Source organism: Pleurodeles waltl, chromosome 2_1, assembly GCF_031143425.1.
Source record: "Pleurodeles waltl isolate 20211129_DDA chromosome 2_1, aPleWal1.hap1.20221129, whole genome shotgun sequence".
In the NCBI taxonomy this organism is placed as follows: Eukaryota; Metazoa; Chordata; class Amphibia; order Caudata; family Salamandridae; genus Pleurodeles; species Pleurodeles waltl.
Window position 1 is genome coordinate 197,807,699 of NC_090438.1, and position 144,179 is coordinate 197,951,877.

Sequence of the window (144,179 nt, forward strand, 5' to 3'; positions counted from 1 at the left end):
TACATATTTGGACCTGGTGCCACTCACCGCACTCACACGGGAGACAGCTGAACAGCTGGGGGGCCATCACATTGCAAGTGCCATTAAGGACTTAGCTAGGGGTAAGACTCTGGGAACAGATGGCTTCCCAGTTCAGTTCTATGCCACATATTTTGACCTATTGGCCCCACAGCTGGTCATCCTTTATGAAGCTGCAAGGGATAGGAGAATCTTGCCAGCTACGCTGACGGAGGTACTGGTTGTGCCCCTGTTGAAACCAGCAAAGCCCCAACTGAGTGCAGTGCATATAGGCCACTGTACATGCTGAATTTCGACTAAAAGATTCTTAGCAAAATCCTGGCAATGTGGCTCCTCGCCCATATGGCGCATTTGGTGCAACCGGACCAAGTGGGATTTGTCCCAGGACGGAACACAGCTGGCAACATCCGTCGACTGCTAGTTGTCATGATGGACCCCTCCTATGACAAGACGGAGGTGGGGGTATTGGCAATAGATATAAAAAAAGCATTTGACAGTCTTGAATGGAGCTACCTTTATGCCATGATGGTAACAATGGGATTGGGTGAAGAATACATAGGTCCTCATTACAACCCTGGCAGTCGGTGGAGAAATGGTGATAATACCACCAACAGGCCGGCGGGAAAAAAAATGGCATTACAAGCATGGCAGTGACTGCCATGCTAAACCGCTACTTCTCCACTCCGACCGCCAAGGTGGTAACGACTGCTGGGCTGGAGATTTCGGTCTCCAGACCAGCGGCTGTCACAACACTGCCGGCGGTATCACGACCCCGCATACTGCCATGGATTACTTGGGGTTCTGTACCGCCACAAAATCCATGGTGGTAGGCACTATCAGTGCCAGGGAATTCCTTCCCTGGCACTGATATTGGTCTCCCCCACCCCACTCCCTAGAGTTCTCCCCCCACACCTGACCCCCCTACCACGAACCAAAGGTGGCGGGACCCCCCTCCCCACCCCAACATAGAAACACAACCCCACCCTACATGTATACAGACACCACCATTACACATACCCGCACACATACCAACAAACATACCAACAGACACACACACAGTCTTGCACACATTTTCACAGACATACAAACGGACATACACACACACATTTTCAAACACACAACACCCCCCTCGCATGCATACACGCACTCACACACCCCCTCTACACACTCACACTCACACCCCCATGCACGCACACAACACACAACACCACCCCAACCCCCTCCCCTAACAGACGATCACCTTACCTGGTCCGGTGATCCTCCGGGAGGGAAGGGGATCCACGGGCTGCTCCACCACCAGCACCACATCACCAGAACACCGCCACACCGAATCATGGGATGTGATTCGGTGGGCGGTGTTCGGATGACGTGGCGGTAGAGGTGGTGCAGCCTCCACTTCCCCGCCGACCGTCAGTATGGCTGCTGGCGGCTCGCCGTCTGAAAAAGGACGGAGGGCTGCCACAGTCATAATACGCTGTGTGGAAAACCGCCTGCACTGGCGGTCTTCAGCATGGCGGTACCTCAGCGGTCTTGTAAAAAGATCGCTGAGGTTGAAATGAGGGCCATAGCGTGTGTAAAAGTTGCTGTATACTGCCCCTGTGGCTGGGTCTGCACTAGCCGAACAATTTCAGACAGCTGTGCAGTTGAGCAGGGCACAAGACAGGGTTGCCCCCTATCTCAGCTGTTGTTCATGATACTTATGGAACCATTGGTGGGCCTGGCTCGCAGGGAAGGTGGGGGTCAGGGGATATGGGCAGGTTGTGCCTTACACCGCATAGCCTTATATGCAGATGACTTGATCATTTAGAAATATGCGGAGAGATCAGCCGGATGCTCGTCTCCTGTTGACTAGATTTAGGGGGTCATTCTGACCCTGGCGGCCGGTGACCGCCAGGGTCACCGACCACGGGAGCACCGCCAACAGGCTGGCGGTGCTCCCGAGGGCATTCTGACCGCGGCGGTTCAGCCGCGGCCAGAAAGGGTAAACTGTCGGTCTCCCGCCGGTTTACCACTGCCCTTGTGAATCCTCCATGGCTGCGGAGCGCGCTCCGCAGCCATGGGGATTCTGACACCCCCTACCGCCATCCTGTTCCTGGCGGGTCTCCCGCCAGGAACAGGATGGCGGTAGGGGGTGCCACGGGCCCCTGGGGGCCCCTGCAGTGCCCATGCCCATGGCATGGGCACTGCAGGGGCCCCCGTAAGAGGGCCCCGCAAAGTATTTCAGTGTCTGCTAAGCAGACACTGAAATACGCGACGGGTGCAACTGCACCCGTCGCACCCCTGCAACTACGCCGGCTCAATTCTGAGCCGGCGTCCTCGTTGCAGGGGCATTTCCTCTGGGCCGGCGGGCGCTCTTTTGGAGAGCACCCGCCGGCCCAGAGGAAATGTCTGAATGGCCGCCGCGGTCTTTTGACCGCGGTGCGGTCATTCAGCGGCGGTACCTTGGCGGACGGCCTCCGCCATCCGCCAAGGTCAAAATTACCCCCTTAGTGCCTTATTGGGACTGGCAGAAGTCCCTCCTTTTCCCCCTGGGGTCCACTGGTGTGGCCCCCCAGACCTGGATGCAGTACTATGGGAACCACACTGCCTCTCTTATTTGGGTGTTAAAATATATCATGATATGCACAACATTTTAAACGCTAATGTGGGGCATGTTCTCCAGTCTATTCAAGCAAACATGGACTTCTGGCAGACACTAACCTTGTAGTTGGTCGGAAGGGTGGCACTTCTCAAAATTATAGTATTGCTGAGACTGCTGTACTACTTTTCAGTACTGCTGATGTGGATACCCAGGCACATCTTTATGGAATTAGACACCCTGGTAATATCATTCCTATGGGGAAACATTTGGAACCAGGTGGCTGTGACTAAACTACAAAGACAGTCGGCGGACGGGGGGTTAGCAATCCCTGACTTCAAATCCTATTATCTCAAAGCGCAACGCGCAACTCCGTTGGTTTGCAGAATGCCTGGTGACTAGACATACCACCGGACCATTAGTGAAGCCCTTTACCCCTTCACTAACAAGACTGATAGAAGTCTTGTTGAGAATCCGACAACCCAGGAGGGATTGAAGGTACTTACCCAGTGCTGGGCATGCTATTTGTGTAAAACAAAGACAAAAGTTCCTTACTCGTCTGACTTCCCTTTATTGTTCCTGCGAGCCTTGCCACATGTGGGTAATTGAGAAGGATTAAATATCTGGAAAACAGTGGTGGTGTTAACAATTGGTAGCCTTTTTAGAGAGAGCACTCTGATCCCCTTTGAATAACTCAGAGTTGTGTTCGATCTACCGAGAGGGCAATTTCTGTGGCTCAGTGATGGCAGTCATTCAACACCATTGGAATGCCGGCTTAGCTGAGCCCAAAGCACAGGCTACTAAATACCTATCTAGCAGTTTTGTCAGACATGTTTAAGGCAGTCACAAACTTAGACAATAGCATACACACAGATATGACTCTTCTCATGGACCCGCTGAAGCTTCAAAAGGAAAAAGATTTGGGAACACACATACCAGACAACTCTTGGAAAATTGTTTTGGAAAGAACCCCCAAGGTTTCGAGAAATGCTAGACTTAACGCTAGAGCAGATTAACCAACATTTCAATACAACAGGGGCCAAGTGCCCTAGATGTGGAATATTAGGGGCAGAATTCAAACAGATATTCTGGGTTTGCCCACAGCATGGGACATACTGGGAAGAGGTGATTCATAAGGTGGCAGGCATTATAGATAAAGTCTCATGTACACTGGGCCATTGCTTGCTGGGATGGTTTCCTTATACACCTAAAATGAAGGCAACTAGCAGATTCCAGGACCTGGCCCACATTCTGGGCAAGAGGGAAATTACCATGAACTGGAAAAACCCACATGGCCCGAAGGTAACTAGGTGGTACAGGGAACTAGAGAAATGAGCAATTTGTGAAAAAGATCTCTCCTCCGAGAGGCCAAGAGAGGGTTGAGACCACTAGATATGGCAAGGGCATGGGAGAACATGGTGGATTGTATGAAAGAATTGACCCAGAACACCCCTGAACCTTCCCTGGACGGTTCTCAGACCTGATGCCTCCCACATGGTACTCCTGCTCAGGCGTGAGCAGGGCACAACCCTTCTCTACCTACATGAAAGCCTCAGATGGCCCATCAATACACTGCATCCCATGCATATTGGTCCTGACTCATTAGGGGGGGTGGAGAGGGGTGTTAGTTGAATAATAACTGTTTATGGAGTTGTATTTACTGGGGGGCATCATTGAAAATCTGCAGACTAACAGTTGTGTTCTGAAATACTGCTGTAATGCTGAATACGAGTCAAGCCTGCTAATAAAAATTTGTTTAAAAACAATGCTTGCAAAGGGGGCGTTGGTAAGTTTGTAGCATGGAGCCATTGTACATTTTGGAGCACATTGTTGCAAGTATGGTGTGGTAACACACCATCATTTACAGGCAGAAATTTTTTCATTGAAATGGCCACTAAATTTGCACAGAAATGCAGTTTTAGTGATAAACCTATGCAACGCAAAAGGAGGTCTCAGTGAATATGTATCTTTTGCACAGCACTAAGTAAAATGTCAAGATTTGTTTTAATTTTATTAAAATCGATATTTCTATCACAGTTGAGAGTTACAATAAAAATGTGATTAATTTGTACTTTCTAATTGTTGATATAGTTGTACAGTTCATTCAGGTATTGATATTTTATGTGCTCCAAACAAGTTAACTTCCAACAGCTTTTTTATTCAAACTCCCAGTGCCCCTGAAAAGGTGTGGCAGATCTTATTATAAACATACCTTTACTTGGCAGCCACAGAATGAACAGTAAACAAATAATGCCATGTTATAGAGAGTAAGCAGCAATTTTGTCAAAAGACATAGCCTGATATTTGACTTCTGTCTATCAACTCACAGCAAACGCCATAAGATAAAACTAATAAAAATTAAAGACATCTTTGTTGCTCATTCACCTTCCGAACTCCTGTATGGTAATTTTGGGGGTGCTGCAGCACTCCTGTACCCCTACTTCCAGCGCCTAAGCATGCTATCTATTATCAAATATGACTTGGACCCAAAGCTTACCACAAGAACTACAGTTCCTCCACTGCTGAAGTTTCTGTTTACGCTTTATTCTGTTGTCACAGGATCATTTCAGGAAGCTTTGCAACGGCTGCAGGTTCTTCGCAGCCTGATTTCTTCAAGCCATTTTGTATGCAGTCCTGAGGCATGTGTCAAGGATCATTGCTTTGCATGAAGCGACTGCCAGTAGTGCACTGTATGACCCGGGAGGAATGCAAAGACTGGGGGGGGGGTAATAGACAAACAGTAACCCTGGTACTACCTCAGCATGTGGTCAGATCATAGAAAAAAAGAAAGAGCACCATTATATTAATGTATAGATGGCGTGTACTGCAGGTGCAGTGAGCACTTATTGCAATAACAATTATCCAAGGTCAGCAAGTGATGCCATTGTACTGCGAAGTAGAAGTATTTTATGTGTCATGATCAATATGAAAAAAATAGAAAAGGAGGTTGCTTGGGGAGCTGGAATACTATTGTAGTTTCCTTCAGGAAAAGTAGCAATGTATTTAAAAATAAAATACCTTGGGTGTCATTTTCTATATGTTTGTTATTTTAGTTTTCCAGTGGACAGCAATTTGTGGGCTCCTTGCTTACGATGTACTTCAATGTCCTGGTTAAGATTGAGTCCCCCGCTTCATGGTTGCATTCTGTTACACCCCCATCCCCAACACCATACATACAAACAGATGCAGTAACATTACATATCCACCCGTACCCCTCAGGGATAATGCAAGGACAAAAGTAATTGATTAAAGTGAGTGTAATAAGATAAAATACTAGAAATACGTCCTTCAAAATCAAAACGGTGTATACATATATACAAATGGAGGGACACTGCCCAGTCCACAATGTCCATGTTGCCACATCACATAGGCCAAGGACCCACTTGACTCCTACAACAACAAGGAGAGAACACTGCAGGGGCATCAGGTCGAAAATACACAGGCACCTCAGGGGGACGGGGAACGGGAAGCACCTAAGCCGGAAGAATTTACACCACTGGTCCTGGAGGGGGTTACATGCCCACCACACTGTCCTAGGGAGTGTAAAGCCACAGTCTTTCAAGTGGGTGGTCTGCCCACTGGTTGGTCCTGGAGAGTGCAAAGCCACAGTCTCTCAAGTGGGTGGTCTGCCCACTGCTTGATCCTCGGGAGTGCAAAGCCACAGTCTCTCTAGTGGGTGGTTTCTCACTGCTTGGCCTGGGGAGTGCAAAGCCACAGTCTCTCTAGTGGGTGGTTTGCCCATTGCTTCGTCCTGGGGAGTGCAAGGCCACAGTCTCTCAAGTGGATGGCTTCTCCACTGATTCGGGAGGGGGCATTGTGCCCAGTGTGCTTCATCCTGGCAAGGAGGGGGTAAGTGGATGCCTTCTTCCACTGGTTCTGGAGGTGGCTTTGTGCCCAGTGTGCTTCAGCCTGGCAAGGAGGGGGTGAGAGGATGCCTTCTTCCACTGGTTCTGGAGGGGGATTTGTGCCCAGTGTGCTTCATCCTGGCAAGGAGGGGGTGAGTGGATGACTTCTTCCACTGGTTCTGGAGGGGGCTTTGTGCCCTGTGATGCAGCACATGGGGAGTGCAAGGTCACAGACTCTCACCTGGGTGTCACACCCACAGGATTTGCATGGGCCATGATGCATTACAGTCCATGGAGGCAGGACTACATACTGCCCGCTTTCGGTGACGGCTGGTCAGTGGTGGCAGTGGCGGGGCTGGTGTCTGGGATGCCAGTGGTGGGGGGAGGCTCCTGCCCGTCCCCTGCAGCCTCAGACGGCTGCCCACTGGGGCTGCTGGCTGTGCTGGCAGTGGTGGGGAGAGGGTGCTGCCCATCCCCTGCAGCCTCAGACAGCTACCCACTGGGGCTGCTGGCGGTGCTGGCAGTGGTGGGAAAAGCTCCAGCCCGTCCCCTGCAGCCTAGGACGGCTGCCCACCCGGGCTGCTGGCACTGCTGCAGGCAGTGATGCTGGTGGCGGTGCTGGTGGTTGTGCTGGTGGCAGTGCTGGTGTCGGGAATGCCCGTGGTGGGGGGCTCCAGCCCGTCCCCTGCTGCCTCAGACGGCTGCCCACTCTTGCTGCTGCTGCTGGCACTGCTGCAGGCAGTGATGCTGGTGGCGGTCTGGTGGCGGTGCTGGTGTCGGGAAAGCCCGTGGTGGGGGGAGGCTCCAGCCCTTCCCCTGCAGCCTCAGATGGCTGAACCGCCATGGTTGGTGGTGGGGGCTCAGATTAAGGGCCAGATGTAGCAAGATATGCTTTTGCGATTCTGAAATTGCGAATCGGTGCGACTCGCAATTTCAGAATCGCAAAAGCATGTGCAGAATGGTGTCTCAGACACCTTCTGCGACTCACTATGGGGTCGCAAAGACCCACCTCCTTAATATTAATGAGGTGGGTCGCTTTTTGCGACCCCATAGCGAGTCCCTGCACTCACAGGGATGGTGGCCTGCTGAAGTCAGCAGACCTCCATGTCTGTGACTGCTTTTTAAATAAAGCATTATTTTTTTTCTCATTTTGCAGCTTGTTTTCCTTAAAGGAAAACGAGTTGCAAAATGAAAAAAATACCGAAATCATTTGGTTTCATTTTTTCAGAGTAGGCAGTGGTCCATAGGACCACTGCCTGCTCGGAAAAAAATATTTTTGTCGACATTCACAAAGGGGAAGGGGTCCCATGGGGACCCCTTCCCTTTGGCGAATGAGTTACCACCAATGTGACACTGGTGGTAACTGCGAATTGCGATGTGAGTCGCAAATAGGAAGGGAACACCCCTTCCTATTTGTGAGTCGCAGTCACAAATTGCGAGTCGGTACCGACTCGCAATTTGTGAATGTGCATCGCATACGGCCGTTTGCATGGCGCAAACTGCGATTTTCGCAGTTTGCGTCATGCAAACGGCTTGCTACATCTAGCCCTTAGTCCCTGCACAATGCCTCCTGATCTTCCTGCCTGCAGGGGCAGGCCGCTTGCCCTTCCCAGCTTGTGATGCCTCTTTGTCCTTCACCTTGGTAGCGGGTGGTGCCTCCTTGCCCATGTCCTTCACTGCTGGTGGTGCCTCCTTGCCCATGTCCTTCACAGCTCGTGGTGCCTCCTTGCCCTGCCCTTCACAGCTGGTGGTGCCTCCTGGCTCTTGCCCTTCACAGCTGGTGGTGCCTCCTTGTCCTTCCTTTTGGCAGCTGGTGCAGGCACACTGTCAGTGGTTATGGCTGCTTCCCTGGAGCCTCTCCTACCTGCAGTAGCTGCCGACACCACTGTGGCCATGGACTGGGTGGCTGAGGTGCTAGCCTGGGTTCTGACCACCCTGGCCCGACATGAAGGACGGGGGAGAGGTAGGGAAGAGGTCAAAGGCAGAGAGGAAAAGCTTCTTAAGGACACTGGGGTGGGGAGAGAGTGAAGGTCTGGGAGTGGAGGAAGAGGGAGTGGTTGTAGGAGGTGTCAGTCTGCTGTGTTTGGGTGCAGGTGCATGGGCTGGATGCTGTTGTGAGGTGGATGGCTGTTGGGTGTCTGAGTGCTTGCATTTGTGTACTTTGGAAGGAGAGGCACAGACACAGTAGGAGGGGACACAGGGGACACATGCATGGATGTAGGGGTGGTGACTGCCAGTGAGGGGTGAGTAGTGATAGGTGTGATGGTGATGGAGGTAGTGGATAAGAATGTAGTGCATTCAGGTGTGAGTGGAGATGCTACTGGGAGGGTGGTGGACGAGGAGGAGAAGGGGGACACAGTAGAGGCAGTAGATGTTGGTGTGTCTGATTCTGGACGGTTATGTGTGAGTGCCTGTGGGATGATGTGTGGTGCGTGTGTTTACCTGAGCCACTCCTGTGTGTTGTCTTGGGTGCATGTTGGTCTGAATGTGTGCTTGGGAAAGGTTGGGATTCAGCGGAATGGGACTGGGTAGAGGAAGTTGAAGGGTGGGGGCTAGAGACAGGGACAATGGCTGCCATCTGGGAGGAGGCCAGAACCTGGATTGATCTCTGTTGAGCCGCCATGCCAGAGTGAATGCCCTCCAGAAATGCATTTGTTTGTTGCAAATGGCCTGCCAGCCCCTGGATGGCATTCACTATGGTTGCCTGCCCAACAGAGATGGATCGCAGCAGGTCAATAGCCTCCTCACTCAGGGCATAAGGGATAACTGGGGCAGGGCCTGAGGTGCCTGGGGGAAGGAGATGCCCACCCTCTTGGGTGAGCGGGCACAGGACCTCGCTGAGGGGTTGCTGGGAGGGCGGTGCTGGTACGGGGGATGGCAGCTGTACCTGTAGTTGGGGTTGGCACAGAGGTGTCCACCACCAGCAGGGAGCTTCCATTGGAGGAGGTATCACTGTCAGAACTGGCCCCTCCTTTCTCTGCCGTGATGCTCCCCTCGCCCTCCATCCCACTGGTGTCCTCACCGTCGGTGGATTCGGCCTCTTGGGCCATGTGGGATGCAGCTCCCTCTGTCGCTGGTGCCTCTGCTCCTCCGCCAGATGATGCTTATGCACACAAGGACATGGTGACAAAACAAAAAGGGGGGGAGACAAAGGATACACTTGGTCAATGGCTGCACCAACACCACAGTTGGCATACACAGCAAACACACAAATGGAACAGGCCTAAGCACTATGCAGTGCACTACAAGTCACAATGCTAGTCACCAGCCCCAGGGCAGGCATACCTAAGGCCAATAGCAGCATACCTCTGCCCAGTAGTGGAGGCCGACTAGCTTGGTTGGAGGACTTTTATATCAGAACCCTGCCCAACATGGGACCTACCATGCAATGCCCTGCCTGGTCTAGGGGCACCCACAGGCCCACATCCCCTACCCGGAGACCACCCCACCAAGCGCAATTTGCAGATTTGGAAACTGTACTCACCCCCTTGTGGCTGCTGTGATGGCCTCAAGTGCCCATCCAGCTCTGGATAGGCCACCGCCAGTATGCGGAACAACAGGGGGCTCAGGGTTCAATGGGTACCCCTTCCTCGTTGGGAGACCATTCCCAGCTGGGCCTCCACCGTCTTCCGTACCCAGTGTCTCAGGTCCTCCCACCTTTTGCGACAGTGAGTGTGCCACCTTTCGTAGACCCCCAGGGTCCGCACCTCCTTGGCGATGGCACGCCATATACCCTTTCTCTGATGAGCGCTTCTCTGCAGACAAATAAACATAGAAAAAGGTATCAGCCATACCGTCCGGTCTCTTACACTCATGGCCCACCATATTCCTCACATCCCCTTATGCACAGACATTGCCCACCATACATGCAGCACACTTCCCAGGACCCTTCCACTGCCCCCCTTACACCAGGCCCTCACACACAGCACTCCATGCATTCATGCCCCATGCATCGTGCTCACAGTGTACTCACCTGTTGGTCTGGAGGCCCATAAAGCATTCGATAATGGGGTAGGACCCCATCCACCAGTCTCTCCAACTCCGCAGCAGTGAAGGCAGGGGCCCTTTCCCCAGTGACACGAGCCATGGTCGGTTCCTGACACAGGTCACAGCAGCACTTGCATTGTAGGTCCTCTCTTGTTGTAGCAAGTAAGAGAACAGATAAAAAATGGCGGTCATGTCCTCTGCGGTGCGTACCGTCACCGCCGGCGTACATCACCATTGGCCACTGTAAGACATAGGGCCCAAAGACAACCAAGGAGAAGTTGCACGGCGGTACTTGATCGCTTACTGCAACGGCGCATAACGTCAGTGGCATTACCTTATTTCCACCTATCCATCCACACAGGACAGGCGGATGCCATTTCGGGGGGGGGGGGCAAGGTACCTAACTGCGTCACAGTACACAAAGGCACCATTTGGGCCTATCCAACAACATACTGTTTCAGTCACAACATGCAATACAGTGTACAGTTTGGAAATGTGGAAATCGTTTTGCCCCCTAGATGTCAACAGCTGTAGATGAATAGGAGATGGAGACATCCCCCCCATGTACAGAACTCTGGCAACAATGGAGGACAGGCACATTATCCTCACCTACAGACATGTCAGGGCCACAATCCAAGAGGTGTGTGCCCAATTGGAGCCAGACCTGATATCTGCTATCCGTCACCCCACTGGGATCCCCCCTCTTGTGCAGGTGCTATCTGTGCTCCATTTCTTGGCAGCTGGTTCTTTCCAAGTGACAGTGGGCTTGGCAACAGGAATTTCACAGCCAATGTTCTCAATAGTGCTAACAAGAATGTTGTCTGACCTGATGAAACACATGCGCAGCTACATTGTTTTCCCCCAGGTGGAGGATTTGGCCACAGTGAAAGCTGGCTTCTATGCAATGGGACATATCCCCAACGTTACTGGGGCAATTGATGGTACACATATTGCCATTGTCCCCTCCTCCCCGGAGAAATGAACAGGTGTTCAGAAATCAAAAGAGCTTTCACTCGATGAGTGTTCAGATAGTGTGCATGGCGGACCAGTACATCTCACATGTCAGTGCAAAGTATCCTGGCTCTGTGCATGATGCCTTTATCCTGAGGAATAGCAGCATCACATATGTGATGGCTCCACTCCAGAGGCACCGGGTGTGGCTAATAGGTGAGCCCATGGTTCCCACCCAGTTTATGATGGTGTATCGGTATGGGGTTGACCCTAAGGGGTAGTGTTTGGATAACAGGTATCCCTTGACATTTGCAGGTGACTCTGGTTGCCCCAACCTCTCATGGCTACTGACCCCAGTGAGGAATCCCAGGGCAAGGGCAGAGGAACATTACAATGAGGCACATGGGCGAACAAGAAGGATTTTAGAGCGGACATTCGGCCTCCTGAGGCCAGGTTTCTGTGCCTCCATCTAACAGGTGGTTCCCTGTGCTACTCACCCAAGAAGGTCTGCCAGATCATCATGGCATTTTGTATGTTGCACAACCTTGCCTTTCGTCGCCAGGTGCCTTTTCTGCAGAAGGATGATGGGCATGTGGCAGCAGTGGACCCTGTGGACAGTGACGTAGAGGAGGCAGAGGATGAGGACAACAGAACATCAATCATACGACAGTACTTCCAGTGACACACAGGTAAGACAGTGTAACTTCACCTTCCATTGACAGTTTTGTGTAGGATATTGTCACTGGCAGGCTGATTTTCCCACTACTAGGGCCACTTACTATACCCTTTGGTATGTCTATTTTCAGATAGCTGTGCCCCACTCTGGCTCCTGGTGTGTTGACTGCAGCCAACTACAGGTCATACCTATGTATACATTACTGGACAGTTGAATTGCAATGTTTACAGCTTGTTAAACTAATACATAGTTCAATCAATTGACAGATTCCATACTTGTATTTTTTACAGGGGGGTTTATTTATGTGCTAATAAGTGGAGGGGGTATTGCAATGGGCTGGGGTGGTGGTGGAGGAGAGTCCAGGGTAAAGTTCCAGTCTATTTGTATCACAGGTGCACTGTTCAAGGGGGCATAGGAAGTGGAGCAATGGCAGTTCAAGGTGGACAGGGTGACAAAGTGGGACACAAGGTTGACATTCAGGAGAGTCTTATTTCCTGGCGGGGTCTTGGCAATATTCTCTGGCTTCTGCCTGGATCACATGGACCGTTTGCAGGGTGGTTCTCCTTCTGCAGGGGGAGGGGTGCTGATGGCCTGTTGTTCCTGTGACTGGGCCTCCTGTCCACTAGCGTCAGCGGAGGTGGAAGGCTGTTCATCAGTTTGGCTAGTGTCAGGGGCCCGTTGTGTGCCACTGCCTCCCTCATGGTGTTGGTCATGTCTGCCAGCACCCCTGCAATGGTGACCAGGGTGGTGTGGATGTCCCTCAGGTCCTCCCTGATCCCCAGGTACTGTCCCTCCTGCAGCCACTGGGTCTTTTGCAACTTGGCCAGTATCTGGCCCATCGTCTCCTGGGAATGGTGGTATGCTCCCAGGATGTTGGTGAGTGCCTCGTGGAGAGTCGGTTCCCTGGGCCTGTCCTCCCCCTGTCACACAGCAGTCCTCCCAGCTTCCCTGTTGCCACTGTGAATCTTTGGATTGTACCATCATGCACTTGAGTTACGTTGTGCTTGTTTTTGTCAATTACTGCTTGCATCTGGTGATATTTGGCCTCATAGCCATTGTATAGAACACATGATTTTTCCCAGTTCCTTTGAAGCTTCCATGTGGAACACTCCTGGCTTCCTGTATAAATAACCTCTTGGCACCTGCATCTGGGCTCCAACCTAGTCCTGAACAATCTCACCCCCGCACTCATCTCCTGAGTCATCCGGAAACTTCCAGTGCTCTAGCCTTCCTGATGACTCTGAGATTCTGATTTGGGTGACACTTCCAGTGTCTCCCTCCATGAGCTACAATTCCACCTCTTTTTGAACTTCTTATTCCTACCCGCCTGCCATCTTTGAACTCCAGTTAAAAGTACTAGTCCAGTCTAAGTACTTGCCTCCAGGTTAGTAGGCACTAATCATTTGTAGTAGTTGCAGGACTGTCTGTCATCCCCTTCAAGACTCTAGCCTTCAGCACTCCTTGCTTGTCCTGGCTCTGGACCCGCCTTCCAAACTTTAGCTCCTGAACTGTGTTGCTCATGGACTAGAGACTGTCTGATGAATGTACCTTGTTCCGAGTGTAACCTTGTTTTCTAGCATATCTTGGGAGTGCCCCCGATTGCAACAAATGGACATATGGACAGAGAGTAACATTTTTATCTAGCATATCTTGGGAGAGCACCCAAATCTAATCTGTGTACTGAGTTCAACCTTGTTTTCTAGTATATCTTGGGAGTGTTCCTGACTTCAACCAATGTGCAGAGTATAACCTTATTACTAACATACCTTGTGGGTTTCCCTGACTCCAATCCATGTTTTGAGCACAACATTGAGAGAATGTTAGTAACTCCAACCTTGTGCCCGAGAGTAATCCTATTTCTAGTACAGCCTTGTTCCCTGTCCTTGCCAATGTATTGAGTACAACTTTGAGAGTGTTAGTGTAGGAAAGTACCATCTTGCCTGGCATGTTACGACCATTTTTACTTGTATGTCAGTTTGTTTTTGCCTGTGTCACTGGGATCCTGCTAGCCAGACCCCAGTGCTCATAGTTTGTGGCCTATATGTGTTCCCTGTGTGGTGCCTAACTGTATCACTGAGGCTCTGCTAACCAGAACCTCAGTGTTTATGCTCTCTCTGCTTTTAAAATTGTCACTGCAGGCTAGTGACCATTCTGATTGGCACACTGGAACACCCTTACAATTCCCTAGTATATGGTATTCAGGTACCCAGGGTATTGGGGTTCCAGGAGATCCCTATGGGCTGCAGCCTTTCTTTTGCCACCCATAGGGAGCTCCGACAATTCTTACACAGGACTGCCACTGCAGCCTGAGTGAAATAACATCCAAGTTATTTCACAGCCATTTTACACTACACTTAATTAACTTATAAGTCACCTATATGTCTAACCCCTCACTTGGTGAAGGTTAGGTGCAAAGTTACTAAGTGTGAGGGCACCCTGGCACTAGCCATAAAAAACATATACCAAATACTTCAGAAAATACACAGTTAACCTAAACAGTTTAACTTTCCTTCTCTAAAACTTTCTAAAAAGTTTCTGAAAAGTTTCAAAAGTTTTAATACGTTTGAAAAAGTTTTCTCTTTTCTTTAAAAAGTTTCTAAACTTTTTTTCTCTCTCTGTCCTAAACCCTTTCTACCATGTCTGCAGTAAAACTTACTCCAACAGTTGTCCAGGCAACATATGGTCGTTTAAACCATTGGTAAGAATTGGTAAGAATCCTACCAAAGGTCTTCTCCTTAGCCATCTCCTAGAAAGTGACCAGAACCAGTCTGGCCCATCCCAGGATCAGGAGGTAGAGGAGGGGGATACCCAGCAAGACTTAGAGGAGTCCCCTGAGGATGCTGGGGAGTGTTCTTCCAAGGACCTGCCAGCTAACAGGCCACCTAGTGACACTGGTAGTGGGAGGGGGGCACACACTAGTAGGGCACCTTTTACTCCTAAAGGCCAGGTGACTAGAGTTCAGCCAGTTAGGGACAGGTCTAACTCTGCCAATTCCCACATTTCTTCTGTCTCTCACAATTCCCAAGCCTCCCACCCTGAGGATAACTTAATGGAAAGGGAACTCAGAAAGCTGAGGCTCAGAAAGAGGCCAGGCTGAAGCTAAAACAGCAGCAGCTGGCCTTAGACAGGGAATCTCTGGATATGGAAAGGGAAAGGCAGAGGTTGCGGTTAGTGTTTTTGATAGCAATCCTGTTAGAGAGCAAGATTCCAGAACCCTACATAAGATAGTCCCCCCTTACAAGGAGGGGGATGACATTAACAAGTGGTTTGCTGCACTTGAGAGGGCCTGTTTGGTACAGTTGGTCCCTCAGAGGCAGTGGGCTGCTATCTTGTGGCTATCTTTCACTGGTAAGGGTAGGGATAGGCTCCTTAATGTCAGGAAAGTGATGCTAATAACTACAAAGTTTTGAAGGATGCACTTTCGGATGGATTTTGCTTAACCACAGAACAATACAGGATTAAGGGCCAGATGTAGCAAACGTTTGCGAGTCGCAAATGGCCCGAATCGCTATTTGCGACTCCGCAAAATCGGAAATGGGATGTAAAAATCCCATTTCCGACTCGCAAAAAGCGATGCGAGCCGTTACCGACTGGCAAAATGTGCGACCCCATTTTGCAACCCGCAAATAGGAAGTCGCAATTTGCGAGTCGCAAACCATATGCAATTGCAACTCGCAAATTGCGACTAGTCGCAAAAAGCCCAGTTTGCATGTCCCATTTACCACTAACTCAGAGCAGGTGGTAATCATTACCAAAGTATAAAAGGAGACCCAGAAGGCATCTGGGTTATACAAGATGGCGGAGATATACCTGATAGCAGTGAGGAGGAGAGCCCACGCAGCCCAGCAGAGGAGGAGGAGGAGGAGCCAGAGACAGGAGAAGATTTACAGAACAAGGCAGACTCTTTTCCAGCAAACTGAGGAAGAAATCTATGATAAATACAGACTTAGCAGCACAGCTATACTAGAATTAATTTAATTACTCAAACCACAGCTAGAACGCCAGACGCTGCGCGGCTGCGCCATCCCTACGCATATGCAAGTGCTATGCTCACTGCACCTCTTGGCCTCAGGGAGCTATCAGGGGGTCATTGCTGTGGCAGGTGGGGTATCCCAAAGTGCACTATCAAGGTTCCTCAGGGCATTCCTAGATGCCTTACTCACACACACATGTCCCAATACATATACCTACCCAGGAATGAGGCAGAAATTAACAGTACCAAGCTGGACTTTTACCGGATTGCCAACTTTCCCCATGTCATAGGGTGTGTAGATGGGGCTCATATTCAAATATGCCCTCCTGCAAACCTTGAATATCTATTCTGCAACAGAAAGTGTACCCACTCACTCAATATTCAGGTTGTTTGTGACGCCCATCATGTCATCACTGACATTGTAGTGAAATTTCCAGGCAGTACTCATGACTCCTACATTTTTAGGCACAGTGGGATACACCAACGCCTGGAACGTGGGGAGTTTGGAGACGGATACCTCCTAGGTAGAGCTGCATACACCTAGTAGACATACACACAGATCAATGTGCACACCAACCAGGACTTTCTAACAGTGTACTGTTTGTGCCCAACAGGTGACAGTGCATATGCACTACGGCCATGGATAATGACTCCGTACTTAACACCCAGCAATGAATGTGAGAGGCGATACAACAGTGCACATAAGAGGACCAGGAACCTGATTGAATGCACCTTTGGATTGCTGAAAGCACGGTTCAGATGCCTCCACCGAAGTGAAGGTGCCCTCCAGTATACCCCCATAACGGCATTCAAAATAGTTGTCGCATGCGCTATCCTGCACAACATTGCCACCCGACGTGGGCTACCTCTCACCCCGGCAGACCCTGATTCTGAGGATGAAGAGCAAGAGCAACCACATCGCCATCATGGGGATAGGAGCATCGCAAATCAAGGCAGACTGAGACGGCAACACATCGCAACACAATACTTTGGAAGGTACGTGCCAACTGCAACCATACTCACCTATTGACCAAACACTCCATTTGTTAAGTGGAACAAAAAAATTATTTAATATGTGCAGAAATTGAACTATTTACAATGAAAAAATGTTCAGGGAGTTCAGAAAGCCAACCTGGCATGGGGCACATTGCCATCATGTGCCTCAACATCAGGGACAGTGTTTAGTTTATTGCCTACGACTGCCTCTGCCAGCCTGGCTGGCCCCAGGTTGCTCAGCAGTGCTCTGCCTTGTACTCCCACTCCGGAGCACCCTGGTGTCACCAGCAGAGACACTGCTCACAGTGGAGCCCTCCTCGCTGTCTTGCGGGGTGTCCCCTGTACCCCTGGACACATGCCGTGCCTCCATGAGGTCGATCACATGGGTGATCTGGCCCAGGCCCCTTGCCACATCACCTGCAAAGTGGCCCATTTCCACCTGGAGGCCGACTGTTCTTCTTGACAGCCCAGTAGTGTTCACTGCCAGTCTGCAAATTGAGGAGGCCATCCTGTCCAGCCTTTGGAGCAGCTGGCGGTCCCTACGCCTCGCACCCTCGCTCTGTGTAAGCAGTCCAGCCACCAGTTCACGCATGGACAGGGCTAGATCCCCAGTGTTGTTGCCTATTACGTCCAGTTGTGCATGGAGCTGCTGCATGCTGTTTTCATTGCTCCTTACGAAGCGGTGCAGAACCCCACTAATCCGCCCTAACATTTGATTCTGCAGGCGCTGACCACGTAGCAGTTGTGCCTCTGTCAGTGTGGTGGATGGACGCCCTGACTCTGCCTGCAGCCCTGCTCTCCTCAACCTGCGTCGCCTGCGCAGCGGTGGATGCCCTGTGAGATGTGCTGTGGCACCCCTGGCTGTTTCTGGTGCAGCCTCCGAAACCACTGTTGCAGTGGGTGTTGTCATTGAGGGGATGGTGTTGGTGGTGCAGGTGGGAGTGGTGGCTGCTCCTGTAGTTTCCTCATGGGGCTGGCTGACCGTTGGCACCTGGCTGCTGTGGCTGGTGGTGGGGTCTTGTGGGAGACCTGTGGGACATGATGAAAAGACTGTCAGTGTCTTCTATCTGTTGCACACTTCCTAATAAACATTTGCCTAATAACTGCCTACTTGACTACATTGCCCATAATGCATCATGCTGGTATCTGCTACTCTGAAATGGAGTTGTCTTGGTTGTGCATGCCCCTGTGTACATGGTGGGTGGGGGTATGGCATTGATGGGGGTACAGGCAGATCACATGGTACTCACCGGTTGATGTTCTGGGCTCAGAGGTGTCCAGATCTCCGAATCCTGTTACAGCCTCCTGCTCCAGGGTCTCCTCCACCCTTTCCTCCAGGGGTGTGGGTGGTGGTATGGATGATGGTCCCCCTCCTGTGCCTCTCATCTCCCGGAGCCTTTCTGCCACCCTCTCCTTGGTCCGGGAGCGGAGGTCATACCACCTCTTCTTTATCTCATCGATACTCCTGTGGCTGACCCCCAGGGAGTTCACCTTTTCCTGAATTTCCTGCCAAATTATTTTTTTGGTTGAGTCTGGTACATTGAGGGCTGCCTTCCCAAATAGCTCATCATGGTGCTGACAGCATTCCTCTGTGAGCACCTCCAGCTCCTTCTCAGCAAATTTCAATTTCCTCTTTCTGGGAGTTGCTGTTGCTCTGTTAGCTGTGCAGCAGTTAAAAAGGGTGTGGTCCTCCCTCCTCCCAGGTGTATTTGTAAACTTCCTGGCTGTGATGTCATCATCATGTGCCAGGAAGTGTTTCCAGAGTGTTCTGGAGTGGTTTCTGGAGTGTTCTGCAGTACCTGCAATCTATTTTCATGATAATTGCAATTTGCGACAACCACTCGCAAATTGCGAGTCCGTTTTTTGCGCGGTCGCAAAAAGCGACCTCGCAGACAGCGGACTCGCTATCTGTGGTGCGACTCTGGGTGCGAGTCGCAATTTGTCCCCGCAAATTGTACCTGCATTCCTGTTTGCGACACGCAAATTGCGAGTCGCACATGCTCGCAATTTGCGAGTCGGTAATTTTTTTGAACCTACATCTGGACCCAAGTTCAGAGACACGAGAAAGAGTCCTCTCAAGACTGGACAGACTTTGTAGACTGTTCAGTGAAGGCCTTGGAGGGTTGGTTACATGGCAGTAAGGTGACTGGCTATGAAAGCGTGTATAATCTAATCCTGAGAGAGCATATTTTGAACAATTGTGTGTCTGATTTGTTGCATCAGTACTTGGTAGACTCAGATCTGACCTCTCCCCAAGAATTGGGAAAGAAGGCAGACAAATGGGTCAGAACAAGAGTGAACAGAAAAGTTCATACAGGGGGTGACAAGGATGGCAAGAAGAAGGATGGTACGTCTTCTGACAAGGGTGGCAACAAAGATAAAAAACATTCTGAGTCTTCATCAGCCCCACAAAAATCCACTGGGGGTGGTGGGTCCAAATCCTCTTAATAATCAGAAAAAGCCATGGTGTTATTTATGTAAAGTAAAAGGCCATTGGGCAAGGGATGCCACTTGTCCAAAGAAAAGCACCAAGGCTCCCACTACTAAAACCCCAACTGCAACCTCTAGTGCCCCTAGTAATAGCAGTGGTAGTGGGAAGTCTACTACAAATAGCCAATCCAAGGGTGTAGCTGGGCTCACCATTGGCAGTGTAGTTGGGGTCGGTCTTGTTAGGGAGACCACAGAGGCTTCCACGTTATTTCACAGCCATTTTACACTGCACTTAAGTAACTTATAAGTCACCTATATGTCTAACCCTCACTTGGTGAAGGTTAGGTGCAAAGTTACTTAGTGTGAGGGCGCCCTGTTACTAGCCAAGGTGCCCCCACATTGTTCAGGGCAATTTCCCCAGACTTTGTGAGTGCGGGGACACCATTTCACGTGTGCAGTACATATAGGTCAATACCTATATGTAGCTTCACAATGGTAACTCTGAAGATGACCATGTGACAAGTCTAAAATCATGGAACTGTCCCCCCCATGCCAAATCTGGTATTGGGGTGCCAATTCCATGCATCCCCGGGGCTCCAGCATGGACCCCAGGTACTGCCAAACTAGCTCTCTGGGTTTTTCTCTGCAGCTACCGCTACTGCCAACCCTCAGACAGGTTTCTGCCCTCCTGGGGTCTGGGCAGCCCAGCCCCAGGAATGCAGAACTAAGGATTTCCTCTGAGAGAGGGTGTTACACCCTCTCCCTTTGGAAATAGGTGTGAAGGGCCTGAGAGGAGTAGCCCCTCCTGGCCTCTGGGAATGCTTTGAAGGGCACAGATGGTGCCCTCCTTGCATAAAACAGTCTACACCAGTTCAGGGATCCCCCAGCCCCTGCTGTGGTACGAAACTGGACATAGGAAAGGGGAGTGACCTCTCCCCTGTCCATCACCACTCCAGGGGTGGTGCCCAGAGCTCCTCCAGTGTGTCCCAGGCCTCTGCCATCTTGAATGCAGAGGTCTGAGGGCACAATGGAGACCTCTGAGTGGCCAGTGCCATCAGGTGACATCAGAGACCCCTCCTGATAGGCTCTTACCTGGTTAGGTAGCCAATCCTCCTCTGAGGGCTATTTAGTGTCTCTCCTGTGGGTGTCTCGTCAGATAACGAATGCAAGAGCTCACCAGAGTTCCTCTGCATCTCCCTCTTCGACTTCTGCCAAGGATCGACCTCTGACTGCTCCAGGACGCCTGCAAAACCACAACAAAGTAGCAAGAAGACTACCAGCAACATTGTAGCACCTAATCCTGCTGGCTTTTTTGACTGTTTCCTGGTGGTGCATGCTCTGAGGGCTGTCTGCCTTCACCCTGCACTGGAAGCCAAGAAGAAATCTCCCGTGGGTCGAAAGAATCTTCCCCCTGCTAACGCAGGCACCAAACTTCTGCATCACCAGTCCCTGGGTCCCCTCTCATCTTGACGAGCATGGTCCCTGGAACACAGGAGCTGGATCCAAGTGACCTTGACAGTCCAGTGGTCCTTCTGTCCAAATTTGGTGGAGGTAAGTCCTTCCTTCCCCACGCCAGACAGTATTCCTGTATACTGTGTGATCTGCAGCTGCGAGGGCTTCTGTGCACTTTTGCAAGGATTCCTTCATGCATAGCACAGTCCAGGTCCCCATCACTCCGTCCTGCATTGCTCAACTCGTTGAGTTGACCACCGACTTCTTGGGACCCTCTTTTGTTGTGTTGAGACGACCCCTGTGCTCAGATTTCTTGAATGCCTGTTCAAGTGCTTCTGCGGGTGCTGCCTGCTTCTTCATGGGCTCTCTCTGTTGCTGAGTGCCCCCTTTGTTTCCTCCTCCAAGGGGTGACCTCTTGGTCCTTCCTGGGCCCGGGCAGCACCCATTATCTTCAACCGTGACTCTTGCGGCTAGCAAGGCTTGTTTGTGGTCTTTCTGCGTGGAAATAACTCTGTATCCTCCAGCACGCCGTGGGATGTCTTCTGAGCAAAGGAGAGGCTCCTGGCTCTTCAGCTTCTTCCACCCAGAGGCAGTCCTTTTGCACCTTCATCCGAGGTTTAGTGGGCTTCTGCCCCCCCGGACACTTGCGTGACTCTTGGACTTGGTCCCCTTCATTTACAGGTCCTCAGGTCCAGGAATCTGTCTTCAGCGCTTTGCAGTCAGTTGTTGCCTTTGCAGAATCTCCTATCACGACTTTAGTGTGTTTCTGAGGAAGTAGGGTAACTCTACTCCTACTTTTCAGGTTCTTGGGGTGGGGTATCTTGGACACCCTTAGTGTTTTCTTACACTCCCAGCAACCCTCTACACACTACACTAGGCCTGGGGTCCATTTGTGGTTCACATTCCACTTTTGGAGTATATGGTTTGTGTTGCCCCTAGGCCTAGTGCATCCTATTGTGTTCTATTGTGTTTGCACTATTTTCCTAACTGTTTACTTACCTGATTTTGGTTTCTGTGTATATTTTGTGTAATTTACTTACCTCCTAAGGGAGTATATCCTCTGAGATACTTTTGGCATATTGTCACTAAAATAAAGTACTTTTATTTGTAGTAACTCTGAGTATTGTGTTTCTTATGATATAGTGCTATGTGATATTAGTGGTATAGTAGGAGCTTTGCATGTCTCCTAGTTCAGCCTAAGCTGCTCTGCTATAGCTACCTCTATCAGCCTAAGCTGCTAGAACACTACTAATCTACTAATAAGGGATAACTGGACCTAGCACAAGGTGTAAGTACCATCAGGTACCCACTGTAAGCCAGGCCAGCCTCCTAAGGTTAGTAACTCCAACCTTGTGCCAAATATGGCCTTGTGGAGAGTATTACCCAGTTCTGAGTGTAACCTATTTACAAAAGTAACTTGTTCTCCAGCATACCTTGAGAGTTTGTGTACATTTCAACCTATGTCCCCTGAGTAACCTTGTTTTTAATTTCCTTTTCAAGTGTTTTCCACTCCAATACTTTTACCAAGCGGAACATTGGCACTGCCAGTAACTTCAACTATGTTCTGAGTTTACCCTTGCAATGCCTTAGACTCCAATCAGTATTTCAAATTCTGCTTCGAGAGTTCCAGAAAATTTTCTTCTGAGTACCTGTTGTTCTGCTCTTATGTTATGATTATGAAGAGACCTGTAAGTGTGGATAACTAAAGCATTGTATTGTAACTAGTGTAGAGGAAATGTTGTATAGATGGCAATTGCCTCTTTTTGTTGTTCTCAGTGTATTGCGTTTTCATGAAAACCAGAAGTGCTGGTCCTGTATATAACCACCTTCGTGTAATCAGAAGGCCCCAGGAATGATGAACCTGTTAAGCAGAGTACTACTGTTGCTGAGCAGAGCCAACCAAATGTTCTTTTGTTACTTTGCCCCTTCCTCATTCCCCCCTCTGAAAGTCTGGTGGAATCTAGGAGTACTGTCCCTGGGTTTAGCCTCTTCCTGGGAAGGAGTTGGGGTCCAGTATCGGATCCAGTGCCGTCCCCACATTTGGAAGCAGGTGAGTGCATGACAGACAGAGAGGACCATGATTACAGAAGAGGACTGTGTATGAGTATTATCATTCCTCTTCTCAAGGACATGGAATTTACACAAACAAGACCATCTCTCTGAACTTATTATTGTTAATTTCAGATCGTATTTGTCTTCATATTGTTAAGTTTTTAAAGGGTATTTTAAATAAAATATTGAGTTAGGATAATTAATGGTTTTAAATTTTTATTTTTGAATAATTAATCTATCTTTATATTTAGTTGTTTTTCTCTTTTATTGTGGATTTTTAAATAGTGTAGTTTTATCTAAAATGTCTTTCTATTGAACTTGATTTCCAAAACAAACATTTATGATGATTATGATGAATTTAGGGTTTCTTTGATTAAAAGAGTAAGACGGATGAATGAATCTACTATTCTGATTTGCCTCCTATTGTCCTTTAAAAAGACTGCCTAGATTTTCTGGTAAAATTTTTCAGTAAAAGGGCACATTTTCACACAACTGTGCAACGCCATGTCCAGGTTTAGTGTTACAAAGAAACATTTTTGCATACTAGGTCAATGGGCCTAATTAGAATGGCTCATTAAAATGGAATCCCTGTGCAAACATCTGTGCAAACACCTGGTTGTGCACAGAGGGTGTTATGTATATTTCACCCAGTAAGTAATTACCAGGTGTGATAAACATTGTCCAGGTGGTTATTTTCAGCAGGTCAACCTGGCAGAATTTAACAAGGGTAAAAACCCAGTTTTTACTAGGAAATGCAAGGTCTACGGGTTACTTTTACAAACGTGTTTGGGGTTGATATAGGTCTTTATGGTGGCGCTAGAGCAGTTTCATTGTTGTTTGTAGCCTCAGGATACTTTTCAAGTACCCTTTCTAGCAAATCACACAGTCTCATCATGTCTATGATAGTTCTTTTCACTGATGATACAACATTCACTTTTAGAGAATTTGTCCTCAACTCCCCTCTTAACTAATATGCACAGGGACCTACCTCTACAAGGTAGGACATACTAGTGTATCATATCATCGACCATTACTTCCGGGCCCACTCATAAATCATGTTTTTGGCTACTGCAACAATGATTTCACAAACAACATTTAGATTGCTACAGAGGAAAATGGAAAATGAAAGTGCACTGTACTTAAAAAGCACCCCCTCAGCAGAACGCCCTCAAAATGTAATAGGAAAACAGAATTAAAATACATTTCTATCCGAGGCCATCTGCAAAGTACTTTGGCTTGACCGAATCTCATTGCAGTTTAACCCGTAATTAAGCTGTAACCACCTTGTCCCCGGTCTCACTGCAATTTCCTAAAATGCCCTGATTAGATGTTGGATGTACTGTATGGTTTTGTGTGTCAATTTCGTTCCGTCTGATCACAAATGTTTCAGCATGTAGTTTAACCTTGTGGAATGACCAGTCATTCTGTATACGTTGTATTAATTTAGGGCACTTCCTGAGTGGTAACACCACATGCAGAAGGATAGAAACTAAGGGGCATATTTACAATGAATTGGCATCGGACAGCACCGCAAGTCTACGCTCATTCAAAAGGGCAGGAATGCACTGTATTTACGAGATATGGTGCATTCCTGTCGTTTCAGCCAGCGCACAATTTGGTGCCTAGCGCCAATGCAGGCGCCTTTGCTCAATTGTGCAACGGTGTCTGCGTTGTTGGCACAATTGTTTTTGTGCAGGAAGGGAAACCTCAATCCACAGAGGCATTTGCCTCTTTCTATGTGTGCTGCAAAATGCAGCACACATAGAACGAGTTAAAAACAAGGATCAATAAAGATATTTATCCTCGTTATGCCTCCCCTGGGGAGGCGTACAATTTCGACACATTCCCAGGTTTACAGATCCTTGTAAATCTGGGAATGTGTCAAAACAAATGGGTGTTGCGTGGGAAGACCCACCACAATGTCCATGGAAGCAGTGTGATGCAACGTAGGTCGACTAGTGCTGCATTGCCTTACCACATATCTACAAGGCCATGAAAAGCCACACAAAGTGGCTTTGCATGGCCTCGTAGATATGGGTTTGTGCTCTGCGCCGCTGGAGCGTCATAAAAATTGACTTGACTCCTTAGCAATAATGTTTTCTTCCTGCTCAGAATAGGAGCAAATCATGTCCAATTATCAACAAAATGGTGAAAAGCACATATACAGCCCACGTGTCACCGAAAGTGAAGCATATTGTAAGTAAACATTGGCATTTTTTTGAACAAACACATAAGTAAAGTATACACACAGATGAATCAAATAAACCACAGGTTCTACAAAAGGAGCCAACCGGTATGGTCATAATTTTTACTTTTCTGTAGACAATGAGACAGTTAGGATTTTCACAGATTTTAGTACTGTATGAGATACAACTCTTCTTTTCTTTCAGCAACTCTTCATCCAGGTGGTGGAGGAGGAAGGAGCACTGCAACAAATGGGCCATGCAAACGGAAGGTGCAGAAGAGGGCCAAGAATACCTCGGAAATACCTAGACCCTCTAGACATAAGTCAACCATATAGCCGATCAGTCAACCAGATGTGGTTACTGGAAGCTCTAAACTGTCATTCTCAATATCGGAGATTGCTAAAGATGGTAAGGAATTGAGAATCAGTTGTTCGCTCACCATTTCGAGTTGAAGACTGACGAAATACAGACCTGAAGTGAGAAGAGTCTCTGGCAATACCCTTCCGAAGGCGCTGGGCAGAAGCCATGTGTCCTTTGGTAGACACTACTTGGAAAGGTTTGTCATCGTAAGGAGCAACGGATTTCCTTTTGTGTAACTGCTGACTGATCACTAAATACCCTTTTCTGAATTAGATGAATTAGAGGTATTTTGCATGTCACCTCTTGTCTGCATAAACTTTCATTTTCTGTTTGCGAACCAAGGGCCAGATGTAGCAAGTTTGCATATTGCGACTTGCAATTTGCGAGTCCATCCGACTCGCAAATTGCAAGTCGCAATTTGCAATGCAGTACGGTGTATCAGACACCGACTGCGACTCGCTATGGGGTCGCAATGACCCACCTCATGAATATTCATGAGGTGGGTCGCAAATTGCGGCCCCATAGCGAGTAGAGGCACTCGCAAACATGGAGGCCTGCTGTTGTCAGCAGACCTCCATGTTAGTGACTGCTTGCTAATAAAGCAGTTTTTTTTTTTTAAGTGTAGCCCGTTTTCCTTACAGGAAAACGACCTGCACTTAAAAAAAAACCGAAACCTTTAGTTTCGGTATTTTTTCAGGGCAGGGAGTGGTCCCTTGGACCACTCCCTGCCCTGAAAAAATATTTTTGGGTCCAGTCACAAACTGGAAGGGGTCCCATGGGGACCCCTTCCAATTTGCGAGTGGGTTACCATCCACTTGAAGTACGCGGTCGCAAATGGTATTGCATCCAACTGCGAGTCGCAAATAGGAAGGGAACACCCCTTCCTATTTGCGAGTCGGAAATGCATTTTGCGAGTCGGTTCCGACTCGCAAAATGCATTTCTGCATAGGAAACTGCGTTTTGCGACTCGCAAACGGCAAATTTTGCCATTTGCGAGTCGCAAACAGTTTCCTACATCTGGCCCCAAGTCCCTTGTACAAATCATGTTTTCACTTCTGTCTCTGTCTGTGGTCTATTGAGGTAACTTGGCCTTGCAAACATCAAAATCAAAGGATTTTCACCTGTGGTCGAGTGGGATGTTGAACGATAAGCTTGTAAAGCAGATAAGTAGAATTTATTCCCGTTATTAAACTTAGCTTCTCAAGAGTGACATGCTGTACTACTTTCTTTAGCACACTCCTAAAATACTCAACAAGTCCATTGGCCTGTGGCCATAAGGGTGTGATCTTTTGATGCTTTATGTTCAGATGCTCCAGATGCTCCAGAAATTCTTTAAATTCTTTACTGTTGAAGGATGGGCCATTGTCAGACTTTACAATGGTTGGTATGCCCCATGTTGCAAAGATGCCATTAAGTTTTTCGATTGCTCACCATCACCATCATTATTGAGAGGTCAAAGGTGTTTAATCCACAACTGATGTGTAAGAATGTCTTTTAACTTCAGTAGGCCACTATCATGACTCTCCCCCTGGTTAGGGCATTGATGATATTGGCATTGGTGTATGCAGACAATATGGTCCTGTTAACCAGGACCATGGTGGGGCTTCAAAGACTTTCATTGAATTTATGTCCTCCCTTGATATGGCTGTAAACTACTCCAAGTCTCATACCATGGTAATTGGGAATCCAAACAAGCATCATAAGAACATTTGTGGGGGTGGTCAGGAGTTGACAAGGGTCTCCACTTTCCCATATATATGGGTTATTTTTGATGAGAGAGGATCTTGGGCCCCACAAAGAAGGCAAAGATAAATTTGTTAGTCAGGGCAGTGGCCTCACTTTTTGACTTTGCAGACAAGTTGGGGGCTAGACTGACACAGGCAATGATGAGAGTTTACATAGCCAACTGTTTGGCAATAGTGAGCTATGGTAGTGGGTTATTGGGTTACAAGGATTGTGGCGAGATGCAGAGAGTGGAGAATGTTTTCATAAGAAACTATTGTGTCTCCTGCAGTCAGCTTCAATCGTTTGCAGCACACTAAGAACTCGGATTTTCTCCTATATTCAGATGGTTCAAAGTCTACTCAAGCCCTGAACTGGATTTGAATCAAGCTATTATTAAAGAGTGTCTTACCCTTGATAAAGGCTTTAGTACTCCTTGGTTGTATTACATTAAAGATTTCTTGAAGAAGCTGGGCTGCTCAGCATTTTTGGGGCACCTGAGCTTATTAAGTACTTTGGATCAAAAAGCAATTTATGGTAAGAGCCAAAACTGAGAGAGAGGAAGAGGAGTTGAAAGAATTTACGATCAGGCCGTACGTACTTTTGAAATCAGATATAATCATGGAGCCCTATCTCTAAGCAGTGAATGCTCCTCATCATCACTTTTTATGAACACATTTTAGGTTAAACCTTTTACATTGTTTTTAGCAGAACCCCAGGGCCATTATAATGTGGATAATCAGAGTCCATGTTCTTGTGATCATTTCTCAACTCAGGATACAATGCACTTTATATTTTTTTGTGGTCACTATTGCACCTTGAAACAGAATTATATACTACCTCCGTTGGGGGAAAAGGTTTTTGGCAGACAAAACCTGCCTTGATATATTTATAAATGCTGCAATCCCTTATAATTTGCTATAGCATGGCTAGTTGTCTGGCAGGTGCACTTAGTCTTAGGAAAAAACATTAGTGTGGTTAAAAGATTTGGGGATTGATTAACTATCTTTATCTTGCACAATATTATTATCTTAGGTTCTTAGTTTTTTAATATATTTATTAATGTTTTAAATGTTTAGCTCAGTCTATTTAGTCGGGCTATCAAATGTATTTTGGTCTGTATGAATTGTGCATAGTGCATAGAGGTTAAACCTTTTTAAATATATTTAAAATCATTTACAGTACAAACTTATAATTTATTTGTGTGGAAGGTCAAGTTGTTTCCCATGTCCAGAGAACTATTGTTATTGTTTACTTTTATGGATTTTAATTATTACAAAAGAAAGAATAAAGAAGAAGAAAAAGAAGACTCTTGGCAGTGACAAACTGGGCTAACAACACAGCAGCTGGTGTACTTGACTTGACAATAAAAATTATGTAGGCCTCAGCCATTTTGGACAGAGTACCATGACCTTGGAAAGGTACTCTCAAAAAGTAGTCAGCAGGATTTTGATCCTTTGCTGGTCGTTGCACAGTTGTATGATTGTACTCTTGCAATCGTAGTCCCCATTGTTCAATTTAAGAAGGCAGTTTGGCTTTTAGATTGCTAAAGAAGGTCAGCAAAGCTTGATGATTATTCACCACCATAAAAGGCTTTCCATACAGGAATACATGGAAATGCTAACAAGTCCATACCTCAGCCAAACTTTCTTTCTGAGGCTGTGAGTAAGCACGTTCTGTTTGAGACATACTTCTACTGGCATAGGGCATAATTTGTCACCCAGCATTTGGGCATTCACTGTACTGTGCAAGTATAGCGCCTAATCCGAACGGACTAGCTTCAATCACAATCTCTGTGTGAAGTTTCAGATTGAAGTACACCATTTCAGTAGCATTTTCAATGGCAAGTTTGATTCTCTTGAGACTTTTTTCACATGACCAATTAAAAGAACCATTTTTCTTTGTTAACTCTCATAATGGAGCACTAACAGTGGCAAAGTCCTTTATGTATCTTGACCAGTAATTGGCCATTCCAAGAAAAAAATGTACCATAGAAACATCTTGTGGGGGGGATTCAGCATCTATCAAAGATGTTATTTTTGCTGGATGAGGCTTCATACCTCCATCAGAAAAACAATGGACAAAGAGTTTCAGTTTTGTCTTGATGAACTCCCACTTCTCTGCATCTAGGATTAAACCTGCATCACTGAGTTATTTACATACTTGTGTGAGGGCTCTATTGCGCTTCTTATGTGTAGCTCCAAAAATGAATATGTAATCACTATAGTTACATGCATTCACAAGAGGTTGTATGATGCAGTGTATGCCGTCTTGGAAAATTTCTGCAGCCGATGACACACCAAAACTAAGGGCCTGGTTTAAAACTCGGTGGATGGGTTACTCTGTCATGACAGTGATGGATATCCTGCCTGCCAAAATCTAAAGCCCATTCTATCCCTTGGATTTAGATTTCAGTGGACAGGGATATTTGTCACCATTGTGATGGAGTAACAGGACCACCGAGTTCTAAATCATAATCTATGTCTCTTGTTTCTAAACAAACCAACATGTGTAGAAAAGGTTGTACTATATCTGCAGTGTTCTTCAAGTTCTAACTGATGACAACCTTTATACAAATCAAGTTGAGAAAAGACTTTGGCACCATTCAATTGCATTACCATGTCAGCAATGTGGGGTCATGGATGTTGTTCTAGTTCAATTGCTTTATTCGCCTGGTGCATGTCAACGCATATGTGCACAGCTCCTTCACTGTCCTTTTCAGGCACTACTGCTATGGGAGAAACCCGTGCCATTGGACCAGTGGAAAGTTCAATAATGTTGTGCTTTATTAATGACTCCAGTTTTTTTTTATAACAGCTTCTTGTAAATGAAAATTAACTTGTCTATGGGGGTCATTCTGACCTCGGCGGTAAAAGGCCCTTACCGCCGGTCAGAAGTCCGCCATTCTACCGCCGCGGCAAACCGCCACGGTCATTCTGACCACCAACTGTGAAACCGCGAAAAATCCGACATCCAAGGAAGGCCGCCTCATCCGCGGGCCGCGGAAAACTGGAGATGACCAAACCTCCACCGTCACACCAACACAAACACGCCCATGCCATTCTGACCCACGAATCCACGCGGCGGTCTTTCAACCGCGGTATTCCATTGGCGGTACACACCGCCGCGCTCAAAATACACACACAGCTCCAAAACACAGCCACATTGGACAAATTGAAATACGCACACCAGAGACACATACAAACAACACTCCCACACATCCAATCAACTATAAAACACACACCCACATCACCCACAAACCCCCACTAGTTGGAAATCGGAGCGAAGGCGAGAGCGAGAGAGATAGAGATAGAGAGAGCGAGCACAGCAATAGAAAACCCCAACACACACAGGAACCCAACTTCATCACCCACACCACATCTACGCACACATCACCACATATCACCACGCACATCACCACAGACACCATCCCACACCTCATCCACACCACCCCATGGCACCCCAAAGACACCCAAGGTTTTCGGACCAAGAACTCCGGGTCATGGTGGAGGAAATCATGAGGGTTGAGCCCCAGCTCTTCGGCACACAGGTGCAGCACACCACCATGGCAAGGAAGGCTGAGCTATGGCAAAGGATCGTAGACAGGGTCAACGCTGTGGGACAGCATCCCAGAAATTGGGAAGATATCAGAAAGCGATGGAACGACCTACGGGGGAAGGTGCGCTCGATGATCTCCAGGCACAACATCGCTGTGCAGAAGACTGGCGGCGGACCCCCACCCACTCCACCCCAATTCACAGCATGGGAGCAAGAGGTGGTAAACATCCTGCATCCTGATGGCCTCGCTGGAGTACACGGAGGAATGGACTCTGGTAAGTCGAATCTCAACTACTTCACCCCCCCCCAACCACCAGCATGCCAACCCCCCCCACACCCCCAATCTCAACCCCCCAGCACACAACCTCCCTGCCAATGTCTCACCAGCACAACCCACCCTAAACAACACCAACCCCTGAATTCCAACACAAACCATAGACAGCCACCACCAAAGCATGACCATTGCACATACCCATACACCCCCCCCAAACCCTCACAACACCTCCCACAAGGGAATGCCAGCACTGGGGGACAAGGGCACTCAAAATGCACGCCATGGCACACACAGAAACAATAACCATACTCCTTTACCCCTGCAGGGCCCGAAAGCCAACACACCGCCACGGAGGGTCCAGATTTGTCCATCCCACCCCCAGAACAGGCCCCCAGCGAGGACAGCAGCTCTGTCGACCTAGAACCTGACGACCAGCCCGGACCATCGGGGACCTCTGGACAGTCGGTTCCCCACACACAGACACAGGCCACAGAAGACCCAAACCCCTCTGGGAACACCAGCTCAGCTCCCACCCAGCGGGCCCATGCCTCTGCCGCGGACGCGTCAATCAGCGGTGTGTCCGCCACTACAGGGCACCCAGGCTGACCCAACACCCCAACAACAACAGGGACCTGGGGGCAGTGGTAATGGGCACACTGTCCAGGGGACAGAGGCCCAGGGAAACAGGGCAACTGGGAGGGCTGCTGTGCGACAGGGGGGGGAGGACAGGCCCAGGTAACCGACTCTCCAAGAGGCCCTCACCACCATCATGGGAGCATATCATCACTCCCAGGAGACGATGGCGACGGTACTGGCCAGGTTCACCGAGATCCAGGCACAGCAGGAGGAACGGTACATGGGGTTCAGCAATGAACTCCGGAACATCGCTACCGCTATGGGGACCATAGTCCAGGCCCTCAACCGGATAGAAACCACATTGCGGGACCATGTGGCACCGCAAAGGGCCCCTGTCACTAGCCAGGAACAGCCTACCACCTCCGCCGGTGCTAGTGGTCAGGAATCCCCCACAGAACGACGGGCCACCAGAACCCCACCTCCTGCTGAAGAACAACCACCCCGCAAGAGGAACCTGAGATCTCAAAGGAAGACAGAGTAGGATGCCAAGACCCCCGCCAGCCTAATATCCCCCCGGATGTCATTCCACTGTCCCACAGTGTCACCCTGTCCAACCTTGAACTGCCCCTGCTCCATCCTTCCACAGGCATATGGACAATGCACCTGTGCGACCGAGAACTGGACTCTGCCATGGACATAACTCCACCCTCACCCATCACCGTTTTAATATCATGTACCAATATCTAGCACTAAAAATAAATCACTCATTGCACTGAAATCATTCTGGAGTCAGCCTGTATTATTTACAAATGTATAACACATTACTTATCAATAATGTTCTGTTATTTATGTGATGACAACATACCGATGTCAATAAGCATTAGTCCATGGGCTAACCAAGCAGAAGTCACGCAGTGGGTCATACAGCACTGAAAAGGGAAGGGAAAATCAAACATCAGTTTAAAAGAACTGGGGGGAAATACACAAAGTAAAGATGCAGGGGGCTTTCAGTAAATGTCAAATGGCGTGGGTGATTCCTGCCTGTGTGCTACTGAAAATACTGTTGGATAACTCTGTCCCTATTGTCTGGGTTGTCCTCTTCGTCTTCCTCCTCTTCACTCTCCGCAGGCTCCACAGCTGCTTCAACACCACCATCTGGACCATCCTCCTGCAGGAAAGGCACCTGACGTCGCAATGCCAGATTGTGAAGCATACAGCAGGCCACGATGATCTGGCACACCTTCTTTGGTGAGTACATCAGGGATCCCCCTGTCATATGCAGGCACCTAAACCTGGCCTTCAGGAGGCCAAAGGTTCTTTCAATGATCCTCCTAGTTCGCCCATGGGCCTCATTGTACCGTTCCTCTGCCCTGGTCCGGGGATTCCTCACTGGGGTCAATAGCCAAGGCAGGTTGGGGTAACCAGAGTCACCAATTAGCCACACACGTTGTCTCTGTAGCTGTTCCATCACATAAGGGATGCTGCTATTTCGCATCACATACGCGTCATGCACTGACCCAGGGAACATGGCATTCACATGGGAGATGTACTGGTCAGCCAAACAGACCACCTGGACGTTCATCGAATGGTAACTTTTCCTGTTTCTGTATACCTGCTCATCCTCTTTTGGGGGTACTAAAGCCACATGGGTCCCATCAATGGCACCAATTATGTTGGGGATATGTCCAAGGGTATAAAAATCACCCTTCACAGTGGCCAAATCAACCTCCTCAGGGAATACAATGTAGCGCCGCATGTGTTTCGTCAGGGCAGACAACACTCTAGACAAGATTTTTGAAAACATAGGCTGAGACATTCCAGATGACATGGCCACTGTTGTCTGGAATGAGCCACTTGCCAAAAAATGGAGGACTGACAGAACCTGCACTAGAGGGGGAATTCCTGTGGGTTGGCGGATGGGGGACATCAGGGCTGGCTCCAGCTGGGCACACAGTTCATGTATAGTGGCTCGGTCAAGTCGGTATCGTAGTATGATGTGGCATTCTTCCATTGTCGACAGGTCCACCAGCGGTCGGTACACGCGAGGATTCATCCTTCTCCTCGCAAGTCCCAGCGGACGGTGCCTAGGAAGGACAACATGGCGCACAGAGTCAAGCAAATCACAGGTACGTTCACCACTGCATGCATAGCACACGATTATCTATGTATTGAAAGGCGTGTATGTGTGGCAATGCAAGGCCTAGGCCTGTGTGACGCAGTACAAATTATGCCATGTGGGCCCTTGAAATGGCGGCTGCCTGACCTGTGAAGTGGGACAATGGGATGTGAGGTCAATGCGCTGGCGTGGCACACCGTGGCGGTAGGCGGTCGAAGACCGCTATACGAAGCCGCATTGACTAACATTGAGGCCTATGGGTTTCAGGAGCCAATGACGAGGTGCGCCGGCGGTCGCGGTACGCAATGCCGCGGGCGTGACCGCCATTTTCTATCTGCTTAATCACTCGAGACCTGATCATCCACAGGAGAGGACCTATACTGCAAGTGCTGCTGTGACCTCGGTCTGGAAGTGACAATGGCTGCTGCGACTGGGGAAAGGGCCCCTGCCTTCACGTCTGAAGAGTTGGAGAAACTTGTGGATGGGGTCCTCCCCCAGTATGCGTTACTCTACGGTCCTCCAGACCAACAGGTAAGTACACTGGGTGCACATTGAATGGGCTATGCCTGTGTGGAGTGGGGTGGATGTAAGTTGGTGGGGTGGGGTGCGAATGAGGAGTGCAACGCACGACAGATGAGAGCATGTGCCATATGGCAAGGTTGGGGAGGGGGGGCCAATCGCATCTAACATGCAGAAAATTTATGATTTTTCCTTCCCACCCTGTACATGTCAAATAGGTCAGCGCCCATCAGAAAGTGGACATTTGGCGTGCCATCGCCAAGGAAGTCCGGGCCCTGGGGGTCCACGTCAGACGGGGCACCCACTGCCGCAAGAGGTGGGAGGACATCCGCTGCGGGACCAGGAAGACCGCCGAGTCACTGCTGGGGATGGCCTCCCAACCTAGGAGGGGTGCCAGTCGTACCCTGACCCCCTGATGTCCCGGATCCTGGCGGTGGCCTACCCTGATTTGGATGGGCGCTTGAGGACATCACAGCAGACACAAGGGGGTGAGTATCAGCACATTCTGCTATCTCTCTGTGCAGTGGAGGCGTCTGGGTGGGGGAGGAGGGTTGTGGGTAACATTAGGCCAGGGCGCTTTCTGTAGTGTAGTCCTCTCCTTTAGGCATGGCCCTGTGCTCCCGGCCCCCACCTCTGTAGGGTGACAAGTACAGCTATCGATGGTCCAGCATCACACATGTGCGCCTTTTTCGTCTCTAGACCTGTTGTCCTAGTCAGAAGTACTGAGTAGTGTACCCCGAATGCGCGGCTTAGTGCATGAGGCTCCTGTGTCTGTCCTCTCCGCCAACGGTGTTGACATTGCATGCACTCAACCTAGTCTTCGTTTTTCTCCCCCCACCCTTCTTCTTCATCTTCTTGTGCATGTGTGCATTAGCATCATCAGGCGGAGGAGAATTGGCATCGGAGCACGAGGAAGCTGCAAGTCACAAGGCCCCGGTGGGACCAGGAACAGACACCGAGGGCACCAGTGATCCGGAGGGCGAGGGAAGCACCACAACGGGGACCGGTGGTGACACCAGCGACACGTCCTCGGATGGGAGCTCCCTAGCGGTGGCGGCAACATCCGGGCCCCCCGCCTCTACAGGTACAGCCGCCACCTAGCGCACCAGCCTCGCCCTCCCAGCAGCCCCTCAGCCTACGCTCCGTGCCCGCTCACCCAGGAAGGCGGGCGTCTCCTTCGCCCCAGGCACCTCAGCCCCTGCCCCTGTTACCCCTGCTGCCCTCAGTGAGGAGGTCATTGACCTCCTGAGGACCATCATTGTTGGGCAGACTACCCTTTTGAATGCCATCCAGGGGGTAGAAAGGGAGGCCTACCTGGAGGGCATTCATTCGGGTCAGGCTGCCCATCAACGATCGTTCAATGCTCTGGCCTCAGCACTGACGGCAGCCATTGTCCCTGTTTCCAGCCTCCCTCTTCTGACTGCCTCCAGCCTGTCTCTGTCTCCTGTTCCTCAGCCTATCCCATCCACACCATCAGACCAGCCTGCACACACCTCAACACCCAAGGGCAGCTCATCCAGACACAAGCACCACAGAACCCACAAGCATTCACGCAAGCAACACCCAGATGCAGACATTCCAACAGTCACTACCACCTCTGTGTCCCCCTCCTCCTCGTCTCCCTCCTCCCTCCCTGTGACGTCTACACTCACACCTGCATGCACACCACCATCAGCCAGTGCTTCCATCACCAGCACACCCTCCAGTCCAGTCCGCACACGTGCAGTCACCACCTCCACTACCATTTACACGTCCCCTGTGTCCTCTCCCACTGTGTCTGTCACCCACTCTTCCAAGACACACAAACGCAGGCAGACACCCACCCAACAGCCATCCACCTCACGACAGCCTCCAGCACAAGCACCTGCACCCAAAGACAGCACACCTGACTCTCCTACAACCACATCCTCTTCCTCCACTCCCATCACCACTTCTCCTACCTTTTACCTTGGTCCTAAGAAAGTTTTCCTTGCTAATCTTGACCTCTTTCCCTCCACTGACCCACCCCCTCCATCTGCAAAGAGTCCCAAGAGCACCTCAGCCACCACCAGCCCAGCTTCGAGTGTCACTGTGGTGCATGGGTTCTGGAGCCCACCCTTTGCCAGCAGTGACACTTCAATCAGCAGCAAGGGGACAGCCAGCCCCCCACCAGGCAAGAGGACCAGGAAGCTAAAGGGCCGCCGTGAGAGGACTGACACGGCTGCCCCCAAGGAGCAAAGTTCGCCCACTTCACCAGCCACAACATCTAGGGGAGGCAAGGGCCCGAGAGCCCCATCTAAGGAGCGAAAGGGCAGCAGGGCGGAAAAGTCAGCCAGCAGAAGCGCGGAGCAGGAGGGGCCCACAAGCCCCATCCCGGGTGTTAGGAAGAACACCAAAGGGCCCAGGACTCCGTCACCGAAGGGTCCAGCAACAGCACGGTCGGAGGGCGACTGAGCAGGGAGTCCAGGCCAGGTCTGGCTCCCTTGACCTACTGGACGAGCACCGCTGAACAGGGCCCCGCCGTGCAGAAGAGCACCGCTGAAGAGGGCCCGCCGTGCAGAAGAGCACCGCTGAACAGGGCCCCGCCGTGCAGAAGAGCACCGCTGAACAGGGCCCTGCCGTGCAGAAGAGCACCGCTGAAGAGGGCCCCGCCGTGCAGAAGAGCACCGCTGAACAGGGCCCGTGCAGAAGAGCACTGCTGAACAGGGCCCCGCCGTGCAGAAGAGCACCGCTGAAGAGGGCCCCGCCGTGCAGAAGAGCACCGCTGAAGAGGGCCCCGCCGTGCAGAAGAGCACCGCTGAAGAGGGCCCCGCCGTGCAGAAGAGCACCGCTGAACAGGGCCCCGCCGTGCAGAAGAGCACCGCTGAAGAGGGCCCCGCCGTGCAGAAGAGCACCGCTGAACAGGGCCCCGCCGTGCAGAAGAGCACCGCTGAACAGGGCCCCGCCGTGCAGAAGAGCACCGCTGAACAGGGCCCGCCGTGCAGAAGAGCACCGCTGAACAGGGCCCCGCCGTCTCAAGCACCGCTCCGCTGGGCCCCGCCGTCTCAAGCACCGCTCCGCTGGGCCCTTCCTGTCAAGCACCGCTCTGCTGGGCCCCGCCGTCTCAAGCACCGCTCCGCTGGGCCCTTCCTGTCAAGCACCGCTCCGCTGGGCCCCGCCGTCTCAAGCACCGCTCCGCTGGGCCCTTCCTGTCAAGCACCGCTCCGCTGGGCCCCGCCGTCTCAAGCACCACTCCGCTGGGCCCTTCCTGTCAAGCACCGCTCCGCTGGGCCCCGCCGTCTCAAGCACCGCTCCGCTGGGCCCCGCCATCTCAAGCACCGCTCTGCTGGTCCCCGCCGTCTCATGCACCGCTCCGCTGGGCCCCGCCGTCTCAAGCACCGCTCCGCTGGGCCCTTCCTGTCAAGCACCGCTCCGCTGGGCCCCGCCGTCTCAAGCACCGCTCCGCTGGGCCCCGCCATCTCAAGCACCGCTCCGCTGGGCCCTTCCTGTCAAGCACCGCTCCGCTGGGCCCTTCCTGTCAAGCACCGCTCCGCTGGGCCCTGCCGTCTCAAGCACTGCTCCGCTGGGCCCCGCCGTCTCAAGCACCGCTCCGCTGGGCCCTTCCTGTCAAGCACCGCTCCGCTGGGCCACGCCGTCTCAAGCACCACTGGCACAATGACAGTGCCGGATCTGTCTCGAGCTACTGTTCACGGTTCACTGTGCCCACCATGCCTCCTCCTTGACCGGTGGAGACTGTTATCCACCTGATGGACTGTGGCTTTGCACTCCCCAGGATGGCACAGTGGGCAAGCCACCCACTGTAGAGACTTGAGAGACTGTGGCTTTGCACTCCCCAGGATGGCCGAGTGGGCAAGCCACCCACTGTAGAGACTTGAGAGACTGTGGCTTTGCACTCCCCAGGATGGCACAGTGGGCATGGTGGCCCCTTCGTGGATCTGGCGTCGTGGACTCATGTGGCTGTGGTGCCCCCCCCTTCCCTTCCCCCTGAGGTGCCTGTAGTTTTTTCATCAGATGCCCCTGCAGTGTTCTCTCCAAAGGACTCAGGTCTCCTGTGTGGGCTTTGCCCTTGTGTTGATACACTTTGGCCCACGGACACTTGGAATATCGTTAGATGTGCAGGACTTATTGCCTCGGTTTATCGTATGCACTGGATATTGAATTGTTTTTTTAAAATTGTTATTGCTATTTGACCGTGACTTATCAGTGGTTTTTATTTCCCATAAATTTCGAGTCACAATTTAATTATGTCCTTGCTTTTTTTACGGGGGTTTGGGTGGTGTCACTGTGACTTGTTGCTCTGCATTGGTGTGTACATGGTTTGGGGGGGTGGGTGTATCGCGTATGTGTGTGCACGTAACCTTTCGTCCTCCCCCCTCCCCTGTGTCGTAGGTGCAGTACTCACCGTTGTCGTCTGCGCTGGCGTTCGTACTCGTGGTAGATGAGCAGGTAGACGAGAGCAGGTAGGATGTTTAATTCGGGTTCCATGCTGTCCTCCTTCCTCGTGGAGTGCGTAGAGGTGCGCGTTTTCCCGTTCGTAGTCTGTTTCCGCCGTATTTTTATCGGCGGTGCTCCCGCCCCGGAAAAGGTGGCGGATTGGCCGGTCATAATAGTGTGGTGTAAGGAAATGCCTCCTTGGCATGGTTGCCCCCTGACTTTTTGCCTTTGCTGATGCTATGTTTACAATTGAAAGTGTGCTGAGGCCTGCTAACCAGGCCCCAGCACCAGTGTTCTTTCCCTAACCTGTACTTTTGTATCCACAATTGGCAGACCCTGGCATCCAGATAAGTCCCTTGTAACTGGTACTTCTAGTACCAAGGGCCCTGATGCCAAGGAAGGTCTCTAAGGGCTGCAGCATGTCTTATGCCACCCTGGAGACCTCTCACTCAGCACAGACACACTGCTTGCCAGCTTGTGTGTGCTAGTGAGGACAAAACGAGTAAGTCGACATGGCACTCCCCTCAGGGTGCCATGCCAGCCTCTCACTGCCTATGCAGTATAGGTAAGACACCCCTCTAGCAGGCCTTACAGCCCTAAGGCAGGGTGCACTATACCATAGGTGAGGGTACCAGTGCATGAGCATGGTACCCCTACAGTGTCTAAACAAAACCTTAGACATTGTAAGTGCAGGGTAGCCATAAGAGTATATGGTCTGGGAGTCTGTCAAACACGAACTCCACAGCACCATAATGGCTACACTGAAAACTGGGAAGTTTGGTATCAAACTTCTCAGCACAATAAATGCACACTGATGCCAGTGTACATTTTATTGTAAAATACACCCCAGAGGGCACCTTAGAGGTGCCCCCTGAAACTTAACCGACTATCTGTGTAGGCTGACTAGTTTTAGCAGCCTGCCACAAACCGAGACATGTTGCTGGCCCCATGGGGAGAGTGCCTTTGTCACTCTGAGGCCAGTAACAAAGCCTGCACTGGGTGGAGATGCTAACACCTCCCCCAGGCAGGAATTGTCACACCTGGCGGTGAGCCTCAAAGGCTCACCTCCTTTGTGCCAACCCAGCAGGACACTCCAGCTAGTGGAGTTGCCCGCCCCCTCCGGCCAGGCCCCACTTTTGGCGGCAAGGCCGGAGAAAATAATGAGAAAAACAAGGAGGAGTCACTGGCCAGTCAGGACAGCCCCTAAGGTGTCCTGAGCTGAAGTGACTCTAACTTTTAGAAATCCTCCATCTTGCAGATGGAGGATTCCCCCAATAGGGTTAGGATTGTGACCCCCTCCCCTTGGGAGGAGGCACAAAGAGGGTGTACCCACCCTCAGGGCTAGTAGCCATTGGCTACTAACCCCCCAGACCTAAACACGCCCTTAAATTTAGTATTTAAGGGCTACCCTGAACCCTAGAAAATTAGATTCCTGCAACTACAAGAAGAAGGACTGCCCAGCTGAAAACCCCTGCAGCGGAAGACCAGAAGACGACAACTGCCTTGGCTCCAGAAACTCACCGGCCTGTCTCCTGCCTTCCAAAGATCCTGCTCCAGCGACGCCTTCCAAAGGGACCAGCGACCTCGACATCCTCTGAGGACTGCCCCTGCTTCGAAAAGACAAGAAACTCCCGAGGACAGCGGACCTGCTCCAAGAAAAGCTGCAACTTTGTTTCCAGCAACTTTAAAGAACCCTGCAAGCTCCCCGCAAGAAGCGTGAGACTTGCAACACTGCACCCGGCGACCCCGACTCGGCTGGTGGCGATCCAACACCTCAGGAGGGACCCCAGGACTACTCTGATACTGTGAGTACCAAAACCTGTCCCCCCTGAGCCCCCACAGCGCCGCCTGCAGAGGGAATCCCGAGGCTTCCCCTGACCGCGACTCTTTGAACCTAAAGTCCCGACGCCCGGGAGAGACCCTGCACCCGCAGCCCCCAGGACCTGAAGGACCGGACTTTCACTGGAGGAGTGACCCCCAGGAGTCCCTCTCCCTTGCCCAAGTGGAGGTTTCCCCGAGGAATCCCCCCCTTGCCTGCCTGCAGCGCTGAAGAGATCCCGAGATCTCTCATAGACTAACATTGCGAACCCGACGCTTGTTTCTACACTGCACCCGGCCGCCCCCGCGCCGCTGAGGGTGAAATTTCTGTGTGGACTTGTGTCCCCCCCGGTGCCCTACAAAACCCCCCTGGTCTGCCCCCCGAAGACGCGGGTACTTACCTGCAAGCAGACCGGAACCGAGGCACCCCCTTCTCTCCATTCTAGCCTATGCGTTTTGGGCACCACTTTGAACTCTGCACCTGACCGGCCCTGAGCTGCTGGTGTGGTGACTTTGGGGTTGCTCTGAACCCCCAACGGTGGGCTACCCTGGACCAAGAACTAAGCCCTGTAAGTGTCTTACTTACCTGGTTAACCTAACAAATACTTACCTCCCCTAGGAACTGTGAAAATTGCACTGTGTCCACTTTTAAAACAGCTATTTGTGAATAACTTGAAAAGTATACATGCAATTTTGATGATTTGAAGTTCCTAAAGTACTTACCTGCAATACCTTTCGAATGAGATATTACATGTAGAATTTGAACCTGTGGTTCTTAAAATAAACTAAGAAAAGATATTTTTCTATACAAAAACCTATTGGCTGGATTTGTCTCTGAGTGTGTGTACCTCATTTATTGTCTGTGTGTATGTACAACAAATGCTTAACACTACTCCTTGGATAAGCCTATTGCTCGACCACACTACCACAAAATAGAGCATTAGTATTATCTCTTTTTGCCACTATCTTACCTCTAAGGGGAACCCTTGGACTCTGTGCATGCTATTCCTTACTTTGAAATAGCACATACAGAGCCAACTTCCTACATTGGTGGATCAGCGGTGGGGTACAAGACTTTGCATTTGCTGGACTACTCAGCCAATACCTGATCACACGACAAATTCCAAAATTGTCATTAGAAAATCAATTTTTGCAATTTGAAATTTTTCTAAATTCTTAAAAGTCCTGCTAGGGCCTTGTGTGTTAAGTCCCTGTTTAGCATTGTCTTTTTAGAGTTTAAAAGTTTGTTAAAAGTTTGAATTAGATTCTAGAAACAGTTTTAGATTCTTAAAAAAGTATTCCAACTCTTAGCAGAATAATGTCTGATACAGAGATGCAGGTGGTGGAACTCGACACCACACCTTACCTCCATCTTAAGATGAGGGAGCTAAGGTCTCTCTGTAATATAAAGAAAATAACCATTGGCTCCAGACCTACCAAAATTCAGCTCCAGGAGCTGTTGGCAGAGTTTGAAAAAGCCAACCCCTCTGATGATGACATCACAGAGGAAGAAATTAGTGACTTGGAGGCCAATGTCCCTCCTCCAGTCCTAAATAGGGAGAACAGGACCCCTCAAGTCCTGTCTCCAACTGTGTTAGTCAGAAATAGTGAGTCCCTCACAGGAGGGTCCCACATTTCTGAAATCACTGAGGATGCTCTCAGTGAAGATGACCTCCTGTTAGCCAGGATGGCCAAAAGATTGGCTTTAGAGAGACAGCTCCTAGCCATAGAAAGGGAAAGACAAGAGATGGGCCTAGGACCCATCAATGGTGGCAGCAATATAAATAGGGTCAGAGATTCTCCTGACATGTTAAAAATCCCCAAAGGGATTGTGACAAAATATGAAGATGGTGATGACATCACCAAATGGTTCACAGCTTTTGAGAGGGCTTGTGTAACCAGAAAAGTGAACAGATCTCACTGGGGTGCTCTCCTTTGGGAAATGTTCACTGGAAAGTGTAGGGATAGACTCCTCACACTCTCTGGAAAAGATGCAGAATCTTATGACCTCATGAAGGGTACCCTGATTGAGGGCTTTGGATTCTCCACTGAGGAATACAGGATTAGGTTCAGGGGGGCTCAAAAATCCTCGTGCCAGACCTGGGTTGACTTTGTTGACTACTCAGTGAAAACACTAGATGGTTGGATTCAAGGCAGTGGTGTAAGTAATTATGATGGGCTGTACAATTTATTTGTGAAAGAACACCTGTTAAGTAATTGTTTCAATGATAAACTGCATCAGCATCTGGTAGACCTAGGACCAATTTCTCCCCAAGAATTGGGAAAGAAGGCGGACCATTGGGTCAAGACAAGGGTGTCCAAGACTTCAACAGGGGGTGACCAAAAGAAAGGGGTCACAAAGACTCCCCAGGGGAAGGGTGATGAGACAACCAAAACTAAAAATAGTAAAGAGTCTTCTACAGGCCCCCAAAAACCTGCACAGGAGGGTGGGCCCAGAGCCTCTTCACAAAACAATGGGTACAAGGGTAAAAACTTTGATCCCAAAAAGGCCTGGTGTCATAGCTGTAAACAGCATGGACACCAAACTGGAGACAAGGCCTGTCCCAAGAAAGGTTCCACTCCAAACTCCCATCCAGGTAACACTGGTATGGCTAGTCTCCAAGTGGGATCAACAGTGTGCCCAGAGCAAATCAGGGTCCACACTGAAGCTACTCTAGTTTCTGAGGGTGGGGTGGATTTAGCCACACTAGCTGTCTGGCCGCCTAACATGCAAAAATACAGACAGCAACTCTTAATTAATGGGACTAGAATAGAGGGCCTGAGGGATACAGGTGCCAGTGTCACCATGGTGACAGAGAAACTGGTTTCCCCTGGCCAATACCTGACTGGAAAAACTTACACAGTCACCAACGCTGACAATCAGAGAAAAGTACATCCCATGGCAATGGTTACTTTAGAATGGGGAGGGGTCAATGGCCTGAAACAGGTGGTGGTCTCCTCAAATATCCCAGTGGACTGTCTGCTTGGAAATGACCTGGAGTCCTCAGCATGGGCTGAGGTAGAACTAAAAACCCATGCAGCAATGCTGGGTATCCCTGAACTGGTGTGTGTGAAAACAAGAGCACAATGCAAGGCACAGGGTGAACAAGTAGAGCTGGAGTCTGGAAGAATGGCCCAGCCTACCAAGAGAACAGGAAAGTCAGTTGGGAAACCAACTGCAACACAGCAAAAGAAAGGGAACCTCTCTTCTCAGGAAGAAGTTCTGCCCTCTGAGGGAACTGAGCCTTTGGAGCTTGAACCTTACCAGGTTGAGCTCTTAGGCCCAGGGGGACCCTCAAGGGAGGAGCTGTGTAAGGGACAAGAAACCTGTCCCTCTCTTGAAGGCCTTAGGCAGCAAGCTGCTGACGAGTCCAAAGGCAAGAAAAATGGAACGCATAGGGTCTATTGGGAAGATGGGCTCCTGTACACTGAGGCCAGAGACCCCAAACCTGGTGCCACTAGGAGAGTGGTAGTGCCTCAGCTGTTCAGGAAGTTCATCCTAACATTGGCCCATGACATTCCCCTTGCTGGACATTTGGGACAAACCAAGACGTGGGAGAGGTTAGTCAACCACTTCTACTGGCCCAATATGTCCAACATGGTTAAGGAGTTTTGCCTCTCCTGCCCCACCTGTCAAGCCAGTGGTAAGACAGGTGGACATCCAAAGGCCCCCCTCATTCCACTTCCAGTGGTGGGGGTTCCCTTTGAAAGAGTGGGTGTGGACATAGTTGGTCCACTAGAACCTCCCACAGCCTCAGGAAATATGTATATCCTGGTAGTAGTGGATCATGCTACCAGGTATCCTGAAGCTATTCCCCTTAGGTCGACTACTGCCCCTGCAGTAGCCAAGGCCCTCATTGGTATCTTTACCAGAGTGGGTTTCCCTAAGGAGGTGGTGTCTGACAGAGGTACCAACTTCATGTCAGCATACCTAAAGCACATGTGGAATGAGTGTGGAGTGACTTATAAATTCACTACACCATACCATCCCCAAACTAATGGCTTGGTTGAAAGATTCAACAAGACATTAAAAGGCATGATCATGGGGCTCCCAGAAAAGCTCAAAAGGAGATGGGATGTCCTCTTGCCATGTCTGCTTTTCGCTTACAGAGAGGTGCCACAGAAGGGAGTAGGATTCTCACCCTTTGAACTTCTGTTTGGTCATCCTGTAAGGGGACCACTTGCCCTTGTTAAAGAAGGCTGGGAGAGACCTCTCCATGAGCCTAAACAGGACATAGTGGACTATGTACTTGGCCTTCGCTCTAGAATGGCAGAGTACATGGAAAAGGCAACCAAAAACCTTGAGGCCAGCCAACAGCTCCAGAAGTTTTGGTATGACCAAAAGGCTGCACTGGTTGAGTTCCAACCAGGGCAGAAAGTCTGGGTTCTGGAGCCTGTGGCTCCCAGGGCACTCCAGGACAAATGGAGTGGCCCTTACCCAGTACTAGAAAGGAAGAGTCAGGTCACCTACCTGGTGGACCTGGGCACAAGCAGGAGCCCCAAGAGGGTGATCCATGTAAACCGCCTTAAGCTCTTCCACGACAGGGCTGATGTCAATCTGTTAATGGTAACAGATGAGGATCAGGAGGCAGAGAGTGAACCTCTCCCTGATCTTCTGTCATCAGACCCAAAAGATGGCACAGTAGATGGAGTGATCTACTCAGACACCCTCTCTGGCCAACAGCAAGCCGATTGTAGGAGAGTCCTACAACAGTTTCCTGAACTCTTCTCCTTAACCCCTGGTCAGACACACCTGTGTACCCATGATGTGGACACAGGAGACAGCATGCCTGTCAAGAACAAAATCTTTAGACAATCTGACCATGTTAAGGAAAGCATCAAGGTGGAAGTCCACAAGATGCTGGAATTGGGAGTAATTGAGCGCTCTGACAGCCCCTGGGCTAGCCCAGTGGTCTTAGTCCCCAAACCTCACACCAAAGATGGAAAGAAAGAGATGAGGTTTTGTGTGGACTACAGAGGGCTCAATTCTGTCACCAAGACAGATGCTCATCCAATTCCAAGAGCTGATGAGCTCATAGACAAATTAGGTGCTGCCAAATTCTTAAGTACCTTTGACTTGACAGCAGGGTACTGGCAAATAAAAATGGCACCTGGAGCAAAAGAGAAAACAGCATTCTCCACACCTGATGGGCATTATCAGTTTACTGTTATGCCCTTTGGTTTAAAGAATGCCCCTGCCACCTTCCAAAGGTTGGTGAATCAAGTCCTTGCTGGCTTGGAGTCCTTTAGCACAGCTTATCTTGATGATATTGCTGTCTTTAGCTCCACCTGGCAGGATCACCTGGTCCACCTGAAGAAGGTTTTGAAGGCTCTGCAATCTGCAGGCCTCTCTATCAAGGCATCCAAATGCCAGATAGGGCAGGGAACTGTGGTTTACTTGGGCCACCTTGTAGGTGGAGGCCAAGTTCAGCCACTCCAGCCCAAGATCCAGACTATTCTGGACTGGGTAGCTCCAAAAACCCAGACTCAAGTCAGGGCATTCCTTGGCTTGACTGGGTATTACAGGAGGTTTGTGAAGGGATATGGATCCATTGTGACAGCCCTCACTGAACTCACCTCCAAGAAAATGCCCAAGAAAGTGAACTGGACTGTGGAATGCCAACAGGCCTTTGACACCCTGAAACAAGCAATGTGCTCAGCACCAGTTCTAAAAGCTCCAGATTATTCTAAGCAGTTCATTGTGCAGACTGATGCCTCTGAACATGGGATAGGGGCAGTTTTGTCCCAAACAAATGATGATGGCCTTGACCAACCTGTTGCTTTCATTAGCAGGAGGTTACTCCCCAGGGAGCAGCGTTGGAGTGCCATTGAGAGGGAGGCCTTTGCTGTGGTTTGGTCCCTGAAGAAGCTGAGACCATACCTCTTTGGGACTCACTTCCTAGTTCAAACTGACCACAGACCTCTCAAATGGCTGATGCAAATGAAAGGTGAAAATCCTAAACTGTTGAGGTGGTCCATCTCCCTACAGGGAATGGACTTTATAGTGGAACACAGACCTGGGACTGCCCATGCCAATGCAGATGGCCTTTCCAGGTTCTTCCACTTAGAAAATGAAGACTCTCTTGGGAAAGGTTAGTCTCATCCTCTTTCGTTTGGGGGGGGGTTGTGTAAGGAAATGCCTCCTTGGCATGGTTGCCCCCTGACTTTTTGCCTTTGCTGATGCTATGTTTACAATTGAAAGTGTGCTGAGGCCTGCTAACCAGGCCCCAGCACCAGTGTTCTTTCCCTAACCTGTACTTTTGTATCCACAATTGGCAGACCCTGGCATCCAGATAAGTCCCTTGTAACTGGTACTTCTAGTACCAAGGGCCCTGATGCCAAGGAAGGTCTCTAAGGGCTGCAGCATGTCTTATGCCACCCTGGAGACCTCTCACTCAGCACAGACACACTGCTTGCCAGCTTGTGTGTGCTAGTGAGGACAAAACGAGTAAGTCGACATGGCACTCCCCTCAGGGTGCCATGCCAGCCTCTCACTGCCTATGCAGTATAGGTAAGACACCCCTCTAGCAGGCCTTACAGCCCTAAGGCAGGGTGCACTATACCATAGGTGAGGGTACCAGTGCATGAGCATGGTACCCCTACAGTGTCTAAACAAAACCTTAGACATTGTAAGTGCAGGGTAGCCATAAGAGTATATGGTCTGGGAGTCTGTCAAACACGAACTCCACAGCACCATAATGGCTACACTGAAAACTGGGAAGTTTGGTATCAAACTTCTCAGCACAATAAATGCACACTGATGCCAGTGTACATTTTATTGTAAAATACACCCCAGAGGGCACCTTAGAGGTGCCCCCTGAAACTTAACCGACTATCTGTGTAGGCTGACTAGTTTTAGCAGCCTGCCACAAACCGAGACATGTTGCTGGCCCCATGGGGAGAGTGCCTTTGTCACTCTGAGGCCAGTAACAAAGCCTGCACTGGGTGGAGATGCTAACACCTCCCCCAGGCAGGAATTGTCACACCTGGCGGTGAGCCTCAAAGGCTCACCTCCTTTGTGCCAACCCAGCAGGACACTCCAGCTAGTGGAGTTGCCCGCCCCCTCCGGCCAGGCCCTACTTTTGGCGGCAAGGCCGGAGAAAATAATGAGAAAAACAAGGAGGAGTCACTGGCCAGTCAGGACAGCCCCTAAGGTGTCCTGAGCTGAAGTGACTCTAACTTTTAGAAATCCTCCATCTTGCAGATGGAGGATTCCCCCAATAGGGTTAGGATTGTGACCCCCTCCCCTTGGGAGGAGGCACAAAGAGGGTGTACCCACCCTCAGGGCTAGTAGCCATTGGCTACTAACCCCCCAGACCTAAACACGCCCTTAAATTTAGTATTTAAGGGCTACCCTGAACCCTAGAAAATTAGATTCCTGCAACTACAAGAAGAAGGACTGCCCAGCTGAAAACCCCTGCAGCGGAAGACCAGAAGACGACAACTGCCTTGGCTCCAGAAACTCACCGGCCTGTCTCCTGCCTTCCAAAGATCCTGCTCCAGCGACGCCTTCCAAAGGGACCAGCGACCTCGACATCCTCTGAGGACTGCCCCTGCTTCGAAAAGACAAGAAACTCCCGAGGACAGCGGACCTGCTCCAAGAAAAGCTGCAACTTTGTTTCCAGCAACTTTAAAGAACCCTGCAAGCTCCCCGCAAGAAGCGTGAGACTTGCAACACTGCACCCGGCGACCCCGACTCGGCTGGTGGCGATCCAACACCTCAGGAGGGACCCCAGGACTACTCTGATACTGTGAGTACCAAAACCTGTCCCCCCTGAGCCCCCACAGCGCCGCCTGCAGAGGGAATCCCGAGGCTTCCCCTGACCGCGACTCTTTGAACCTAAAGTCCCGACGCCCGGGAGAGACCCTGCACCCGCAGCCCCCAGGACCTGAAGGACCGGACTTTCACTGGAGGAGTGACCCCCAGGAGTCCCTCTCCCTTGCCCAAGTGGAGGTTTCCCCGAGGAATCCCCCCCTTGCCTGCCTGCAGCGCTGAAGAGATCCCGAGATCTCTCATAGACTAACATTGCGAACCCGACGCTTGTTTCTACACTGCACCCGGCCGCCCCCGCGCCGCTGAGGGTGAAATTTCTGTGTGGACTTGTGTCCCCCCCGGTGCCCTACAAAACCCCCCTGGTCTGCCCCCCGAAGACGCGGGTACTTACCTGCAAGCAGACCGGAACCGGGGCACCCCCTTCTCTCCATTCTAGCCTATGCGTTTTGGGCACCACTTTGAACTCTGCACCTGACCGGCCCTGAGCTGCTGGTGTGGTGACTTTGGGGTTGCTCTGAACCCCCAACGGTGGGCTACCCTGGACCAAGAACTAAGCCCTGTAAGTGTCTTACTTACCTGGTTAACCTAACAAATACTTACCTCCCCTAGGAACTGTGAAAATTGCACTGTGTCCACTTTTAAAACAGCTATTTGTGAATAACTTGAAAAGTATACATGCAATTTTGATGATTTGAAGTTCCTAAAGTACTTACCTGCAATACCTTTCGAATGAGATATTACATGTAGAATTTGAACCTGTGGTTCTTAAAATAAACTAAGAAAAGATATTTTTCTATACAAAAACCTATTGGCTGGATTTGTCTCTGAGTGTGTGTACCTCATTTATTGTCTATGTGTATGTACAACAAATGCTTAACACTACTCCTTGGATAAGCCTATTGCTCGACCACACTACCACAAAATAGAGCATTAGTATTATCTCTTTTTGCCACTATCTTACCTCTAAGGGGAACCCTTGGACTCTGTGCATGCTATTCCTTACTTTGAAATAGCACATACAGAGCCAACTTCCTACATGTGGGCTGTACATTGTCTGCCGCCTGTCTGTTGGCGGTGACCGCCGCGCTGTTTGTCGGTCCCGCCGTGGCGGTCGGAGTGTTAATGTGGCGGGCTGTGTTGGCGGTTCCCGCCAGGGTCAGAATTCCATTTTTTGGACCGCCAGCCTGTTGGCGGGTTGGCTGCCGCTTTATCACCGACCGCCAGGGTTAGAATCACCCCCTATGTCTCTCAGAGAGAGGACCGACAGTCTCATTAATATGCAGCTTTACTGTCATACTTTTAAACTTTCCTACACCATGAAACAATGAAGGGAATTGACATACTGTTCCATGATAAGCATTCATGTTGTAATTCACCAAAATCAGTCCCATGTCAGCAGCCGTGTTGAAACTGAGCAAGCAGGCACTTGCTGCGGACCTTGAAAGACGTGGATTGGTGCGTGTACATTTGTTTTCTTATGTTTCAATGTCGCTATAATCAAACCTCGACTCTTCATAGGCGTCAATGCAGCCCAAGTGTACACTTTGGTCTTTGATGCTGTAAGCAGCAGTAATGGAGACCGTTTACTGTACTTTTCTTCAGGCATTATATTTATCGATGCACCGCTATTGACAATGAAAGGTAATGTACATCCATTTATTCTCAGAGTAATATTTGGACAGTGTTTGTATGATTTTGTTGCTTTGACATATCAACTGTTCTGTAACTGACTTTTTTCCTCATATGCAACCAATCTGACATGTACCCGTTTTTTTCTGAGCTAGGCCTTGACATGGCACAATCACATTCTTCACTTTCACTTATTGAGGCAGAAAAACTGCTTGACGATGATTGACGATGGCGACCAATGGCGGGACACCTTCCTTTGTGTGGAAACACAAAGTCGCCTCTGAAACAAAACTTCTTTTTGCATGTAGACATCACTTTGTGTCCTTCAGTCTTCTGTTTCCAATTATGTTACACACTCATGACTGACACTGGGCACCTCTTGCCTCCATGTCAGCAGCTTGTCTTTCAGTGTTCCTTAGCTCTGGCAGCCATCAACACTCATTCCTGACTAGAAGTTTCTGTCAGCATTCGTTGTCTGAATGAATTGGACAAGCATTCATCGATCACTCTAAGCCCCCTGGCTTCATCATTAAATTCATTGATCTTACAGTGTTTGATGACTGTGTCAGGTCTTTCCACAAATTAATCGATTGTTTCACCAACTCTTTGACATTATTGACTGAAAACGTATTGTTCATAGTCCAAGTTTAGCACTGGATTGAATTTGAGATTCAACGCATTCTTAATCTGACAGTATGTGACTTCATCACTTCTTGGCATTTTCTTTCTGACTTCTTTCCAAAGAAGCAAGATTTTTTGAGATATTTGATAATCTTCCTGTTAACCGGGCTCTTCAAATGCATCAATGAATTCTTCAAATGTCTTTATCCAAGCAATCCATCTATAACCAATATTTTGCTTTTTGGTGGTTTTGCATGGTGGTGGTTGTTATAGGAAGGCAGAAGCATTGTAAGTGTTCATGGGAGTGGTTCACCTTGAGGGTAGAGCTCAGTCAAATGCTGTCAACTGTCCCTGAGAATTTGAATCATCACTGAGACCCGATGATGTTTTAGCCTCCGGGTCATCCAGGGCTTTCTTTGGAGCTTTGAATTTCTTCTTGGTGTCCATTGATGCCCTGACACTAATGGAGATCTCTGTAGTTGTTCTGAGCTGCCATCCGGCAGCTTTGATGGTGTGCCGCTTCAGGTATTGGACAGCTCACTAAGCACAACCCCTATGCTTCATCTGGGGTCTCCCCGCCCACTGGTGAGGTTGTAATGCTCCTCTTATTAAAACTCAGGTAAGAGTAATAGCAATATGCTTCTTTTTTGCTAGTTCTGTCAGCCAGCACTAATATAAGAAGTAATATATGTCAAGCTATGATTGTCTTTATCTGCACTTTATAAGCCTGGTTGTACCTACCTTCAGCGGTAATGCTCCATACAATGTATAACTTTATTTTGCATGCAGTGCAGTACCTTTTTGTAGAATCTTTGTCGTAGTTTCTTGACCAACGATGCATAGACTTTTCCATGAAGCTCTCTTTCTATTCACATGCTCCTCAGCAGCTAGAATTGTGCTTTGACTCCACTTATGCCAACTTTCGACTCAGCACTGCGATGGAGGCACACATGGCGCAAATGAGCAGTTTTCTTGGACCACAGCAAACTCTCCAAGAAAGCATATTCTTCTTCAGGTTACTCATCCCCTATCGCGTCATTAGTTGTAGCATCCTTCCCGGCCTGGTACCCACTGAATGACTAGGCCACATACAAAACTGTAAATCACACGTCTTTATTCTTCTGCGTGTACCGGTGAACTGTTACATTCTATACCAAGCTTTCATTACATTCAATTTTAGCTATTATATCACACTAATGCAGAGTCCTTGGGTAGCCAGAAAGGTTTAGTTATAAATCATGCAAGACACCACAATGTGGTCCACTTCTTATTGGCTGATAGCGTTCGCTTTCATTTTCGTGGCTGGGCCTATTTTGTGCCTCCGTCTGACCCCAATGGGAGACATTAGAGGCGAATATTGCATCTACGTGGGATTTCACAGTCAATTTTTTCTAAGGCAGTTGATAAATGCACTGCTCACATTAGTGCCCCAGCACATTACTTTCCCCACAGACAGTCAATGTCACTAAAGTATTTTTTTCCATTAGGACTTTTCTTAATGTTTGTGTTTTTTTTTAAAGCAACTGTTATATTACATAGGAGTACATCTCAAATTAACTGTGGGTACCATCATTTAAACATTTATACAGAAGGAAAAAGGGGGGCAAGATAAAAAATAGAACACGGTCTGTGCTATTAATCACTTTAAAAGCTTCCAGCAGCTTCCACAAAAGAAATTACCAGGTACTTTTTAAATAATCTATATAGTAGGGAAGGGGAATATGGGTTGTTGAAGGAACAGAAGGCTGTCAAATGTCACTAGAGCACCAAATGTGAACCATATTTATGATCCCCTAACACACTTTTAGACTGGTAAGGAGAAACAAAAAGTAATTCAATGTGACGTGGCCTAGCTTGGGATCAGAACGCTTTAACATTGGAGAAAAACATTCATACTTTGCTGACTCCTTGAAAGAGGTGCTAACCAATTTGCAAATGTTTTGTAACCACATTCCCAGTCGCAAAACATTCATACATACCTGTGTGACTCTCTATTAGAAAGGGACAGCCTTTACACGCCCCTTCTTATTACCGAATCACAAAAGCAAAATGTGAGTCGGCAACAAGTTATCAACTCGCATTTTGCCTTTGGTACATGCCATTTGGGACTCACAAGCCATTTGCTACTGGGAAAATGCGTTGTATATCTCATCCCTAAATGTGGAATTCAATCCACATTTCCTGTCAAAATCCCATATCCTGTTAAAAATATGCATAGTGTCCTGCTATAGATGATTCTTTCATATGAGGCTAGTTGAAAAAACCCTGTCAACCATCCATCATGAAACCCCACCACCAGCTGCCACCTCGGCTGGGTTTTGCTGTCCTGGCCAGCGATTTTATGTAAAGCCAGCACAAAAAGGGGACAACCCTATACGTGAATTTGTGTGTAGATTTCCAGTAACGAGTAAGACATACCTTGGAAGGTGGCAAACAGACTTGCCATTCATTAATGTCAAGATGAGGGGACTTCAGGAATGTTGGACATGTCATATATGAGTGGTAACCTCATGGATGGATGGAACAGTATTGCACTGTTAGTAGATAGTCACTGACATCTTAATTATTTTGAGGGCCCTGGGCCCCTATTCGGATCAGCTTTGAACTTATGATCCAGTCTCAGCTCTTTCATGCCCTCTTTGACCAGGTCAAGGACAGTGCACAGGTACACTGGTCCAAATTCTAAATGTGTTTACATCTAACATTCAGGGCTAGTGTTGTGTTTTTTTCAATATCTTAACACAGCAGCAGCTCACTAATATTACTGCAGATAATCTCTGCAACACCTTCCATTTCTCATATGTGAGATCCTGTTTAGATCTAAAAGAAACTTTTATGAACCATAAACACATATGTCTGCAAAATGTCTGTACCGGACTCTCACACATCACCCACATTAAAAATAAATTAAAGGAAAGTGATATTTGCAACAATCTGTTCAATAATTATTCAAGGTCATAAGGGCAAGACTCTGTGCAAGACAGAGTTGGCTCTATCAGATGGCTCCCGGAAAGGATGGGGCTCTTGGCCAGAGCCGACTTTTCCCATGCCTTAAAACATCTTCGTAGATAGCACATCTCAGGTCTCAGTCCAATAGGGGGTGAGGTTAGGAAATGGCCATAATATATGACCTAACGTGTCTGCAAACCAATGGGGGGTGATCAAAGAAACCATCATGGCAGATGCACAATAACTGGGCTCCCTGCCCAGGGAATTTGTATTCTAGCTAGTCCCGCCGCATCTAATGGAATCAGCGGTATTTGCATGGCAGAAGCCTCCTGAAATGGGCACGGGAGTGAAGCATTAGTATGACAGGAGTCCAAGCAGGGAGTGTGCCATGTCTAGGGCATCATGTGGCAGTGCCATGAACAAGCTGAGTGCATGCAGGCCTGACAAACTACATGCCTGGGAATGCAGTCTCTTACTTTTAGACTGTGGTGCAGCCCCAACAGCCCCAGGCTACTCTCCAGTGATCCTGTTGCCTAGACGTGCAGCCATAAGGAGACCTACCAGAGCAGGCAAGGAGGAGTTTCCGTACCCCAGTAGACAATGGATCCCTGCAAGGGAGGAGACGACTAAGAGGGGGCCTCAGACTGTTAGCCAGTTGGGTGACACTCATGGACCCGGGCAATGCACTGGCATTCTGGTGACCTTGAGGGCTCTCAGAGGTCCTAGATGGATAAGACAGAAAAGTGCTGGCCCCAAAGGGGACCTTGGGGGTCCGGAGATTGCTGGGAGTGCCAGAAAGAATCCAAAAAGTGATGGATGACATGCTTGAATTAATCTCAGCCACTGGTAATTTTGCACACCATGACACCTCAGTTTGGATCCAGCTATATGCAAATCTTGACCCTGCTCCAATAGGAACAGTCCAGCCCGAACTGTGACTTGAACCAAGCTATGCCCTGCTGAAGAAAACTCATTTTATTTCTATTATCTCTGTCTGCAACACCAATAATTCTCTTTTCCTTTTAATAGTATTCTTTCAAAATTTTCAAGATAACATCCTGTTACTCCCTTTTTACACATTCTTCTTCTTTTTCCCTCGTCAACCAGATATTCCCCATTTGGAGTCCCTCAGAATGGAAAGCAAAGCACAGTTAAGTATTCTATTCTAGTGTGATTTTGCTACCTTTTCTTTCTCCTATAGGAGCTCTCTCTGTGCCTTCTCTTTCCTTTGTATGCTGCTTGATTAATTTGTTCTTCAATTACTCTGTTCAGTCTGTTTTTTGCCATTACCTCTTTATCGTTACTGGTTCTGTCTATAGAAGGTTTCTCCTTTCCCTTCCACTACATGGTTTTCCTAATAATTTGGCCTCATACTCAAGGGGAAGAATTACAAAGAACTTCTACAGTCAATGGCTAAACAAATTAAAAAAAAAATCCTCAACTGCAAAAACCCTAACTGGACTGCCCTAATTTAACATAATGGCTTTAGTCTTGCTAGCATCCTTGGTGTTATCATTGGTTTTTGTTTTTCCAGTTTTTCCCTTCCCCTCCACTCTATTTTAAATATTGCTGTTACTTTGTGCTCGCCTGTGCCCGCCCCCTTGTGTCCTTTCATACAGCTGGGCTGGAAACACTCCTTCAGGAACAATGTGGGACTGAGGGCTCCACTGGAGGGATCTGTCCTGTGGAGTTCCTTTGGTATGCACAGCACTCTTTAGTTTGTCTCTCTGTCCCATCATCAACACCAAAGCTTTTCCCTTGAGCTGGACTGGAGGTATCCCCCTACATCTTCTGGACTCTCTTCTTCTCCTGGCTTCTCCTCCTTCCTAGGTATCTCCTCTCATCCACTGCCTCTGTTCTCTTCCTGTAGGGAGCAGAATCCATTCTTTGTGCCTGTGCTTTTTGTAGTTTCCTGTCTGCATCTTTCCTTTATTGCAACTAATCTTTCTCCTGTTTATTTTGCCCGACTCTGACCATCTCTGGAGATCAGTTAAGTTACGTCAACATTTTCTTCCTGTGGTGCTATGTTGGGATCCTCATATTATCTTATTACATTAAATTAGTGATAATTTCACATTGGGAGCAGGTAGGAATGTTGAGGTTGGTGTCTAAAGTAGGCCTGGACGGAGTTTGTGAGCTATCGAAATAACTCTGCAGCACAACGTGGAGTCCCACGAGCAGTGGAGTTTAGGTAAGGCACGCTGTTCGTTCTGATTTTCAGTGCCAGGAGTTTCTCCTGTGCTGTAAAATCAGCACAAACTGCATCATGCAGAGTGCCAGAGGGTGCTAACTTCTTTCTGCCTTTTGAGTAAATTTTCTACTTGAATGGCAGCTTCCTCAACACAAGTGGCAGCTTTCTCAACTGAGTGGTAGTGACCTGCCGTGACAACCTGCGTTCAGAAATCTCGCTTACCATCTTAGCGATTTCTCTTGCTCACCAACTTAACAGTAGCGCGCTACCCGAGAGAAAACATTCTGCTCCGCGCCAGAGAGTTTTTCAGAAATGCACGCTATGCAGAGTGGGGAACACTCCCCAAACTCCACCAGTGGAGCGTAATACTTCGCCCACCCCTAGTGTAAAGAATTGTAATTTGAGAACTTCTTTAATGGTCAGATTTAGCCACAATTCTGAACATGCCACTCTTAAAAAGTTGGTATGTTCTTGTCCTAACCCTTTGTGCCTGCAGCCTGATCCTGGGTCACATGACTAGGTGTAGCTAGCAATTGGTCTTTGTGTATTGCTCCCGGGAAGTGAGACAAAAGGAAGATAGGTGTTGGTAGGATGGGCTACCCTGAGTTAATGATTGGGAGGAGCTATCACCTACCACACTTGCATATCACAAAGACTCTGTCTGCGCACTCTCTCAAAGTGTTTGACACTGTTCTATTCTGACCCAGGACAAGATGGGGCCAGGACATGGAGGAAAGGGATGCCTGACATGTCAGGGGGGTAGAAACCTCTAGAAGCTTCCTCCACTTCAAAGTGGACTCCAGGCACGAATGTTGGACCTCAGATCTCAACTGTTTAGTACACTCTAGACCTGTGGAAGTCTTTTCCAGGCAGAAGGATGGCTGTGCTGCTGAAAGGACTATCACTGTGCTGCACTGGTTCTGTGGAGGACTGTTGCCCTGCTGTGCTTACCTGCTGCCCTCTTTCCTGGGTGAGAAGGTCTGGAGCTGCAACTCTAAAGCCCAGGTCCCCAGAGTAATTCCATGGGCTAGTCGGCTGGCTTCTTGATCAGATGCCTCAGGGACAGAGCAGGCTTCCAACAACCTTAAATCCATTACCTGAACTCTAGCATCTGTGAGGCCTGCCACCCAAATGGTGCCAACCCCTCCCTGAACCTTTGCAAGTGGACCTGAAGGTGCACCAGCCCATCGGTGGGCCCAGAAGAATCGATGCATCTCTTCTGCAGCACTGAGCAATCCTGAGCATAACCAATACATCACCTCTGTTGCATGGACTTTCCTGTCACAGGAACTTCACTTTACTGTCCTCATCAGAACCACTGCTGTGGAAAGATCCCTGATGCAGGCCCTCGCATTGCATGCCCCTCATCAATGGCATCTTCAACAATAACACAGGACTCCACATCGCAAATCCTGCAGGTTCTTTGTGACTAGGTGGTGCGGGAGCATCCTCAACACTGGGCACCAACTCACAAGTCCTCTCATTGACAGCCTTCTAGATGATGGCACAGGACCTCGCATCACAGCCTAGTAGCTCCTCAGAACCGACGCTGCATGACACATCTCTGACCAGAACCATGCACAGATGCAGCTCCATGACACTTACTCAATGCAGAATCTTGTAACTCTATGCAACCAGAATTTAAGGTATTGTTGTTCAGCTGGCCTAACTAGTCCCTGTAACTGTCCCATGCTCCATTGCACTTGGCCTGAACTTGTGATTTTGTGCTGGTCTGGCACGTCCAAATAACCTCAGGTGGTGCCTGGTGCTTTTCAACACTATTTTCACCAAAATCTTTAAACTTGCATATCCCCGGTTCTACTTACTGGATTTTTGTTGTTTTGGTCTGAAGTTACTTACATTTACTCTGTTTTTCTAAATTAGTGTGGGATTTTTCTTGTGAAGTGTTTTCACTTTATTACTGTTTGAAGTGCTGCATAAATACTTTACACATTGCCTTGTAGTTAAGCCTGACTGCTTTGTGCCAAGCTATTAGAGGGTCAACCACTGGTTAATTTGGGGTTTGCTTGTGTTTCACCCTGACAGAGATTGTAGTTTATGCTTGAGTAGGGTTTCACCACCTTCAACCAGTAGTCCAATTTCCAACAATACCATGCACCTGCCTCCTTCCCAGGGAATTATTTACATTTATCTTATAACTTGGTTTTTGGTCAATCTGGACTTTTAAACTACCGGTGGCAGCCATTCAGCAACATTGACAGAAGGGTAGGACTTCTTTGTAGATGCTTTGAATGAAATAGACCCCAAAACTGAAACTTCATTTCCATGCAAGCAATATGAGAAAAATAACTTGTGGCTGCATTTGTGCCTTAGCCGCTTCAAAAGATCATCACCTCAAATGATGTACAGAAAAGTCCAAAAAACATGTCTGTATTAGTCATACTAAAATGGAAGTGGCTGCATCAGTTTCTTTTTATCACAGAAAAGGGGAGATGATGAAAATGTATTGATTATCATGAGCACACATCTTATGACAGTAAAGAATAGTTTCAAACCATTGAGATTCTACTGGACCAGCCATCTATACTGAACCAGGGGGAATACTTTTCAAATTTGTATGCAGCGCAATGCATCAAGCCAGTGCTGCGTTAAAGGTAGAGGGCAGGAGTGGGCCACATTTAACATTATCTAGCACATCAATGCTCCCTGCCTGCACTGGTGAACAATGTGCTACCAGGAAATGGCCTAAGCTACGCAGACACAGCCACACATACCGGAAGGCCACAAGCTTAACAACGCTTGCTTGAACAACGCATATGTCTTAACTACGCATTTGTGTGGGTAAGGCAGGCCCCATAATTGTGGTTCAGGCAGCGGTCTAGCTGTGTGGATGGGCGGGCGAGCAGGAAGGAGCAGGAAGATGGAACAGTTGAGGTAAGTGAGGCTGTTTTTTTTTTTTAGGGATGGGGAGATTTTTTAATTTATTTTAGGGGTGTGTGGGGGTTAGGGCCAGGGGAGTTGGTTAGATTAAAGGACAGGGGGGCCAGAGGAGTTGAGGTAGGTTGGTGGATGTCAGGGCCGGTGGGGTAGGTTTTTAGGGGAGAATAAGGGTGTTTAGGGCTCAAGACGTGTGAGGATGGGCAGGCAAGCAGGAGGTAGCAGGAAGAAGGATTGGTCAAGGCAAGTGAGGATGGGGTTGTTTTTAGGGGTGGGGGATTTCTTTTAATTTTAGGGGTGCATGGGGGGTTTGGGCCTCAGGGTGGGGAAGGGGGTTCAGGGTAGTTTGGGGAGGCGAGGTTTATATGGGTGCATGGGGGATTTTAGCGCTCAGGGCGGAGGCCAGGATAGTGTTTGGAATTTAGGCCTCAGGGAAGGGTACGGGATTGGGGTAGTTTGGGTTGGTATTGAGGGGTGCATTGGGGGGGGTTTAGGGCTCAGGGTAGGGAGTCAGGGTCGTTTTTAGAATGTAGTTCTTAGGGCCATGTGGGTTGGGGTAGATTTGGGGCGGGAGTGGGGGCTTAGGGGTAGTTTTGTGGATTTGGGCCTCAGGGCAGGGTGAGTGGGGTAGTTTTACGAGAAGGGGCAGGTGGATGATGGTGTGTTTAAGGGCTCAGGGTGCAAGGTAGGTTACATTTAAAGATAAGGGGGTGGCGGGTTGTGGTAGTTTAGTGGATTTAGACCTTGGGGTAGCTTTAAGAGAAGGTGAGGTTGGGGGGGTCAGGGTCATTTTTAGGTTTAGAGCTCAGGGGCAGAGTAGTGGGGTAGGTTTAAGTACAGGGCCATGCTAGGGTTTAGGGCAGGGGAGAATTTACCACTCATCTTATTTTACCACATATGCTTTTACAACACAATTTCTCGTAAACGAGTGGTAAAGCCATGTGTGGAAACAACGTGGTCGTGGTTCTGACCACATTGTTCAGGCATGCGTTGTTTTTGCATGCATGGTTGTGTCATACAACCTGTGCTATCTAGCGCCAATGCAGGCACCCTTGCACCATGATTCAAGGGTGTCTGCGATGTAGGCATGATTGGTTTTGTGCAGGGAGTCCCTTCACAAAAAAAGTCCTCAGAGGTATTTTCCTCTTTCTGTGTATGCTGCAGAGGTGGAGGTGTAACATTGTGACGCATTTCCAGGTCTAACATTAATGGTAAACCTGATAATGCACTAAAATACAAGGTTAGGTCCATGTTAACACTTACACTTCACCCATGTAACACCTCCTGGGGCAGGATAAATCAAGGTAGCGACTTGCACTTCCTCACGTTACTCCACATTTAGCAAGCCATACACCAAAGTGGCCTTGCATGGCTTGATGAAATTCATTCACCATGCAAGGTGGGGTCACCCATGCGTTCCCTAAGCCTCAATATATAGAAGGGTACAATGCAATACTCATTGATGAAGGCAATGAGTAGAAATCAGCTTTCTCTAATCATTTGGTCTATTGACATACTGGCATTTAGGTTATTCATTGGCCCAACAACCTTTTGACACTTCATAAGTTCACATTTCACATTTTATGGGCCAGTTAAATTTCTCAGATATAGTTTGACACTCAACGGGTTTCATACGGATTCCAAAAAGATCAATACTATTCTGATAGGGTCAAGAAGAACTCATGCAAATAAATAATAAATACAGAGTTATTGGAATCTTTATCAGTGTTAAATTTCGGATTCATCCACATCTGTAAAGCCATTGACGGTTTTAACTCAGAAAGGATTCCTGTTCATTTGGACAACAGTGATATAGTGCACATTTGACACCCTGAAGACAGCCTTTATGGAGCACCACCATCCTACTACATTTGTTTCATAAAGCAATATCATATGCAAAGTCCTGTCTCAATATTAAGGCAGTACAAAGGGCTTGTAACCAGTTGCCTACTGCTCAGCAATATTGATACCCTTAAAAATCTTGCAGACATCACTGATAAGGATTTGCTGGACACTCATACCACAATTATTAGAATGACAAAACTATTCTTGAAAAAATTCTATTACGCTCATAATCAAGCAACAAAGGGGCTCATTATGAACCCGGCGGTTCAGACCGCCATACCGGCGGCGGTGGTAAATACCGCCACCGGCATGGTGGTCTGAACTGCCATATTATGTACACAGGGAGGGTCACCTGTGTGGCGGCCCTCCGCCACCGCCAGGCTACCGCCGACAGGCAGCCTGACGATGTTGGTTATCATTAACCGACAGGGTAGCGCTGCAAGCAGCGCCGCCCTCCAGATAATGATCCCTGTTTCCCCCAGCCTTTCCCTTGCGGGTTCACATGCCAGGGAAAGGCTGGCGGTAGGGGTGCTTCAGGGCACTTGGCATGGGCAGTGCAGGGGCCCACGTGCAGTGCCCCGTCACACAGGTCACTGCCCAATTTACAGGCAGTGATCTGCGCGACGGTGCTCCTGCACCCAGCCCACTGAGGCATTGGCAATGTCCCGGCCCTGCATTCGGCTGGGCCAGCGAGCAAAAACCCTGTTTCCACCCGCCGGCCCAGCAGAATGTTAATAATTTGGCCGGCGGGGTCTCAAGGGGGCTGGCGGTCTATGAAAAGACCGCCAGCATGAACACGGCGGGGTTTCCCGCTGAGTTCTTATTGAGCCCCAAAATGTGTTTGTCTTAAAGTCCACAACATACATCTGTGAGAAACAAGCTACATAGTCCACCGATGCTAAACAGACCTTTCTCAACCTATGATAAACCTTTCTGGTCACCTATTGCTTGTGTCATAAGGTCAGCATGGCTAATGCCCTTTCAAGATGACCTTGGAATGGCATGCCTATTGATCGCATGGAATGAAGAACTCAAAGGTCATCCAATCGTTCCTAACCATCATCTTACTCTAAAGGAGTTCACAGACATGGTTAACTGGAAACCAAACCCTGTCCTTCCCCTGTAGTATATGAAACGGATGGAGAAACATGGTTTTAGAATGGTGTCACGATTGAAAATAGTTCCTTAGTAGGAGGTGCTGGTGACCATGCATTAAAAACAATGGCAAGAGCTTTGTGCTGACTTCTGCTGTATGTGCCCAATCCAAGTCCACCACACCAAGAGTGTATGGCGTGGTGCATCTCTTGTTTGTAAAAAACACCTCTCCCCGAACACCCCTCCCCGTCCCAAGAATGTTGTGGTTGAACTGACAGCTGTGGATGGATAAAATATTAATATTGTGAACGTCGATTATTTGTATAAAATGGTTTAGTAAGTGGAATCTGAATGTGGAAGGGTTGGCACATTGTATTCTGCAGCACATTTTTAAGTTACTTTGGGAGCCCCGATGGTTATTGTAACAGAACAACATGGAACACAATGGAACAACATTTACGCTGTATTAACTGGCAATATCAAAAATCTAGTTTGATCGGCTGAGAACTGAAAAGTTTGCCCACAGCAATGAGCCTTATTCCTCCACCAACGTCACTCAGTTTTATGAAAAAAATTTATCATGAACCTTGAGTGTTTCCTGAAACTATCCCATCTGACAATGCAGCTTCAGGTGGCTCTCTGAAATTATGTTGTAGTTTGCAGCGGGGTGAACAAAACAAAAAATAATAAAAAATAAACTTCCCTCGATCCCTTCTGCATCACCACACCGCCACTGTTCAGGTCCCTACTGCAGGCAGGCACAGGCTCCCAGCCTGCCCTGATGCCAATCTTAATACTGATATAGCAACATCAGAATTAGCCTGAGCACCCTGGTTTTGTGCTCACATGCATATTGGGAGCCTGTGCCTTCTGTCTCCAACCCAGCAACACAGCTCAGGTTGGAGACAGCTCAGTGTGCATGTGTGTTTGGCTGTCCTGAGACGCCCCGTCAAACAGACATGTGCACTGAGGGGAGTGCACAAAACTTCTCCTCCCTGCCTGTCCTCTCCCATGCCCCTATAAAAATAAAACGATAATAAACATAGTTTATTATTGTTATATTTTTTAAGTTTTGCAGCTGCTGCTGCTGGCAGGGTGGCGATGCTCCTCTGCCATATATGAGGAGCCGCTGCTGGTGCAATTCTTTCATCTGCCCACCGTTCATGAAGACACCATCTTAAGACACAAAAGAAGCATAGATGAAAACATGTCCATTGTAATAGGCCTCCTGCACCTCCTTCCACAGGGAGTGACAATGTACGGTGAGCCTAGGAATATCTCATCATCCGTGCATGTAGGGAACTGCGACCCAGCTGTGACTCCTCAAACTTGTGACTTTCAGATCGACATCCAAGAAAGCTGCATGATTCATCAAGTCCTGAATGTCTCCTTTTTAAAACCTGTTCACCCAAACATGAGGCTGCTCTCTTGGTTAAAGGGAAGATGCAAAATTTTCTCAGTGATGTACAGTATTCTTGAGTTCTGCGGGACATGCTTTCATATCTCATGGGCTAGAAGGAGTACAGACCTGTGAAGCGAAAAATTAATCGACGGTTCACACTCCATGATGACTTTAGGTGATTAATGTTCATTATACATTCAAACCTTCATTGGTGGGGATAGATCTTTGGGGATGGCAATCCCAGGACTTCACAGGCGCTGGTATTGGTGTCTTGTATTTGCAGCTTGCCAGAGTTACCGTTACCAGCATGTGGCCATGCCCCAGTGTTTGTCTGATCGTCATGCTCTTGCCTGAGGCTTGCCATGGCAGCCCAGATGCATCACCTTTCGCCTTTCCTCTGATGTAGAGGTCTGTTAGGGGAAGGCAGCAACACACATATATTATCAGGCCGCCATAGAGCTAATCTGAAATCCAGTAAGTGGTGCATCAACTGAGCAGGTTAATAAAGTGGAGAACTACATTCTGCAGACAGGCATAGATTATACACTGAGCATGACAAAAAGCGAAGCACATGTTCACTACAGTCCAACTCATTCTCAGGACCTTGCTCCACAATTCTCTTTATGATGCTGCTGATCCCAATCTCTGTATTCCGGATTTTGGAAATCTAATCCTGCAATAACTCTGAATTGCTTCGTATTGTTCTTTCTATTTTGCTGTCTAGGATTCTGCACTTTGTTAAATAACTTCATTTACTTATTTTCATTGCTGCTAGATAGTCCCTTTTATTTTGGTTATGGAAACTGCTGTCATGATTGTTGAACTTCCCCACTGCAACAAACATTTGGACTGTGGATTTCTTATGTTAATTCCCCATTCATCTAGATTCTGCTCTCACTCTAGAAACGTTACCCCACACATCAGCTGCCAAGCATATCCCAACACAGTAGAAGACTCGCCCTTTGATTATAATCCAGAGATATTATTTGACAGTACTACTGGTGATATCCTTCTATCTTTTCCTTGCATCTACAGAGATGTGGTGCATTGAACAGAGCCGAAATGTGCTAACGAGCCACAGAATCCTAGCTATTATCAATACTGAATAGTGGATTCAGCGCTAGATGATGATGGATCGAAGCGACATAGGTCTGAGGGGATGCCACCAATGGGAGGTGTGAGGACCATCAATAACAACAACAATCAATATTATAAAGTTTCAGTCAATAACTACACCAGTTTAGTAATTAAAAGTCATGGTTTTATGTCCCTATATTAACAACGCTAGTGTCATGAAAATAACTCTCAAACACAAATGATAAGCATATAAGATCAATAGCGGCTGATTAAAATGACGTATATATCTCAGTTTGATTAATACAATTACACAAATTATCTCCTAAAGAATCAGACTTATTAACAATACAGAAACTGGTAATAATGGCAAAGAATACATCAGTTCAGCATCAAATGATCTAAGGACAAGTCATAAGCATATCAAGATTAATTCCCTAACTAACCACAAATTAGCATTACATGTTGGGCTTCATGTGAAAAGAATTTAGTAACATTAATTTAGAAAACTCTTAACTTGATTATGATATATACAAAATTATTAATGGGCAGCAATAAAATCAGTAGTTGCAGCTGGTACCTGGAAAGCAAGAGAGATACAATTCCCATTTAATAACATACATTACCACAATAGTATTAACAGCAAATGATCACCTTCAGCTTGAGGACACCATCAGCTATCTCATCAGAAGATTTGGGCCTAATGACAGCTAGTCTCGAACCTCGTCTGCTGTAGAAGAATAGCATTGGATGACGAATGACTAACTCACTAACTCCTAATCATTCTGATTGGTCAGTCTATGGGGTGGTTTCATTTCAGCCAATCGACAACTAAATTGATGACCTAAATTTATCAAATCTATGCTAACTAAAACATTTTCTTTCAGTGTAACTTTGCTTCTTCCGTCTCGTCTGTAACTCCATTGTCTCATTCGCCTCTCGCGTATCTTGTTCTCAGGAAGAAACTTTCACTGTTACATTTACTTCCGTCCTCGAGGAAATACCAGGTATTAGTAACATATTCAAACAATAGGACATTTCAACTTATGCAATGCTCAGTTAATACATGACCTTGTAAGACATAACACTGCAACCCACTAGGAGTAGCTGTGGATACATCTACACCAGCTTAAAAAAAAACTATTATGAACGCTTTGAATCATGGAAAATAACCACAGCGTTTGAATATAATTTAGCTTAGCCAAGAACAGAAAAACTAATATTTCAGAAGATTTCTCGTTTTACACGTTAGTTCATTACACATTTTTAATATGAAAATCATTAATAAACATATTAGAAAATTCACACTCTCACAATCCCTCCTCTGATGACTATTCATGTCATCACATTACTCTTTAATAAATGTATTTATTATCATCGAATTCAAAACGTTGTCGCATTTGTTTCTAAATTATTTCTTTTTCTCTTTTTATTTTCTTTGTAAAATGTATTCATTTCTATTCCAAAATTTCATTTATTCCTTTCTAATTTTCTCTTCCTAACACATTTTATTAGTTTATATGTTCCCCAAATCCCAATTAAACAAAACACCATTATTGACACCCATTTTGCTAATGTCAGAATGCCATTTCTTCTCACATTGCTAAACCAATTACCCACAGCTTCAATTCCTTTTCCAGCCTTTTCCCAAATGGTAGTTTATGTTAGTTCTTTCAAATCTTTATTATTAGTGTTAGTCACATTAGTGATTAATTCTTTAACCTTTCCCGAATTATCAAGGATAAATGAACAACAAAGATTAGAACCAATTAATTTACAAACTCCGACCTCTTTCACTAAAAGAATATCTAACGCAAGGCGATTCTGAAGTGCCATAGCTCTTGTAGCAGCCACCTCTGTATCCAGAAGAATAATAGCTCCAGAATATCTTGTCAACATGTTATCCACTATTGTGGACAACTTGTGAATTTGAATCGAATTTAAGACTACTCCCACTGAAGGAATTATAGCCCCAAATATGTCTCCCACAATGCTAGAAATTGATTCTCGTTTGTGTCTTGTTTGAAATTTAATTGAATCCTAAATCTTACTCCAACTGATAGATTTTTGGAAAGACTATTCCAGATAACACGTCCCGTACCACCCTCTATGAAGACGGTAATATGTATTTCTTCCCCAAATATAGTAAATCCCAGGTATCGGAGGGTCTTGTCCATTCATAAAATCCCACTTACTCCTAAACATAAAAACATGCCTATATTCACTCTTTCCAGCAAATACTCTATCATTCTTACTCCAAGGCCTTTGTATGCAAAGTTTCCCTATATGCTCAGCATCTATTGTTAGTTTGCCCTGTTTAGTGATGTCAATACAAGCATAATCTATTCCAGGCTTTCTGCTTATAATTTCCTTATCCATTTTTGCCTTTATCTCTCTACTTCTATCTTCTGTATTATCTAAAAATGTCTTCTCTACTGGCGTTAGTAAACAAGTCGGGTTATTACAATGAGCAAAGGCAGTTCCAAAAGTTAAAGTAGGCTCAAAGAAATCTCTCATAATTACCATGTTATTTTCTTTGGCTATTTTATTCAAATATCCTACGACAGGTACAAAAGATAATACCATATCATAGTTTGAATAAAAATGATAAATATATTCTTGATTATAGAAACGTGTTAGCAAAAGACTGCAGCTTATAGCATAAGTAGCAGGTAAGCTGTGATACGTAGTTCCTCCTTCTACTGAATCTGGAATCTGCGTGCATACATAACAATCAGTCGCATCCATGACTTCAACATACTCAGGCAATAAGCAATAGAAAACATTAGAAGAACGCTCGTTTTCCTCATGTAAGTATTTTACATCTATCCTAAACTTTTCCTTTGTTAATGACTTATCAGTCAAGTCTAGAGAATTCATTTTCGCAGTCTGATTTGCTCCATCAAGCTCATAAACAGACACTCCTACAAAGAACAGAAAACATATTAACACACTCGTTACCACGAAACCTAAGCACTTTGCAACACCTAATTCTACAGTTTTGGTTATGTGAATCACCCATTTTCTATGTTAGGAAAAAAACTAAAAAAAATAAAGAAAATTCCCCAAATTTCTAAAATTTCGAAAGACCTTCAAAATATCCCTCCTATTTTTTATTTTTTTTAATAATGACTTCATTCACTCTTGGACAGTTCCTCCTTTGTCAAATTCGGTATAGCAGCTCGTCTAAGTTCGGTTGTTCATTTGTCTTCTCCAGTAATCTTTCAATTTTCATCTTTGCAGCATAAATTTTAATACTCAGTTTTCATTCTCTTTAACCCAATGCCTCTTTCTTGTGAATGTTCACGTCCCAAAGTAAGAATTTTCTAAGTCTCTGTCAAAACAATAACTCAAAAATTCTTCTTGCCTGTCACTTCTATTTAAATATACCCATTCAGGTCCAGCATATCTCCTACTCTCAACTCTTTTTCTCTTTGGTCGCCTTCCACTTTCACTATCTTCTCCACTAGTGTTTTCTTCTCCAGGCAACTATCTCTCTTCTGGTATTGATGGTATCACATCAACCTTTTCCGCAGCTTTCTCTGGCCAGTTGTCTCCTTTCAATGTTCCTTTTGTCAGTAGTCTTCTCAATATTGAGTCTTCACTTACCTTTGGACCTTTCCTTTCAGACGTTCCCGCAATTGGTTCTGGAAAAGTATAATCCACTGGGGCGGGACTATTTTCAATTCCTTTCCCAACGGGGTCCTTCTCGTCTTCAGTTTGGTTTATCAAACCACCTGCTACTGAGGTCACCCTCCTCTGAGCAGATCTTTCTTCTGTCGTTCGTGGTTTTTCATTCTCATTCGAGGACACCTTCTTTGGATCAAAATCAGTCTCACTTCTTTCTTCTTGAACTGATTCTTCTACTCCTTTTACAGCTTGCTCAACCTCTTCTTTGTTTTGTTATCTTTCATGTGTTATAGGAGCAGATACATCTCTGTCATTCTCGATATTTTGCTCAGTCTTTTCTCCTTGGTTTCTGGTATTCTCGACTGTTGGTGAACTCAAAAGGTCCTCTTTTCTTTCTGTTGGATCATGCACTTTCGTTGTTTGGCTCTCATGCACCCAATTCGGCAAACCATCACACTTCACAGCAGTTGTTGTAGTGAGCACAATTTGATATGGTCCCTTCCAATGTGGTTCAAGGCAAGACTTTTGCACGTGCTTCCATATAAGCACCCAGTCTCCTGCTCTCAGACTATGTCCTTGACCTTGTGTTTGTTGGGCTTTAGCAACTTCCACCTGATGAGAAAAAGACCGAACCACATCAGCCAGGCTTTTGCAGTAATCTAGCATCATATCATTTGTAATATTCACAAGTGCGTTTGCAGGTATTGCTGGTAATTTCATTGCTCTCCCCATTAATATCTCATGTGGAGATAACACAGCCTTTTTGTCAGGTGTACTTCTCATTGACATTAGTACTAGAGGTAGAGCATCTGACCAATTCAAATGTGTTGATGCACACACTTTTGCCAATCCTGATTTTAGTGTTCCATTCATTTGTTCTACTAGACCTGAAGCTTCTGTGCGGTAACTGCAATGCAATCTTTGCTGAATGTTTAATGCCGATAAACACCTCATTATTGAAATGTGTACCACTATCTGATTCAAATGAGACTGGAAAACCAAAACGTAGAATTAGTTCTTGCAAAAGCAATTTTGCCACAGTTAAACTGTCATTTCTCCTTGTCGGGCAAGCCTCAATTCAATGACTGAAAATGCACACAATCACCAACACATATTTCATACCGGCACATGCAGGCATCTCAATGAAATCCATTTGCCTTCTACTGAATGGACCTCCTGATGGACCTCCTGCTATACCTATGTGACCCATGTTGACAATTGTTCCTTTGCCAACATTCATCTGCTGGCATATTATACACCTATGGCATACCAGCTCTGCCACTTGCCTGAATTTTGGATTGTACCAGTATTGTTTAAAACTCCTGACCATTGCATCCCTTCCAATATGTGTTTGACCATGGTGGTACCTCGCCATCTGCATCAGTAGACTGTTTGGCAGAACTACCTTTCCCTCTATTGTCACCCAAATCTCATCCTCCCTTTGTATGCATCGATATTTAATCCAATCTCTCATTTCCTCTCCTGGCACATTGCTCTGTATTGCTTACAATTCATCTAGTGACTCCACTATCTGTACAGTGAAAGTGGCATACATCTCTTCATTTTCAGACATCAATTCACAATTTCCCTTGAATGAAAATCCATTTAGAGCACAACATTTTGCAACCTGGTCTGCATAAGCATTTCCCAAAGTTACATAATCTTGTCCTCTCTGGTGTGCACTGCATTTGACCACAGCAATTTTCTCAGGTTTCTGGACTGCTTGTAGCAAATCATGTATGCTTTCCCCATTTCTTACAGGTGATTCTGAAGAAGTTAGGAACCCTCTCTGTGACCAAATGTGGCCAAAATCATGCACAATTCCAAATCCATATTGACTATCAGTATAGATTGTGACCTTCATTTGATCTGACAATTGACATGCTTTAGTAAGAGCCACCAGCTCCGAAACCTTTGCAGATATCACTCCTTTAAGCCATGAAGCTTCTAGTATGCCTGAGACTGTACACACTGCATACCCCGCTCTCAATGCACCCCTGTTATCCCGCAAGCAGGAACCATCAACGAAAAGAATTTGATCATTGTCTTCTTAAAAAGTATCTTTAATGTCTTCTCTTGGTTTAGTACAAAGTTCTGTCACTTCCAAACAATCATGTTCAACATCATCTATGTTAGACAGATCGGCCCCCTCATTTGGTAGTAATTTTGCCGGGTTAAGCACTGTGCACCTTTTTATTGTCACATTTGGTGCCCCTAGAACAACTGTTTCAAATGAGTCAATCTTGCATTTGTCAAATATTGTGTCTTTGACCTTGTCAGAAGTATTTCAATTGAATGAGGTACCATTACTGTCAGAGGATAACCCATCACAATATTTTCACTTTGAGTTATACTCTGTTCAACAGCTGTGATAGCTCGCAGGCATCCGGGTAGGGCCGCTGCAACATTATCCAAGGTAGCTGAAAAATATGCTACCGGGCGATTGACACTACCATGTTTTTGTGTTAAGACAGACGAAGAACATCCATCTCACTCATGACAAAACAATAGGAAAGGTTTAGTATAGTCAGGCATATCTAAAGCTGGTGCTTGACACAAACTCTCTCGCAGGTCAGGGAAAGCTTTCACACACTCCTCATCCATCATTATAGGATCTGAAACATCCTTATGTGTCAATGTTTGCAATGGCTTCGAAACCACAGAAAAATTAGGAATCCACTGTCGACAATAAATTCCCAAAAACATTCTCAACTCCTTTTGGGAACTCAGCATTTTCATTTTCATTATTGCCGCCACTCTCTCTCTGGAAATTCTCCTCGACCCTTTCTCAATCAGATGTCCCAGATACTTCACCTCTTGCTGACAGTATTGCAATTTAGATGGAGAAACTTTATGACCATTGTCTCCCAGGAAATTCAACAATGCAATTGTATCCTCCCCACAGCCTTCCTTTGTCTTCGATGCTATTAGTAAGTCATCAATGTACTGCACTAAGGTCGACTTATAGGGCATCACCAACGACTCCAAGTTCTTTATCAAAATCTGATCGAAAATTGATGGTGATTCTGAAAACCCTTGAGGAATCCTGCACCAACAGTAGACTCTAGCCAGGAATTTGAAACAAAAGAGATATCTGCTGTCCTCATGAAGAGGTACTGAGAAAAATGCTTGCCTCAAATCAGTGACTGTAAACCATTCTGCATCACATGGAATCTGAAACATTATTACTGCTGGATTGGGTACCACTGGACAACACTTCACTACAATGTCATTTATTTTCCTTAAGTCCTGAACCAAGCGTATTTTTCCATTCGGCTTCTTCAAACCCATGATTGTTGAATTACATGGACTGCTCATCACTTCTTTCAAAACTCCTTATTCCAAAAACCGTTCTATCAGTGGTCTTATTCCTTCTATGATTTCATTTGTCATCGGGTATTGAGCTGTTTGTCGGAACACCACATTCTCCTTCACTGCCACCTTGACTCCCTCAACTCCTTTAAACAAACCAATGTATTTTCCTGAAAGATCCCAAACCTTTGGTTTAACCCTTTTCTGCAGATCACTCGGCAAGTCTTTCTTTTCAAACACTGGAAAGAAACTCATTAAGTCCTCCAAATTGTGTTCTTCATGTGTCTCATACTCATCGACAACCTGGTCCTCTTCTACATTCAACAAAGCTAGTTCACAACCTCTCATCCTTTTTTCCCCATTGGCTGACAAATCTTCCTCTACTGGTCTCCATTGTAATTCCCTTTCTGGAACACATAATTGAACAATTTATTTTGCACAGCAAATCTCTTCCCAGCAATGATACTGGACTGGAGTCACAAACAACAAAACTATGATAGTCTCTGAAATTTCCAATTTTCACAAGGACTGGGTCAGTAAGGGCATTAACCAACTGTTTACTTGCAACACCTACTATCTGCACTGTCCTCTGTGACAAATCTATTAGAGAATTTGTCTCATTTAAACTTGGTCTCTGTCTATTCTGCACATTTAGCAATGAATTCTCTTCACTATTGTCTACTCGAACATATAATGGATTCACTGGACCCATCATAATAGGCATCTGGATTAATCAGTGTCCCAGCTCCCGGTGTTTGTCCTGCTCTCATGCTCTGCATTTGTGGAATCTGTATATGTACAGGTCCTCTTATCTTTGTCCCTTGATGATCCTGTGACAGTATTATGTTTGCCGTTGTTCTCACTGTCTGGATCTCTGGCTGTACCTCTGGAATGTTCATTTCGAACTGTTGTCTATTGCTCAACGAGTCATTAAAACTAGTCTGCATCTGAACTCTCTCATGACTCAGGTCACCCCTCACTGATTCTGAAGTAAATGGTACAGTAGGAATTATGTTACTCATACCACTCCCATTTAATCCATTTATATTCTGCTGTCTCACATCTGGTGGAAGATATGTTTCTACAACATGTTTAACCACTTTGTCTTCCTCTGTGCCATCATCGTTAAATATGACCCCTTTCAGCTCTTTTGCGTCCTGTTCTAATGAACTCTTCTTCTTTCTCTTTCCACCTTTTCTGTTAACCTCGTCTTCATTTGTTCTTGCTGGAAATAACCTAACCCCATTTAATGTATCTTCTATCCATCTTTCCTATTCCTCATCCCACATGGTTTCAGACAGTGTTTTCTCTTCCCTTCTCATTTTCTTTTTATATTTTAAAGCCTGCTGTTACTTTGCTACCAGCTCCCATACAGCTAATGCCTCATGCTGAGCTGGCCTCGGTGGAGATTTAAGACTGTACATCTTCATTCTCAGGTTATCCAGAACTCTTAAATTGAATGTACCATATTTTGGAAAAGCTAAAGAACCTTCTTTCTTTGTAATTTTGACCCAATGCTTCAGCAAAGAAGCATTGCTGCACCTCTCTCCTCAAACACAATATATTCTGGAGTATTTTCAGGTGGACAAATCTCTCCTTCTAATACTGGAATGTATTCACCACCCCCCAACGTACATTTCATAGCTTTGAAAAACTTCATTTTGACTCAATTTATTCAAACTCTGTATTCCACACACAAAAAAATTACGAGGTCTTTTTTGACGTTCTTTTAAGGTAGAATGACTACACAGTGCATCAGGAAAGCCAAAAATACAACAGTGAGTGGCTTCCAAAACATGTTTTGTTACTAGAAGTAGAGAAATCATTTATCACCTCGAATAAATCAATATGTTGTCAGAGAAAGGGAAGGAAATCTCCAAAGGGAGAAACTGTTCTTCAGTTGCATAGAGTATTGATAACATTTTGGTGACAAGGCAGAGACCATGAGATTATGCAAAGGGAAAGATGGGCCATGCCAGCCACTGTGGACTACCCACCTGAAATACTGTGAACCGAGGAAGTATGCATAGTGTTTTTACTGTTTTGTCTGGCATGGAAAGGAAAATCCAGCTTAAAAGTAGACTCAAATTGACATAAGATGTGAAATTCACAGCGACCAAGAAGCACTGAAACCTGTGGAAAATGGTGCTGTAATCAAGGCGCAACCTCACTTCAAACCATAATGAACTCTGCCCTATGAGGGCTTTTCTCCTACTGCTCTTTGCTGCTGAGCCAAAAAACTACTTCTCCATCTTCTTGTGGTTGACACATGTAATATAATAAACATGCGCCTTTGATAGGATGTTGTACAAGGCCCTATGCAACACTGCATCTTCACTACTCACCTGAGAAAAAAGCTGCTGTTCATGAGATATCGTCAAGCTCCTCCCAATCTCCCATTTCCCAGTACAATTATGGAAAGGGAATTTTTAAGACATCTTCAAGAGTCTCTTGAGCTAAATCGGCACCTCTAGGAGTACCAGTATACTATGAGATCTCTCAATCACCCTGGCCAACAAAAGAGAGGAATACCTCCTGTTAAGGGATGTAGATGATAAAGCAGCTATCTCAGACCTGGACCATTCTGAATCCCATGACATTCTCTAACGTGGAATTCTGATGCAAAGTCCGGAACAGTGGGTGGGAATACATGGATCTGCCATATTTTGGATTCAATCTTTTCTTTCCAACCACAGCCAAAAAGTTAGTATTACCTCAGTAGAGTTCTCCACTCACTCAATACCCTGCACCTTCTCCAAGGATCATACAATTGTGCAATATCTATGTGCATCCCCACCTCACCCTCTCAATTAATACCAAGTCAACTTCTAGATGCATGTGGATGACAAAATCTCTTCTAGCTAGGTAGTTTTTCCGATAATCCTGCAAACGTAATCTCTTGCTAAAGTACATAGGTGCTCCACTGGATGAAGAAGAGTGAAGAACCATGCATTTATGGATAAAAAACTTGGGCCCATATTTATATGCAAACTTAACTCCGTATTTATACTTTGGCGTTGGACCCGTCCAGCGCCAAATTTATGGAGTTTGCATTATTTTTTGGACGCAACAACCTACCTTGCACTAATGATATGCAAGGTAGGCGTTCCCGTGCAAAAAAATGACGCAAATGGCATCTGCGCCTTATTTATCCTCCTGCGTCATTTTGATGCACAGGAGGGGACAGGCCTTAAAAAATGGCACCCAGCCTGATGTGCGCCGTTCTTGAATGCCTGGGTAAGAGCAGGCGTTAAGGGACCTGTAGGCTCATTTCCATGGTCTCCGACCATGAAAGCAGTCCACAGGTGCCCTTACCTGTACCCAGGGACACCCCCTGCCACCCCTGGAGGACACCCATGGATGGGGGGGACCCATCCCAGGTAAGTACAGGTTAGTAGAGGTAATTATAATTTGTTTTTTTTTAAGTGGCATGGGGGGCCTAACTTCGGCCCCCTACATGCCACTGTGCCCAATGGCCATGCCCAGGGGACACAAGTCCCCTGGGCATGGCCATTGGGCAGGGGGGCATGACTCCTGTCTTTGCTAAGACAGGAGTCATTCCAATGGGGGATGTGCATCAAAAAATGGCACTAGTCAGGTTAGAGGCAAGATTTGTGACTCTATCCTGACTTGCACAATTCTTTGACGAACAACCCCCATTCTTTCCTACGCCTGCGCTGCCCGGTTTGAGTCATTTATTTTGACACAAACCAGGCCGCAGCGCCGGCTAACATCATTCCATAAATAAGGCACCCGGTTGGAATGGCGTTAGCCAGCGGTAAACCTTTTGACGCAAACCATGCGCTGCGTTGGTTTGCGTCAAAAAGTATAGATATGGCATTGGGATCCTTGAAATGGGAGGATCTTAGCCAATCCCTCCATGTTTCGACTGCCCCCAACGTCTAGAAACAACTAATCAACACCCAAAAAGCCATAAACCTAAGGATACATTTTGACTTTGAACTGTCATTTGTTTTGATGGTGAACAAATTTGACTCTCCATAGTCCATAATTTCCTTACACTACATAAAACCATTCACTGGCTAGAGCTGACAAGAGCCCTACTTGTGGCACAAGTGGATTGCTCTAAGATTATCTAATCTTTACGAAACTCATTGCTAGGTTTGATAGACAGAATCAAGCAGCCAAACTGTGCCGAAATCCTTGTAAATAAGACCCTGAGAGCTTTCCATTGTTTACTGGTAGAAGCTAAGATACAATTCATGGCCCACTAACCTATTTATAAGGCGCGGTGTACCAGTAAATAATAAAATAATTTAAAGTATCAAAGTGTAAGAATATTATCATTATACATTTCAGTACAATTATAAAATACTAACATCAAAAGAGATCATGTCTACCTTACAAAATATTTTTCTTGTGTATATTCAAAAAATTGGATGCAAGTCTGCTTAATACATCAAAATAAAATTCCATTTTGAGTCAAACTATTCTTATCAAACATTCAATTTTTTATTATTGAAGTATATTTTTTCTATATAAAATACATTAGCACAAATATCTTTTTAATTCATCATTTTTTTAAAACCTTATACATTGACATAGACTTAATCAATCATTCCAACTATGTGTACATTCATCCCCTAATAAAAATACACACCACACATTCATTTATCACCCATACCATACATACTACAAATACAAACCTGTTGACAAACAGGTGACCATCTTCAATACAGTAACTATTAATTCAAAATGTTTCATTTAATATAATTTCTTAGAACCAAATCAAGGTATTTTGTAATCTTAGAAATGCATGACATTATTTCCCTCATTCATTTTGCTGTAAATCACAGGAGAATGTTTTACCTTATTATATGAGTAAAGTACATTTATGTGCTGTAGTCCCAAAATAAACTTTTGTAAATCTGTATGTTGTGGTTCCAATTTGTTCCAAGAACTGGATGATTTGAGAATTTCACAAACTTCCTACGACAATAATAAATCCAAGGTCAAACACAATATGAAAACTCCAAAATATAGTAAAACACTACATTAAAACAAATATTCCCTTCACCCTAGTTGTATAATGTGTACGTGTAACGAAGTGCATACTCTTTAAATACCACTAACACCCTGGTGTATAAACCATACACATCAACAACACCCATGTCAACTCACTTAAGGGTGGTAGGGACGTTGACCATAGGGCCTGTCATACAGTCTGTGCCCATCCCCCCAACAAGTGGCCAATCCCCTGCTGGGCATGGCTTTCAGCCATGGGCTCAACTCTCACAATGAGAGGACACATCCACTCTGCTCTCAACCCCTCCTGAATGGTAGTTGGGGGACCCTGAAAAATAATTTCAATTATTTAGTGGAGTCCTTACCCACAGGTACCACCCATGGCATGATTCATCATCGACCCTTGCATGGTACACACAATTTGAGTGGGACTCCTTCCCCTTTGTGAATGTTGGAACAACATTTTTAAGAGAAGACAGTAGTGCCAGGGACCACTGCCTGCTCTTAAAAAATTAAAACAAAACATTTCATTCTTTATTGTTTAAGCACATTCTTTATTCAAGGGCAATCACAGACATGGTGGTCTGCTGGCCTCAGCAGGCCACCATCCCAGTGATGACATTTATGAGGTAGGCTGATTTGCAACTCACTAGGAATCGCAAGTAACAAAAATGTTTCATACATAAGGAATAACGGTTTCCAAATAGCGATTCAGATAAAATCACTATTTGAAAATCACCTACGCTTTGTACATCTGGCTCCAAGTTCCTTCTTATGTAATTCAGTGTGGCAGGAGTTGTCTTTTTTCAACAGAATTGCTTAAAGTTGGAAATGGCCCTTTCTGAAGAGTCGTCCCCAGACTTTTTGCCTTCTTCCACTGACTTCATTTTGCTGGCTTTTAGGATTCTTGGCACTCTACCACTGCTGCTTTGTTGATCAGTGCGAATGTGCATGAACTATGTACTTCAAACAAGGTAAGATTGGCTTTTCCACAACTGACATATTTAATTTACTTGAAGTCCCTAGTAAAGTGTACCATATACGCCTAGGAGCTTTAAATTAAATGCTACTTGTGGGCCTGCAGCACTGATTGTGCCACCCACTACAGTAGCCCTGCAAACGTGTCAGGCCTACAATGGCGGAGCCTGTGTGTGAATGTTTAAACTGCCATTTCAACCTGGGAAGTGTACACACCTGCCAGGCCCAAAATCTTCCTTTTTATTACATATAGGTCACCCCTACATTAGGCCCTAGTTAGCCTCAAGGGCAAGGTGTAGTGTATTTAAAAAGTTGGACAAGTACTTTTTAGTTTAACATGTCCAGGTAGTGAAAACCTCTCAAATTAGTATTTCACTATTGCAAGGCCTATCTTTCCCATAGGTTAACATTCAGATTGCCTGAAAACATCTTTTAAGTGTCATTTCGAATTGGAGCAAGATGGAAATACGGAGTTTGGTATCTCTGGACTCACAAATTAAAATCACAACTTATGGTGAAGTTGGATTTTTAATTGTAAGTCTAAAAATGCTTCTTTTAGAAAGTTGGCATCTTCCTACTTTAACCTTTCTGTGCCTCCCTGAATACATGTCTGGGGTTGATGACGTCTGGGCTTTGTGCATCCCCTATAGACAATCACACACAAAGGGAACCCGGGTGTGACATTTGTATCCTAATGGCCCATCACCAGGCTGATGGGTCTTTCTGGGATAGATGAGTGGGAGGATTTGACACTTACTCTTGAATAGGGCTGTGCCTTTCCTCACACGAAGGGCTGCATCTACTCCTGTAGAGTATCTGGAGCCAGGGATGGAAAAGGCAGGGACTTTGTGATCTTCAAAGGCCTCCACTTCAAAGGCATGTTTGGGTATAAGTACTGAACCCCAAAACCTAGCCAATCATATCCCTGCTGGAACCAAGGACACTCTGCCAGGAAGAAGGACTGCTGTGCTGTGAGGAGAGATTGCCACTCTGCAACTGCATTGCTGTGTTGGCCTACATCTTGCTGTGCTGTAGGAGGGACTACCACTTTGCTACTTGCTTTGCTGTGTTGGCCTGCTGCCTTCTTCTTGTTACCTGCATTGAGAAGGACTGGACTTGCTCTCTGCATCCTTGAACCCAAAAATCTCCAAGGGCTTGCTGGCTTACCCCTGGTTCTTATGTAGTCTCAGGAACATCAAAGACTGCGTGCAACTCTCCTGGAGCTGATGGACTCTGCCATCTATGAGTACTACCCTTTGCCTGAGGTGCCCCTCTCCAATCTTGGTCCTCAGAAGTGGGTTCTGCAGCCAAAACCTGCAAAAAGTGCTGCATCACCGCAAAAAATTGGCACGTCGCTCATCTCTGGCGATGCAATGGCTGACCGATGACAGCAGATTCACAGACTGTGTGGCCCGACAACGACTTTCTGCGTGTCCTGATGACAATGCTTTGCATCCACTTACACGGAGCCCGACGACGATGCAATGCCCCAGGTTCAGTGAAAATATTGATGCATTGTGTCCTGGTCGTCGACTCATTGCTCCATCAAAGGTACAGTTTTAGTGGACTCTGCGTGGGTTCTGCAGCAGGCCTACCCTCTATCGTGAACGGCCTGGATTTTGGATTTGCACAGTCGCTCTCAACCTCAAGTAACCTTTTGATTGTTAGTGACTTCTAAGCACTGTTTTCACATTTAAGCTTTAAAAAATGTACATCTTGAGAACCATTTATTGGAATGTTTTGTTTGGCCTTGTTTTACTCAGACAAATTTTACCTATTTTTCTAACCTGTGTTGAGTCTTATTGTAATGTTTGTCTCTGTGTTACTGTAATTAACTGTTACACAAATACTTTACACATTGCCTCATAAGTCAAGCCTGACTGCTATGTACTAAGCTACCAGAGGGTGAGCACAGGTTAACTTAGGCTGTATATCTGATATACCCTGACTAAGGACCTAACCTTTTCATTTTCGCCCACCATTGCTTCAAACTTTTAGATATTTTTGTCTTACATTATCAGCATTTTAAAATATTTATTTGGTGAAACTTTGTCACTGTCGTCTAAAACTGCCCTCCAGTCTTTGAAAGCTTCCAATGTCCTTAGTACTACATGTATCTGTGGTCATTTTCACTGCATATGTCTTGCACATTACAGTCATCCTTGAACCATGCTTTTTCAGAAACCTTTCAATAGTAAATTACTTCTTATTTCTTGAATTTCCATTAACCTCCTGCTTACCCCTTGTAGGAAACTGGCCCCTTGTTGCAGTACCCCCATCTTCCCAGTTTTTGCCTGATGGTTGATGCTAACTTGACTGCATGTGTGCTGGGATCCTGCTAACTAGGGCCTAGCACCTGTGTTCTTTCCCTAAAACTGTACCATTGTTTCCACACTTGGCACACCTCTGGCACACAGATAAGTCCCTTCTAAAAGGTATCAGTGGCACCAATGGCCCTGTGACCAGAGAGAGTCCCTAAGGGCTGCAGCAAATAATATGCCACCCTAAGGTACCCCTCACCAAATACATGCACACTGCCACTACAGATTGTGTGGGTTGGTGGAGAAAAAAAGGAAAAGTCGACATGGCATCCCTCCCTTGGTGTCATGCCTACCAAACACTGCCTGTGGCATAGATAATTCACCCCTCTAGCAGCCGTACAGCCCCAAGTCAGGGTGCACTATACCACAGGTAATGGCATAGCTGCATGGGCAATATGTTTCTACAATGCCTAAGTCCATTTTTAGACATTGTAAGTGCAGTGTGGCTATATTGAGTACAGGGGCGGGGAGTTTGTCATTACAAACTCCTTGATGGCTTCACTTAATGCTGGGAAGTTTGGTATCAAACTTCTTAGCTCCATAAACCCACACTGATGCCAGTGTTAGTTTTATTGTAAAATTCACACAGATGGCATAGTAGAGATGACCCCCGAAATTCAAGCAACTCTCTAGTGTGTGGCTGACTGGTCTATGCCAGCCTGCCACCACCAGATAAGTTTCTGACCCCATAGGGGGAGAGCCTTTGTGCTCTCAGGAGTCAGGGACAAAGCCTGTGCTCTGTGAATGTGCTTCACACCTCCCCCTGCAGAACCGCAAGACTTGGTGGTGAACCTCAAAGGCTCCAACCTTTTGGTATGCTGCCTCAAGGTACTACAGCCAGTAGAGGTGCCCGTCCCCCGGACCAGACCCCACTTTTGGCAGCAGTTCTGGCAGGAAAGTTAGTGAACACCAGGAGCAGTGTCCACCCCAGCCGGGACCACCCCTTGGGTGTCCAGAGCTGAGGTGAACCCCTCCTGGCTGAATCATCCATCTTGTTTTGGAGGGAGATAGCCAATAGGGTTATATATGTGTCCCCTTCCCAAAGGAAGTGGGCACAGAAAGGGTGTAGCCACCCTCATAGTCAGTAGCCATTGGCTACTGCCCTCTGACTCTTGTAACACCCCTAAAGCTAGTATCTAGGGGCACCCCTCAAGCTTGCTCTTCAGATTCCTGGTGACTAAAAGAAGAAGAAGGACTGAAGAGCCGCACCCGCAGTGAAGACTCCAGATGACAACTGACTTGGCCCCAGCCCTACCAGTCTGTATGCAACTTCAAGACTCCTGCTAAAAGAAGACGACTCATCCTGCAGGACCAGCAATATCTAAAAACCCTCAGAGGACTGCCTGCCTTCCCTAAAGACCGGATCTCCCGAGGACAGTGACCCTGTCCACAAAGAAACCTCCAACAAGGACTCCAGAGCCCTCTGGATCTGCGAGTCTTACCCACTCTGCACCTGACCCCAACGGCCCGAGTCCAGGTGGCCTATCTGACCAGAGAGAGGCGATTCCAACCTTGAGTCCACCTCGGGTTGACCCTTCATGGCCACCACGACAATACCTGCAGCCTGGATCCAGCAGACCCTCTGACCATAGCCGGATCCAGTAAAGATACTCAATGCCCAATGATACCGCTGCACCCATAGCACCCTGGCCTTAGGGACCCAGCTGGTGGTCCATGGACATCCAGAGGAGCCTCAATTTACCTGTAGAGTCGTTGGTCTTCTTCAGCCAACCCCCTGAACCATGCCTGCAGCCTCTTTGTGAACCCAGAGATCTCATTGAAAAGCAATGGACGCCCAACGTTGTGTTTGCACCGTACACCCAGTCGCCCCTGTGATGCTGAGGGTGTGTGTTTGGTGCTTACCTGTGCCCCACTGCCCTGGTGCTGATCTAAACTCCCTCAGGCCTGTGACCCAACCCAGTTGGTGCTTACCTGCAAACCGTTCTCGTTTGAGTACCCCCAGTCTCCCTAGCATTCCATTGGGAGCCTGATACCAACTTTGACCTCTGCACCTGGCCGGCCCTGTGTTGCTGGAGATGCACCATTAGTGTCTTCTTAAACTTCTCCCTGTGGACTCCTTAACCCCGGAAGACTGGGACAGTAAGTCTGGCATTTACCTGTAAACTGTTTATGTACTTTCCCCCCCTACAACTGCATTGACTTCAATGTAAATTGCACTGTCTACTTTTGATATTGAAAAGTATTACTTACCTGAAAACTGTTTTAGATGTGAATTACAAACAAGGTGCATTTGATTCTTAAAAGTGATACATTCTTGACACTGTACTTAACTGCAACAAGAGCCTTTTTGTTCTAGAAATGAAGTAACAAAGTATATTTTTGATACATAAAACATTGGACTGAAGTTAGTCATTGAGTGTGTGTCTCATTTCTTGACTGTGTGTGATCAACAAATGCTTCGCACTACCCTCTGATGAGCCTAACTGCTCGACCACACTAACACAAAAGAGAGCATTAGTATTATCTATTTTATCCTCTGTAAAGCCTCTGGGAACCCCTGGACTCTGTGCATACTATACCTCACTTTGGTATAGTATATACAGTGCCAGCTTCCTACATTGGTGGATCAGTGGTGAGATCTACAATTTTGCATTTGCTGGACTACTCAGCCAACATCTGATCACATGATTAAGTTCCAAAATTGTCTTTAGATTCAATTCATTTTTGAATTGACAATTTTTCAAAATTTGTCAAAGTCTTACAAGGGACTTGGTTACGTCCCCGTTAGCATTTCTTCAAAAGTTCAAAAACTTACTATAGTTAGGGGTAAAATAACTTGAAGTAATCTTAGTTCCAAAAAGAAATCCTCAACCTAAGTAACATAATGAGCAGCTCAGAGGACATGGTTGTGGAGCTCGATCTGACCCCTTACCTGCATCTCAAGATGGGAGAGCTAAGGTCTCTCTGCAGACTCAAAAAGAGGAAAACTGGTTCTAACCCTACCATGATCAAGCTCCAGGAACTCTTGCAGAGTATACAAAGTAACTACCTTCTGAGAAGGATGACTTCCCCTCAGGGGAGGAAGCTAGGGAAGAAGACGTCTCCCCTCCTCCCACGCTAACTAGGGAAGAAAGGATCTCTGTGCCCCCTAACTCCAAGGATAGTACTCACAACACCTGGGCCTCACATAGGTGAGTCAGGTACTTCTGAGGACAATGAGGGCAGCCTCAGTGAAGAGGACATCCTTTTAGCAAGGATGGACAAAACAATAGCTTTGGATGATAGACTCCTAGCTATAGAGAGGGAGAGAGCAGAATTGGGCTTATCACCCATTCATGGTGGCAGCAACATAAAACCTAGGGACAGAGAGCAATCTGATGCCCCAAAAATCCCCAAAGGGATTGTCCCCTAGTATGAGGATGGTGATGATGTCACCAAGTGGTTCACAGCCTTTGAGAGAGCCTGTGAATGAGGAAAGTGAAAAAGTCTCACTGGGGAGCACTCCTTTGAGAAGTCATCACTGGTAAGTGTAGAGATAGACTCCTCACACTCATTGAAGTGGATGCTGAATCCTAGGACTTCATGAAGGCTACCTTGATTGAGGGCCTTGGGTTTATCACTGAGGACTATGGAATTAGGTTCAGGGGGGCTCACAAAACCTTGAGCCAGCCCCGGGTTGACTTCATAGACTACTCATTGAAAACACAAGATGGTTGGTTAACTGGAAGTTAAGTGCATGATTATGATGGACTTTATCATTTGTTTGTGATAGAGCACATCTTACATAATTGCACTATTGAAAAGTTGCATCAATATCTGGTATGCCTAGGTCCAATTTCTTCCCAAGCATTGGGAAAGAAGGGAGACCACTGCGTCAACATTAGGGTGACCAAGACTTCCACTGAAGGTGACCAAAAGAAACAGGTTACACAAATCCCCAGGAGAAAGTGGGTGACCCTCCTAGAAATAAAGAAAAATAGTCCTCTGTAGGCCCCCAAAAAACTGTCCAGGAGAGTGAGCCCCAAGACAACTCAAAAATCAAAAGTGGGTACCAGGGTAACAACTGGGATGCCAATAAGGCATGGTGTCACAGCTGTAGACAGACAGGGCACCACACCAAGGAGAGTTCTTGTCCCCAAAACAAACCCATTAGCAAACCCCTAGAGGTAGCCAGTGTAGCCATGGGGGATGACTCCTCCGATAAGGAGGTCCTCATAGCCTTATTTGGAAAATAGGCCATACAGGTAGTTGGAGATTCAAGAGAGAAATAGACATTTCCACCACCTACCAGTCAATAGAATAGAATCCCAGCCATTGCCTTGAGAGATACCTGTGCCAGCCACACAATTTAGCATGACAGGCTGGTGCTCTCAAACCAGTACATCCCAGGTGAGATTACCAGGGTAAGCCTTAGCCCAGGGGAGGTCAATGATAGACCTGTAGCCCTAGTGCAGCTAGAGATAACTGGGTCCCTTAGCCGGAGAAGGGTGATAGTCAGTACAGACCTCCCTCTTGATTGTTTCCTTGGAAATGACCACCCAGAGGTTGCCCAGAAGAGGAGCTCCCAAGAATTTTGGAAGGGCGGCCCCTGCAATGTGTGCAGGTAGGCCCTAGAAGAGAAAGAGGAAACAAAAGGGTAGGAAAGGTGAGCAACCTTTAACTAAGGTTCCAGAAAGCCAAGGAGATTCTGCTCCATCAGGGATGAACTCCACAGTTTGCACTGGTGAAGCCCAACTTGACCCACAAGAACTCTTGACCAGTCAGGCAACTGTTAAGCATGGGTTGGTGGCTTCTCAGCTAACAAAAGAGAGTGTGGAAAGAGGGTGTTTACTACAAGATGTAGCAACCCCCCACTCTAACACAGCAGACAGGCACCCTGAACCCAAAGAAGCCTGTAACTTAGCTCCTTCCCCCGTTGGTGAAGAGCTATAGGAGTGGTTCTGAGCACTGACAGCTATCAGTGGCCTCTGCTGGGTGTTAGCCTTTATGGCTGCACGGTCCTTGGCATGATGGTCTGACCGCATACCAAATAGCAGGATAAGTCCCCTGACTGTGTTGGTCATGGTGGGGTTACTCAAGTTGTGGATAACTTCTCTGGGTAAGCTGGGAGCATCCCTGGATAAGATAGAATTAGCAGAGGTGGATGTCTCTGGCCTTAAGATAAAAAGAATGGGTCAAGACATTCAAAACACAGACAAGAGGCATTTCAGATTGGGTCCTATCACTGCAGAGGGAATTACCTGAGCAGGAGGATGTAGGGCAGAGTAGGCCCTGTGACAAACCAGCCTGTTTCCTTACTCCTCCTCCCCTGACAGACTAGGAAGAATCTCCCACGTTTGGCTGAGTCTCCTGGCCTATGGGCTGGGGATGCTTGAGTAAGAAACTAGCGCCTTGTTGCACTACCCTCGTCCCCCACTTTTTACCTGGTGTTTGATGCTCATTTGATTGAGTGTGCGCTTGGATCCTGGTAACCAGGCTCCAGCACCTGTGTTCTTTCCCTAAAACAGAACCATTGTTTCCACAACTGCCACACTTCTGGCACACAGACAAGTCCCTTGTAAAAGGTACCAGTGGTACTAAGGGCCCTGTGAGGAGAGGGTGTCCCTAAGGGCTCCAGCAGATATTATGCCACCCTAAGGGACCCCTCACAAAACACATGCACACAGCCACTGCAGATTGTGTGGGTTGGTGGAGAGAAAAGGCAAAGTCGAAGTGGCATCCCTCCCTGGTTGCCATGCCTACCTAACACTGCCTGTGGCATAGGAAAGTTACGCCTCTAGCAGGCCTTCCAGCCCTGAGGCAGGGTGCACCATACCACAGGTGAGGGCAGAACTGCATGAGCAATATGCCCCTGCAGTGTCTAAGTCCATTCTTAGACATTGTCAGTGCAGTGTGGCCATATTGAGTACATGGGCGGGAGTTTGTCATTACAAACTCCACAGCTCCTTAATGGCTTCACTGAATGCTGGGAAGTTTGGTATCGACCTTCGCGGCTCAATAAACCCACACTGCCAGTGTTGGATTTATTGTAAAATGCCTGTGACGACAAACCAAACATACATGCGTACTGAGGGGGAGTGCTGAGCAACCCCCTCTGTGCTTGTTAAAGGCCGTGGCCCCGCCCTTTCTACAATAAAATGATAGTAAACATAATTTATTATCATTTTATTGTAGAAGTTTGGCAGCTGCTACTGCTGGCGGAGGGGTGACACTACTCCACCCTAGCGGAGGAGCTGCGCCTGTTTAGGAGCATCTCTGAACCTTGCTCATCAGATTCCTGGTGACCTAAAGAAGAAGAAGGACTAAAGAGCCGCACCAGCAGTGAAGACTCCAGATGACAACTGACTTGGCACCAGCCCTACTAGTCTGTCTGCAGCTTCAAGACTCCTGCTACAAGAAGATGACTCATCCTGCAGAACCAGTGCCCTCTACAAACCCTCAGAGGAGACTGCCTTCCTTCCCTAAATACCGGATCTCCGGAGGACAGTGGCCCTGTCCACAAAGAAACCTCCAACAAGGACTCCAGAGCCCTCTGGATCCACAAGTCCTGACCACTCTGCAACCAATGCGTATTGGCACGAGTCCAGGTGGACCACCGGCCTGGAGAGAGTGCCCAGGCGATTCTGACCTTGAGTCCACCCTGGGTTGATCCCTCCTGGCCAACATGAAGATGCCTGTGGCCTGAATCCAGAGGACCCCTCTGACCATGACCAGATCCAATGAAGATACCTAGCACCTAAAGGTACCACTGTACCCGCAGCCCCTTGGCCTTGGGGAACCCAGACAATGGTCTATCGACATCCAGAGGAGCCTAACTTACCTGTCCAGCCGTTGGACTTCTTCAGTCGACCCCCTGGACCAAACCTGCAGCCTCTTTGTGAACCCAGAGTTCCTCATTGAAAAGCATTGCGCGCCCAATGCTGTGTTTGCACCCTGCACCCGGCCGCCCCTGTGCCGCTGAGGCTGTGTGTTTGGTGCTTACCTGTGTCCCCCCCAGTGATGATTTAAATCCCTCACACCTGTGACCTGACCCCGCAGGCACTTACCTGCAAAGCGTACTCTTTTTAAGCACCCCAGTCTCCATAGGATTCCATTGAGTGCCCAACACAAACTTTGACCTCTGCACCTGGCCCCGGTGTTGCTGGTGGTGCACCCATGGTGTCTTCCTAAACTTCCCCCAGTGGACTCCTTAACCCCCAAAGACTGGCAGAGTAAGTCTGGTAAATACCTGTAAATTGTGTATGTACATTTTGTCCCCTAGAACTGCTTTGCCTTCAATGAAAATTGCACTGTCTATTTTTTACATTGAAAAGTATTACTTACCTAAAAACTGTTTTAACTGTGAATTCCAAAAAAGTGAATTTGATATTTGAAAATGATACATTCTTGAAACTGTACTTATCTGCAACAAAGTTCATTTTGTTTCTTGAAAAAAATAACAAAGTATATTTTTGATACATATAACATTGGACTGGAGTTAGTCATTGAGTGTGTTCCTCATTTTTTTACTGTGTGTGTACAACAAATGTTTAGCTCTACCCTCTGATAAGCCTAACTGCTCGACCACACTACCACAAAAGAGAGCATTAGTATTAACTACTTTAGCCTCTGTAAAGACTGTGGTGCACCCCTGGACTCTGTGCACACTATACCTCACTTTGGTACAATATGTACGGAGCTAGTTTCTTACACCCCTCTCATATCTTACCACTTCCAAAGATACATGTTAAATCTGGCAGGTCTTGGCACGGTTTCCCTGTACTTTTTGCTTCTGTCCTCCTGTTTTTGAATCCTGTGCTGTCATTTGTTTTTTGCTAAGTTTGATACTCTGGGGACTTTACCACTGCTAACCAATGCTAAAGTGCAAGTGCTCTCTGTCTAAATGATATTGGTAATTGGTTTATCCCTAGTTGGCATATGTGATTTAACAGTAAGTCCCTAGTAAAATGCGCTAGAGGTACCCAAGGCCTTTAAATCAAATGCTACTAGTGGGCCTGCAGCACTTATTGTGACACCCACATGAGTAGCCCTGTAAACATATCTCAGACCTGCCACTGCAGTGTCTGTGTGGTCAGTTTTTAACTGCCAGTTTGACCTCTCAGATGTACACACTTGCCAGGCCCAAGCCCTCCCTTTTAGTACATGTAAGTCACCCCTAACATAGGCCTAAAGGTAGCCCTGTGGGCAGGGTGCAGTGTATTTAAAAGGTAGGACATGTACTGGTGTGTTTTACGTGTCCTTACAGTAAAATAATGCTAATTTAGTTTTCACTATTGCAACGCCTATCTCTCCCATAGGTTAACATGGGGATTGCCTAGAAATACCTTCTAAGTGTAATTTAATATTGGGAGCCGATATAGAAATGGAGTTTGGGGTCTCTAAAATCACAATTCCAAAATGCATCTTTTAGTGAAGTTGGTTTTTAGATTGTAAGGTTAAAAATGCCACTTTTAGAAATTGGATATTTTCCTGCTTAACCATTCTGTGCCTCTGCCTGACTACTGAATAAACATGTGGGTCAGACTGACAGATGGGCTGTTTGTGAATTACCACTCAGCAGTGACACAAAGGGAGCTGATGTGTGTCCTGTATTTACTGGTGAGTCTTCCCTGGCTAGAGTGGGAGAGAGGAGCTGACACCTTCACTCGAAAGGGCTGTGCTTGTCCTCTCACAATAAAGTTTCCAACAAGATTCTTTGTGTTAAAACAATGCATCCATTGATTCCTATGGATTAAGACCCTTTTTTACTTTAAAAATGTATATCTCTTTTGTGTATGTTCGATTTCTTTTGTTTTGGTCTTGTTTGATTTAGAAAAATATTGGCTATTTTTCACAACTGGTGTGGAATCCTTTTGTGGTGTTTTCAAGGTGTGTTACTGTGTCTGGTTGCACAAATACTTTACACATTGCCTCTGAGATAAGCCCGACTGCTTGTGCCAAGCTACCAAGGGGTGAGCAGGGGTTATCTAAGCTGTATATCTCCCTTACCCTGGCTAGAGTGAGGGTCTCTACTTGGACAGGGTGTAAACTGACTGCCAAACAGGGACCCTGTGAGAGATCAGAGCTGATTGCAGAGGCCCCCTAACTGTTTGCCCCCATTTTCCACTTTTTGCTAGAGTTTTCCTGACTCTGATGGTGCCCTGGGTACTGCTAACCAGTCCCAGGGCCTGTGCTCTGTGTAAACTCAGTATGCAAATTAGGCTAATTATAATTGGCGAAGTCAACCTACCTATGAGTCCCTAGTATATGGTAGGGCATGTAGGTTTAGGGACCCCAACATAGGTAATGCACCCAGAGGTGCACTGCTGAGGTGCCCAGTGTCATTTTAAATTTTAAAGGCAGGGCTGCCTTGCTGGCTGCTTTTAAATTAAAGTTACATGCAGATTTGAGTTTGGAATTAAAAGTAGTTCCAAAGTCTTAAACTACCTTATTTTTACATATAAGTCACCCCTAAGGTGTGCCCTATGTGCCCCTAGGAATGGGTGCCATGTTACTATAAGCAGGGACCTTATAAAAATAGTTTTATAAGCCCTGGTGAGGTAAAACAGCCAAACTCGTTTTTCTCTCATTGTAGTGAATGCCCTCCATAGGCTAGAATGGGGAGACGTTATTTTAATTTTAAAAGTCCCCTTAAGTAACAGATACCAGAAGTTTGGTATCAAATTAATTGTTATAAAAAATACCACAACTTCCAGTTGTGGGATTTAATATAACTTGTTCAAGTAAAGAGTTTAAAATTTTACCTGAAAAGTTGCTGCTGTGCTTTGATTGGCCAGCCTCTGGCAGCCTGGCCAGGCTGCCTTGATGAGGTGTAAAGTGGCCTGGCTCCACACAAAGAGATGTGCCTGGGGGAGGAGCTCAGCAGATGGTGAAGCAGGAAGGGGGAGGGCTGCCAAACTGGTCTTCAAAGGCAGAGAAGGGAATTTGGAGCAACCCAGCAACACCCTCACATCCTGCAAACCCAGACAATTAGGTGCCCCCTTGATTAGATTAGGAGAGGGCAGGAGAGGGGTGTCTTTAAGATTTTTAGCCACACCAGTGGGTGGGCTCAGCCAGATATGACCTCCAAAAATCACTTTCAGCCATTATGGATTTTTGAGGAATTTTGCTCTATGGGATTGATTTTTGCCACACTTCCAAGGAAGTGGTCATCACAGGGGGAAGGACCCTGCCCCTGATTGGAGAACCAGGACCTCCCTGTTTTTCACCCAGGAGCAAGGATAAAACTGGCAGACCTGCACCCACACCTCAGTTCCCTACCAGATCCCATCAGATTCCAACAAGGAAGCACTACAGGAGAAGAAGGACTGCCCTGCTGAACCCCTGGCCTGCACCTGGACCCTCCACTCTGAAGGACTGCACCAGCTCCACACTTGGGCTTCACCATAAGAAGGACTTTGCGTAGCTTCAACTGGTTCAAGGAGGGACTCCCTGTTTGCTACAGGTGAAAACTTGCTAACCAGAGTCCCCTGCACCAACTCCTGAAGACACCAACCAGCTGACCACTGTCCAGTGGCCAAAGAGGAGTTTGCGCCAGGTGCATTCTGGGAATTGTAGTCCACACCCCCAAGGAGAATCTCAGAGCTTCTGTAACCTTGGGGTGAGCTGTGGACCCCAAAACAACCCTAAAAGAACATCTGGAAGAAGATCCAGAACTTTGGAGAACTTTTGGAAAAAAAGCTCCATAGAGGAACCGACCCGCCACGGCAACTCTAGCTGGCTTGCTTCAACCGCGACCCGGCCTGACTTGCAGGTCCGTCCCGGTGAAGAAAATCTCCAAAAAAGAGACTAAGTCAGAACGTAGGAAGTTGACCAGGACCTTCCAGCCAGCGTATCCAAGGAGGGCTCCAAGGACGTCGGATGAAGCTCCAGGTTTGCCCCGGTCATAGGATTTTCACCTCGAAAAAAATGACTACGTCCGAAGGTAAAAATCTCCACCGAGGGCTCCTGTGATGCGTATCCGAGGAAGAGTTCCAGGAGGTTGGATTGGACTGGCAGGTTCGTCCCGCTGAAGAAAATCTTCAGAAAAACGACTAAGTCCTGATGTAAACTTTTGACTGAGGCCTCCCGCAGGCTGTAGCCGTGCCAGGCTCCATCGCGGTCTGCCTTAAACTTTGACTTTGCCCCGATCGAGGTGCGACCAGATGACCAGATTGGAGCTTTTTGTTTCTATGCGCTAGAAAGTAATAATTCTTTACAAGTTCGTATCTCTGGTTCCCCTATCCGATTTTATTAGCTTTTGTGTCATTTTAAAGCTAAAAATATTTTCTATTTTTATAAATTGATTTTGGATTTTTAAACTGTTTCCTGTGTTTTATTTAATTACTGTTTTTTGATATTTGAATGCTTTACACTCTGTCTTCTAAGTTAAGCCTTGTCGCTTGTTGCCAAGCTACCAAGGGTTGAGCTGGGTTTAATTTACTGAGACCTAACTGGACCTAAGTGGAGGTTGGTGGCCTATTGCTAAGTGTAGGTACTTAACTGCCCTTACCAATAACCCATTTTCCAACAGACCCCATATATAACAATACACAAGACTAGAGGCTATATTTTTATTCGAATGAGGTCACATCATTCTAACTTTATTTACATTCAGAAATGGATTAGGCCTTGAAGCACAAAAACATGAGAACATTTGGCCTCGAGAAAGGAGGAAGGGATCCTCTGTTTTCACAAACTTGTGAAATTGTGTGATGCTGAGAGAGTACATCCTGCTTTGCTGAAACATACTCTAAGGAATTGAGAACAAAAAGACTCTATTGTAATAGGTATGCTCTTTGTTTTTGTTTTTTTCTAAATTAGACATTTCAAATACTTAGCTTCCTGCGTGCAAAGCCTTTGTCTTCCAGAATCTAAATTAGCATTTTGAACATATTGATAATAGATGCGAGCAGGTATGCAGCTATCAGTGATGCATCAGGTGCAGAGGCACCGGGCTCAGGGGAGTTAGGGCCCCAATGAAAACTAACTATTGCTCACTTTTACTGACCAGCTAACTGACAATAGGGGCCCGTTTTCCATGCTTACACCGGGGTCCTTGGCTCCATTGCTACGTCACTTATACGTTGCTTATCTGTTTTCTTAGAATATAAAATCATGGCAATATATCTGAGTTCCTTACTCAACTGTAGTGTGGTTCTGATAAATTAGTTTGATATATTTTTGCGTTATTCTCGCTTTTTTGTGTGATCTTGGATAGCTTCAAACTTTGCAATGACAGAAAGAGAAACTATTAGGGACGACTCTCAGCAGAGCTCTGCAACATTTCGAAAATGTGACTATGTGGAAAATATTCGTAATTTCGGAATTGCATATTTTGATTCCAAAAATTTTGCACACTTAAAGGTCTTCCAGCACACATTTTTTGAAATTTCAGGTATTTTGCCCTTCCAACATTTACACCTTCAAATGATTTTGTGAGTTTCCGTTTCACAATTCTACTTTACTTATCAATTCTCTCTGTGTTTGCCTCCTTTAATCAATATGAACTTCTGAATGTGCGCTTTAAGGTTAATGATATGACGAGTCTCGTTAGGTAGTGATTATTTAATATTTCATTCATTTACCAAATTCTACTTGATTAGGACTCCCATCAGAATTTAGCTACCGGGTACACGTGGTCAATTAGTGCACTTCCGGGATATTCCAACACGGTTTCCGCGAGGTAAAATTTAGCATAATTTGATTGGGGAAAATCCTCAACATAATCCTAAACATTTTAAATTTTTCGCATTTTGGACCTATGAAGACATGATGTATTGTTGCGTGTCACACTACTTTGAAGTGCAAACTGGGAATTAGAGGATAGTACTTCATTCGATAAAAACCCAAACTCGAGGTATCAGTAATCTGAGTACAGTAATACAGCATCAGTTTTATACGCGGGGAACCTCAGCACTTCCTCATTTTCATGTTTGTTTCCTTTTCAGTTCAAAGGAAGTTTGTGTTTCTCCGATTAAAATATTTTTTTCTTGTTTATGTTTCCCACCTAACCTGTTTTCAACAAAGAATATTAATTTAACAATCTTGTGCAGTGAGGGCCACAATGCCCATCTGATTAGAGCATGTCTCTGCCCTCTGTTGCATAGCAGACTAAAATTATAGTCTCATTTATAGTAAAAGACAAGCATTGGCATAGCCAATAGGTCTCTCTTTTGGGCCATAATAAGTGTTTAGCCAGAGTTATAGGCTTTGCTAATGTCGTTAAGCTATGTTGTAGACCAAGGTGGCTGCTGTACAGAATGTTGAAAAGTTATAATAAAGTGTTCTAAGCATTTTTGTTATCTCATATATATAACCAAGAAGACATTATGTACAACTGCACGACCCTATTAAAAAAATTAACATAAAAATGTCTTCTAGTTTTTCGTCCTTTCAATGCTGGCAACTTCTTTCTGCATGTTCTAATGCTTGTTTGTTATAGATTTTTCTTGTTATGGGGGGCATAAACAATGGGAGGGTGGAGAGTGGGAAATAGTACCTGAATTGGAATACGAGCAGTGAACAAACTCTACGGGAGAGTCAACAGATGCCAGATTCCGAGGGCAGACTAAGATGGTGCTGAGTGATACTGAGGTGGTGGTGTGGTGGTGTGGTGGTGCGGAGGAGATGCTCAGATGATGCTGAATGATACTCAGGTGGTGCTGAGTGATACTGACATTATAGTGTGCTGGTATGTGGATGATGCTCAGGTGATGCTGAGTGATACTGAGGTGGTGCTAAATGATGCTGATATGGTGCTGAGTGATGCTGTTTGTGCTGGGACATGCTGAGGTGGTGGTGCTGCACTGGTGCTCACGTAGTGCTGAGCTGGTACTCAGGTGGTGCTGAGTGATGCTGTGGTGCTGAGACATGCTGAGTTGGTGGTGCTGCACTGGTGCTCAGCTGGTAATCAGGTGGTGCTGAGTGATGCTGAGTTGGTGATGTGCTGAAGTGATGCTGCGCTGATGCTAAGGTGGAGCTGTGCTGATGCCGAAGTGGTGCTACATTGGTGGAGAGAGCATTGATGTAGAGTGGTGTAGATTGCAATGGCAAAGAGTGCAGTTGTGCACAGTCGAGTGGGGAGCATGCACTGGCATAGAGTAGAGTGGTGCAGAGTAGAGTTGTGACTTTCCCTTCCGTTTTCAGAGCTGTGGGCCCCACTGCGTGACCTCTGCTTTGTTTGCCCATGGACTACAGCTGTGTGACAGTGGTATGTTGTCATCACAATGTAACTGAACATTTTGGCACCGTTATGTCTAATACATTTGTTCAAAATACAAGCAGACTCCAGATTTTTTAAGTGCAATAAGTGATTTTATTAAACTGCTAAATTTAGGGACATGATTGTAAAACGGTGATGGGTGATGGTGGAGTAATGTCCATGGCAGAGTCCAGTTTTCAGTCTCAGAGGTGCATTGTCCATATGCCTGAGGAAGGATGGAGCAGGGGCAGTTTAAGTTTGGACAGGGTGACAATGTGGGACAGTGGGATGACATCAGGGGGTATCGTTTGCTGGCGGGGGTCTTGGCATCCTACTCTGTCTTCTTGTGAGATCTCAGGTACCGCTTGCGGGGTGGTTCTTCTTCTGCAGGAGGTGGGGTTCTGGTGGCCTGTCGTTATGTGGGGGCCTCCTGTCCACTAGCGCCAGCGGAGGTGGTAGGCTGTTCCTGGTCCAGGCTAGTGACAGGGGCCCTTTGTGGTGCCACATGGTTCCGCAATGTGGTGACTATCTGGTTAAGGGCCAGGACGATGGTCCCCATTGCGGAACTAATGTTTCTCAGTTCCTCTCTGAACCCCATGTACTGTTCCTCCTGCAGTACCTGGATCTCCTGGAACCTGGCCAGTACCGTAGCCATCGTCTCCTAGGAGCGGTGGTATGCTCCCATGATGGAGGAGAGGGCCTCTTGGAGAGTCGGTTCCCTGGGCCTGTTGCCCCCCTGTCGCACAGCAGCCCTCCCAGTTCCCCTGTTTCCCTGGGCCTCTGTCCCCTGGACCGTGTGCCCACTACCACTGCCCCCAGGTCCCTGTTGTTGTTGGGGTGGTGGGTCAACCTGGGTGCCCTGTAGTGGTGGACACACTGCTGATTGACGTGTCCTGGAGACAGAGGCATGGGCCCACTGGGTGGGAGCTGTGCTGGTGTTCCCAGAGGGGGTTAGGTCTGCTGTAGCCTGTGGCTGTCTGTGGGGAACCGACTGTCCCGAGGTCCCCGATGGGCCGGGCTGGTCATCTGGGTCCAGGGAGACAGAGCTGCTGTCATCACTGGGGGCCTCTTCTGGGGGTGGGATGGACATCTCTGGACCCTCCTGGGCGGTGTGGTGGCGTTCGGGTCCTGCAGGGGTATAAGAGTATGGTTATTGCTTCTGTGTGTGCCATTTCGTGTAATGGGTGGGTGGCCGTGTACCCCAGTGCTGGCATTCCCTTGCGGGGGCTTTTGTGACGGTGGCTTGTGGGGGAGATGGGTATGTGCAGTGGGCATGCTTTGGTGATGGGTGTCCATGCTTTGGGGAGGCATGCAGGGCTAGGTTTTGGGATGGGTGGGTTGTGATGGTGAGCCATTTGCAAGGAGTTGGTGTGATGGGGGTGGGGGTGAGGGTGGGGGTACGATTTGGCATGCAGGTGGGGTGGGGGGAATGAAGTAGTGAAGATTTGACTTACCAGAGTCCATTCCTCCGCCTTCTCCTGCGAGGCCCTCAGGATGCAGGATGTGCAAGACTTCCTCCTCCCATGCTGTGAATTCTGGGGAGTAGGTGGGGGTAGAGACATACAGTTTTACTGATAAAACTACACAGTGCACAAAGGATAACGTGGAAATATTATCACCTACATCTCAAGGTATCAGATCCATACCCAGGTGAGAGCAATCAAACAATGCTGGTGGGTCTGGCATCAAATCTGTACTACGGTGGGACCACCACTCAGTCACAAGGAGATCGGCAGGTGGGGGCACGGCTTAGTGCATCACATATGTGCCTGGGTGAGACCACCCCTTAGTACCAGAGCAACCAGGGAAGGTGCACAGCTGAAGCCATCAGATCTGCACACAGATGAGATCACTCAAACAATTCAGTGGGTCCAGAGTGATGACAGCAGCTCTGTCTCCCTGGACCCAGATGACCAGCCCGGCCCATCGGGGACCTCGGGACAGTCGGTTCCCCACAGACAGCCACAGGCTACAGCAGACCTAACCCCCTCTGGGAACACCAGCACAGCTCCCACCCAGTGGGCCCATGCCTCTGTCTCCAGGACACGTCAATCAGCAGTGTGTCCACCACTACAGGGCACCCAGGTTGACCCACCACCCCAACAACAACAGGGATCTGGGGGCAGTGGTAGTGGGCACACGGTCCAGGGGACAGAGGCCCAGGGAAACAGGGGAACTGGGAGGGCTGCTGTGCGACAGGGGGGCAACAGGCCCAGGGAACCGACTCTCCAAGAGGCCCTCTCCTCCATCATGGGAGCATACCACCGCTCCTAGGAGACGATGGCTACGGTACTGGCCAGGTTCCAGGAGATCCAGGTACTGCAGGAGGAACAGTACATGGGGTTCAGAGAGGAACTGAGAAACATTAGTTCCGCAATGGGGACCATCGTCCTGGCCCTTAACCAGATAGTCACCACATTGCGGAACCATGTGGCACCACAAAGGGCCCCTGTCACTAGCCTGGACCAGGAACAGCCTACCACCTCCGCTGGCGCTAGTGGACAGGAGGCCCCCACATAACGACAGGCCACCAGAACCCCACCTCCTGCAGAAGAAGAACCACCCCGCAAGCGGTACCTGAGATCTCACAAGAAGACAGAGTAGGATGCCAAGACCCCCGCCAGCAAACGATACCCCCTGATGTCATCCCACTGTCCCACATTGTCACCCTGTCCAAACTTAAACTGCCCCTGCTCCATCCTTCCTCAGGCATATGGACAATGCACCTCTGAGACTGAAAACTGGACTCTGCCATGGACATTACTCCACCATCACCCATCACCGTTTTACAATCATGTCCCTAAATTTAGCAGTTTAATAAAATCACTTATTGCACTTAAAAAATCTGGAGTCTGCTTGTATTTTGAACAAATGTATTAGACATAACGGTGCCAAAATGTTCAGTTACATTGTGATGACAACATACCACTGTCACACAGCTGTAGTCCATGGGCAAACAAAGCAGAGGTCACGCAGTGGGGCCCACAGCTCTGAAAACGGAAGGGAAAGTCACAACTCAGTTAACAGGAACTGGGGGGAAACACAGACAGTAGAGAGGCAGGAGACTTTAAGTAAATGTAAAATGGCGGGGTTGATTCGTACCTGTGTGCTACTGAAAATACTGTTGTATCACTGTGTCCCTGTTGTCTGTGTCTTCCCCGTCGTCTTCCTCCTCTTCACTCTCCACAGGCTCCACAGCTGCTACAACACCACCATCTGGACCATCCTCCTGCAGGAAAGGCACCTGGCGTCGCAAAGCCAGGTTGTGAAGCATACAGCAGGCCACGATGATATGGCACACCTTCTTTGGTGAGTACATTAGGGATCCACCTGTCATATGCAGGCACCTAAACCTGGCCTTCAGGAGGCTGAAGGTCCGCTTGATCACCCTCCTAGTACGCCCATGGGCCTCATTGTACCGTTCCTCTGCCCTTGTCCTGGGATTCCTCACTGGGGTCAGTAGCCACGACAGGTTGGGGTAACCAGAGTCACCAATTAGCCACACACGGTGTCTCTGTAGCTGTTCCATCACGTAAGGGATGCTGCTATTTCGCATGATGTACGCGTCATGCACTGACCCAGGGAACTTGGCATTTACATGGGAGATGTACTGGTCAGCCAAACAGACCACCTGGACATTCATCGAATGATAACTTTTTCTGTTCCTGTACACCTGCTCACTTTCACTGGGGGGAACCAAAGCCACATGGGTCCCATCAATGGCACCAATGATGTTGGGGATATGGCCAAGGGCATAGAAATCACCCTTCACTGTAGCCAAATCGCCCACCTCAGGGAAAACAATGTATCTCCGCATGTATTTCATCAGGGCAGACAACACTCTGGACAAAACCTTAGAAAACATAGGCTGAGACATCCCTGATGATATAGCCACTGTTGTTTGGAATGATCCACTTGCCAAAAAATGGAGTACTGACAGAACCTGCACCAGAGGGGGAATCCCTGTGGGTTGGCGAATGGGGGACATCAGGTCTGGCTCCAGCTGGGCACACAGTTCCTGTATAGTGGCTCGGTCAAGTCTGTATGTCAGTATGACATGTCTTTCTTCCATTGTCGACAGGTCCACCAGCGGTCTGTACACGGGAACATTACTCCATCTCCTCGCAAGTCCCAGTGGACGGTGCCTAGGAAGGACAACATGGAGCACAGAGTCAACCAACCCACAGGTACGTAACCACAGCTTGCACAGAACACGATTCGCTATGCATTGAATGGCTTGTATGAGTGGCAATGCAAGGCCTAGGCCTGTGTGACGCAGTACAAATTAAGCCATGTGGGCCCTTGAAATGGCGGCTGCCTGACCTGTGAAGTGTGACAATGGGATGTGAGGTCAATGCGCTGGCGTGGCACACCGTGGCGGTAGGTGGTCGAAGACCGCGGCGCAAAGCAGCATTGGTTAACATTGAACCCTATGGGTCTCAGGAGCCAATGACGATGTGCGCTGGCGGTCACGGTACGCACCGCCGCGGTACGCACCGCCGCGGGCGTGACCGCCATCTTCTATCTGCTTAATCACTCGAGACCTGATCATCCACAGGAGAGGACCTATACTGCAAGTGCTGCTGTGACCTCGGTCTGGAAGATACAATGGCTGCTGCGACTGGGGAAAGGGCCCCTGCCTTCACATCTGAGGAATTGGAGAAACTTGTTGATGGGGTCCTCCCCCAGTATGCGCTACTCTACGGTCCTCCAGCCCAACAGGTAAGTACACTGGGACCATGCTTTGTGGGCAATGCCTGTGTTGAGTGGGGTGGATGAAAGATGGTGGGGAGGGGAGCGAATGAGGCATGCATCGCACGACAGATGAGAGCAGGTGCCATATGGCAAGGTTGGGGAGGGGGGGCCACTCACATCGACCATGCAGAAAATGATGATATTTTTTTTCCCACCCTGTCCATGTCACATAGGTCAGCGCCCATCAGAAGATCGACATTTGGCGTGCCATCGCCAAGGACGTCCGGACCCTGGGGGTCCACAACAGACGGGGCACCCACTGACGCAAGAGGTGGGAGGACATCCACTGCGGGAGCAGGAAGACCGCGGAGGCTCTGCTGGGGATGGCCTCCCAACGTAGGAGGGGTGGCTCCCGTCAATTGACCCTCCTGATGTCCCGGATCCTGGCGGTGGCCTACCCCGATTTGGATGGGCGCGTGAGGACATCACAGCAGACACAAGGGGGTGAGTACCAGTACATTCTGCTATGTTAGCGCACAGTGGAGGTGTCTGGGTGGGGAAGGAGGGCTGTGGGTATCTCTAGGCCAGGGCGACTTCTGAAGGCTGGTCCCCTCCGTAAGGCATGGCCCTGTGCCCCCGCCCCCCATCTCTGTAGGGTGCTAAGTACAGCTATCCATGGCCCTGGGTCACCTATGTGTGCAGTTGTCGTCCATAGGCTTGTAGGCCAAGTCACAATAATTGAGTAGTGTACACCGAGTGCGCGGCGTAGTGCAGGGGGCTTCTGTGTCTGTCCTCTCCGCCAACGGTGTCGCCAATGCATGCACTCAACATGTCATTTTTTCTCCCCCCCCCTTTTTTGTGGTCTTCCTGTTCATGTGTGCATTAGCATCATCAAGCGGAGGAGAAGTGGCATCGGAACACGAGGGAGCTGCATCTCACATGGCCCCGGAGGGCCATGCAACCGACTCCGAGTTCACCAGTGAGACGGAGGGCGAGGGGAGCTCCACAACGGGGACCCGTGGAGACGTCAGCGACACAGACACGTCCTCGGAAGGGAGTTCCCTTGTGGTGGCGGCAACATCCGTGCCCACCGCTACAACAGGTACAGCCGCCACCCCGCACACCAGCCCCGCCCTCCAAGCAGCCCCTCAGCGTTCGGCCCGTGCCCGCTCGGCCAGGAAGGCGGACATCTCCTTCGCCCCAGGCACCTCAGGCCCTGCCCCAGTTACCCCTGCTGCTCTCACTGAGGAGATCATTGACCTCCTCCAGATGCTCATTTTTGGGCAGTCTACCCTTTTGAATGCCATCCAGGGTGCAGAAAGGGAGGTGCACGGGAGCAATGCATACCTGGAGGGCATTCATTCGGGTCGGGCTGCTCATCAGCGATCGTTCAATGCTCTGGCCTCAGCACTGACGGCAGCCATTGTCCCTGTCTACTGCCTCCCCCCTCCAATTTCCTCATCCCAGTCCCACTCCCCTGTTCCTCTGCCTATCCCAGCCACACCTACAGACCAGCCTGCACACACATCAACACCCAAGGGTAGCTCATCCAGACATAAGCACCACAGATCACACAAGCATTCACACATGCAACATCCACATGCAGACATGCCAACGGCCACTGCCTCCTCTGTGTCCCCCTCCTCCTCGTCTCCCTCCTCTCTCCCTGTGACGTCTCCACTCACACCTGCATGCACACCACCATCAGCCAGTACGTCCATCACCAGCACACCTAGCAGAACACTCCGCACACGTGCAGTCACCACCCCCACTGCCATTTACACGTCCCCTGTGTCCTTTCCCAGTGTGTCTGTCACCCCCTCTTCCAAACCACACAAACGCAGGCAGCCACCGACCCAACAGCCATCCACCTCACGGCAGCCTCCGTCACAAGCACCTGCACCCAAAGACAGCACACTTGACTCTCCTACAACCACATCCTCTTCCTCCACTCCCATACCCACTGCACCTACCCTTCCCACTGCTCCTAAAAAGTTTTTCCTCTCCAAAATTAACCTCTTTGCATCACCTGACCCACCCCCTCCATCTCGTAAGAGTCCAAACAGCACCTCAGCCACCACAAGCCCTGCACCTACAAGGACCATAGTCCAGGGCTATTGGAGTCCACCAGCTTCTAGGGCAGCAACATCGGCCAGCAGCAAGGGGACAGCCAGCCCACCCCCTGGGAAAAAAACTAAAAAAGGGAAGGGCCGGCGCGAGAGGCCAGAGACGGCAGCCCCCAAAGGCAATACCCTGGCACCGTCACCTGGCACATCCACAAAGGGAGGCAAGGGCCCCAGAGAATTGGTGAAGGAGGGCAAGGGCAGCAGGGGGGACATTTCCGGCAGCAGGCTAGCTGCCCAGGAGGGCCCCACCAGCCCCATTTCGGGTGTGAAGGAGGACACCCACGGGCCCAGGACTCCAGCACAGGAGGGCCCCGCAAGCGAAAGGTCGGATGGCGACTGAGCGGAAAATATTGGCCCGATCTGGTTCCCTGGGAACACATGTCAAGCACCACTGAACAGGGCCCGCCGTGACAAGCACCGCTGAACAGGGCCCCGCCGTGACAAGGACCGCTGAACAGGGCCCCGCCGTGGCAAGCACCGCCGAACTGGGCCCTGCCGTGACAAGCACCGCTGAACAGGGCCCCGCCGTGACAAGCACCGCCGAACAGGGCCCCGCTGTGACAAGCACCGCTTAACAGGGCCCCGCCGTGACAAGCACCGCCAAACAGGGCCCCGCCGTGACAAGCCGTGATAAGCACCGCCGAACAGGGCCCCGCCGTGACAAGCACCACTGAACAGGGCCCCGCCGTGACAAGCACCGCCGAACAGGGCCCTGCCGTGGCAAGCACCGCCGAACTGGGCCCCGCCATGACAAGCACCGCTGAACAGGGCCCCGCCGTGACAAGCCCTTCCTGTCAAGCACCGCTCCGCTGGGCCCTTCATCTCAAGCACCGCTCCGCTGGGCCCTTCCTGTCAAACACCTCTCCGCTGGGCCCTTCATCTCAAGAACCGCTCCGCTGGGCCCTTCCTGTCAAGCACCGCTCCGCTGGGCCCTTCATCTCAAGCACCGCTCCGCTGGGCCCTTCATCTCAAGCACCGCTCCACTGGGCCCTTCCTGTCAAGCACCGCTCCGCTGGGCCCTTCCTGTCAAGCACCGCTCCGCTGGGCCCTTCCTGTCAAGCACCGCTCCGCTGGGCCCTTCATCTCAAGCACCGCTCCACTGGGCCCTTCATCTCAAGCACCGCTCCGCTGGGCCCTTCCTGTCAAGCACCGCTCCACTGGGCCCTTCCTGTCAAGCACCGCTCCGCTGGGCCCTTCATCTCAAGCACCGCTCCTCTGGGCCCTTCATCTCAAGCACCGCTCTGCTGGGCCCTTCCTGTCAAGCACCGCTCCGCTGGGCCCTTCCTGTCAAGCACCGCCGAACTGGGCCCTTCCTGTCAAGCACCGCTCCGCTGGGCCCTTCCTGTCAAGCATTGCTCCACTGGGCCCTTCCTGTCAAGCACCTCTCCGCTGGGCCCTTCCTGTCAAGCACCGCTCCGCTGGGCCCTTCCTGTCAAGCACCGCTCCGCTGGGCCCTTCATCTCAAGCACCGCTCCGCTGGGCCCTTCCTGTCAAGCACCGCTCCGCTGGGCTCTTCATCTCAAGCACCGCTCCGCTGGGCCCTTCCTGTCAAGCACCGCTCCGCTGGGCCCTTCATCTCAAGCACCGCTCCGCTGGGCCCTTCATCATCTCAAGCACCGCTCCGCTGGGCCCTTCATCTTAAGCACCGCTCCGCTGGGCCCTTCCTGTCAAACACCGCTCCGCTGGGCCCTTCCTGTCAAGCACCGCTCCGCTGGGCCCTTCCTGTCAAGCACCGCTCTGCTGGGCCCTTCCTGTCAAGCACCGCTCCGCAGGGCCCTTCCTGTCAAGCACCGCTCCGCTGGGCCCTTCCTGTCAAGCACCTCTCCGCTGGGCCCTTCATCTCAAGCACCGCTCCGCTGGGCCCTTCCTGTCAAGCACCGCTCTGCTGGGCCCTTCATCTCAAGCACCGCTCCGCTGGGCCCTTCATCTCAAGCACCGCTCCGCTGGGCCCTTCCTGTCAAGCACCGCTCCGCTGGGCCCTTCATCTCAAGCACCGCTCCGCTGGGCCCTTCATCTCAAGCACCGCTCCGCTGGGCCCTTCCTGTCAAGCACCGCTCCGCTGGGCCCTTCCTGTCAAGCACCGCTCCGCTGGGCCCTTCATCTCAAGCACCACTCCGCTGGGCCCTTCATCTCAAGCACCGCTGGCCCATTGGCAGGGCCGGATCTGTGTCGGACAGGGCTTCACGAAGCACTCTGGGCACCATGCCTCCTCCAGAACCAGTGGAGTCTGTAATCCACTTGATGGACTGTGGCTTTGCACTCCCCAGCATGGTACAGTGGGCAACCCACCCACTGTAGATACTTGTGAGACTGTGGCTTTGCACTCCGCAGGATGGTACAGTGGGCATCCCACCCACTGTAGAGACTTGTGAGACTGTGGCTTTGCACTCCCCAGGATGGTACAGTGGGCATGGAGGCCCCTCGTGGATCTGGCGTCGTGGACTGAACTGGCTGAGGTGCCCCCCTTCCCTTCCCCCTGAGGTGCCTGTAGTTTTACTATCTGATGTCCCTGCAGTGTTCTCTCCAATGGAATTGGGTCTCGTGTGTGGGCTTTGCCCATGTGTTTAGGCCCATTGGCCCAAGAACAATGGATGATAGCCAATATGGGCCGGACTTTTGACCTATGTATATATTGTTCATGATGTAATATATTTTATTTATATTTTCATATTTCACTTAACTTCAATTATGCTATAATATACTTCATTTTTAATGATCATTTTATTTTGTCTTTGCATTCTTCCGGGGGGGTTGGGGGGTGTCACTCTGACTTGTTGCTCTGCATTGATGTGTGTGTTGTAGTGGGTGAGGGGGGGTGGGTGTGTGGCGTATGTGTGTCACCCGTACTTTTTTGCCTCCCCCCTCCCCTGTGTCGTAGGTGCAGTACTCACCGTTGTCTTCTGCGCCGGCGTTCGTGCTCCTGGTAGAGGAGCAGGTAGACAATAGCTGGTAGGATGTGTAGTTCGGGTTCCATGCTGTCCAGATTCCTCGTGGGGTGTATGGAGGTGAGCGTTTTCCCGTTCGAAGTCTGTTTCCGCCGTGTTTTTATCGGCGGGGCTCCCGCCCCGGAAAAGGTGGCGGGTTGGTGAGTTGTGATAGGGTGGGGGGTACATTGTCTGCCGCCTGTCTGTTGGCGGTGACCGCCGCGCTGCTTGTCTGTACCGCTGTGGCGGTTGGAGTGGTAAAGTGGCGGGCTGTGTTGGCGGTTTCCGCCAGGGTCGGAATTCCATTTTTTTGGCCGCCTGCCTGTTTGCGGGTTGGCCGCCGCTTTAACACCGACCGCCAGGGTTGAAATGACCCCCATAGTCATTAAGGAAGCGGACAAGGGTGGGAACATTGTGATCATGGACAGAACGGACTACGTTTTCGAACTGGATCGCCAACTGTCAGATTGTACTGCATACCTCAAACTCACTTTTAACCCCATGCCGGGGGTTAATAGGTGCATTCTACAGAAACTACAAGCTTTCCTGAATCTTGACCTAATATCCGATATGGAGTTTAAATATCTATATAACAACATGCCTACCTCACCATGCATCTATATTCTACAAAAGATACACAAAATGGGCTTATTTCCCCCAGGCAAGCCTATTATTTCTGGCATTGGCTCCCCCACGGAGAAATTGTCGGAATACATAGATATCTTCCTACAGCCTTTTGTCCAAAACCTACCCTCCTACATCAGGGACACGAAGGACCTACTGTGTAAAATTGCAGACTATGACTGGACGGAGGGCCACTACCTAGTCACTTTGGATGTTACTTCATTATACACTAGCATCCCGAGAATAGAGGGCCTTACTGCTATCCAACATTTTCTGGACACTAGAGATGCCTCCCTAATAGACCACACAAACATGCTGATGGACCTGATAAGTTTGGTCCCAGACAATAACATCTTCCTGCACAATGGAGGCTGGTATCGCCAGATACGAGGAGTGGCCATGGGGGCCAAATTCTCTCCATCGTATGCCTATTTATATATGGGATACCTGGAAAAAACACATGTGTGGCGTTCCTGCCCTCCACTCCTGACACAGCACATTGTATATTGGGGCAGATATGTCGATGACATTTTAGTTTTTTGGTCAGGCGATGCACTTTCACTTTCAGCTTTCACGGAGCACCTAAACAACAATACCTTCAATATCAAGTTTACCCATGAGGCCAGTCAATCTTCCATCAATTTTCTGGATCTCACTAATTACACTGAGCATGGAAAAATCTGTACTAAACTGTTTAGAAAGCCTAGGGCATGCAATGCAATTTTGCACGCCACTAGCTCACATCCAAAGCCACAAATCAATGCTATTCCTTTTGGGGAAAGTACGAGGATCCGTCGTAACTGTAGTGAGGAGCAGGTATTCCAAGAAGAGTTGCATAACATGGAACTACGTTTCAGACATAGAGGCTACCACCCACAGACTCTCAATAAAGCCTGCAACAAGGTCATGAAAATTAAACGCCCCAACTTACTTACTAATACTAAGAAGAACAGTTCACAAGAACGTATTTCCCTTGTTATCCAACATAGTGCACTCAGCTCCCAGATTCATAAAACTGTACAGAAACATTGGTCTTTGCTACTAAAAGACGATACACTAAAAAATGGTCTTACTGCAAAACCTAGTATCATTTACAAGAGGGGCACCACCCTACGCGACCAGCTATGTCACAGTGTCCTGCCACCTGAGAGTAGGGACACTTGGTTGCCTAAACCGCCACCAGGCACGTACAGATGTGGACATTGCAACATTTGTGGGTATATCAAAGACAAGACAATGAGGTTCCAGTACAACACCCAGATTACACACGAACTAAAACACTTTATCAATTGCAACACAAGTTTTGTGGTGTATTGCATTGTTTGTACATGTGGGCTCATTTATGTTGGAAGCACCATCCGACCACTAAAAGAGCGAATTCAAGAACACCTGAGAGCCATTCAATCATCCAACATTAACTATCCTTTTGCTACTCACTATAATGAGACCCATGGGCACAGAGAAGTCTTGGACATCTATATCCATGGGATTGACTCTCTTAACAAGACGCCTCGAGGAGGCAATTGTACATTGGCCCTAAGACAGCTTGAGAGCAGGTGGATAATCAAACTACGAGCGGTTGAACAGGGCCTCAACATCCACAAGGACCTTCATGTATTTCTCTAAATACAGTTGTTTTGCATTTTCACTTTCTTCTGAATGCACCTTCACTATATGACCCGGGACAGCAATGTCCATAATATAATTTGGGACTTAGCTACTTCTCGCTGTACTCCACAATGGAGTACAAAATAGGAAATATGCACTGAGCAATACACCATTATGTGAGAAATTTGCTACCTATTTTTTAACCTGTTTCTTTCCCCCTCTCTTCTTGCATATTACACGACTGCTTATATCAAATAGTATGTGTGTTATTGTACAGTATGTTTGTCCCATTTAATAGTCCACTTACCTTCTTTTGCATTATCCTTTGTTTGTCCTTAATGTCCCTCATATCATGCTCAACGTCATTACCATATGTTAATACTGTACAAACCTATGTCCCATGCTTAAGGTTTTCACGTAGATTTGTGTTATATTTTTAATGGATTTTCATGTCATGCAGACTGTGCTCAGTGTCCTATACTCTTTCTCGCCTGTGAAATAATGTCACACCTTCCATACACTCACCATGCATGCCCTTCCTTCTGAAAACGTATATAGGCAATAACCTTTCTTAAAAACAACAACTCGGGTAAAGGGATCTCCTCAACATCACTCTTTATCTTTGTGCACATTTCAAATATTGGGGCTTCTTTACTACAGCACTTTGGTTCACGTTTTCTCAGTAAATTTTACGTAGCCTTGTCCATACTGCTGCTCGGGTACCCTCCAATATGGCGCCCATTTAGTGCCTTGGAATACGAGCAACTGTTGTTTGCTTTTTTTTTTTTTGCCGTTTAAGTTTCTAGTCCTTCCTTTACTTTGTACAGTGCGCGCATATAGACGCCGACACTCTTCGGGGTTCTGCCTCTTCATAGAACACGGCAGCGTTATCATGCGCTGCGGGTCATTACACACCCCGATTTCTTCTGATTCCCGTAGTCTTGGGGCAGTACAGGTAAGGGAGAAGGCTTTCTGCCTTTCTCCTCTAGCTCTTACACAGTAGCGTGTATTTTGATTACGGGAGACTTTAACGTGGAGGGCCTCTCCAATTTTTACCCTGTTTCCCAGTAGTTTATGCTCACGGGGTTTGACCTTGCCAACCGGATTGTTTTTTCATGTTTCCCTGGCGAACAATCCAGCTTAATTAAACTGCTTCCCCGAATTTTGGTTGACTCTACGTTAATATGTGAGATACCAATTTCATGGTTTTGCTCACTCGTACCAATAGTTTTGGTTTTACACATACACGTTGCCTAACTTGCCTCACAGGTTAGCATACTTACCGCGCGTTTTTTCGGCGTTAGCCGTTTCCTTTAATGTAACGTCTTAACACAGCCAGTATAGGGCCCCTTTCACTATTTCAGTCTTCATTAATCACGCCTCATGTACTATTTATGGCTCTTTCGGAACGTGTTTTTCACGCGTTTTATGGGGATTTTCTTCTTTCTTTGTCGGTTTAAATCTACAGGTTGGGTCTACTTAGACCTATCAGACAGTGTTTTGCTACATTGCGGATACACTACAGGATGCAGGACTTTTGCATGAGAAGAATACCTGTACCCTGCGCTTAAGGGACGTATATATACCTTTTGGACTATTTAGTGTGTTGGTAGGTTCATTACACCTTCCCTCCCCCCTCTTTTTTCATGTTTTCATATTGCTACACCCGCAGTATTGAGATTAACTCTTCAGTAACGGTGCATTTTCCTCTTTGACTCTCCTCCTCAGATAAAGTATCACCATTGGAGTCTTAACAGAAGTACTCTAGATACTCAAATGGTAGTTTTTGAGGTAAATTAATGCATCCACGGGCACCGTTTGTCTCACTTACATAAATAATATGTGCACAATGCTATCATCTTCACCTTTGTGGTTAATAAGCACACCCCTCACTGCACCCATCTCTTCTGTGTTGGCTCTCTGCTTCCCTACTTTTCATTACTTTTTTAATATAATAAGAAAAAAATGTAACTAAAAAACATAATAATTTTCTAAAAAATTATTTTCTTTCTCACCTAGGGTGGCATTCCTTTTTTGTGTGCAACGTCTTAATATAAAGGGTTATCTCTATCTTGACCATCCTTGCACGCCGTAAGGCTAATTTACCCTATGCATTATCTCTTTGATGTTTATTTGTAACTTCAATAGGATACATCTTTCTTCTATGTACCTACCGGATGGTAGTGTCATGATTTGTAAATAGTTCCCATTTGTCTCTGTCTGCAGCCTTGAAAAAGTCCGTGAGGACGAAACACGTGTTGGCTGTCTCTGTAACTCGTATATACCTGTTCATTATGTGGACTTGAATATTTTTGAACTTCCATTCAACTACCGATCACAAAGGATTAAAGTATCTTATACAAATCTACTCATTTTGGACTTATCATTTTGGAGTGCCCTGGTTGCTCTTTTTTCTTACAACAAAAGAGTTGTGTTACCTTTGAAATGGCGAACAGTGCACTATACAAATGCTAAACAACAATAAGGTCCATTGAGTGGGTGTTGTATCTACCACCAGCACAATGGCTACTGGATCCTTGTAGCACTGCGTCTGCCCAGGTTGGCATCAAACTGCCTAGCAGTACCTCCCAAGCACAGGTCAGGTGAGGACTGGTGGCCACACAAGCACTGCCTACACCTTCTAGAAATGGTGAGCAGTGCTATAGTTTCTGAGGCTGTGCACAGGAAGTTTGTGTGTCAGTCGAATCGTGCTGTGCCTTTGTTATGCAACAGGACTCTAATAAGTAGAGTTGGAGCTGGGGGGTGCAGGTTCATGTGAACTATATTGTGCAGACTTGTGTTACGGTAGCATTTCATAGTGCTTACTTCCCTTCGATGAGGTGCTGAATGTTTTCTCCATACAAGATTCATACCAGCTCTCCCTAATTCCCGACCTCTCACATGAGCCCATGGCATTAAATGTTGTCCCAGGCCTAATCTCACTGCCTGAGGTACATCTTTTGTGTTATTTTGCAGTTAAATGTGTTCATGTCCGAACTTGCCATTTATCTTTTGAAACAGTCCCAGCCAGACTGTAATGTTATGTGGCCCTCCTTTCTGTCTAAGCAGCCACCCCACTCACTGGTGTTTCTGATGTTAGATGTGCCTGAGAACCCCCACCCCAAAACCTCATGCAAACACCCCCTTAAATAAAAAAGGCTTAAAGCACAGGAATCACTCTTGATTTTTGTGCTCTAATTTGCTTCCTACTGAATTTCTTAACTAAAAAACTCAAATAATGGATTCTGTCATTTTGGCAGCTATGAAAGTAGCAGCACATGTGGTAACTTGTCCAGTTCACACATAAAAAAAAAAAAAAATAATATAAAACAAAGTACAACAAAAACAGACTCACGTGGAGCCACTCTGTTTTAGAAGTACTGGTGGCTGAGGTAACAGTTCAATGAGGCGACCCACCGCTTCATTTTGTTGGACACAAAGGGATTAGTCTACTCTTAACATGGCAGAGCCAAAACTTGAAAGTGAAAGCACGGTCCAGCCTTTCAGATGAGGCTCGGTATAAAAAAACAATGCAGCAATGGAGTGTGATTACAAATGAAACTGCACCAAAGTGTAATAAAAACACGAACAACAGGAAGCATTGAAGTTGGGACTGTAATGAGATGCAACTGCTCGCTCCGCTCCAGAACCTTACCCGAACGCTGCTAGTTGTGCTCATAGGTGGAAGAGCAGAACAACGCTACCGCCAATTTCTTTGTGGTCAGCGAGGGGGTGACCCAGTAGGGAATCCAGAGCGTCTTGTTTGTAGAACGATCTCTGAAAACTTTCACAGCACAGACTATTCTAATGTTTTCTCTTTCAGTAAAATACTATTGACAGAAACAAAAGCTCCTCTCGAAATTCCAAAGCACAAGGGTAAAAATAGTACAGGTAGGGAGGGAAGTGCTTGATTACATTAAAACGTGGTGGCCATGAATTGGGTGCCACGCTAAGTGGGAAGTGTTCGGTCTGAATTTGAAAAAAGTTCCAAAGACACGAAATACAAAGGCACAAGTGAAAGAAGGCAAGTCCTGCGGCGATACTCCATGGGAGGTAACAATTGCTAAAAAGGTGGGACAAGCAGCAACCATTAACCATTTAGAAGCAGTGTTTTTTAAAGGACACTGACAAAAGCCAGTCAAAAGCTGGAGGTGGGCTGTAAGCCCACAGAGTGAATACAGCATGTCTCGAGAGACAGCACATGGGTTGCCTAGGCTCAACCTAAAAAACCTATCTGAGGCATATTGAGACGAAAGTTCTGCATGCTTAGTTTCCTGACATCCTGCCTCACAATGTACAGTCTAGTCTCCCTCGGCCCAAAAAAACAAAAACATGCGGGATTCAGATTATTAAAAACCTATTCTGCATGTTATGCCTCATTTTCATGTTAAAACTGTAAATAAAGGGTATTTGTTGCACACTGTGAACACTACATTATGGGATAACTGTAACATCCCACCCTATTCTGACCAAGTAGGACAAGGGCTATAGGAAAGGGCCCTTTTTGATGTGGTCACCCCCACTTATTGCCTGGTAATCAATGCAATTTTGACTGAAAGTGAAATAGGTTCCTGCTGTCCAAGTCCCTAGTGCCAGATCTCTTTCACCAAAACTGTGCAATTATTTCCCAGTTGGCCATGCCTTTGGTACCTCTGTAAGTTCCTAGTAAGTGGTACCCCTGGCAGCTAGGGCATGAGTACCAAAGAGGGCAGGCTGTGTGTCATGGTGCAGCTAAAAGTGAAAACATAACATATCACACAATGGGGATGCCGGCGCCATGTAGACCTTCAGGCCGATGCCTGTAGCCTCTTAGTGCACATCCCCTTCTACTGTGACCACCTCCGATCTACTACACCTCTGCACCTGGATGCCCTGGACTAAGGAGAAGAGGACCACAGGTGTCCCTACGTACCCGAGCCTCCTCATGAGACCAAGCCCCACTTGTTGGTCCGTTTGGACTAGAGCCCCAGTCCATGCCAGCAGCCCTTTCTGAAGGACCTTCCGTACCGCAACTGCCCCGGTGGCGGAAACCAAATAGTCCAAGAAACCTCTGCATTTGGCCACCCCAGACTGAAGAGAACAGGACCACTGGTGTACCTATGACTCAAGAATCACGAGAACTGAGTCCACTTGGTTGTTCATTCGAACTGGTCTCTAAGTCCCCACCTGCAGCATCTCTCTGATGCACAAGGTGGCGTTGGAGGCGATGTCAAAAGCGGCAAAGTGGTCGACGCAAATGAGGGCAGCTGTTTCACTGTGGTCCAGTGGAGCGCGGATGTCACCCATGGCTGCTAGGAGTGTGGTTTTGGTGTTGTGGTTGCTTCTGAATCCAGACTGAGAGGGAACTAGGATGTGGTTTGTTTCAATGAACTGTATGAGCTGTGTGTTGATTTCTTTTTAGATTACCTTGGCTGCTAAAGGGAGCAGTGAGCTCGGTCTGTAGTTCATCAGCTTTGTTGGGTTTGCGGAGGGCTACGTCAGGAGTGGGTTTATCTCCGCATGTTTCTATTCACCTGGAAGGTGGCAGTCTCTATGGAGTTGTTGATGGTGCGGCAAAGTTCAGGTGTGATGGTGATGTTGGCTTGGTTGAAGATGTTGTGGGGGCATGAGCTCATGTGTGACTTCCAGGGAGCGTGAGGTGAGTCCAGTGGTCCAGGGTCAGCGGGGGGGGCTGAAATGGTGGTGCCAGTGTGCAGAGGGGCCAGGTCTTTGCTTGTTGTGTCCGTGCCTGGTTTAGCAAATTCTTTGATAATAGTAATAGTTCCATGCATTGGCGCTGATGCACTCCTGAATGGCTGATTTTCTGGCTGATCTGATGAGCAGGTGATGCGATGTAATGGTATCTTTGAAGGCTTTGTGGTCTGTCTTGCTCTTACTGCTTCTCTACTATCTCTTGAGTCGCCTGCAGGTGCTATTGTATTCTTGGAGGGTGGAGGAGAACCAGCTGGGTCTCCAGTGGAGTTGGTTGCTGGTAGGATTCCTTAGGGGGCTACCGTGTTGGCACAGTTAGCGATCCATGGGTGAAGGTTGTAAGTAGAGGCATCGACGTTCGTGGTGTCTGGTGGTGGGGCTTGGTGAAGAACGTCAGTGAGCTGGACTTCGGTAACCTTGGCCCAGTTTCTGTGGGGAACAGTGGGCATGGTGCCTTTGGTGATCTTGGTGAAAGAGAAATGGATGCAGCCACTCAGCAGTCGCCATTAATAAGGGGAGGGAGAGGTTGCTTAGCTGGGAGAAGGAAGGTCAGAAAACATAGCACTAGGAGGGTGCAGGATCACACGGGCAGCAGCAGGGGGAAATGTGGCAGAAATGGCAAAAAAGACAAGAGAAGGTGGCAAAAAAGAGGGTGAAAAGTGAAAAGAAAAAGGCAAGAGAAAGGAGGAGAAAGGCAGCAAAAAGGAAGGCAGAAAGGCCACCAGGGATGAGGTGCAGGTGGGTGTCTGTGGGTGAAGGACAGCCTCGAACACAAAGAACCAGGCAGGCTCACATGATGAAGGGCAGCAGCAGCAACAGGTGGTGCTGCGTGGGGAGCGATGCTAACGCTGACCAGAGGTAATTGAAGTTTCCCCTTCACCGCGCAGCAGCCGTCATTAAGAAGGGAAGGTAGAAGGGAGGGATTGATCAGCTGGGAAGTGGGAGGGCGGGAAACATGGCGCTACGAGGGAATCAGTGGGGCAGGAGCAGTAGCAACAGGGGGAAATGCAGGTGAGAGGGCAAGAGAAGGAGGCAAAAAGAGGGGGGAAAGTGAAAAAAAAGGCAGGAAAAAGGAGCAGAAAGGCAGCAAAAGGGAAGGCAGAAAGGCCACCACTGGCCACCAGGGATGAGGCGCAGGTGCAGGTGCAGGTGGGGGCCTGTGGGAGGAGGAGGGCCTTGAGTACTGTGAGCCACGCAGGCTCACAGGATGAAGGGAAGCAGCAGCAGCAAGTGGGTCTGCGCAGGGGGAGCGATTCTAGGACTGACCAGCGCTGACAGCAGGCTTTACAACCCTAAGGCAGGGTGTTATATATTACATGTGAGGACATATCTGTAAGAGCAGATATGCCCCTGCTATGTCTTTTGTTGATTCTCAGACAGGGAAGCCATTTTAAATACAAATGCTGAACACTGGTCAATACGAGTTCCCCAGCTAAGTGATAGCTTCACTGAAAATAGGGATGTTTCATATCAAACATCTCATATGATGTCAGTGATGGATTTATTAATACATGCACCCAGAGGGCGCCTTAAAGGTTCCCCCTGAAAACCTACCCTCTACCCGGGGTCAGCTTACTGACTAGTTTTAACTAGCCTGTCACCAACAGACAGGTTTCTAACCCCCAAAGATGAGAGCCTTTGCTCTCTAGCAGGCAGGAACAAAGCCTGCTCTGGAAGGAGTGTTAACACACCCCTCCCAACAGGATGACCTGTAAATCTGCATTCGAAGGCAGGGGGCTTCACAGAAGCCCACCACCCTTGGTATGCACATCTGACTTCCCTCCGAAGAGATATCACAACCACCCTCTCCCGGTTCCCAACTGACATGTGGACAGATGAGAAACTTATTATTCAGAAAGGTGTGTCCACCCCTCAGGTCAGTATCACCCCAAAGGTGTGCTGCCTGATGTGGACACAGCATTTAGAAATCTGCCATCTCGGTGCTGGCAGAATCAGGAACTCTGGTGCAAGGTTATGTCCACTTCCCACAAGAAGTGGTCATATAGGAGGTGTAATAACCCCAGGGGTGAGTAGCCCACTGGCTACTACCCTACACTCTCCTAAATTCAGTATTTAGGGGATCCCTGGCACCAGGAAATCAGCTCCTGGTGACATGAAGAAGAAGGACACTCCAAAGACACAAAAGTAAGACCTGAAGACAAGCGGTGGATTTGGCACCAACCCCGCCCGTCTGTCTGCTTACTTTGACAATCGTGCCAAGGATGCCTCATCCTGCAGCTGCTTGTGCCTCCAAAAGCCTGGGAATACCACCTCTGGTCCACTACACCCTGGCAGCCTTCAAACAAGGGCCACTCCTGTGGAGCAGCGAAGCTGCTTCCCTACATCTTGCAGGCACCTGAAGAGATGCTGTGAGGGCTCCAGACCTGCAAAACCCGACGCCGGACGGCACCACTGCACACGTGCTTCCTAGTCTGAGTTGAAGTGAGTCAACAGTGCCAGCATCGTCCTCAGGCGCTCCAGAGAAAGTCCACCATGTGTCTTCCCACAGCGACCTTCAGGCTGACGCCTGCAGCCTCTTTGTGCATATCACCCTCTACTGTGACCACCTCTGGTCCACTACACCTCTGCACCTGGATGCCCTGGACTGAAGAGAAGAGGACTACATGTGTTGCTATGTCCCCAAGCTTCATGAGGTCAGAGCCCACTCGTTGGTCCGGTCGGGCTAGACCCCCAGTCCATGCCTTCAGCCCTTTCTGCAGAACCTTCTCTAGCGCGACTGTCCCAGGTGGCGAAAACCCAGTGGTCCAAGAAACCTTTGCATTCGGCCACCCCAGATTGAGGAAAACAGGATCGCTGGTGTCCCTATTTCTCAAGCATTGGGAGAACTCAGCCCACTTAGTGGTTCATCTGTACTGGTTTCTCAGTCCCCACCTGCAGCATCTTTCTGACCGGACTAATCCCCATTGACTTCAGCAGGGCACCCGACGCTGAAGTGCACCACTGCACCCCAGCTGCCCCAGTGGTGCCCGAGGTGGCCCGTCGATTTCGTCTGGACCCTGCTCTATACTCAGCTTAAGTTCGAAAGTTTGGTCCTGTAAATTTATTCCTATTTGCCACATGTGTTTTCTCTCCCTATAGGGTAACATTGTAGCTTCAGAAAATTGCGATGTGTCAACTTTTCAAACCTGTGATAATTTCTATTGCAAAATATACTTACCTGATCATACTAATTCTGGTGCCTAAATATATATAAAGATACTTGCGGTTTTTGTAAATTAGTGTGGCTCCCCTTATAAAGTTGTGTGTCTCATTTATTGACTGTGTGTCTGTGGTAAATGTCTATCACTCCTCTCTGATAAGCCTAAGGCTGCTCGACCACGCTACCCCCTAAGAGAGCATCTTGGGATTCGTATAGCGACCCCAGTCTATAGTAAGGGAACCCCTAGACTGTTTGTAGAGTATACCTCATTTTCTTATACTACATAGAGAGCCGCTTCGTACAAGGGCCATTGCATTTCTACTCCCCGTAACTTGCATTTCCAAATCACAAGGAGGGAGATATTCTGCTTCCCACAAGGGCCATTCCATTTCTTCTGCCCGTAACTTGCATTTCCAAATCACAAGGAGACATTTTATGTATATTCTTGTTGCTCACTCAGAAGAATGTTTGACATTGCATGGCCTGAGCCACTTCGGTCGAATAGAGCACTGCCAAGTTTTTTGTTACCACTCAGTAACACCCCTGTTCAGCTTCGTTGGAATCACAGTTTATCTCTGTCTTGGTGGGTTTTTATAGGTTTTGTAGGATCAGAGCAGTTGTAGCTAAGGGTCACTAAGATACTTTTCTTGAACCCCGGGCAGTGGTGATAAAAGGCTCTTCTGTCCCTCACTACTCGTATTTCTTCTGGTGGCTTATAAATATCACCTGAACACAGAGATGACATAATACACAACAAGTAATACACATTACTCACTATGGCCCTCATTATGACAATGGTGGTAAATCCCACTTACCACCATGCTGACGGCCGCCAACTTACCACCACAGCAGCAGATATCCGTTCACCATATTATGACACACACACACCAATCCGACAGAGGTCAGCCACATACACAAATTCGCCAGTCCAAAGGTAAGTGAGAAAGTGACGGTATCAAAACCCACACTGTTACGCCAACAGAACAACGCCCAACACATTATGACCCACGAATCACGGCGGCGGACATTCAATGGCGGTAAACCATTGGCGGTACATACCGCTGCGCTCACAATGGACACCTACATACAGAACTACACCACATTGGACAATTCAAATAACACACCTCTGACACCCATACACACACCACACCCACATATCCACACCACTATAAAACACACACCCACATTACCCACAACCCTTTACGATTACAAAGCATTGCCAACAGAGAAACACCAAGACCACTGACACAACTAGAGCCACACACTACTCACACCTAGACACCACTCAAGACTCCACATCACACACCTCACCACATTACCAAACACACTCTCACCAACACACCACACATAACACCCATGGCACCACAAAGACACCCCCGTTTCACAAAGGAGAAGCTAAGGGTCATGGTGGAGGAAATAGTCAGGGTAGAGCCATAGCTATTTGGAGCACTGGTGCAGCAGATATCAATAGCCAGGAAGATGGAGCTTTGGCAGAGAATCGTGGACAGGGTCCACGCCGTGGGACAGCACCCCAGAACTAGGGATGACATCAGGAAAAGGTGGAACGACCTACGGGTGAAGATACCTTCCAAAGCAGCAAGACACCAGCTCGCTATCCAGAGGACTGGCTGGGGACACCCACCTCCTCCCCCACAACTCACAGCATGGGAGGAGTAAGTCTTGGTAACACTGCATCCTGAGGGCCTGGCCGGAGTCAGAGGAGGACTGGACACTGGTAAGTCAAATCTTTACTACTATCACCCCCCTACCTGCATGCCATCACATACCCCCACCCTCACTCCCATCACTCCACTACATCCCACACACTCCACCATCACATCTCACTCATCCCAATGCCAAGCCCTGCATGATGTACCAATGTACCCCTCACAGCCCTGCATGGACACTCATCACTAAAGCATGCACACCATAGAGAACTAACAATCCCACCATACACTAACAAACGCAAGTGAAAGCTGGCAGGGCAAATCGAACCATAGAGGGGAAGCCAGGGATGTACAATATGTCATACACATAAACCATAACACATCATTTACATCCCCACAGGTACTGCAGCCAATGTGGGCGAAGAGGAGGTGTAAGCACTATCCAGTCCCCCAACAGAAGAGGCCCACAGTGATGACAGTAACTCTGGTCTTCAGGATCTGGATGATCTATCTGGCCCATCAGGTACCACTGGACAACCGGTTACCCAAGCCAAGTTACACACCACCACTGAACCTCCCCCATCTGGAAATACTACCACAGCACCCACCCAGCGTACCCACACCTCTGTCCCCAAGACATGTCAATCAGCAGTGTGTCCACCTCTACAGGGACACCAGGCCACACCTCGCACACAAGACAATCAGGGTTCTGGGGTCAGTGGCAGTGGGCACACGGTTCAGGGGACAGAAGCACAGGCCAACAGGGAAACTGGGAGGACTGCTGTGTGCCAGGGAGAGGGCAGGCCCAGGGAACCGACTTTCCAGGACGCACTCTCCAAGATCCTGAGAGCCTATTAACATTCCTAGGACACGATGGGCCAGATCCTGGACAACGTGCAGGAGAACAGGCGGCTGTAGGAGAGACAGTACCAGGGGAACAGGGAGGACTTGCAGGCCATCAACAACACCCTGATCTCCATAGCAGAGTTGCTGGCAGACATGGCCAACATTATGAAGGATGCAGTCTCACACCAGTGGGCCCCTGCCACTGGCCAGACATCTGAACAGCCTTCCACTTCCACTGCCGCTAGTGGCCAGGAGGCCCACCACAGGACTCACAGGCCACCAGCACCCCTCCCCCTGCAGATGGTGAATGTCAACACCAGGACAGTGCACGCTCTATGGGCAACATAATCCAAAATGACAAACCTTATGCAATGTAATAATTCATGCATTGTGTGTTGATATTGCATCTTAACTTTTTGCATTGCAGGTATTTATCTTGAAATGTCATTAATGCTGTTTGTAATATACTGTTCATTTTCAAGCCTTTTTAAGGAACCCAGCCCAGCTCCACGTGCTCACTATTCAGAGGTCCAGGTGCAGAGCAGCAGCATTTTCTTGGGCTCCTGTTCTGGAGGCCTACTTGGACATTTCCTGGCCTGTCCTCGCTATCTTGCTGATCTTCAAGCAGGGCGGTAAGACGGAGGTCGGGGTAGGCCCCGACTCCGTTTCTAGAAACATTTGAGATTTTGGCTTTGTGATTTACAGTGTGCACAATTTATTCTTGGCACTTAACCCTTGCAGTTCGGATCGGCAGAGTGCGCGATCATTTTGAGGCGTTTGAATCTTGATGGTTGAATCGGCAACAGTGAGCACAATTCATTCTTGCCAATTAACCCTTGCAGTTCGGATCAGCAGAGTGCGCGATCATTTTGAGGCATTTGAATCTTGATGGTTGAATCGGCAACCGTGTGCGCAATTCATTCTTGGCAATTAACTCTTGCAGTTCAGATCGGCAGAGCGCGCGATCATTTCAGGTACTTGAGTCTTTATGCGCAGTCTGGCAATAAGGTGCGCAATAATTTCTGGGCAATTGAATCTTGAAACTTAGATCAAACAGAGCGTGATCTTTCTAGACAAAACAAGTTTAGTCAGTTTGCCTGTTCTACAGTATCATTCATGAATCCTATAGCAGTTAATTCTTTGGGAACGAATGTACTCATTGACTCTTGTTGTGATGCAATTGCTATTCTAAGGATTAACTTGAGCGAGTTCAATGTTCAGAGCATATGAGTATAAACAGATCACGTTATTGAAAAGTTCTTGATCTCTCATGTTATTAGAGCATAAAGAACTAAAACAAAGTTCATAAAGATTAGTGTGAATGATCTTGCTATTGTGTTTTTAACTCTTGCTTCCACAGGTCTCCTTCCCCGCTGTTCCCAACCTAAACCCCATCCCCTGCTTGGCCATTCTTTAACTCTGTGCTATGATAGCTGGTAGAGTTTGGAGCTGCCAAGAGGTGGACATATTGGGAACAGGTGCAAACCCTGAGGATCCGGTCTCGCTGACTGAATAGTGAGCCCACAAATTTGAATCCTCCTGGTTTGTGCTAGGTTTTCAATATGGCCACATTGGATGAGTTACTTAAGGTAATTACGCAGCTTTGATTGGATGTAGTCGAATCTAAACTCATAGCAGCCAATCTAGCAGAAAGGGTGGATCAGTTACAAGACAGAGTGGGAAAGAAGGAGCAAATTCCTCTGGGTGCAGGTTGGCTTAATCCTCCTCCTCAAAGTTCAGGAGGGAATCCTCCAACTAACATATCACTCACAGTTCCCACACCCATTCCTTTGACTCCCCCAGAAAGGTTTTCAGGTGATCCTCAGAAGGTACAATCCTTTTTGACTCAAGTAGAATTGCATTTCACCTATGAACCAAACACCTTCCCTGATCCCCAATCCAGGGTGGCCTTCTTGATTTCTTATTTGACTGGAGACGCGGCCACCTGGGCAATCCCTTTCGTGCGTCGAGGTAATCCTTTGCTTTATAACTGGAGAGACTTTGTCCGAGAATTTGAAAGTGTTTTTGATCGAAGAACAGTTACTCTGTCCGCAGACCGAGAAGTGTGAGAATTGCGACAAGGAAATAAGGATCTTGTCTCTTACTTGGCTAACTTTAATCGTCTGGTAGCAGAAACGGCCTGGCCTGAGGAAAATAGATCAGTCCTGTTCTATCAAGGACTCAAAGATGAGTTAAAAGACATTCTTGCACAGATTGATCCTCAACCCACGTATTGTCAAGATCTGATATATCTTGTTTTATGACTTGGCCATCGTCTTGCAGAACGACGGGGAACACGTAAAAAGACTTAGAAACATTCCTGGCGTGTTCATGAGCATAGAGAATCACAAGTTCATGGAGACAACAATCATGAACCAATGGAAAAAGGAACCATCAGGCAGCCCTTAACGAAAGAAGAGAAAGATCTACGTAAAAAGAACGGACAATGTCTGTATTGTGGTCGAAAGGGCCATTTCGCTAAAGAATGTCCAGCAAAACCAAAAAGTAAACAAACACCTACCAAGAAGGTTGTAGCAAATGCACAGATCAATCAGGAAAACTAGAACACCCAAGGTGTAAGGAAGGGTTGCTCGTGGGTGTAACCGTGGACCCTTTACAAGATGCTAAAAAAGGTTTTACTCAAGTCAATACATTTAAAATTAGATATAGAAGTACTGGTAAAACAAAAGACTTATCTAGAGAAAGCCTTAGTAGATTCCAGGGCTACTGGTAATTTTATCAATGCACAATTGATTCAAACATGGGGGATCCCATGTAAGAAGAAGAAAACACCACAGATAATACAAGCTGTAGATGGAAAACTCCTAGCTGGAGGTCCGGTGACTCTGCAGACCTTCCCCTATCGGTGATCTGTAAAGGGGGAAATCAAGACACCAAACATGTAGAAAAAATGATCTTTGATGTAATCCATGCTCCTCAGTATGGAATTATCCTAGGAATGCCATGGTTCAGTTACCATAATCCTTTAATAAATTGGCAAGAAAGGAAAATCAAGTTTTCTTCACTTCTGTGCAAAGAAAAATGTCTCCAGACATCAAGTGTCACAGATTCCCACAAATCCCACATAGCCACAGCCACTGAAAAAGATGTAATGCTGCCTTTGCAGTATTCATCCTTCCTTGATGTTTTTGATGAAAACAAAGCAGGAACCTTGCCACCTCACAGACCCTATGACTGTCAAATTGATCTGACTCCTGGTGCTATACTCCCTAGTTGTCGTGTGTATGTCCTGTCTGAACACGAAAATCAATATCTAAGAAGCTATTTAGATCAATTTCTAGCTAATGGATTTATCCGCCCTTCCAAGTCTCCTGCAGCATCTCCTCTTTTTTTTGTTCCCAAGGCTAATGGGGATCTTAGGGCTTGTATAGACTGTAGAGTATTAAATAAAATCACAGTAAAAAATAAATACCCATTACTCTTGATCCCTGTCCTGTTGGATCAAGTTAAAAAAGCCAAAATTTACACCAAGTTAGACCTAAGAGGAGCTTACCACCTAGTCAGGATGAGAGAAGGCGACGAGTGGAAAACCGCCTTTAAAACTAGATATGGTCTATTTGAATACACAGTCATGCCCTTTGGACTTTGTAATGCTCCAGCAGCGTTCCAATTCTTTCTGAATGATGTCCTTAGAGAATATCTAGATCTATTTGCAATAGTTTATATTGATGATATTCTAATCTATTCTGATAACAAAGTCGAACATGTAGAACATGTCCAAAAGATTCTCACAGCCCTTCGGAAACATCATTCGTATTGCAAATTGAGCAAATGTGAATTTTCATGTTACCACTGTTGAATTTTTAGGGGTCATCCTTACCCCTCAAGGCATGGTCATGGCAGAAAGAAAAGTTTAAGCAGTGTCTGATTGGCCAATTCCGAAAACTGTTCGAGATGTTCAGTACTTCCTTGGTTTTGCAAATTTCTATCGCAGGTTCATAGACCACTTCTCACAGACAGTGGCACCAATCACCAAGTTACTACGAAAGAAAGAACCATTTGCATGGTCTCTAGAAGCTCACAAGGCTTTTTCAACCTTAAAAGAAGCCTTCTCCACCGCCCCAGTCTTGACTAGATAGTGAACGTCCATTCATAGTAGAAGCAGATGCTTCAGATGTGGCAATTGGTGCAGCCTTATCGCAACGCAACAAAGATACCTGTCAGCTACACCCTGTACCTTACATGTCTCGAAAACTAAACGAAGCAGAACAAAATTATGTCATTGCTGAGAAAGAACTTCTAGCAATCCGTGATGCCTTTAAAGAGTGGAGACACTATTTGCTAGGCGCCAAGTACACTATTACAGTATACACAGATCATTGTAATCTCCAGATCATGAGTTCAGCTAGACTTTTAACTCCTCGACAATTATGATGGATGTTGTTTTTTTGCTGAGTTTGATTTTATGGTAACCTTTCGTCCCTTTCCAGACAAGACTCTACCATGTTACCCACAATCCAGCCCCCACGAGCTATCATTGCTCCAGACAAAATCCTTTGTATCCTTAAAACTGAAGGTTTTTTTGAAAATATTCGTAATTCTTTCACCATCGAAAAATGGCAGAAATGGGCTCAAGCAGACCCCAAAAGATCAATCAAACAAGGCCTACCCTTTCATGATGCATGTTTATTTGTTCCCACTACCAAGTTGCACAAATTAGTGTTTCATTGGTTGCACGTTATACCTACGGCAGGTCATCTAGGTATTCCTAAGACACTTGAACTAATCCAACAATATTTTTGGTGGCCTACTTTGACAATAGATGTCAAGCAAATGGTAACTAACTGTGAAGTTTGTGCTCGTTCCAAGACAAGTCATTCAAAACCAAAAGGACTGTTACATCCTCCCCCAACTCCACTCCGACCTTGGAAACACATATCAATAGACTTTATTACAGGACTGCCAGTTGTTCAAAATCACTCAGTAATCCTTGTAGTGGTAGATAGTCTCACAAAATATGCACATTTCATTGCTGGCAGGAAATAGGCCTACGTCCAGTGAATTGGCAACAATACTTTTAAATCGAGTGGTCGGTTATCATGGATTACCAAAAGTAATTCTTTCCGATCGAGGATCACAATTTGCCTCTAACTTCTGGAAAACATGGTGCAAAACGCTGCAAGTTACATCTACATTATCTACCAGTCATCATCCTCAAACAGATGGCCAAACTGAGAGACTCAATCAAACATTGAAACAATATATGCATGCTTACGCTGAAAAAGCACTCCATTCTTGGGTATCAATGCTTTGGTTAGCTGAACTGGCCTAATATAACTCGTATCATACTTCTACTGGAGCGATGCCCTTTTTCGGTCTATTTGGTTATCACCCAGATACTTTGCCAATCACAATTCCACAAGAAAGTTCACTTACACCAGCAGTGTCAGAAACAATACGACAACTCCATCAAACCTAGAAACAAATCCAGCAACATCTAAGTAAAACAAAACAAAAGTATAAAAAACATTATGACAAAAAACATTTTGAGGGACCACAATATAAGCCAGGAGATAGAGTGTGGCTTTCCACACGCCACATTGATTTCAAGAAAAGACATATGTTTAATCCCAAATATATAGGTCCTTACACAGTTCTTCAACAGATCAATACAGTAACCTACAAACTACAGTTACCAAAATCACTACGTATTCATCCAGTGTATCTTACTTCTCTCCTGAAAAGAGCTTTCCAGAAAACTCGCTCTCGACCAACTCCAGTACTGGTACAAGGAGAATTGGAATACGAAGTAAAACAGGTTCTGGATTCAAAATTTAGAGGTCGTACTCTCTGGTATCTAATATCTTGGAAAGGGTACGGTCCAGAGAATGACTCATGGGTCTCAGCATCTGACATTCATGCTCCATGACTAGTGCAGCATTTTCACAGCCTAAACCCAGACAAGCCAGGCCCTAGAGCACGTTCAGGAGGAGGAAGTACTGTCAACACCAGGACAGTGCGTGCTCTACGGGCAACATAATGCAAAATAACAAACCTTATGCAATGTAATAATTCATGCATTGTGTGTTAATATTGCATATTAACTTTTTGCATTGCAGGTATTTATCTTGAAATTTCATTAATGCTGTTTGTAATGTATTGTTCATTTTCAAGCCTTTCCTGTAGCCTGGCTGGGTGTGGCATTTGGGCGGGGCTTGGGTCTATTTAAGGAACCCAGCCTAGCTCCACATGCCCACTATTCAGAGGTCACAGTGCAAAGCAGCAGCATTTTCCTGGGATCCTGTTCCGGAGGCCTAGTTGGACATTTCCTGGCCCTGTCCTCATTATCTTGCTGATCTTCAAGCATCCTCCACTCCCATTACTTCTCCCTCTTCCCACCCCAATGTCCCTAAGAAACATTTCCTTTCCACCATTGACATCTTCCCTACCCCTACTCCCCCCGTCCTGCACGTATGGCCAGGATATCACAAACCCAGTCACGCACCTCAGTCACACAGTCAATGGGCCCAGTTCTATCCGCACCTATTCGTGGTGGAAAGGATTCCAGGCCACATATACTCAAGGGAAAGGAGCCTGCACCATCCAGCCAAAAGGGGAAAGAGCCTGCACCTACAATCCGAAAGGGGAAGGAGCCTGCACCAGCCGGCAAGAAGGGCAAGGACCCGGCAACAGCAGGCAAGAAGGGCAAGGAGCCTGCACCAGCAGCTGTTACGGAGCCCCCACCACCAACCATGGGTGTGCAGCCCTCCGAGGGTGCATGGGCTGTGCAGGAGCCTCCCAACACCACCACCAGTACCACCACAGTGCAGTCATCCGAGAGTGCAGGGGTTGTGCAGAAGCCTCCCACCACCACCACCAGCACCACCGCAGTGCAGCCGTCCGAGGGTGCAGGGTCTGTGCAGGATCCTCCCACCACCACCACCATCAAAACCACAATGCAGCCATCCGAGGGTGCAGGGGCTGTGCAGAAGCCTTCCACCACCAGCACCACCACAGTGCAACCGGCACTGCCGGCGGACGCAATGTGATCCTGCCTCCATGGGCTGCTGTGCGGCCTGCTCACTCCAGAACCAGTGGGGAAGACACCCACTCGAGAGACTGTGGCCTCGCACTCCCCATGACTAAGAGCAATGGGCATGCTGCCCCCTCCAGAACCAGTGGGGAAGACACCCACTCGAAAGACTGTGGCCTTGCACTCCCCAGGACCAAGCACAGGGCATGTTGCCTCCTCCAGAGCCAGTGGGCAAGACACCCACTCAAGAGACTGTGGCCTTGCACTCTCCAGGACCAAGAGCAATGGGCATGTTGTCCCCTCCAGAACCAGAGTTCTTGTTTCCGCTTCCAGCTGAGGTGCCCCGCACCCCACCTTAGGTGCCTGCCTATTTTCCAACTGATGCCCCTGAGTGTTCTCTCCGTATTGATGCAGGTGACAAGTGGGGCCTTGGACTTTGCCCTGTGGCCATGTGGCCCACACGAACTGAGGACTAGGCAGTGTCCCTTTTTCTATACATTTGTAGTTATCTGTAACATTGGCTATGTTGATCTTATTACATTCACTTTAGAAAATTAGTGTTGTCCTTCCATTATTCAGCCGATTTAGGTGGATTCACATGTTTTCTTGTGCATCTGGCTGTGTGTATGGTGTGTGTGTATGTCTGTGTGTTGTGCGTGTGTGTGTCACTCTTGTTTTCCTCCCCCTCCCTTGTGTGCTAGGAAGCTGTACTCACCATCGTTGTCTTCGCCGGCGCTGGTGTTCGTAGTGGAGCAGAACGTAGAATATTATCAGAAATACATGCTAGTTCCATGGCGGCGTGGTTCTTCCCTGTGTCTCCAATGGTGTGTCCTTTCACTTCTGAGCTCTGTTTCCGCCAGGCTTTTGATGTTGTTGGCACCGCCCCTGAAAAGGTGGTGGACTATCTTGTCATAATATGGTGGGCGGAACTTTGACTTCAGCCTGGCTGTAGGCGGCTACCGCAGTAGTGCCTTTTGTTTCCACCCTGGCAGTCGGTGTGGTACATTGGCTGTCTTTCGGAGATCTAACCACCAAGGTCATAATTTGGTGGTAATTACCACCGGCCTGTTGACAGTATTACCGCCACTTTATCACTGACCGCCAGGGTCGTAATAAGGGCCTTTGTATTTTTTTTATGTTACAGTACATTATTTATTAATTGATTTTAGTGTTCTTTAGAAAAATTTACATTTGAGCATTTAGCATTCATTGCTTGACTGTATATATGTCTGCTTATATTTTGATAAAATTAGTGCTTTTGTAGGAAGTAATGCAACAATATTTAAAATGTGTTTTCTGCAACAATGTGTGTTATTATAAATCAAATTTTAAATGTGAAGCACATTATTTGGAAATTAAAAACATGCACTCAAAAATGTGCTTTACTTTTGTAGTACATTGACACTATAGAGTAGATTTAATAGGATATATATAACAGAAGCAAAGAAAGTGCAGTGTATGACAGTATCATTTTTTGCCGACTGGGTTCTGTGTTTACAATGTTTATTCTCTCGTACTGGGGTAGATTCATTGGTAGATGCTTAAATCAAGGCTGGGTCTACATGAATGAGTTTTTCAGATGTGCTGATTAATACTTTAAGACCTGCGCTGTTACTGTGAAAGCATGTTTACAAGCGTTGCAAGAAAGAACTTTTCTGTTTGTTTTCATTGTTTGCTAAATATCCTTCAAATGAAATTCACAGTTAGACCTCTTTGCTGTGGAAATTGCTGGTTTTGACCACATCTTACATTGTTCTAAAGCTGCTGAAGTCTGTCTTGTTGTGTAATACTCAGCACTTAATATTCAGTAGACCAATAAAGCTTACATACACACTGAGCTTACGACTGACAGTTTATTCAAACCTTCAGACCTCAGTTTATCCCTTTGCAGTTTTTGAAGAGGCAGAATGTATGTAGGTAAGTTTCCCTTAATAGGTAAGACCTATGCTGTGTTTGAACTCAAACTGCTCTCAGCTTGAACACAACTTGGATAAAGGGAGTTGATCCACCATCAAGGTGTAAGTGTACTGCTTATGGTGAAGCACACTGTGAATGTGCACTGGCTCCTCCCCCTATGCCTTAGTGTCAGCACAGTTCACCGGGACATTTTTGAGCTGATTTACTGGCACTGGCACTGGCCTGGATTCGGGATCTGGCTCAAGTTAAGATGCTGGATATGGAATCCGGCTGGATGTGTTATGGGTCCCTTTCTGTGACCAGCGCCTTCCTGTCAGATGGTTCTTGTTCTGCCAGTATGTAAATGGCTATGATTAGTGAACAGTGTGTCACAGTTTCTCTCACTGGCTCTGGTTGTTGGATTCTTCACTCTTGCGCTGCTCCAGTGCAGATCCAACTACAACTCTGACCCAGTTTACTACTTCCAACTCTTCTCTAATCCTGCTAGCTCCAGCTCTAATCCAGTCCTGCTACTTCTAGCTGCTTTGCTCCAGCTTCCTTTCTGTCCTACCCAATGCAGCTCCTACTCTGCTCTCAGCCTGCCAGCTCCAGCTTTGTGCCAGTCATGTTAGCTCCAGTCTCAGCTCTGCTGTAGTCCTGCTAGCTACAGCTCAGGTCCTGTCCTGCTCACTGCAGCTCCTCGCCTGCCCTAAGCCTGTCAACTCCAGCTTTGCTCCAGTCCTGTTAGCTCCAGCTTCAGTTATGCTAAAGCTCTGCTCTTGTCCTTCTAGCTCAACATCTGGTCCTGACTTGCTCACTGCAGCTCCTGCTCTGATCCTGTCCTGCTAGCTGATCCGCTCCAGTCCTGCTAGCTACAGCTGCAGCTCTGCTCGATTGCTGCTAGCGTCGGTGCTGCTTCTGTTATGCGCACAGCAGTTCTTCTAGCTCCATCTGCAGCTTTGCTGCAGAACTGCTAGCTCCAAAACTTCAACCTCGCAAGAGCAATTCTACAGTTGAGGCCCAGAAGCCTGGAGGTTCTCCTGCCATTGGGCGTTTCCCTCCGTGAGCCACCAGGCACTACTTTCCAGAGGGCATCCTCTGTGCAACACGTGTTACACCTTAAACATATCGTGTGGCGTCCGAAAGAGGTCCTCCTTTCTTCAAATCCTCCACGAAAGTGTTGAAAATTCGACCCCCGCCTCCAACCCTTGAGAGGATCCCACAGTATTACAGCACTGGCTTTAAGTAAATGTAAATACGATTCGGATATCACAGAGAAGGCAGAAAGCACCAAAGGAGAGAAAATAATTTGCAACGACTGGTACAAACAAAGGTGTTACCATTGACCTGCTGTTAGATTGTGTTTTTGTTTTTAACTTGCCTTTTCGGAAAACATGCATTTATACATTTGCAGTCTACTATTTATTCCTATTCCTGCACCCTAAATCCTAATTGACCTAAAACGCACGTTCTAAACTCCAAACAAAAGCAAATTAAATATATAATCGTTCTCCCTTAGACTAAGGCTTTGGTGATGTGGAAGTCCTTTACTGAGCCCCTTCACCCCAACCTGCTGTTAGTCACTCTCACCATTAGGAACCCGGACTAGTGGAACTGGAGCGATTTTCAGAGTAAAGTTGCTAGAAAGTTGCATCAGATGAGCTAATTCAGAGTCATTTGGAATAATCAAAGATTAATGAACCATCACGTGTTGTAAATTAGAGAAAACGCTCGTAGTTCATGAGAGTTTGGTTTCATTAAAACAAGTAGTGTGTAACAGAATGAAGACCCTCAGAGTTCTCAGAATCCTGTAACAAGAAGGAATGTTTCTCTGAATACTGGGTCAAAATTATGTCCACAGAATATGGCCTCAAATATTGTACAGTTGTTTAATAGGCATACTTGCAACATACATCTGCACCCGTCCTACTTGTAACAGGTAGTGGGTCAATCACACCCTGTGGTGGTCCCCAAAACCCACCTTATTGTCTGCTAACTAGTGCTGAAGTTTATAATTAAAGTGCTCCATTGAGCAAGAGAGAATCACTTCCATCACAAATGAATCCTGGGCAAGCTGCAATTACATGGTGGGTGGCTAAACATTATTGAGAAACAAGCACTGAGCAGTGATTTATTTATGAAAAGGGAAAAAAAGAGGCGACCTCGCTTCGCTTCCACCACGGACCAGGCGGGGAGGTTCCAGGGGATCGACAGGAACCAGCTGACAGCCACAGACTTCAAGTGGGACAAGGGGGATGGGACTGGGACTCGAAGGACAGCGTCCAGTGCCTCCGATGCAGCCTCCTTTTCATCACCTCGGGACACTCGCTTGTTTTCGCTTCCTCATCTCCAGACACTGAATTCGGCTTGGGAACTCTGTTTAACTTTGGCTGTGGGCACACGAGGAAGAAATCACGTGACAGTAAAGCATGTGGATGGTGGATACCCACAGAGTGGTAGAACCTACTAGTTAATTGAATAAATACACAGTGCTAGTGTTACCACCTTTCTCAAAGAAAAATACTTGCTTTGCTGATAAAATTCTGGCTACTGTAACCCTGGACACATCAACTGCTTGGTAGCTGTATTAGTCGCTGCAATGCATATTTAGGACTAGATGGCAAACGGGCACATGTGCAGTCACAAAAGTGTCCTTTTAAAGGTTTCTGTTCAAGGAGCATGGTTGTGGGCAGTGGTGGAAAAGCAGGCAGGAGGACAGGTATTCTTCACTATTAGTGTAATATCAAAAGGAGCACAATTACCTGGAATGGACCTTTAATGGCAGCTAAGGGGCTGTTCTGAACATTACAACCAACATATTACAATATTCGGGACGCGCTAAAGACTCGAGAGGGACTACATATCCCAAGCCGCTGTGAGGCCCCAGGAGGCGGCCATTTTCACCTGCACCTGCACCCACTTGACACCAACGAGCGCTATAAAGTTCATGGGGGCACTTCGCTGCGCGGGACGCGCTAAAGACTCGAGAGGGACTACATATCCCAAGCTGCTTTGAGGCCCCAGGAGGCGGCCATTTTCACCTGCACCTGCACCCAATTGACACCAACGAGCGCTATAAAGCGCGTGGGGGTACTTCGCTGCACAGGACGCGCTAAAGACTCGAGAGGGACTACATATCCCAAGCTGCTTTGAGGCCCCAGGAGGCAGCCATTTTCACCTGCACCTGCACCCACTTGACACCAACGAGCGCTATAAAGCGCGTGGGGGCACTTCGCTGCGCGGGGCGCGCGCGGGCCGCGCCCGGGCCAAGGACGGGCCTGTCCATGCCCGTCGGAGCCCGGAAGAGGCTGGGCTGGGTCACCCCCCTAACATTTGACCATTCAAGTAGGCATCATTGATCTTAGCTCTATGCGCTATTGCCAACACTGTGCCATCCCGTAGGTTGCTTCATTATACTGATACTCTGTAGAACATTTTATCACCAATAACCGTCCCAGATGGGTAAAAGGAAAGCAATAGAGGCTGGGGCAGGGGCTGTGCTAAAAGCTAAGCGAAAAAGACACAAGCATGCAGCTAGGAACTGCTTTATGGACAGAATTGACTCTCTTTTGGGGGAATGCAAGGGAATTTTAACTACTCCTCAGGAAAATAATTCTAACGGCACTGTGGGGGAGCACTCCCCAACCAATAGGAGGGCTGGCCCAAAGAAAATTGCTAAGATTTTTGTGAAATGTGGGCAACAAGACACAGCCACTACAGGGCAGGGAGAGGGCAGGAATGTTATCACCCACACTGCTCCATCTCTAGTGCAGGAACCACCACTGGGCTCTAACGATTTTATCCAGTACAGCAACCGCTTTAATCCATTAATTAACACCCTAGAATCACATGATGACATTGACCCAGCTATCGGGGTGTATGGGCTAGCAGCCGCAAGCACACACTCAACCCACATAAACCCACAGCACACTCAATGCATACAAGATTTTAAAAAGGAAGTACTATAACTTAAGCTCATGGCTATCTCCTTAATTGCAATAGTAAAACAGTTAACTCTTGCAGATGGCACGACCACCATGAACCTTACCCAAAGCCCAACCCTACCAGGCACCATGACGAATCTGCCCATTCTTTCAGCACCCAGCTGTGATGGCCTCCTCCCCGTTGGTGCTAAGACCAAGAACTTACTCCACCCTCCTTCGCACAACAGTTTAGGCGCAGGGAAAACACTAGCCGACCATCACAAAATCCCCAAACTCATGAGCAATACTGCCCCACGATACTCTGCACAGCCTGACATTGATTGGTCTCAATCAGGTAATGTAGTTCTAATAGTCAACGTTCCCAAGTTAAACACATCGACACATAAGGAAGGGGCAGACTCTATTAAAAACAAGGCAATCCATTGGATTCGCCATGTGAGAGGCTGTTGCTCTGTAATAGGTGAGGACATAATCAATGTAGCAAGATGGCCAGACCCTGGAACACACTTTGACATTTTAAAACCGACACTCAAGGACGGGACCATAGCGGACAATTTGGTGGCCCTAGATGCAAGAACGAGCCCACCAGCACATTCGCGCATCCAGTTCAAATACCCTAGGCCACCTACGCACTACGGGGATTGCCCAAGCTACTGGCCAGCAAAAAATGTATCTACCCTTGGCGTGAACGATTGACTTAAAGCTTCATCTAAAATCTACGCTGATAAACCACGCAACCAACTAATATCAATCACCCCCAGGCCTGCTGCAATCCCTAACACTGCCAGTGCAAGTATTCTCTCTCCCATTCATCCAAGACCTTTGGCAGTTTACTGTGCAAATATGACAATACTGCATCTTTCACCTTTCACCTTGCAGGAATATTGCCCACCAAATCAAGAACTGATAGCCAAGCCTGCAAGCACTTCCCTCACCAGGGCCATGTCAGCTCCACTAGAGGAACATCACCACTCATCCCAGATCTCACTGACCAACATTGGCATTGATCTACTTCTTCCCACTCAACCATACCTGCCAAATCAATCTCTGGCAGCTAATCATGTAAATACCAGGCAACTAGACAGGATAGTTCAACCACTCACTGGGGTACGACTTGTCTCATGGAATGTGGCAGGTTTGAAATCTATTCTCCCTCTTCCATCCTTCACCTCTTTTATTGATGAACATGACATATGTCTTCTTCAAGAGACATGGTCAACCAATCCACTTTTTCAAACAGGCTATTCAAACTTCTACATCCCTTCCGTGCCCAATACTAGAGTGTCAACACCAGAGCAGTACGCGCTCTATTGATGACAAAAAATGCAAAAACCCAGCACTCTCAAAATAAAGTAATTTATGCATTGTGCTGATATGTTGTGGTTTAACCTTTTGCATTGCAGAGTTCAATCCTGAAAACGTATTTTTAATATGCTTACAAATACTGTTCCTTTGCAATGTATTGCTGCAGGTTTTCAGAGTGTGTTAGGGTGTGGCCCCTTTCCAGGGCCTTCCAGAGACTTTCCTTGCAACATGCCTGGGCGTGGTTCTGGGCTGGGCCAAGACTCTATAAAAGAGAGCCAGCCCAACTCCCAGTGCTCACTATTCAGAGGTCCCGGTGCAGAGCAGCAGCTTCTTCCTGAGCTCTTGTCGTGGCGGCCTATTTGGATCTTCCAGTCTTCTGCCCTTCATCCTTCATTGGTGATCATTGTTCCAGGCGGTAAGATGGTGGTTGGACTGTCCCGACACCGTTATTGAGAATTTTCATATTCTTGGTTTCATTCTTAAATGAGTAACAGATTACTTGCGCGCTACCATTTCTTGACATTTATATGGTAGTTTACAAATAGGCAAGACGCGCGGTTTGTTTCATAAAGGTTTGACTTTGTTATTCATTGCGTGTTATCATTTCTTGACATTGGCATGGTGGCTTAAGAATCGGCAAGATGCACGATTCGTTTTATGGTGTTTAAACATTGTTGTCCATTGCGCGCTACTATTTCTTGACATTTACATGATGTTTTATGAATTGGCAAGACGTGCAACTCGTTTCATGAGGATTTAACTTTGTTGTTCATTGCGCGCTGCCATTTCTTGACATTTACATGATGGCTTAAGAATCGGCAAAAGAAGCGCAATTCGTTTCATTGTACTTTGATCTTGTTATTTATTGTGACCTGTTATTTCTTGACATTTACATCGTGTTTTACGAATCGGCAAGTCGCGCGATTCGATTAATGATGATTTGACTTTGATATTCATTGCGTGCTACCATTTCTTGGTATTTTACATGGTAACACTCGAATCGGCAAGACGCACAATTCTCTCCTCGAGTTTATTTCATGTTGTTTATTGTATGCCACTATTCTAAGATATTTATTATGTAATATTTGAGTTGACAAGTTATGTGATTTGTTTCCTGAATCCATATTGTGTTATTCATTGTGCACAATCCTTTTATGGTGTTTACTATATATATATATATATATATATATATATATATATATATATATATATATCTGCAATATGCGCAATTTGTGTTGAAACATTCTAAGAGTACACAGAAGGCCAGAGTTTCTAGATGCAATATTGTATGGTCCTAGTATACATTCTCAAAACAGGATTTATATGACTGGTTTAAAATTTAGTCAGAATGTTTTTCTGATTCTCATGTAAAGGAAAGTGCTTGAATAAGAACGTTTTCATTTAATTCATCTTGATTCCCCTACAGGTATCCGGCCATCTTGAAACTTAGTCATTTTAAACTTAACTCTTAGATTGTTCATGTTTTCAGAGTGACTAGGCTTAGAATCATAGTCTGGTATTGATTTCAGGAGATATAATTTTCATATTGTGTGTTCTAACCTTTTTCTTACTACAGGTCTCCTTCCCAGCTGTTCTCTTCCTAATCCCCTCTTCCCCTCTTGAACTCTCTCAGTCTCTGTGATTTATCTATCAGAGTCTTGGAGCTGTTCAGTGGTGGACGTGTTGGGAACGTGCACAGACCCCGAGGATCTGGTGACTCTGATAGAATAGTGAGCCCACAAATTATTATCCTCCTGGCTTGTGTATGTTCTCAGCATGGCCACGCTAGACAAGTTAGTCAAGGCTATCACCCAGCTCCAAGCAGAGGTGGTATCATCCAAAGAATTGACAACTAGCTTAGCAGAGAGAGTGAGTCAGTTGCAAGATAAGCTAGAGAAGAAGGAACAAAGTCCCACAGGTGTGTCTTGGCCAGGTACTTCTTCTCAGGCTTCTGGAAGTAATCCGATTTCCCTAAATGTTCCTTCTGCAATTCCTTTAGCTCCCCAGAACGTTTTTCAGGTGACCCTTTGAAAGTGCAATCTTTCCTGGTTCAAGTAGAACTACACTTCACCTGCAGACCAAATGCTTTCCCCGATGCCCAGTCCAAAGTAGCTTTCTTGTTATCATATCTGTCTGGGGATGCAGCTACTTGGGCAATTCCTCTTGTGCGTAAAAATAGTCCCTTGTTATACAACTGGAGAAATTTTGTTCGTGAATTTGAGAGAGTTTTTGATCGTAGAACTGTAACACAGTCAGCAGATCGTGAATTATCAGATTTACATCAAGGGAATCAAGACCTAGTATCGTATTTAGCCAACTTTAACCGGCTGGTTGCCAGGACATCCTGGCCTAAAGAAAAACAAGCGGTCTTGTTTTACAAGGGACTCAAAGAGGAACTAAAAGATATCTTAGCGCAAATCGACCCACAACCTACAGACTGTCAAGAATTTATAAATCTTGTCGAGACTTGATAATCGTTTAGCAGAACGAAAAGAAACGCGCAAAAAGATTGAAACATATTCATGGCCCATTCATGATAATAGAGACTCATGAACTCCAAAAGAAAGAACGCCGGAACCAATGGAAATTGGAACCATCATCAGACCTTTGACCAAAGATAAAAAGGACCTATGCAGAAAAATGGACAATGTCTTTATTGTGGGCGAAAAGGTCATTTTGCCAAAGATTGTCCAATCAAACCAAAGAGCAAGCAAGGTCCAGTTCAGAAGGTCGCAGCCAATGCACCAGACGAGTTGGAAAACTAAAACACCCAAGAGGCAGAGAAGGGTTGCTCTTGGGTGTCACCGTGGACCCATCACAATCTAGACAACTTAAACTGGAAATAAGAGTTCAGGTCAAGAAAAATATCTATTTAAAAAAAGCTCTAGTCGATTCTGGGGCTACTGGGAACTTTGTTGATGTCCAATTGGTTCATGCACAGGGGATCCCATGTATTGAAAAGAAGACCCCAGAAATCATCCAGGCAGTCGATGGAAAACTCTTGACTGGAGGTCCAGTAACTCTTCAGACTATCCCCTTGTCGATGATTTGTGAAGATAAGAATCAAAGAAAGAAACATAAAGAGAAAATCATCCTTGACGTGATCCATGCTCCCCAATGGGATTATGCTCGGCTTGCCATGGTTAACTCATCACAATGCAGAGATCAATTGGGCAGAACGAAAAATTGGGTTCTCATCTGCACTATGTAATGAACAATGTCTCCAAAAGATTCAAGTACCAAAAGTTTGCAACTCTTACATAGCTACTGCCGCGGAGAAATAAATTCAGCTGCCCAAACAGTATTCATCTTACAAAGATGTATTTGATGAGAAAGGAGCAGAGACTCTACCTCCTCATAGATCTTATGACTGTCAAATTGATCTAGCCCTAGGTGCGATACTTCCCAACTGTTGTGTATATGCCCTGTCAGAACATGAAAATCAACATTTACGAAAATACCTAGATCAATTTTTGGAGAATGGCTTCATTCGCCCCGCCAAGGCTCCTGCAGCTTCGCCTTTGTTTTTTGTCACGAAAGCTAATGGAGAACTTCGAACTTGCATCGACTATAGGGGTTTGAACAAAGTCACCATCAAGAATAAATATCCTTTACCCCTAATTCCGGTCTTATTGGAACAAGTAAAGAGAGCAAAAATCTACACTAAGCTTGACCTTCGAGGTGCTTATCATTTGGCCAGAATGAGAGAGGGTGACGAATGGAAAACAGCGTTTAAGACAAGATATGGTCTTTTTGAATACACCGTCATGCCTTTTGGTCTGTGTAATGCTCCAGCAGCATTTCAATTTTTCTTGATTGACGTTCTTAGAGAGTACCTCGACATATTTGCCATAGTCTACATCGATGACATTTTGATCCACGCAGACAATGAAAACGAACATGTCCAACATGTCAAGAAAATTCTTGCAGCCCTTCGAAAACACCATTTATATTGCAAACTAACCAAGTGTGAGTTTCATGTTACCACAGTTGAGTTTTTAGGAGTTATTCTTACCCCTCAAGGTATGGTGATGGCAGAAAAGAAAGTAAAAGCCATATCTGATTGGCCCATCCCAAAGACTGTTTGTGATGTACAATGTTTCCTGGGGTTTGCAAATTTTTACCAGAGGTTCATAAATCATTTCTCCCAGACAGTGGCTCCAATCACTAAACTACTAAGAAAGAAAGAAAAGTTTGTATGGTCCCCAGAAGCTGATCAAGCCTTCGTGACTTTGAAGGAAGCTTTCTCCACTGCCCCAGTCTTGACTCATCCTGATGCGAATCAACCTTTCATAGTGGAAGCTGATGCTTCAGATGTAGCAATAGGAGACGTCTTATCACAACGAAATAAAGACACTGGTCAACTTCATCCTGTTGCTTATATGTCTCGGAAGTTGAACGAAGCCGAACAGAACTATGTCATTGCTGAAAAAGAGCTTCTGGTGATTCGTGACGCCTTTAAAGAATGGAGACATCATTTGTTGGGTGGCAAATACACTGTCACAGTATATACTGTTCATCGTAATCTTCAATTCATGAGTTCCGCCAGACTTTTGACCCCTCGGCAGTTACGCTGGATCTCTTTTTTTTGCCGAATTTGATTTTGTAGTAACCTTCCGGCCTCGTAAAGATAATCGCAAGGCTGATGCCTTGTCCCATCAAGAGTCTACCACGTTGCCTGCATTTCAAGCCTCCAGAGCTATCATTGCTCCTGACAAGGTTCTATGTATCATAAAAACTGAAGATTTCTTTGAAGACATTCGCAACTCTTTCACTGTTGAAAAATGGCAAACATGGGCCCAAGCAGATCCCAAAAGGTCAATCAAGCAAGGTTTACCCTTTCATGACGCTCGTTTGTTCGTACCCACTACCAAACTTCGCAAGATAGTGTTTCATTTGTTGCATGTTATACCTACGGCAGGTCACCCAGGTACTCCTAAAACTCTTGAACTGATCCAACACTATTTTTGGTGGCCTACCCTAACAAAAGATGTAAAGGCAATGGTAAACAACTGTGAAGTTTGTGCTCGCATTAAAACAAGTCATTCAAAACCAAAAGGGTTGTTACATCCACTTCCAACCCCAAGTTGTCCATGGGAGCACATTTCTTTAGACTTTATTACCAGTCTGCCAGTGGTTCAACAGCATTCAGTAATTCTGGTGATAGTAGATAGTCTCACGAAATATGGACATTTCATCGCCTGTAAAAAATTGCCCGCTTCTAGTGAATTGGCAACTATTTTACTGAACAGAGTGGTTCATTATCATGGACTGCCAAAGGTTATCCTCTCCGATCGGGGGTCACAATTTTCCTCCAATTTCTGGAAGACATGGTGTAAAACACTCCAAGTGACATCTATGATTTCTACTAGTCACCATCCTCAAACAGATGGTCAAACGGAGAGACTAAATCAGACTTTGAAACAATACCTACGTGCCTATGCTGAAAAGGCACTTCATTCTTGGACATCTATGCTCTGGTTAGCTGAGTTAGCTTACAATAACTCATTCCACACTTCTATTGGCGTTACACCCTTTTTTGGTTTATTTTGCTATCATCCTGACACCTTGCTCATCACAATTCCTCAAGAACGTTCTCTTACTCCAGCTGTGTCAGAAACCATTCAGCATTTACATCAAACCCAGAAACTGATTCAACAGCATTTAGAAAAAGCCAAACAAAAAAATAAAAGGCATTATGACAAGAAACATTGTGAGGGACCGCAATATCAACCAGGTGACAAAGTGTGGCTTTCCACAAAACATATAGGCCCTCATTCTGACCCTGGCGGTGTCTCACCGCCAGGGCAGAGGGCAGAGGAAGCACCGCCAACAGGCTGGCGGTGCTTCCGGGGCATTCTGACCGCGGCGGTAAAGCCGCGGTCAGAAAAGGGGAACCGGCGGTTTCCCGCCGGTTTTCCCCTGCCCCAGGGAATCCTCCATGGCGGCGCTGCATGCAGCGCCACCATGGGGATTCCGACCCCCTTCCCGCCAGCCTGGTTCCGGCGGTTTTCACCGCCAGAACCAGGCTGGCGGGAACGGGTGTCGTGGGGCCCCTGGGGGCCCCTGCAATGCCCATGCCACTGGCATAGGCACTGCAGGGGCCCCCTAACAGGGCCCCAACAAGATTTTCAGTGTCTGCATAGCAGACACTGAAAATCGCGACGGGTGCAACTGCACCCGTCGCACCCCAGCAAATCCGCCGGCTCCATTCGGAGCCGGCTTCATCTTTGCTGGGGCTTTCCCGCTGGGCCGGCGGGCGATCTTTTGAAGATCGCCCGCCGGGCCAGCGGGAAAGTAAAAATGCTCCCCACGGTCATTTGACCGCGGGGCGGTGTTTGGGCGGTTTCCGCCCGGCGGGCGGTGCCCGCCGCCCGCCGGGGTCGGAATGACCCCCATAGACTTCAAGAAGAAGCACATGTTTAACCCCAAATTCATAGGTCATTATACTGTCCTTCAGCAAATCAATCCGGTGACCTATAAACTACAATTGCCCAGATCCTTACGGATTCATCCAGTGTTCCACACTTTCCTCTTGAAAAAGGCAGTCCAAAAGTTCCACCCTCACCCAGCTCCTGTTCTAGTACAAGGGGAAGAAGAATACAAAGTCAAGAAAGTGTTGGATTCTAAACTGAGAGGGTGTAATCTATGGTACTTAATCTCATGGAAAGGTTATGGTGCTGAAAGTAACTCATGGGTTTCCGCATCTGATGTTCATGCTCCAGTACTTATGAGATGCTTTCATCGTCTTAATCCAAGCAAACCAGGCCCTAGAGCGTGTCTGGGAGAGGGGAGTACTGTCAACACCAGAGCAGTATGCGAACCATTGGCGACAAAAAATGCAAAAACCCAGCACTCTCAAAACAAAGTAATTTATGCATTGTGCTGATATGTTCTGGTTTAACCTTTTGCATTGCAGAGTTCAATCCTGAAAACGTATTTTTAATATGCTTACAAATCTATAAAAGAGAGCCAGCCCAACTCCCAGTGCTCACTATTCAGAGGTCCCGGTGCAGAGCAGCAGCTTCTTCCTGAGCTCCTGTCCCGGCGGCCTATTTGGATCTTTCAGTCTTCTGCCCTTCATCCTTCATTGATGATCATTGTTCCAGGCGGTAAGATGGTGGTTGGACTGTCCTGACACCGTTATTGAGAATTTTCATATTCTTGATTTCATTCTTAAATGAGTAACAGATTACTTGCGCGCTACCATTTCTTGACATTTATATGGTAGTTTACAAATAGGCAAGACGCGCAATTTGTTTCATAAAGGTTTGACTTTGTTATTCATTGCGCGCTACCATTTCTTGACTTTTACATGATGGCTTAAGAATCGGCAAAAGAAGCGCGATTCGTTTCATTATACTTTGATCTTGTTATTTATTGTGAGCTGTTATTTCTTGACATTTACATTGTGTTTTACGAATCGGCAAGACACGCGATTCGATTAATGACGATTTGACTTTGATATTCATTGCGTGCTACCATTTCTTGGTATTTTACATGGTAACACTCGAATCTGCAAGACGCACAATTCTCTCCTCAAGTTTATTTCATGTTGTTTATTGTATGCCACTATTCTAAGATATTTATGTTGCAATATTCAAGTTGACAAGTTATGTGATTTGTTTCCTGAATCCATATTGTGTTATTCATGGTGCACAATCCTTTTATGGTGTTTACTATATATATATATATATATATATATATATATATATATATATATATATATATATCTGCAATATGCACAATTTGTGTTGAAACATTCTAAGAATACACAGAAGGCCAGAGTTTCTAGATGCAATATTGTATGGTCCTAGTATACATCCTCAAAACAGGATTTATATGACTGGTTTAAAATTTAGTCAGAATGATTTTCTGATTCTCATGTAAAGGAAAGTACTTGAATAAGAACGTTTTCATTTAATTCATCTTTATTCCCCTACAGGTATCCGGCCATCTTGAAACTTAGTCATTTTAAACTTAACTCTTAGATTGTTCATGTTTTCAGAGTGACTAGGCTTAGAATCATAGTCTAGTATTGATTTCAGGAGATATAATTTTCATATTGTGTGTTCTAACCTTTTTCTTACTACAGGTCTCCTCCCCAGCTGTTCCCTTCCTAATCCCCTCTTCCCCTCTTGAACTCTCTCAGTCTCTGTGATTTATCTATCAGAGTCTTGTTCAGTGGTGGACGTGTTGGGAATGTGCACAGACCCCGAGGATCTGGTGACTCTGACATAGAGGTAGGCCTTCAGGGGGCTTGACTATTTGGATCAGAACATCACTTAACTGTCATATATTACAGCTACCCACCGATTCTCCCGACCTGTTACGTCTTCGTCTATCATTCGGGCCTGACACTGTTGTGAACATTTTCAATATCTACACCCGAGGGGGTCAGGGGGGGTCAAGTCTCCAAAACCCTGTGTGTCCTGGCAGCCCTTTTGCAAAACTATCCCTGCCATCATAAAACCATCGTGGCAGGTGACCTCAATGTGACGTTCAAACCTCTAGACTGGGATGATCTCAGGTCCACAGACGAGGAGGATCGAGCTTGGTCTATCCCCGCCCTGTCCATTCCAACCATTAAAAGATGGACGCAGGTTGCAGTCCAAGTTAAGTCACTGACCATGGAATTCGGGCTCAGGGCGTTAAACGGCAGAACCAAATCAGACGCCAAAGGCCATCACACATTCAACAAAACCAACCACACCAGCAGAATCGACTACTGTCTATTTGACATAAGATTATGGCCCCTAGTCATCGATATGACGATCGTTGAAAGAACTGAAAGTGATCATAATCCTCTCTCTGTTCACACGTTAGCCTTGGGCAACCTCTCGCCCACGATTAACAAAGGGTAGTTGCCTGGTTAACGACAAACAACACTTAAAGTGGGACAAGGTTGCGGCTCGGCCCGCACTCATCAACGCAGCCAATAACACCCTAAAGACTACATTAATGAACCTAGAGGTGGGTCCTGCAATCCCCTATAAGGAAATAAGCTTAATCCACACCTCATGCTTCAGGGATATCGCAGCCCACTTCTCAGTATCCACAGCCCATGATGGCAAGAGACCCATAAGTAGGCACGGCTGGTTCAATAAAATGTGTCGGTCCCTAAATGAGTGCTTAATCCAAGCTATTAAAGATAAGGATGCCGCCGCCATCCACCTAGCTAGAAAGTCCTACAAGGCAGCCATACGCAAAGCCAAGTGTGACCAAGACGATAAGTGGTGGACAGCACTTAGTGACGCTGTGCGTGAAAGGAACTGTAGTCTGTTCTGGTCCCTGGCAGCGGGAGGCCCAGAAAGCAGTGGATTGGACATTACAACCAACATCGCCGAAAGACTGGGTAGATCATTTTAGCAGGCTGTACTCCCATGACCATGATAGCCCCACGCCTGTCTGCCTTGACCCCTGCCTAAACACTTCTTTAGCACCCACAACTGAAGTACCCCAGCTGTTCTCTCAAAGTGACATAACTTATTCCCTAGGCAGCATAAAACGCGGCAGGGCCCCTGGCTCGGATGGTTTCCCAGCAAACCTGTTCTCAACCGACATAGCATCCTGGTCAAGATACCTCACCCTCATAACAAACGCAATAGCATCTGGGGCGCCTATCCCTGAGTCCTGGAAAGGGGCTATTGTTATCCCAATCTTTAAAAAGGGCAACAGATCACTCCCCTGCAACTACAGACTGATTAGTCTAATTGACTGTGTGCAAAAAGTCTTCTGCCACTGCCTCTTGGGAAAGATCGAAGACTGGATGACTGAACATGATATCCTTAGTCCCTTCCAAGCCGGTTTCCGGAAGAAAATATCTACCACTGATCAAGCCCTCAGGTTCCTATTTTTATACTGGAAAACAGCGCTCATTGGTGAAGGGAGCCTTTACGTTGCTTTTGTGGATCTAAAGTCTGCTTTTGACCTAGTACCTCGCAACAAACTATGGGACACTCTCTCCCGAATGGGAATCCCGGAGCATATCCTAGCAATATTGATACAGCTCCACAAGGACAACTACGCACGAGTCAGGTGGGACAACAAGGGGCAACTAACTGATAGAATCCATGTATCAAGGGGTGTGCGGCAAGGGTGTGTCCTTGCCCCGACCCTCTTCTCTCTGTATATCAATGAAATTGTCCCTTCCCTGCTTAGGGAGGCTGACGCACCATGACTTGGCACTCAAAAAATCCCTGTCTTGCTCTTTGCAGATGATACTCTCCTGATATCCAAGACCCCTAGTGGACTAAGGAAACTCCTCACGTGCTTTGAGAAATTCTGCTCAACGCGGGGACTTGAAATCAATGCCTCTAAAACAAAACTGATGACCTTTAATCCCCATAGATCCTTTAGAGGTAAGTTTACACTAGAGGGCACCACACTTGAGAAGGTGGGAATTTTCAGCTACCTGGGTATAACATTGACTGACAACATGTCTTGGAAATCACACATAGGAAAGCAAGCCTTAAAACTAAAGCAAACAACAGGGGCACTATCAAAAAACTTCCACCTCTCATACACAAAACCAATTCCCCCAGCAATACAGATATACTAAGCCCAGGCTGTGATCTCAGCACTTTACGGGGCTGAACTATGGGGTTATGCCAAAATCCAAGACATAACCATTGCTGAGAACAACTTCCTGAGAAACCTTGTGTCCCTTCCGCCAAGCACTCCACTGTTCCCCCTTTTTAAGGATCTTGGCATAAAACACATCAGTCATAAAGCCCGCCTACGCCCTCTGCTGTATTGGCGGCGTCTCTGGACTACCCCAGAGCTTGAAACCTTTACTGAAGCCCTGCAGGTTATTTTAAAAGCTGATCATCTTCACAGAATCCCCTGGCTACGATACATCAAGGGGTCACTTTACTCACTCGGGCTCAGTGAACTCTGGAATTCACCAACCACCTCCGTCTTTCCCTCGAAAAGCGAACTAAAGAAACTATATTGGCAAATAGCAGATCACGAAGATATAGGGGCCGCACTTCACACTACATTATCTTGTGATTTTGTTAACCTAAAAGAGACATGCAAGTATGAGGCTTTTTGGGACATTATCACGGTCCCAACGGAAAGGAAACTGTACTTTCAGCTCCGCATTGGAACGCTACCATTAAGACTTTTCACCAGCCGCTGGTCACACAAAGAATCAACCGCCTCTCCAGCCTGCAAAGCCCCTGTCGAGAATCTCCCTCATGTCCTTTTTGCCTGCCCAGCGTACACCGCCTCACGTAGGAAATGGCTGGCCCCGGCATGCAGTCTGCTTGGAGTCCGAAGCTCTAAAATCGCCCTGCGAGTCCTCATATCAGACACTAGGCCAACGCTAGTGATCGCCGTTGCCAAGTTCCTCGGAGCTAGCTGGTTTGTCAGAAGGAAATTCTTATCTGTCTAATGATTCCAACAAGACTGTACCATCGCACTGTGTGAGTGTATTTTATCTTTATTCCATTTTTTTATCATTATATGTATCGTTATATTTATTACCTTGTGTATTTATTTATATTTATTGCTGCTATGCGCTTTTATGGCTCTTGTAGCCGAAATAAAGTTTCTTTGACTTGGCTTGAGTTTCCCAGACACACAAAGAACCGCTTTCATGAGGTAGAATGAGTGAATGTTAATATTCCTTAGTGTACATTGTAAAGCAAATCACCTGTCAAGGCATTTTTATTTTTGCAGGCTGGACAGTAAATAAATATTAGAAGAGACTCTGTCTATTTTCATATAACCTTTACTCACTTTTTTAGCAAATAAATCACACCCATGTTCAACAGAATTTGAGAATTATGTACAAAAAGAATCCTATTCTATACCAATAAAAGTACTTCTTCAGCCGGGTGCAGATTTAAATATTTTCCCAATTCACAAATCTTCCCAGTAGCATACCTCAAGTGATGCACCTGTCACAGCTTTCCATCAATCTATTGCCGGAGCGGGCATTCTTGTATCTCAGTCATCCACAACAATCATTAAATAACCCCCACCATTGGCCATTTGGACCTTTGTTAGTTAACCATGAGAGACGATAAGGAGCAATCATTTACATCATTCACCATGAGCAGTGAAGTCCAATTACGGTTTAACAGGAATCGATAAAGAGAGTTGGTTTTCTTAACAAATAAATTCACATTGATTTATTAATTTAGTAACATATCATTTTAGTGATCATTATTACAGATTTATCTAATCCATTAGTTGATTTTCCAAAACAAGATATGATACCACAATAGTAAGAATTACAATTAAAATAGAGAAAATACAGCAAGTGTGTTGCATAAAGAAAATCCCTAATCTAAGTTAATAGGGTTATTTGAACTAAAGATGATTTCTTCAATAAGCAAGGTAAGATGTCAGTTTCAGAAACCCAAATGAAGGGTTCTGATTAGAGAATGATAATTCATAGGCATGAAGCCTTAGCACTTTAACAGTGGACAATGTCCAAAAGCTAGAAAGTATTCTCAGCTATAAATTAGCAGGTGTATCTAGTCTCTGAGTGAGAAAGGTAAGGGTTCTAATGGGTTCTCTCCTCTCCCTCTCCTATAGTAAGGATAACACACTAATATAATTCTACCAAAACATCGTTAGCAACAAAATTGCATTTCTCCGTTCCCATTAACTCATCAGTTTCCAGCAAACTCTCGGAGCGGGTAAGCTCTCTTGTTTTTCAAATCATCACAATGGAAAACAAAATAAAGTCCTTGATTGGTTGCATTTAATCAGGTATTGTGGTTCACATAGTTTTCCCATGAGTCACATTTCCTGCCATCTCCTCTCCTCCAACCTCCTATCAGTTGTCTAATGCATACAAAAAAAAATCCTATTCATTAGCTATCAGAAGGCATCTGGAAAGTTACAGCATTTGCAATGAAGATAAAAACATCTTCTGCAAATTAGCAGTTTAATGTGGAAAGATGCCTCTTAACCCTAATGTGTAATGTCGACATTTAATCTGACATCATTAGTCAGGCTAACTTAAGTCAAAACAACGGTAATTAATTTGTGTGCTTTCCATGTCTACGCGTGATTACCTACTACAATTTACATTCAAAATGCATGTGTTATTCTGCATAGAAATTTGAACTTGTTTGTAACGTGCATTTAATTTGCACTAATTAGGAAATTCACTCTATCAATTCCCCCCCTCTGATGGCTAGAATAGCCATCACTCTTTATCACAAATTAATCTTTTAGGTGCACCCTATCCCTTAGCCGAGTCATCTATCTTTCTCTTTTAAGGTTTGCGTCTCCCTGTGTTCTTTGTAGGCCTCATTCTTTCTTTCTTCCATTCCTATTTTGTCTCTCTTTTGCCTTTTCCTTTCTTTATTTTTCTGTCTTGTTAGGTAAC